The 120,557-nt window shown below is 31.9% G+C and overlaps 11 protein-coding genes and 9 non-coding genes across 32 annotated transcripts; 14 read left to right on the top strand and 6 right to left on the bottom strand.

Annotated features, from left to right (window-relative positions):
* The first annotated feature begins 2,694 nt into the window (after positions 1-2,694).
* LOC7458772 (aspartate aminotransferase, cytoplasmic) lies at positions 2,695-7,911 on the top strand. Its single transcript, XM_002324961.4, has 12 exons — positions 2,695-2,876; positions 3,089-3,160; positions 3,254-3,315; positions 3,396-3,479; positions 3,584-3,683; positions 3,792-3,912; positions 4,225-4,388; positions 4,527-4,664; positions 5,423-5,544; positions 5,904-5,998; positions 6,488-6,608; positions 7,628-7,911. The coding sequence occupies exons 1-12, from the start codon at positions 2,817-2,819 to the stop codon at positions 7,710-7,712; spliced, it is 1,224 nt and encodes a 407-aa protein (XP_002324997.1). The 5' UTR covers positions 2,695-2,816; the 3' UTR covers positions 7,713-7,911.
* Positions 7,912-9,709: 1,798 nt separating this feature from the next.
* LOC7458771 (rho guanine nucleotide exchange factor 8) lies at positions 9,710-12,753 on the bottom strand. Its single transcript, XM_024590165.2, has 7 exons — positions 12,040-12,753; positions 11,704-11,820; positions 11,426-11,577; positions 11,215-11,289; positions 10,854-11,126; positions 10,453-10,773; positions 9,710-10,359 (listed from the first exon to the last, which is right to left on the bottom strand). The coding sequence occupies exons 1-7, from the start codon at positions 12,350-12,352 to the stop codon at positions 9,976-9,978; spliced, it is 1,635 nt and encodes a 544-aa protein (XP_024445933.1). The 5' UTR covers positions 12,353-12,753; the 3' UTR covers positions 9,710-9,975.
* An 11,156-nt stretch (positions 12,754-23,909) lies between these two features.
* Positions 23,910-28,790, top strand: LOC7476287 (uncharacterized). 5 transcript variants are annotated; one of them, XM_024589527.2, is made up of 7 exons: positions 23,910-24,247; positions 24,372-24,462; positions 24,636-24,727; positions 24,839-24,877; positions 24,984-26,885; positions 27,115-27,256; positions 27,857-28,790. In XM_024589527.2, the coding sequence occupies exons 5-7, from the start codon at positions 24,987-24,989 to the stop codon at positions 28,492-28,494; spliced, it is 2,679 nt and encodes an 892-aa protein (XP_024445295.2). In that variant the 5' UTR covers positions 23,910-24,247; positions 24,372-24,462; positions 24,636-24,727; positions 24,839-24,877; positions 24,984-24,986; the 3' UTR covers positions 28,495-28,790. The 5 variants fall into 5 exon arrangements, with proteins under 5 accessions (XP_024445295.2, XP_024445293.2, XP_024445292.2 ...); XM_024589525.2 differs by having other exon boundaries at positions 24,825-24,877; XM_024589524.2 differs by lacking the exon at positions 24,636-24,727 and having other exon boundaries at positions 24,825-24,877.
* Positions 28,791-36,222: 7,432 nt separating this feature from the next.
* Positions 36,223-41,313, top strand: LOC7458770 (protein CONTINUOUS VASCULAR RING 1). Its single transcript, XM_002324959.4, has 7 exons — positions 36,223-36,609; positions 37,127-37,179; positions 39,085-39,194; positions 39,311-39,478; positions 39,567-39,664; positions 40,423-40,549; positions 40,848-41,313. Exons 1-7 carry the CDS (start codon positions 36,448-36,450, stop codon positions 40,925-40,927), a joined length of 798 nt encoding a protein of 265 aa, XP_002324995.2. The 5' UTR covers positions 36,223-36,447; the 3' UTR covers positions 40,928-41,313.
* Positions 41,314-43,331: 2,018 nt separating this feature from the next.
* On the top strand, positions 43,332-43,422 carry LOC112325108 (small nucleolar RNA Z43). Its single transcript, XR_002979171.1, has one exon. It is a non-coding gene; the product is annotated as a small nucleolar RNA Z43 (small nucleolar RNA).
* Positions 43,423-43,629: 207 nt separating this feature from the next.
* LOC112325118 (small nucleolar RNA U83) lies at positions 43,630-43,715 on the top strand. Its single transcript, XR_002979181.1, has one exon. It is a non-coding gene; the product is annotated as a small nucleolar RNA U83 (small nucleolar RNA).
* An 83-nt stretch (positions 43,716-43,798) lies between these two features.
* LOC112325101 (small nucleolar RNA snR60/Z15/Z230/Z193/J17) lies at positions 43,799-43,891 on the top strand. Its single transcript, XR_002979164.1, has one exon. It is a non-coding gene; the product is annotated as a small nucleolar RNA snR60/Z15/Z230/Z193/J17 (small nucleolar RNA).
* A 217-nt stretch (positions 43,892-44,108) lies between these two features.
* On the top strand, positions 44,109-44,207 carry LOC112325103 (small nucleolar RNA Z43). The gene has a single exon (XR_002979166.1). It is a non-coding gene; the product is annotated as a small nucleolar RNA Z43 (small nucleolar RNA).
* An 862-nt stretch (positions 44,208-45,069) lies between these two features.
* On the top strand, positions 45,070-45,168 carry LOC112325105 (small nucleolar RNA Z43). The gene has a single exon (XR_002979168.1). It is a non-coding gene; the product is annotated as a small nucleolar RNA Z43 (small nucleolar RNA).
* Positions 45,169-47,069: 1,901 nt separating this feature from the next.
* On the top strand, positions 47,070-47,158 carry LOC112325109 (small nucleolar RNA Z43). Its single transcript, XR_002979172.1, has one exon. It is a non-coding gene; the product is annotated as a small nucleolar RNA Z43 (small nucleolar RNA).
* Positions 47,159-47,374: 216 nt separating this feature from the next.
* Positions 47,375-47,460, top strand: LOC112325117 (small nucleolar RNA U83). The gene has a single exon (XR_002979180.1). It is a non-coding gene; the product is annotated as a small nucleolar RNA U83 (small nucleolar RNA).
* An 83-nt stretch (positions 47,461-47,543) lies between these two features.
* On the top strand, positions 47,544-47,637 carry LOC112325100 (small nucleolar RNA snR60/Z15/Z230/Z193/J17). Its single transcript, XR_002979163.1, has one exon. It is a non-coding gene; the product is annotated as a small nucleolar RNA snR60/Z15/Z230/Z193/J17 (small nucleolar RNA).
* Positions 47,638-47,856: 219 nt separating this feature from the next.
* LOC112325107 (small nucleolar RNA Z43) lies at positions 47,857-47,955 on the top strand. Its single transcript, XR_002979170.2, has one exon. It is a non-coding gene; the product is annotated as a small nucleolar RNA Z43 (small nucleolar RNA).
* Positions 47,956-50,077: 2,122 nt separating this feature from the next.
* Positions 50,078-53,061, bottom strand: LOC7458769 (chloroplast processing peptidase). The gene is made up of 5 exons (XM_002324387.4): positions 52,469-53,061; positions 51,579-51,716; positions 51,009-51,095; positions 50,675-50,742; positions 50,078-50,569 (listed from the first exon to the last, which is right to left on the bottom strand). Exons 1-5 carry the CDS (start codon positions 52,991-52,993, stop codon positions 50,437-50,439), a joined length of 951 nt encoding a protein of 316 aa, XP_002324423.3. The 5' UTR covers positions 52,994-53,061; the 3' UTR covers positions 50,078-50,436.
* Positions 53,062-61,667: 8,606 nt separating this feature from the next.
* LOC7476286 (pentatricopeptide repeat-containing protein At5g21222) lies at positions 61,668-65,720 on the bottom strand. 4 transcript variants are annotated; one of them, XM_024590467.2, is made up of 5 exons: positions 64,732-64,879; positions 64,222-64,282; positions 64,033-64,150; positions 62,946-63,854; positions 61,668-62,854 (listed from the first exon to the last, which is right to left on the bottom strand). In XM_024590467.2, the coding sequence occupies exons 4-5, from the start codon at positions 63,723-63,725 to the stop codon at positions 61,967-61,969; spliced, it is 1,668 nt and encodes a 555-aa protein (XP_024446235.2). In that variant the 5' UTR covers positions 63,726-63,854; positions 64,033-64,150; positions 64,222-64,282; positions 64,732-64,879; the 3' UTR covers positions 61,668-61,966. The 4 variants fall into 4 exon arrangements, with proteins under 4 accessions (XP_024446235.2, XP_052304994.1, XP_052304995.1 ...); XM_052449034.1 differs by lacking the exons at positions 64,033-64,150; positions 64,222-64,282 and adding an exon at positions 65,562-65,720 and having other exon boundaries at positions 64,732-64,894; XM_052449035.1 differs by lacking the exons at positions 64,033-64,150; positions 64,222-64,282 and adding an exon at positions 65,562-65,701 and having other exon boundaries at positions 64,732-64,864.
* An 8,628-nt stretch (positions 65,721-74,348) lies between these two features.
* On the top strand, positions 74,349-76,610 carry LOC7458768 (uncharacterized). Of its 2 annotated transcripts, none has more exons than XM_024589943.2 (3): positions 74,349-74,631; positions 75,568-75,659; positions 75,966-76,610. In XM_024589943.2, exons 1-3 carry the CDS (start codon positions 74,356-74,358, stop codon positions 76,369-76,371), a joined length of 774 nt encoding a protein of 257 aa, XP_024445711.2. In that variant the 5' UTR covers positions 74,349-74,355; the 3' UTR covers positions 76,372-76,610. The 2 variants fall into 2 exon arrangements, with proteins under 2 accessions (XP_024445711.2, XP_024445710.2); XM_024589942.2 differs by having other exon boundaries at positions 74,351-74,631; positions 75,565-75,659.
* Positions 76,611-80,566: 3,956 nt separating this feature from the next.
* On the bottom strand, positions 80,567-85,969 carry LOC7476285 (uncharacterized). 5 transcript variants are annotated; one of them, XM_024589796.2, is made up of 11 exons: positions 85,662-85,966; positions 85,159-85,356; positions 84,995-85,079; positions 84,797-84,872; positions 84,399-84,575; positions 84,169-84,271; positions 83,844-83,953; positions 83,556-83,648; positions 83,362-83,442; positions 81,228-82,070; positions 80,567-81,010 (listed from the first exon to the last, which is right to left on the bottom strand). In XM_024589796.2, the coding sequence occupies exons 1-11, from the start codon at positions 85,912-85,914 to the stop codon at positions 80,918-80,920; spliced, it is 2,112 nt and encodes a 703-aa protein (XP_024445564.1). In that variant the 5' UTR covers positions 85,915-85,966; the 3' UTR covers positions 80,567-80,917. The 5 variants fall into 5 exon arrangements, with proteins under 5 accessions (XP_024445564.1, XP_024445565.1, XP_024445568.1 ...); XM_024589797.2 differs by having other exon boundaries at positions 83,556-83,645; XM_024589800.2 differs by lacking the exon at positions 85,662-85,966 and having other exon boundaries at positions 84,995-85,072; positions 85,159-85,306.
* A 4,280-nt stretch (positions 85,970-90,249) lies between these two features.
* On the top strand, positions 90,250-96,921 carry LOC7458767 (subtilisin-like protease SBT6.1). The gene is made up of 10 exons (XM_002324957.4): positions 90,250-90,881; positions 91,169-91,297; positions 91,403-91,555; positions 91,975-92,091; positions 92,441-92,625; positions 93,798-94,061; positions 94,373-95,441; positions 95,894-96,391; positions 96,477-96,537; positions 96,621-96,921. The coding sequence occupies exons 1-10, from the start codon at positions 90,375-90,377 to the stop codon at positions 96,707-96,709; spliced, it is 3,072 nt and encodes a 1,023-aa protein (XP_002324993.2). The 5' UTR covers positions 90,250-90,374; the 3' UTR covers positions 96,710-96,921.
* Positions 96,922-101,448: 4,527 nt separating this feature from the next.
* On the bottom strand, positions 101,449-105,950 carry LOC18107742 (proline-rich receptor-like protein kinase PERK1). Its single transcript, XM_006371991.3, has 8 exons — positions 105,194-105,950; positions 103,902-104,468; positions 103,555-103,641; positions 103,364-103,434; positions 103,094-103,170; positions 102,494-102,641; positions 102,177-102,338; positions 101,449-101,983 (listed from the first exon to the last, which is right to left on the bottom strand). Exons 1-8 carry the CDS (start codon positions 105,789-105,791, stop codon positions 101,675-101,677), a joined length of 2,019 nt encoding a protein of 672 aa, XP_006372053.1. The 5' UTR covers positions 105,792-105,950; the 3' UTR covers positions 101,449-101,674.
* A 9,743-nt stretch (positions 105,951-115,693) lies between these two features.
* LOC7458766 (probable chlorophyll(ide) b reductase NYC1, chloroplastic) lies at positions 115,694-120,337 on the bottom strand. The gene is made up of 10 exons (XM_002324384.4): positions 119,605-120,337; positions 119,224-119,302; positions 118,973-119,108; positions 118,596-118,670; positions 118,314-118,503; positions 117,820-117,888; positions 117,303-117,442; positions 117,026-117,148; positions 116,497-116,689; positions 115,694-116,227 (listed from the first exon to the last, which is right to left on the bottom strand). The coding sequence occupies exons 1-10, from the start codon at positions 119,968-119,970 to the stop codon at positions 116,042-116,044; spliced, it is 1,557 nt and encodes a 518-aa protein (XP_002324420.2). The 5' UTR covers positions 119,971-120,337; the 3' UTR covers positions 115,694-116,041.
* Positions 120,338-120,557: the final 220 nt, after the last annotated feature.

The raw sequence follows: 120,557 nt of genomic DNA, 5'->3' as shown, positions 1-120,557 counted from the left end.
CTTTATCTCTTTCATTCGTCTCTTTCTTTCCTCCCAAAAATTCCTCACGGTACAATGTTATTTTTTTTCTTCCTCGTAAAATATGTTATTAATATATATTTTTTTGACCCTTTATTCTTTTTCTTTGTTGGTTTTACTAAACCAATTAAGTGGATGACATGTTTGTTTAGCAATACGCGTGGATGATGGTTGATTGATGTGTAAATGATTATAAATTAAAATTAAATAGAGATTCAAAAGTAGTTTTTAAAATTATAAATAGTACATAAAAAAAAAATGATCATAACTATTAGTTTTTATTTTTTGGGTGGAGCAACAATAGGTAAAGTCTATCAACCAACTGAAAAGATTTTGATTTTGATTGATTAACAAATATATTTTTGAATTTTATCCAACAAATATTTTATAAACAATTAATATGAGATATGTCTATTTATATCTTCTTTAAAATGTCTATATTTTATGTCACTTTAAATAAAGATAAGAGTTCTTGTAACAAAAAGAAATGATTTTTGTAACAAAAATAATTTCAAAATTAAAGGCAAAATAGTTAAGATTGCTATTTCAATTCATTTCCACATTAATTGAAAACAATATAATTGAATTCAACTATATAATTTAATGTTTTATTCAAAACATAAAAATTGTAATAGGATATGATGTGAACCCTGTGAATATAAAGATTTAGAAACTTACAACCAAATCGACCATTTCTAATAAACTTAAATTCATGATTGTAATTGAGCTTGATATAAAAATAACATATACAAAAACTCCTAAGAAGAATCTTGAAAAGCCCGGAGACTTGTTTCTTTTAGACTTAAAAATGAAGTATGAGATTCCAAAAATATTTAGAGAAAATCTAAAATCATAGAAATATGAGAGTACAAATCAAAAACTTGATAACAATTCTTGAAGTTTTCAAAGGGAAAAAATAAGGTTTAAAATGAATTTGGGATTTTTTTAGTGTTTTAACAAAAACAAGAATAATTGATTTATAACTTGCAAGTCTAAGTGAAAAGACAGAAATCAATTAAACATACAAAAAAATTAAATTTTGATTTTTATGAGATTTTATGTTCTTAGAGAGGAAAGAAAAAATCAATTAGATTTTGAAATCAATTAGATTTTGAAATCAATTAGATTTTGAAATCAATTTGAGGTTTTTTTGTTAAGAGTAAATTTTGATTTTTATGTTATATTATACATGAGTATATTGTTTTTTTATTTAAATTTAAAAATTAAGTTGACTATGGATATAAATTATAGTTTTTGAAAGAACATAAATAAATTTAATGAAAAAAAATGACTAGGCCATTCTGAGAGCCATGCTATTTTTTTAAAAAGAAAAAGAAAAAGAAAAATAAAGCTAACATTTTATTTTGGAGAGAGCTAGTGTCGGTTCCTTGTGCAATGAGGCAAACTCAAGGTTGTCAATTCTATTTTTGTTGATGTTTTTTTTTAATTAGAATGATTCATTTTGGTTTTGAATCATTTTGATATGTTGTTTTGGGGTTGTACTATGAACAATATAAACTTAAAATGACAAGCTGAAATGCTCTAAAACCAAAATGTATATTTCTAATTAAAAAAATAGAACGTCAATCAAACTATATATATATATATATATATATATATATATATATATATATATATATATATATATATATATATATATAACTTGTCTAATTGTAGAATTAAATATTGAAATTGAATATATATCACAAATTATCAATCCTAAATCATACTCATATTCATACATTAAAACCTTCATATTCTTGTACAAGAGTATAAAATCTCATATTCACTACACTTAAACACTTTTATACATTCTATGTGCTATTGAGTGAACTATATAAACATAAGTTTCAATTGTATTACCCACTCTTTGAGAGAGTGTTGTTACACTTCAAACAAATTGTAATCCTTCAAGAATTTTAAGTGAAAAACTCTTGATCATTGATGATGGATGAAAAATCTTGAAGAGAGTATTTCTTCAAGTTGTGAAAAAGAGCATGGTGAAAATTCATCAAAAGAACATTGTGATCTTTGGTTTGGATTAGTAAAAAATACAATACTCAATACCGGTTTGGTGCTTAGGTGCGGTTGTAGACTTTCCAAACCACGTTAAAAGTCGAGTTTGTAATTTCTATCCCTACACTATTTATTTTTACCATTTTAATTATATTGTTGGTTAATTGTGTTTAATTTAGTTAATTAAAATAATTGTTATTATTAGTGAAAATACCTAATTCATTCTCTTAGGTGTTATTGTTGTCTTAATTCTAGCACAACAATAATCACAAAGAAATCAAATCACAATAAATTATGAAAATTAATCTCCAATAAACTATATATTAAAAAAAAATGAAAAAAAAAAACTTAAAAAAAACAAAAAAAACATTATTTATAGACGACAAAATAAAACTGCAACATCTCGTCTATAATTTGACCAAAAAAATCTAGGAAGAACCGAGCAACATAAAATTTATTCCATTTTATTTTTTAAATAGTACGGCGATTTTTGATGACATAACGAAATTGAAAACATGGAGACAAACAATGGGCTCGAAAGGTAAAGCGTTACAATGGGCGCCCACTCCTCCCGGGAGGCATTTGACCCTTGGCAGGAAGGCTGAGCCCTGAAGAATAGCCGCCCACAGTATTATAAAACTATTTAATTATAAAACATATACACAACAAATTAATAAAGGAAAAGGAAAAAGTTCATTCCTCTCTCTCCAGTCTCAAATAACAGTCGCACTAAAGGTTCGTTACACAGTGATTGTTTCTGATCAATCAAAGGGAAGGAAGTGATGGAGTCTTCTTCTGTGTTTGCTAACATTGTTCGAGCTCCTGAAGATCCCATTCTCGGAGTACGTATTGACTTCTTTCTCTCTACAAATCCTTCCCCTTTTCTGGTCACTTATTTACTTTGTGTTCGATCGCGATCACACCGCTCTCTCTCATATTTTTTTTTCCATTTTAAGTTTTACACGAGAAGCCGGTTTCGCGTATGCAAATTTATTTGCATGGGTGGATTGAATGAAGAATAATAGTAATTGATTTTAATTTGCTGTAAAAACAGGTGACAGTTGCATATAACAAGGATAGCAGCCCACATAAGTTGAATTTGGGTGTTGGTGCTTACCGAACCGAGGTACTCTCCTTCCTTGTTAACCATTTTTTTTCTTAATACTAATCTGAAGCAATAATGATGTGCAATTTGTTGGGTTTGATGTATATGTATTAGGAAGGGAAGCCTCTGGTTTTGAATGTGGTGAGAAGAGCAGAGCAGATGTTAGTGAATGACAGGTAAGCCATCTCAATCATTTTCACTCTCATTCTCATTCAATTATTGGATATTCATTACTATATATATATATCTCTTCCAGCTCTCGGGTCAAAGAATATCTTCCCATTGTTGGACTTGCCGATTTTAACAAATTGAGTGCCAAGCTTATTTTTGGTGCTGATAGGTAAATATTTAGATGCTATTTGCTTTCGGCATAATTCAATAACATTTCCCACCTTTTCTTCTGCTGATTGGCTTATTGTGATTCTATTGCTTGATGCGCAACAGTCCAGCCATACAAGAGAACAGAGTGACTACTGTCCAGTGCTTGTCCGGTACTGGTTCTCTGAGGGTTGGGGCTGAGTTTCTTGCTAGGCATTACCACCAAGTAAGGACTCTCTCTGCTATGTTTCTTTCATTATGCCTTACCTGGTATTTCGTAACATAAAATGTTGCCAGTCAATGTGTGATATGTTCATCTAATCTCGTTTGGCAGCTCGTGATTTACATCCCGAATCCCACGTGGGGAAATCATACCAAAATCTTCGGTCTTGCAGGGCTGTCTGTGAAGGCTTACCGTTACTATGATCCATCAACACGTGGGCTGGATTTCCAAGGTTTGAACCCTCTAATCTATGTTATCACACTGTATAAGCCTAATAAATTGTTGTTACTCCATTAGATAGACAGTCACAATGCTTCCAGTTTTATGTTATCGCTGATTATACTTCTGTTGTGGTTTTATTTGACTCTAAAATTCTAATTGATAAATTTCATATTAGGCCTTCACACCTTTTTCATATTAGGCCTTCACACCTTTTTCTTGTATCATTGTTTGTGCACTGAGTTTTAATTAAATCATGGTGCTGATTGATTATGATGCTGTGCAACTCAAAGAATCAGCCTTACGTTATGTTTATGGTATGTAGGCTTGCTAGAGGATCTTGGAGCTGCACCATCAGGATCTATAGTGCTTCTTCATGCATGTGCTCATAACCCCACTGGTGTTGACCCAACCATTGAACAATGGGAGCAGATCAGACAGTTGATGAGATCAAAAGGGCTGCTACCTTTCTTTGACAGTGCTTACCAGGTACTAAGGACATAGTGGATATCTTCAGCAAAAAGAAGTTTGGCTTAGAATAATGAAAAAGGATTGATCTTAATCAAGTTTTGTTAGTGCTAGTTGATTGTAGCACAGGTGACCAAAAATCTTGTACTTTGACACCAGGGTTTTGCTAGTGGTAGCCTAGATGCAGATGCAGGGTCTGTTCGCATGTTCGTTGCAGATGGCGGTGAATGTCTTGCAGCTCAGAGTTATGCAAAAAACATGGGCCTCTATGGGGAACGTGTTGGTGCTCTCAGCATAGTAAGACACTCAGCTTCTGAAAGTTTTCTTATATGCTTAACAATCATGAATTAGTAAATACTTGATCACTGAAGCTTGCAACTTAAATAAATGAGGTTTCTTATAACGCCACAACTTCTAGATTCCCAGAATACCATCGGCTTCTCTGGTTGGTTATTTAGAAGATGCCTTCTTGTTTTATTTTATTTTATTGACAAGCAAGGTCTTTCTCTCTCACCCTCCCTCCCTCTTTTTGATAAGCAAGGTCACATATATATATATAAATCAAATGTTCACAAGGTAGAGCACTATTCCCTCTGTTTTTTTCAGACTAAATTATTTTTGATGATTTTGTAATCTAGTTCTTCTGGTTTTGAAAATCATAAGTTAGTCCCTAAACCAGAGTTGGTTGTTAATTCTTTTTGAAAATTTTAAATTACCTCAAGGGATTAACTAACTATTTAAGTAGAAACAAAGGGATCAGATAATAATTTACTCTCTTATTTTTTCAAACTAAAGTAGCCAAATGTGTTTCCTGATTCACTCTTGGGGAAGGTGATGATGACATCTTTAACCAGACAGGAGATGAAAAATAATTTAGAAATCCTAGGAGGTTGTGATATTGCCATTGTTCTGAAAGTATTTTCAGAGGAATTTACATTTTATTTGGTGACAACTAGCTTTATTTGTTCTTATTTTGTGCGAACAGAGGTCTACGCATAGTAATTTTTGGTAAGATACATGTTCATAAATAGTTACTTGCAGTTTCATTTTCTCAGGTTTGCAAGAAAGCAGATGTTGCAAGTAGGGTTGAGAGCCAGTTGAAGCTTGTGATACGGCCCATGTATTCTAATCCACCTATTCATGGTGCATCAATTGTGGCCACCATTCTCAAAGACAGGTATGAGCTCTCTTAAACTTAGTGATATTGCTTGAAGCCCCATGACCAAGCCAGCTCAATCTTAGAAGTTGATGTCTGATAGAGACATATTTAGAATTTATTTAAATTCCATCCAGAAGAATGGCACAATGAAAGAATTTCTCTATTCAAATGAGGTATTAAATTATGCCCATAAAGATTCTGGATTTACTGAAATCAATCCCACAACTGGAAATATTTATAGTGATATGGAGTCGCAGCATGTAAATTATAATATCTGCTGCATTCAAAAGCACACAAAAAAATGATTATTTTGATTTGTTGGACTCTGCCTGAGCTATTAGTAAAACTTCGCTTGACTGTCTGTTTTTTTCATGTAGGGATATGTACAATGAATGGACTGTTGAGCTGAAAGCAATGGCTGACCGGATTATAAGCATGCGCCAACAACTATTTGATGCTTTATCTGCTAGAGGTTTGCTTATTCATGTCATTTTATACATTTTATTTTCCTGTTTGGTTCTTACATTAGCCTATGGTTTGAATGGTTGGGCCCGTAAACTTGTGTCAATTGTGCCATCCAAACTCGTCTCCTGAATCATCTACTAAATTCCTTGGTGTCAGCCACCATGCCTCTCTTCGTTACTGATAAAATATTCAGAACCAATATGTGAATTTCCAGAATCTTTCCCCTTGTATGCACAAAGCCACAAAGGCTTCAATTTCCTAAGTGCCAATCTGAACACCTTTTACTAGATGTACACAGAAAATGATATTAGAGTGTCCCTGTGGAAACTCCTTGCAAACATATGATGACCAAACAGTTTACAGCTTTCATGTGTCTATACTGGATAATCATTAATTTACCTTTCAAGCAAGTTTTTTTTTTCAGACTTTGCACTTGTAAGCATACTTTATGTGATGGTTTATATATTTAAACTGATACTCTTTTCCTTTCTGGCAGGCACTCCTGGTGACTGGAGTCACATTATCAAGCAAATTGGAATGTTTACCTTCACTGGCTTGAACACTGAACAAGTTGCCTTCATGACCAAAGAGTATCACATATACATGACATCTGATGGGTAATAAAATCTATCTGTTATTACCATTTATAGATGTTTTGCCTTCTACTTTTTTGGCTAAATAAAAAAATCCAAGCCTCAAAAAAACCACCAAATAGGCTCTCAATTTTGTTCCTATAAAAAATTTTGTTTTAGTTTTGTCTTCTGAAATTTCAGAAGTTATCAAGTCTTTCTATTCATAACTGATCATGGATTCCTTCAAATTGTACCTTTATGTACGAAACGATGCTGTTTTGAAGGGATCTAATTTTTTTTTTTGTTTAGAAATTCATTGAAGGCCCCAGTTGTGAAAACAAAATTATTTGGGGACAACAAAGATATAAAAACTTTTTGGGGGGCGAAATTGATGCTAAGTCATTAGCTAGGGAGCATTTTTGAGCCTCCTCAAAAAAAGAGTAAAGAAAAGAAACGTAAAATCCTCCATGCACTGAAGTTTTTTGTTGCTGTTGTAATATTCTTCAGTTTCACTTCTGCTGATTTTATTTTGCATGCATATTACTTGCTTTTGACATTGTTTCCTTGTCCATCATTTGTTTGGATTCTATTTCAAAATACAATGTAATTGTTGTTTAACACGTTTGCCCAAGATAAATAATCTTTTTTCCTCTGCTATCAACTCTTAATCAATTTTTTGTTGCCTTGCATCAACGTAGTTGAAAAGATGAAAATGCCACACCTCCCTATATTTATGAATAATGTCTTTGCTCTGTTCTGGTATTTTATCAACACACTTCAGCTCTTGTAAACCTCACAATTCTCCATCATAAATCTACATGTTTTGTAGCATGTAGCGTCGTTTTTCTATTTGATTATTCTTGAAGAACAATGACTCCCCTGTGTTGATTTGTCAAGTTTCAACTCTTTTTTTCTTGGACAAATATTAAGATCCAACTCATATTTGTATATTGTTATCTGTTCCATATAGATGGAGATAGACGGAATAATTTTTTTTTTTTTTAATTTTAAAATGACTGTTGTTGGGGCTAAAGGTACTATTTTGGTTATCTTTCTTTCTGCAGGAGGATAAGCATGGCAGGTCTTAGTTCCAGGACAGTCCCTCATCTGACAGATGCCATACATGCTGCTGTTACCCGTGTTGGCTAAAATCAACAGATTTTTGGTCTATATATAATAAGAACTCTCTGGATTGGAGGCTCCGCTTCTGGGGATCTTTTTCCCAACTTCGTTTGAGCGGATGCGATGTTTTCATTAAGACTTGAGAAGATGCCATTTTCCTTTTGAGACAGTTATGGCTTCTTCTCTTTTCCCCGTTGTTATGTTATTGGCTCGCCTTACCTGACTATCGCTGTGCTTTTGAAGGATTGGTTGCGGTAGTCTTTGTTTTTGCAGTCATATTATGCTTTTGAAAATTTGATTTTTTTATTTTAAAATAATTTTTTAAGTTCCTATAAAAAATAAATTTAAAAAAATAATAAAAAATTATTATTTTAATATATTTCTAAATAAAAATTAATTTTAAAAAAGCAATTGATATTACAATGACTAATATTATCTACATCCTATCAAAATAAAGATGGAAGAAAAGCTTTGAAGGATTCGTTAAATCTCTTATTTTCTAAAGAAATAGGAATGTTGGTCTCAAGATACATTACCCTAGTGATATTTACCACCAGCTGAAATGGGCAAATTTTTCGAATATATATTTTTATTTAATATTACATTAATAAAACAATGACTTTAGAAGGAAATACAGAGATGTATTTTATTTTTATTTTAACCAAAGGAAAAAACACATTTCTAATAAAAACTTATTTGTTTTCATTTTGATGAAAATATGTTTTTAGTAAGGATTGTTTTTTAAGTAAAGCTTTTATTATGATTGTGAAATTAAGTTTTAATTAAAAAATAAATAAAAATCATTAATTAATTTTTTTTTACAATCTTATATGACAATAAATTTGAAAAAAATTGAATAAGATAATTATAATAAAGTAGATATTTTATTTTCATTTAATATTAATGAATAAATTTAATTTTAAAATTTTTCCATATTAGACTAACAAATATTATTCATAAAGCAATTAATAATATTATTATAAAAAAATTTATAATATTTTTTAAGAGAATCAAATGATTAGATAATTATTTTAATATTATTTTAATAAATTAGTTTTTTTAAAAAAGTATAGGAGCGACTAACCCTAAAAAAAAATAATTTAGGTACACATGGTACAAGTTTATATGCTTAGTTTTTTTATTTTGTTTTTTTTTAACGGGACATCCACACCAATTATTTTTTATATATTAGATGTTATATTGTCTTTTGGTTAACTTTCTAAGCCAACTTTGATTGCTTGAAAGTTGGGGTTTGAGTTTTTTAAACTAAAATCTAATTTTTAATTTTTTTTTTACACTTGTTTATGGTTTTAATTATTTGACTTTTTGAAATTATTTATAGCTTTAATTTTTTTTGACTCTTTTGGATTTGTTACTTTTATTTATTCATAGAAGATTAGTCTCGGTGATAATAAATTTATTGATGAAAGGGTTAGTTTTAACATCTTGATATAAATTATTATTGTTTTAAGTTCAATTACATGCTTGAATTTAAGTTTTTAAAAAAGGATCGATATAAATATGAGTTTTTGAATCTTTATATATATATATATATATATATATATATATATATATATATATATAAAAAGATTACATCAAAGAGATTTAAAATATTATAAATATAACATGGGAGGGGATGAAATAAAAGAAAAAAAAATCAGTGACCAAAACTAAATAAAGATAGAATTCTCGCAAATCAAATGGAAAGTAGTGTTTTTGTTTTTTTTTACTTTGTTTTAATATATTAGAGAGAAAAAAGAATGCAATGCAAACTAATCCAAGCAACTACGTAAAAAAAATGACAAACATGAAAAACTGTAAACAAAAGCAAGAAAAAACGTGTTCAGTTATTTTTTCCTAGTTGATCACGTCCTCTAGCTATCTTAATTGATTAACCTTTAACTTTCTTGGTGGATCCCTTCCTATTTTCTTGAATCGCATTTCATAGTGAGTCTAAAATGAAAATATGAAAGGAATCCATACGTAGCTTCAAGCAATCTGGAGAGCATATGTCAGACTGAGAGTGGAAAAGAAACCAGAATAGATTGAACTGAGTATAAGACGAAGCTGGGTTAACAAGTGCATAAGAAACCTCAAATGCATCGCACTCATTGTTTTCATGCTGAGACTTCCTTCATCCTGCATTTTGAAGGGAGGACTGACCAAACACTGTACTCCTACTCGGGCCTGGTTATCTACATTTCACAAATCAGGCTCTCTAACTAAACCTCTCTACTGTTTTCTTCCTCTCTTTCTCGCTTTTCTGCTGTTCTTCTCTCCTTTTATGAACTTATAGAAACTGTCGAGCGGTGGGGCTTCTCAATCCACTCAGGTTCTCAAGCTTTTCTAAGTAGGAAAACTTCTTGGGGGTTGTATCTGTTTTGTCCTTGATCTTGTCCTGGCAGTTCTCCATGTTGTCTGTTGAGGTAGTTTTATTCATGTTGGCCTCTCCCTGATCTACCTTCCATCCCATGAAATCCGAGAGTGTCTTTGATGTTGGCGTCTCTGCAGAAGTCAAATTGTCCAGCTCTTCCTCTGGCTTCTGATTGGACTCTAACTGTGGACTTTGTGCAAGGGAATCAGCATACAGGACATCCTCAATCTTAGACAAGATCGCGTAAGCCAAGCTTTCTATTATCCTTGAATAGCTTTCTAGAATAGCCTGTCCTACATCCTGAAGAGAAGTACTAAAACAATGTCAGTTTCTGAACTCTTGAAGAAATATAATCAGAAAACAGATTTCAGACATAATGCTATATGTCCTTGCCTTGTTATATTGGATCTTGCTTATATCCAGTGAGGATTGTGAAATTCCTGGGAACCGCTGTTTGAGAATGAGTAAGATTGTTTCTGCCCTCTCTTCAAAGAGCTCTCGCTTCTCCAAGCTCACGGCTGAACCCCAGGTTGACTTTCCGTCCTTTTGGTTCATCTTTCTCTGCCAAATCACGATAGAAGCCTCGATCCTGTTCTTGAGGTCTAAAACTTTGTGCTCGGTTGACATGTCCATGGTTGAAAGGAATTGCTCAGGATCAAAGTATTCTACTGTTATGCTCTTGTAGATCGAGTCTCCGAGGCTCGCTCTTCCATTCTACCAATAACACAAGGGAGAAATTAAGCCAATTGTATCAAAATTTTAGTAGAGCTATTGAGAGTATTTCATTCCCATACCTTTGGAAGGGATTCGATGTAGTTTTCAGGAATTTCCATTTCAGATAGTACTTGGGCATTTATAGCCATAGCTGCTTTAAGTACTTGGTTGACAGAATCCTTCTGAAATTGCATCCATCTCCGAGTTACATCTGCTAACCCATTTTGTGGAACCTTGACCGTGGGGATCCACCATTTGTCATCATTTCTTGGTGGAGTTCCTTGCTCTAATCCATCTTCGTCTTTGGAAACATACCAGAATTCATTTTGGCTTCCAAATTGATCTAGGAGATCCTGCATATTGCGAATATGATCAGAAAACATTGCAAGTTCATACAAGATCCTCTCCGATAAGAAAAGGCAAGAAAACCAAATTACTTACAATGAGGATGGTGTCAAGTTTGCGCAGAGCAGGAATGTTCATTAGCAGATCACTTCTTTGCCGTGTCGTCATGATCTATCAAATCAGAACAAAATATTAATGTATGGTGTATAGGCATACGTGGTTCAGATTAAAAAAATTTCATATGGAATTATGAGTGATGAGAAACAAAGCATACATAGAAAAGCTTAAACATGCTCAGAATTCTCACCTCCATATCGATTCCATCCTTGGATTGTTGTGAAGGAACAAATTCAACAATGTGATCTGTTACAGATAAAAGCCAATCGATCTCCTTTCTCCATCTTGCCTTTCTCTCTGGATTCATTGGCTCTAGTTTCTTTTGTTCTCCAAAAACAGATGCTGCATCGTGTAAGAATAAGAATTAATCAAGGAGATGAGTAGAAATAACGATGCAAATATGGCTAGAAATGTTAGTGATGGTCTTTTTATTGGCAGATAAAAGAAACAATTAAAAGAAAAAATCACCAGCAAGGTTTGTAATTGCATTTGACAAAGCCAAAGCTGAAGAGACACCCTTTCCACCTCCTGACATATCTTCACCCAAAAGCAGCTTTGCAAACCTTTCCTTCATCAGTTCCATGTCTGTACAAAATGCAAACCAAATTATACGTAACAAAGAAACAACATCATGATCTTGGAATCTTTTCATAAAAACAGATTTTCTTTCTCATAAACTGTTCAATTTGTGCAGTGATAGCATCTGATTAATCTGACAAAAAATGGCATAATCTTTTTCAAAACAATCATAATATTATTGAGCGATGAAGACAGAAAGAAGAGAACTATACGTGATGTATGTACCTGATAAGAATTGCTTTTCTTGACGAGTTGGTGTCTCAGGAGCTGCGCAACCATGACCATCTGTACGAGAGGCCTTCACTGGACCCCGTACACGATTAAGTGGACTTCCAATATATTGGCAGTCGCCAAGGCGTTCTCCTAAAACTCTAGGAACAATGTAACTCCTTGATTGATCAACATCATCTCCATCGTCTGCATTATTTTCAAGGGTGAAACTCTGAACCTGTCGCCCCGGAAGCTGATCGAACATCTTTGTGGGATTGGGATACTTGGTTTTCAGAATGCTTTGTTCACGACTCAATGCTCTAACCATAATGAATCAAGTATTACCTTCAATGATCAGCAGTGAGAGAATGAAAACATGATCATTGGCAAGCAATGCTGCAAAATTCTTATCGAAAGAGAGAAGGGTTTTCGATCTTCTTTTCCGGAATAGCGGTGTTGGTTTTATTTTGAAGGGATCTAGGAAAAAAGACAAAGGTGGCTACAGGCTTTCAGTTGAAGAGGAGAGGAGGCTGTTGAGTGGTTGTTAGTTAAGTTTTATGTCTTTCCTAGGAGAGAATGTGGGGTGCATGTCTATGTCTGTTCGATAAAATCTAAAAAAAGAAAAAGAAAAGAACAGAGGTCGGTGTAAGGAAAACGAGTCTACTTTGAAAGGTCAATGATGCTCGGCCACCTAGAAGCCCGGGAAGAACACACAAACTGGAGCTAACTTTTGCCATTATTCTGAGGACATCCAGTTTTCTCCTGTTATATATGTTCTTTATTAGGTTGCAGCAAATATAGCCTTTTTTCTACGTAATTAAAAAAAAAAAAAAAAAAACTACAAATATAGCTGCTTTGGGAAATAACGAGAAGTTTTGTGCTGCTCCGTTTTATAAGCAGCAAATGACTCCATCACCGATCAATAGCAATGTCTTTTTTTTTTCTTTTTCTTTTTCTTTTTTTTCACGATAAGAAAACACATGAAGCATCTAATTGCTAAATTCATATTTAAATAAAATATATTTATATTTTTTAAATACTTCATGTAACACACACCATATTCATTATTAATTAATTTTATTTCATAAAAATAATGTATTTAATTAATTTACTAATTAATTTATAGGATTTTATATAAGTTGCTTTGCCTTTCACATGCTCACAAGTTTATAAATGAGCTTACTTATGAGCCTACTCTAAGCTTTAATGAGCCAACTCTAAAGCTTTAATGAGCCAAACTTAGTTGAGCTTAAGCTCAATTAACTTATTTATATAGCAATTTCAAAAAATGTGTTTGAACTTCAAGCAACATACGATCAACTTAGCTTATTTATAAATTACATTAATCACTCTTTGATTTAAATACAATAACATTTTAATTCTAATTTTTCATATATTATAAATTATATCTTATAAGAAACGATTGATGATTATGGCAGTTTAAGAAGTGAAACAATAATAGTGATCTCATAACTCTCATCCTACTAACTAAATAATCAATCACAATTGAGATAGAAAAGAAGAAAGAGAAGAGAAGAGAGACCCAATCAAAACCTAAATTATAAAATTAACTTGATTGAAAAAAGCTCTAATCTTGGTAAAAGAACCCCTAACTCAAAAATTTTAGACTGAGGCATGTCATGGAGGGTAACTGGTCTAACTGTCAAGAATTTATGGCATCAGATGGTTTTAGAAGGCTCTTATGATTCAGGTCTCAAAACAAAAATAAAAAACTCATGGTTTGATGAGCAATCGCATTGGAGAACGCTTCCCGTTGTCAACCATGCATAACACTTTGTAAGAGCTTATCTTTACATGTTTAATTATTTTTCTTCAATTTTTAATTTAGTCTCTATTTGTGAGACTTTTTTACAAACTATTTATTTTTATAGGAAAAACAACTTGGGCATAAACCTAATCCAATGGAGATATATGAGGAAACTCATATAAGAAATGGGGATTGGAGAAAAAGGATGAAAAATTTTATCGGTAATAGAGCGAAAGCATTGTTCTAAGTTCTTTTGGATAATTATAATTTCCTTACTAAAGTTTATTTTCATTATTAATATGAATTTTGGATTTTTACTTGTTTTTTTATTTTATTTTGCAGGATACATATAATGTCAACAAGGTTGGAGAACATGGAAAAAACACTTTTACCCATTATCCTCACAATCCTTAATTGTGGTTAGAGACTGGAGCAACTAATGAACCTGATAGGGATCATGTTTATGGTATGCCTATGACATCAACCCGAGATATAAGAGCGGACTATAATGTTACAACATTAGGCATACAATATTTCAGCCCAAGCCATACATCATCGACCATTAAGAAGAGGGTCAAAGATAGGGTTCTGAAATAATTGATTGTTGAGTTACCCAATATAAAAGCATAAATGAGGGTGAAACTAAAAGAAGAAATAAGAATATAAATCAAATAAGAAAGTAATAGAAAATGAGAGCAAGTACGTGCATATTTGACTTTACATTCTCCTTCCCCTTCTAGATCTTTTGGTTCAGGGCAATTTGCTCTCCCTTCACTTTTTTATGAATTTTAACTTGTTGTTTAAAACAAATTATGTATAAAATTCATTTTAATATGATTTTTGTGTATGAAATTTAGTTTATAATACTTCATAGTTTTTTATTGTTGTTGTTACTATGAGTTTAGGGTTAAAAAAAATGCATTTGAGATTATAACAAGTAAACAACATAAAACAATGTGAAATATCGAAGAAATCGTATTTCTGTTGGCAATGTTACTCATATTTCATCAAAAAGTTACATAAAGCTTTGGCATTTCTAACAAAATAGCAATGGAATATTCCATAAAAAATTAAGGTGTATTTCTAGTAATGATTCCATCTGTAATGGTTGCTCCCATTTCGTTAAAAAGTTATAAAAGGTTTAGGAATTTCCTATGGAATCTCTAACGGATACATTTCCAATGGAATCAATGATAGAATAGTTTGTCAAAAATAAAAATGCATTTCTAATGGAATCGACGATGAAATAGAATGTCAAAAGTAAAGATGTATTTTCAACAAAATCAGCGATGGAATAATCCATTGAAAATTAAGGTTGTTGGTGGACTTCCTGATGAAAGACGAGCAGTAAAATCTGATTTTTTAACGTGAATATTCCATTAGCATTTCATCAGAAAAGGAAGTTGTTGACAAATACATTAACGGAACGTAGATCCCTAACGAGCAACTTGTTGACGACTTATTTCCATCAGGGATTTCATCGATATATTAATTGTTGATGAAAGTTTTTTCTAAATGCCGACTGAAGTTTTTTCTAGTAGCGGTTTTTTTTTTACCTTGGATGAATTGTTGTTTATTTTAAAGAATTATATGAATTTTAAAGTGTTGGGTCCGCGTTGTTGAGTGGCAACCCTGAGGGTATGAAGCCATTGAGGATTTATTTTTTAAGGTGTGATGAGGTTGAAATCATACTTGCAATGGGTTGAGAGGATGGGTCATAACATATTTATTTGATGTGTAATTGTTTGGTTTAGGTGTAATTTATGTGCATTTTTTATGTAAATTTTATGTGTATTGACTTTGTATATGTGATTAGATTGTGTTATGTTGCATATTAAGGGCTTGTATTATCCATAAAGTCAATGCAATATAAATGAATCATCACGTAGCATTGTTCTATGATGTTGACAAATGGATAGTAAAATAACATAATACACGACTTGACTTTATCGTATTCGAAATATTTTCAAAATATCATATTTCTCACCATTTTTTGTGTATTAACTATTTTTATTCTCTTTAAGTCAACTTAAGATAAATGAACTATCATTAAAAGTTGTTTTTGAATGTTGACAAGAGAATAATAAAAGTGATTAATGCTCTACTCCTTATTTTTTTTAAAATACAAAAATAATAATAATTAACTTGTTATTTAAATCTGTATGTTCATGTTGATTTGTGTGAATCTATTTTTGGGTGCTGGGATATTTATCCTTGATATAATGAGAGAATTTGAGCTAGATCGACACAATCTCACATAAACCTATTAAGTGCGAGTGATGAGTTTTAAGCCCATTGTGAACATGATCACGTTAAATGGCCAAAGCCCAATCAACCATTTTCATCCCCTTGGATTCAAGACTCCTAATGCAAAAGTAAGGATTATGCTTTATTGCCGAGTTTGAATCCCAAATCATTATTTTAGGTTTTGTTAGTGTTTTACTTTCAATAATAAACACACATATATCAATTTGGGCAAACTTTTAACATGTAGGCACGTTAAGTGCCTTTATTGTAAAAGACAAAAATGAAATATCTTATCTTAGATAGAATATTTTAAGGTGATTTTCTTTTTTTTATTACATAACCAACCTCTTACATAAAATTTTTAAAAACTAGTTAGTATTTCTAGTTATCATAAAACTAGATAGCAACTTACTTTTTCTATCGTAATAAATTAATACTAATCAGCTCGTTGAGATGTCCCTACAATAATTTTTATAAATGGAATCGAGGTATATGGTGTTAAATGAAATTACATAGCAAACCCAAACCAAAGGATGTTTAATGCTTACCCTACTATCAGATGTTTTAATGTCTTGATATTGTGGTTTAAAAATAATAAATAAAGAAGCATTTAAAAAAAATAATTTTACTAAAAAAAATATTCAATAATAATTAATTCATTTGTGTTTAATATAGTTAAAGAAAAATCCATTGGTTTCTAAAATACGAATGTATATTTACTAAAAAACAAAATAATTACAATATATATAATATAGTTTTGATTTAGAGTGAACAACAATGCCAAGCATAGTGACATAATATGTTTTTTAAAATAATTATTTGAAAATATCTCTAAAATACTATCATGATGGATTATTTTTTTTTCAAAACATAAAATTTTGATTGGTTATAATTAAAACAACAACATGAAAGTATATAAAATAGCTAGTGTACTGGAAGGAAAAAAAAACTAAATTATACAAAGATTTTATATATTTTGAATACAGTAACTTTTTAGGTTTATAAATATAATATGAAAGGCATGCCTTGCACGTTCTATAAAGTGTGGCTACCCTTTTCCATTATTTGTCTTTTTTTTTTAAATAAATTCAAGAATATTTTTTTAAAAATGAGTATATTCTGACCATACTTATTAAGTTGATTAATATATATTAGACTTCAATGTTTACAAATAAGTTTAGATAATTTGATTGACATATAGTTTAAATTAATCACAATTATACAAAACTTTTCATTATTAATCATCTGCTAATACATTTGGAAATATTTTCTCCTCCAAATGCGTCTACCAAGCCTATATGGTAGTATAATAGTCACTCTTTAAACCCAAAAAATATTACAAATTAACAGCACACTAATTTCAAATAAACACAAAATTGTTTTTTTTTTTGTACATTTAGTATAAAGATGGGCTGTGTTTATTTAACGGTTATTTGAAAGTATGGTTACGGTTGTTTTTTAAAGTGTTTTTTCATGTCGAAATACATTAAAATGATGTTTTTTTGTTTTTTAAAAATTATTTTTGAAATCAGCGTATCAAAACTATCCAAAACACACAATAAAAATTAATTTTTAGCAAAGAAAAAATTAAATATATCACTAATTTGATTGACATAAAATATTGTTTTTTTTTAATGAAAAAGACATATTAGTTCTTCGCAATGAGTATAAAGATTGTGACATTTAAATGTACAGTAGAATTTAGTTTTGATTTATACTAAAAACCAATATCAAACTACTATTTATTAGCATATTGACCTGGTGGATTATTTCATGAGAAAAAATTAAATATCTTTAAAATATCATCCTAATATATTTATTTTTCAAAAACTAAATATTTGATTTGCTAACCTTGAAATAACGATATTAAAATACTTAAAATATTAAATGTAAGAAGAAAAAAACTAAATTATCCGAAATTTAAAGTACAACACAAGTAGTCTTATGCACTGTGAAGGACGGCATATGTTAATATTTATGAATGATATGTTAAAACATGGGAGACATGTCTTGCACTATGTGCAAAGCAGATTTTCGTTGCCATTTACCCGTTTTGCCTATCAGAAGTGCAAGAATTTTCGTTGCCCGTAGGATAAATTATTGATTAATAAAAATTATTAAAGAATTATAAAATATACATTTGCTCTAAATATTTGAATAAAGGGTTTGTTATACTCAAGGAAAATATAAAAATTGATTATTCTCAAATCATTTATTATTGATGATTGTTTGTTTGGTTAAGGTCGAATCCTAAATTAAAAGTATTGCAACTCGACAATTTTTTTTTAATTATTTTATTATTTATTTATTTACTTATTTATATTTCTTGACCTTTTATCATTATTATTTATAGAAAACAAAAGGCTGAACAAAATATTATGTTTGACCCATGTTAGTCCTTACTTTGATGAGACTTAGATTTATTATTGACCTCAAATTTTATTAAAAACATCGCAATAGGCCCACATCGCTACCTAAATCTAAAAATCATGTCAACCTAGCCATTAAAACAATAGGTTTGATCAAAACACAACGCTAACTTGATGAAAACTTATCGACTCCTTATTGAACGCGTTTTAAAGTTGGAAGTGTCACCTTAGACATATGTCAATCCCTAAAAAGTAGGAGATACATTGACCTAGATATTAAACCCAGCTTTATAAAAAAACATGACCTCAACTTTATAAAATAGCATCGATGTTGTTTTCGTTCTTTTTTAAAAATAAATATTTACATAGACATGCATACAAAAAAGGACGACGATGCAATTTTACGAAATGAAAATAGCGTTAACACAGAAAATAAAAATTAATAATATAAAAATGCATGAGTGAATAGTAACATGTTCATTGTTTGCATTTGTTAATAATAAACCATGCATAAATAAACCTACCATAAAAGAAGAAATGAGAAGGAAGAAGGATTCGGCTTATCTTGAGGTTGGTTCCATACGAGAGAGAAGTTGTTCTAACAATAGAGACGGTGTTATGTTGGCATTGAATAGATTTTTGGATAGTTTTTTTTTTGTTCATTGGTTTTTTTTCTTTCTCTTTAGTTTTTTATTCTCTCTGTTTTTTTTTCTTCCTTCTTTTCTTTCCGCCTTCTTTTTCTTTCCCCTCTCCAACTTCCTAGTTCAAACCAACCCCATTTCTAACCCAAAAAAATCTTTGTTTTTTTTGGGTTTTTAGGTTTCAATTTTTCTCTCTCTTTATCTTTTTTTTTCTTTATCCTTCTTCTTTAATTTTCTTATATTTCACCTTATGGCTCGTTTCCTCATCACAAACTCTCTTTTTCTAACTTGACATTTTCTCTCTTGTTCCTTGTTTTACCTTTTTATTTATAAGCAATGATGAAGCTTCTAAAACCTTTACTAGTGGAATGATTGTGATCGTTGGTTCACATGGGTTAATCACAGTCCTCCATTATGGTTATAAAACTTTAACCAAACATTTTTGTGTTGGACTATTTGCACTTGGTTTTGCAGCAGTTTCAGAGGGTCAAATTATTTTTTTCTATTAAGCATATAGTACACATGCAGATAAATGAAAATAATGTGTTGTTTGATATTTTTTGGGAGGCATGGGAGAGAGAAAAGTATGTCTAAAATGGGATAAAAAAAATAAAGAGTTGTATAGATGCCATGAAGAAAAGGGGGATTGTTTTGTCCCATGCACCAAAATGATGTCATTTTGGTGCTTGTTTCAATGAAAACTAAGGTTATGTTTGTTTCTCGGAATTCATTTTCCGGGAAATCACTTTCCAAACTTTACTGTGTTTGTTTGACATTAGAAAAGTTGGTCAACGGAAAACACTTTCCAGTCAAAGAAAAATTTGGCTTAGTTTCCAGGAAAGTGTTTTCCTGAAAAATTTGGGCGAAAAACACTTTCCGGAAGTTGTGAAAAATTTAGAAATATCATATTATTTGCTGATTATATCAAATTTGGTCCTCAAACTTTTGATTGCTATATATATTTTGTTTTGAATATTTATTTTTCAATTTCATCTCTTAAAATTTAATTTTTATATTAACTTTGGTCCTTATTTTTATAATTGTTATTTGCTTTTCCCTTATCATTTTTTTATTGAAATTTTTTATTTATCAAATTTGATCCTCATTCTTTTGATTGTTACTTATTGTTTTTTAAATAATTTATGAAATGTTAATTATTATTATTTTAATTTCTTCATCTTTCATTTTTTTTATTTTTTAGATTTGATCTCTATTATTTTGATTATTATTTATTTTATTTGAGATAATTTATGAAATTATATTTTTTTTTCATTCTCACTCAACTTTTTAATTTATAAGATTTGTTCACATTATTTTAATAAACTTGAAAAAAATAAAACATTAATAAGTTATTTTCCAGCTCATTTTCCATGACATAACCAAACACTGGAAAGTGGAAAGTGTTTTCCTATTTATTTTCCATTACACTACCAAACATCAGAAAATAATTTACTTTCCCGTAATTCACTTTCCAAAAGAAAACTACTTTCCAGCAAACAAACGGGGCCTAAGTAAAATGTACTATTTCACTTAACTTTTTTTTTTTAATATGGAACAATCTTGTTTCGAAGAGGTTCCTCAATTTTGTCGTCTTTTTTTATTTGATTTTTGGATTTTTATTTTATTTTTTGATGAATTTCAACTTTTTTCTCAATATTTTGTTCAATTTTGTTCCAGGTTGCATTAGAATGGTCCCTCAATTTCTCTATTTTTCCAATTCAATTATTTAGTGAATTTCAACATTTTTTCTCCTAATTCCATCCCTGGTTGTATTTAAAATAGTTCCTGTATAATGATGTCTTTTCTAGTGCATTCATTAACTTTCCAATTATTTATATTCAACCCTTTTCTTTTAATTTCGTTTCAAATTGCATTTTTTAATATTTTTTTATATTGTTTTTCTGGTTGATTGGAATATACTTTTTTAGAAAAAAAATTCTTTTTTTGATTGAGATTTTTTTTTATCATTTTTTTTAATATTTAAGAGTGGTTAAAAAATGAGTTATGATAACTATTTTGAGTAGAAACTCTTTAAACCCACAAAAAATTGAGGTAGCTAAATACCCGAAAAATCATCCTTTATTTTGAGTTTTTTTTACTTTCCTTTCTCCTTAACGAGACCATCATAGCAATTAGCCATTAGTATAATGAAATAATCTTTATAGTGATATTTATTGTGTGAAAATCATCTTTCTAGGTTTTATGATCCTGTTAGACAACAATTTATCTTGGACTCGCCGTAGAAGAAGAAGTAAATTGAGGAAATTCTTATAAATTACATTAAATTCATGAATGGTTTGGCAAGTAGAAATCATTTTAGACTGAGAAGTAATGATAAACAATTTAATTTTATTTTATTGGTGCAAAGGAGTGATGAACGCAGCTAAACTAGGGGTGAGCAAAAAAACCGATTAAACCGAGAAAACCGGAAAAAAAATAACCGAAAAAACCGAACCGTAAAAAAAAACCGATTAAAATTTTGAAAAAACCAGTCGGTTCGGTTCGGTTTCGGTTTCGGTTTTATAAGCAAAAAACCAAAAAAACCGAACCGAACCCAAACAGAAAAAAACCGGAAAAAAAACCCGAGCCAAAACAAAAAAACCGGGTCAAAACTAGAAAAAACCGAGCCAAAACCAGAAAAAACCGAGCCAAAACCAGTTTGAACCGGTTTTTGCTCTAAAAAACTCGAACCGAACCGAACCAAAACTGGTTGGTTTGACTCGGTTTTGGTTTTTTTAAAAAAAATTCAGTTTAGTTATTTTTTTTTGATAAAAACCAAATCAAACTGAAAATGATGACCTCTAAACTAAAATCTTAAGAAAGAAACTCCCAAATGATCACCAAGAAGATGTTGCTATGCTTCTGTGGTCGAAATAACACCGAAGCCAATGATATAAATAAATAAATAATGTTAAAGCCAATGAATTAAAGGTTGGACCGCCACTCACATGTCTTCCCTTCAAAAGACGTCGGATTCTCTTTCAGCTATGCTCTTCCATGTGGGATTTTTTTATTTATTTCCAATGTGAGAAAATCTCCATCTTCCCTTAATTTCTTGTTAGATTGAAATCTCTGAGTTCAGATATTCATATCTTTTTAAAGAAATAAAAAAATACTTTATGCTTAATTAATTAAAATATTTTCGGTGTTTGATGGTTAGATCAATTTAAAACGAACCCAGTTTAGATCTAAGCAAGTCATTAATTGTATGGTATTTTTACCCGCTAATTTATAAGGGTTTTGAAAATATTGTAGCGGTTACTTTTTAAAATAATATATTTTTTATTTTTTTAAAATTAATTTTAATATCAATATATCAAAACAATCTAAATATATTAAAAAATTTAAATTATAACTAACTCCGTTAAAATGCAATACCGAGTAAACAGGTAAGGGTAGAAATTCGAAATTCAAACTGTGGGAGTCCGTACATTATTTAGATTAATAGAGAAGATGGAATTAATTAGTAACATTTATTATGGGCACGAAAAGTGTTGGTTGATACACTGCGAGAGTCGTGTGACTGCATTTAAGGCTGTCGTTTTGGTAGCTTGGCAAATATCATGCCCCTCCTCCGTGAACCACTTTAGCCGCAGGTAGTGAGCTTCTTTATTAAACTTTACTTGGCTTAATATGTGATCTCAGTCTTTTTCAAATTTAAATTTAAGTAAGAATTGACTCAGTGTAATCTTATTGATAATTTGATAAATTAATCTATATTTTATTGATATAATTAAAACCTTGTTTGATTTTATTTTTTTTAATTAAAACAACATTGTTTAAACTTAATTTTTTTTTAAACAACTCATTTTAAATTAACATGAATAAACTCATTTAATTTATAATCTAAGTTTGATCTGAGTCGAGTTAGGTTTAATAACTTTATTGGATTCAAGAGAAAATATAAGAATATAGTTGGTAATAAATATGAACCCTTCTTGCTTTATTTTTATAGGTCATTAAATAGGTTTATATATCCATAGGTAACCTAAGGTATTTCAAGATCTAAGAAATTTTAGAGTATAATTGAAATTGTTTTTTAAAGTATTTTTTTGTTAGAAATATATTAAAATAATTTTTTTTATTTTTTTAAATTTTTTTTAATAATTTATACATTAAAATAATCTAAAAACATAAAAATAAATAAATTTTAACTGAAATGAACACGAAAACAAGCATCGGCGAGATGATGTGCTATCAAACACTATACTAGTGATTTTATCCATCACAGATGGCCTAGAATTGAATATTTGGCCGGCAACTAGTTCATTGATTTGCATCTATGGTATGGACTGCACTAAGCTCCTGTTTGGCAATGCATTTTAAATGGGATCAAGTAAATTTTGAAATTTGTTTTGCATAAAATTATTATTTTTAATGTTTTTATATCGTTTTGATGTATTAGTATCAAAAATATTTTTTTAAATAAAAATATTTTTTTAATATATTTTTAAATAAAAATACAATTTAAAAATAACTATTATGATAGCTCCGAACACCAGTTTAATTATTGTTGATAAAGCCTTGTAGGTCAACCTCTTCTGTCTTGTAATGTAAAATGCTAGCAGAAACATTTCAAAATTCAAATGTTTGGGGCAACTTGGTCGGCACTAAAAATATTTAATGGCCCTTCAAGAGTTGGGTTTGGAAAATCAAACCAGGCACAAAATAGTAATTCCTGGTTGCTGGTTAATATTTAGAATCAAACCTTCAATTACTCAATCTTTATATTGAAAGTTGTACTGTTCTTCACATTTGTGAAACAGCTTCCTCAAATTCTCAAAGTAACCGTGCTCAAATTTCCAAAGTCCAAACACGACCTTAAGTTTTAGTTAATAAAATCAGGGTAAAAAAAAAAAAAAAAAAAAAGCTGACAACCATGACTGAAGGCAGTTTCCTATCAAGTTCTTCTGTCTGTGATCTCATCTTCCCACCGTCTTGTTCTTCTGTAGCAATACACGTTCGACAAGAAACCAAGTTGTAACCCCACAAGAATCTCTCAATGATTTTATTGTCCCTTAAGTCCCGGTAAAGAAAAGAGAGAAAAACAGAACCAACAAAACCTTTGACGCTCTCTTTCTCTAGCAATGAGCGAATCTAAGAGAGCACACTTATACACACCACAAAGGCAATGTACCGACTGTATTTGTTCTCATTTGTGGATCTGAGTCTTAATTTGAATGTTCTGCAGCTTGCAGGTGAGAAATAGGAATTCACTGAAACTGTTTATGATCAGACCTGATCACTGTCGCCTTGCCTGCAGGAAGTTGTTTTTCATGCTTTTCTCTCATCTGGGTTCGTGTATTTTCTCTTGTTTTGTAGTTTTTACATGGTTTATGCGTGGAGGATGATGAAGAGATAACTGGGTTGAGGAATGCTGAGAAAGAACAGAAAGAACGGACCAAGAATTTAGGTACTCGCTTGTTAATTTGTTTTTCTGATATTATAGGTTCCATGTGTTTGTTTATCATTGATGCTCATAAAGCCTGCAACATAAAAATGTTATGTTTTAAACCAAAAAAAAAAAGGGGTCCAATTTTAATGTTTAAGCCTATGAACCTGACCTTTCATTTCATGATCAATCAGCAAAGGTCATTTTCGTTGAGAAGTTGCTTAGAAACTATCAGTACTTAATCTCTTGGACTTGCCCTGTAGTTTATGCCTGAAGATTTCAAAAGGTGAATGATCCTTTTCTTTTCTAATGGACATGCTAATTGTTTATTATGACGGCAGCTGATTGTTTATTCTGTTTGTGTTCGAGCTGACACAAAGCAGATTCTGATTTGCAGACAATCATTGAAAAGTTTGGAGAGAATATCCAAAACTATGTGAGTATTCTGTTAGAGTTTTTTTTTTTTTCCAACTCAATTTGTCATATTTGGTTGTTCGAGTACCAATAGAATCTGACTTTGTCAAATCAAAATTCTGTGTTAGAATATGTACAGATCATTTGTCACATGTGATGATCCGAAAGGAGTTGTAGAATGCGGGACAATTAGAAAATCCAAGAGTGGTTCCCACAAAATGGAGCATGAGATCATAAGCCATAAAGCACAGAAGAACTCAAAAGCAGATTTGACAGTCATAGCTGAAAAGAAGGAGCTGGTCTCTAAAGGGATTGTGGAAGAGTATCGCACTCCATCTTCATTTCAACTCCTGGAGGTCTCAAGAGGAGCTCAGAAGCTGAACCAGACGATCAACTCGTGGTCTAAGGGGTTGAGCTCTGATGGCCAGTCTAAAGATATTGCAAAAGATTTGTTGAAAGGGGCTCTTGATATGCAGGAGTCTCTCCTCATGCTTGGTAAGCTGCAAGAAGCCTCGCATTATATGGCCCAGCTGAAAAGGCAGAAGGAGAAGCTGAAAAGGCAGAAGGAGAAGCTAAAAATTAATGAAGTCGGGGCTGAAATGATGAATTCACATCAATTTGGCGATCTACATTGCCAGACAGGATTTCAAAAGCCACTGCTTTCTGCTGATGGTTCTTCCAATGATTACATTGATGAGCTTAAGAAAGCAATCACAGATAGCCTTGGCAGGCATAATTTGCTCCCAAACAGAACCACCCGAGAGAAGACGTCCAAAGAAAGGAGAAAGAGGGACTCAGCTCCAGATGTCCCCTCCACAAGCTCAAGCCAGTCATCAGTGGCTCAGTCTAGCAGCAGTCATTCTACTCGCTCCATATCTACAGCAGCTCCTCCAAGGAAGGAAAACAGTCCAAATCTGATTGCCAAGCTAATGGGTCTGGAAGACATGCCATCAAAACCATTGCAAAAACATCCACAAAAACAGTTGGATGTTGAGACTGATTTAAGCCGGAGGAGGCCAAGGCCAGTCTTTGATATTGAAATGCCAAAGGTAAGGAAGCCTCAACCCTTAATGCATAAGGTACGTCCAGAGCAAAGAGCACTGAAGGATATTCTTGAAACCATGCAATTTAAAGGACTCTTGAAATGCCATTCAGTCAAAGAGCTCAAGTCCTGGTCCCATCACTCCAGAGAAACGAATACCAACCGGAGGTCTAGTAATTATATTTCACCTATTGTACTAATAAAACCTGGTGTGTCATGCTTCGAATCAAAAGAGGTGCCTGCACCAATGGTTTGGGAAATGGGAGCCTTGAAAGCTGAATTGATGCCACGAAAAGTGAAGTTAAAAAAAGGACCCGAACCTGATACTAGATCAGTAGACTACAAAGAGGGAACTTATAGCACTAGCAAAATGCTGCGTAAAACAGAAGTTGATGAGCCTACAAACAGAAGGCTGGGCCAGGAGGAAGGAACTACGGACCGCAGAGAGGTGGTTGTGAAACCAGAAGAAAAAGAAATCAAAACAGTTGTCCAGGAAGAAGTTGCAGTTCGTGAAAACAAAGGGAACGCAGAGCCGGAACCCGAAGAGACTCTAATAAAAATGCTAGGCAAAGAACGAGTAGAGGACCGCAAATATGTAGTTCCAAGAGCAGAAGAGCAAAGAATTAAGACAAAATTGAAGGGTTCGTCCAAGTTGAAAGCTAGCTGTCCTGTAACTAACCAACAACAGAAAAAAGAGACAGCTGTGAAAAAGGTAAATAAGACTCAGAGGGTGGATGCTGATAGCAGGAAACGGATAGAGGCAGAGGTTGTGAAGCCTAAAAATGTATCAAGATCTCAAGAACAAGCCAAGGTGATCTCAACGAACACAAGAATTGAACATGGATCAATGACTACAAAGACTCAAATTACTCAACAGAGCAGTACGAATCAAAAATCCATCTTGAAACACACAACAAAAACCACAGTTCACGGCCCTAAAGATCAGAAGCGGAAGATAGTTGCTGAGCCTACAGAAGAAAAACCAACTGTATATCTTCTTACATTTCATCTTCATGATACTGAACAATCTTTCATTTCTGCACTCATTACAGTCTTACTTGCCTAAATGCATTCTCAGATATTTATATTTTAAACTACAAAAATACGGTCCAGATCATGTGTGAAAAAAGAAAGTTCAAATCTGAAGTTTGGAACACATAATAAGCTTCCCAGGTGACCAAGTAATGCTTTGTGTTATAATGATATCTTTCATGCAGAATAAGGAACTAGGATGCAAAGAAGACAAGAAGAATGGCCACAAATGTGATGCTGATCCTGTTTCCAAAGTAACGAATACCCCACTTGCTGGTCAACCATCTACAGAGGAGGAAGCAAATGTCTTAAAATTTCATAATGAAGGTAAATTGGTGAACTCCATTTCAGGATCCTGTCAAGTACGGAAATCCTTGTGATATAAGTGCATTTACATGAGTTTTGCACACGATAATTGTTCGTGTTCATGTTCATCTCAACTTGTGTTCAACATAAACATGTACATTAATGACTGATTCTTTCTCCGCATCCACTGATATCGTCACTGAAAACTCGGGTTGGTTGGGGGTAAGGTGGGAATAGAGTAGTGATTTCAATCTTAAGAAAAAGAAAACTGCAGGTAAATAGTTGTTTTAACAAGCCTTATGGTAATGTGGTAAAAGTATCATTCCTAAGAACCTGCTGTCGCTGGTAGGATGAAGCTTATACCAATTATCTTCACCATCCTAGAAATGGTCTCAAGAAAATTATTGTTCTCAACAAAAAGATAGTGGAACCAAGAACTAAAATCAAAAGGCTGTAATGGTGTAATGTGTTCACAATAACCGGAAAAAAAATATTCACAAAGTTATTATACTATTCCTACCTCTAGTATCAAGAATAAACATTGAAACATTTTTGTGTAAATATATAATTTATTACTTTGTCTGATTGTTCTGTCAAATTGCTTTTTTTTCCTCCCTTCAGAACATTGCAGTGACAGCCAGAGTTCTCCCTGCAATCATACATTGGTGACCTCTGAACACGAGGAAGTTGCGAAATCTCCTGAAGAAGCCAACAATGATATGGGTCTCATAGGAGGAGATGGAGAAAGTTCCAAAAATGGAATCCAATTGAATGCTTTACTTTTGAGCAGTCCATTGTTTCTCACTCATGCAGAGGAGCTTTTCGATCTCAATATGAATAGCCCCGAGACCTTTCCAACATCTGGCATCTGCGATTATCGAATAGCCAGCATGGAACTTTCTTTAGATTATGCTAATGAATACATTGAACGTAGAAGCTGTGTAGATTCACAAACAAGGCATCCGCTGTTACAAACGTGTACAGGAGATTCAAGACTTAATCTTTCTTTAGAGAAGTTGGTGGAGGAAATTGTTAATGGAGCCAAGACTCTTACTAGTTATTGCAAGCTTGGTTTTTACAACCTTCCAGCTGATAGTCTGTATGGGATACTGGAAAACGATATAAGATGTGGATCAGTAGCGAGTGGAACATGGGATTTGGGGTGGAGGAACGGATTTTCTGTGGATGAAGCTGAGCAAACTGTGAATGACGTAGAGAAGTTGCTTATAAGTGAGTTGATTGAGGAGATGTTTACATAATTAGAGCTTTTAACCCTTTATGTAAAGCAAACTTTTCCTGCTTTGCAGGTCTGAGAGGTAAGAATTCAGAAGCTGTCAGCGTGAATAAGCTAAGCTAGGTAGGGGCTTGCTGTTTATATGGCCATCTAATTAACATACAAACATTTAGGATTTAAGCTAGTAGGTGTTATGGTGATCAAAAAATGTTTGGGGGCAGAAAGACTGTACACAAGTAAACTCATGAAACCAAGCTTTTCAGGATAATTAGTTGATTTCTTGGGTATCTATCTTGAATCCTGCTGATCAATTTATATGCATTTGCTTTTCTAATATTGGCAAAGGACTATGATTCTTGATTCCTTGTCAAGTGAGAAACTGTAAGAATCTAAATTTGGTCTTAATTTTTATAAAATGCATGTCTGCAATCAGCTATTTTTATGTCAAAAATGATACGAATTGGATTGATTCAGCAACTGTTGTATACAACCATTGTGATTGACATTGCGTTTCAAAAGTGTTTTTGAAAAAAATTAAATTTTTTTTATTTTTTTCTTTACTTTAAAATAATATTTTTTTTAATGTTTTCAAATCATTTTGATGTGCTGATGTTAAAACTGATTTTTAAAAAATAAAAAAAAATTATTTTGATGTGTTTTGAAATGAGAAGGCACTTTAAAAAACAACTATTACCACATTCTTAAACACACTAGTCAACTTGTATAGATAATTTGTTGAGAATTGTCTTATATTATGTACGCAACTCTAAAAAATGTTAGTCTCTTTTTAATTATGAAAGTAAATCAAAATATATTATCACGATCAATTTAAAATTAATAAAAAAAATCTTTTAAAGGTCAAACTTTAAAAAAAAAAGTTTGAAAAAAATAACTAAGATACTTCGAACCGTGTAGAGCAGTAGTAATGGTATACAATATAAGTAGAAGTATATACCCTATTTTGTTTTAAAAGCAAATAAATTTCTTTTTAAAGTTATAACTAACACTAATTAATCAAACGCTATTTTTAAAAGAAAAATAAAATAAAATCAGTTATGCTATAAATATACAACAATATGCATTTGTTAATGGGAAAAAAACATATCCTTTTGTATGCTTATGTTTTAGTCAACGAATGAGTCATTTTCTGATAAAAGAAAATAAATAAATAAATAAATAGAAGATCCTCTTGAACTACTGGTCAAAGTTCGGTGGTCTCTGAATTAAAAAATCTACGTAACTAATATCTGAATAATTATTTTTAATTTGATTTAATCCACCGTTCCATCCATGATTAAATAGAGCATGTTCTCTACATGTGATTTCCATGATTAAACTCAATACTGATGGCACTTGGACCAACTAATAATTGGGATCCATATAATTTACTAATTTAGCCTAAAAAAACAATACATTAATAATGCTATTAATAGACGACTTTTTCTATATTTCTTTAGTGCATGTTTACTATTGTAAAAATATATTAAAATATTTTTTTAATATTTTTTTATTATTGATATTATCGTATTAAAATTATCAAAAAAATATAAAATAAATCAATTTAATATTTTCTCACAATATAAATACTTTAAAAAAACATCTAAAAAAACAAACTACTGCACTCCTCCTAAACGGGACTTACACGGTCCTATAGCCTATGTACATAATGTTTTTTATATAGAAAATGAGAAGCAAGTAGACTACCTAAACTTTCTACGGAGCATATTAAGATTAAGAAAAAAAACTAAAATTAAAGAGTGGTGTTAAATAATGTAAAATATTGTATGTTGCATTTTCATTTGCACCATAGATTGTAACAGTAAAATGATAATTTTTTCTTAATAAAAAACAATTGGCATAACAATTATGGATAATATGGTCTTTCACTTTTTTTGCACCATAAATTAACTAACTTACCCTTGAAAGAAAAAATATATTAAACTAGCTTTTAGGAGCTTTTTGACTTTTCATTGTATAAAGCACAATAAAATAACTCAATTGCTTTTAAATTTTAAAAAAAATTTATTTAACCAGCATTCATGGGTTTTCTCATATTTTCATCCAGTTTTATATATATCAAGTGGGAAGAGAAGCATTAGTGTTTTAATATATAAAAAATATTATTGAAAGGTGGGCGGCACTTGCGATGCACATGCTAGCGAGTGGAGTGTTTCTATGTCATTCGGGTAGCGTGTGGCTGATCGTTTGATTGTCAAATGATGACTTCTAGAGCGGTGTTAGAATTATCTCGGCGGCACCTCTATTCCTAGACGGTTTGTGTGGACAATGAATCTTTGGTATGACACCAATTTCTTTTTTTTTCCCCTTCTTTTCTCTCTTCTTCTTTATTTTCATGTCCGACCCTCGATTTTTTCATAGGAGCCCTTGAATTTGTTTTTCCTTCAGATTTGGTCAATGTTCTTTTTATTACTATTTGTATTATTAGAGTTATTTATAAATTTAGAATTTGTTTCAATTTCATCATCATTCAATTTTTTTAATCTATTAGATCTTATTTCTATTCTTTTGATTGCTATTTGTTTTATTTAAGATAACTTTTATTTTATTTTTTATGATTTCATTCTCCTTCAATTTTTTCTATCAAATTTGATCCTCATTCTTTTTATTGCTATTTTGTTTTTTCTTTGGAAAATTTTAGAAATTGATTTTTTTTTTTCATTCTTCAACATTAAATTGATTGGAAATTAAGCTTCTTGATTGAGCTCGGGTTTAGGATTTCATACTTTATGAGTTTAGAAGATTAACTGCGACTTAAGAGATTCGCTCAGGTTTATTTTTTATTTTATTTTTTTAAGCACATGTTTTTATAGTTTCATCCTTCATTATTTATTTTATTGGAGGTTGGACTCCGTTATTTTTTTTAATTTTCTTTCTATAAATTTTCTCACTAATTTTAAAAATGACTCGGGTTATCTCGGGTCTTTTTAATTTTTGTTCTTTGTCAAGTTTAGCATTTTTTAAATAATTTTTTTGTATTAAATTAAATTAATTGATTACATATAAGCTTGGGATGCTTACTTCATGATATTTTGTTTGGTTTGCTTTTTAGGTCGTTGTTCTGATAATATGTGTGGCCTCTTTTGATGTCATCGTGTAGCCTATCGTACTAGTGTTAGAACTGCCTCAATGATCTTTATCTGGTGGTGGGGTATTATCCACAGCGAAGCGACGATGAGTTTTCAAGGGGCTTTTCTTCCTTATACTTTTGAATATGATAGTGCCAGCTTATTTTTTATAATTAATTATTGCTATTTTTTCACTTCGTTTATTGTGAATGTTTATTTTTAATTATATTATTAAATTAACCAAGTTTATTAAATTTAGTCAAGTCAATGACTCGTGTCTCAGGTTTTTTTTTTTTTGCTTCTTTAAAAATATTAATATCGCCTAAATATCGTTTTTTTTATGTTAGGAGAAATTTAACTTATCATATGGCGTGGTGCGGACACCAATCCAATTATTTCTACAAAACTCATTACTAATTATAAACAATACTAAAAGATTTGGTCGAGATTTGAGACCAAATCTCCTCCTTGTAGTGTTCATATGAACAATACAAAAATGTTTTTTTCTTTCATTCTTTCCTTTGATTTTTTTATTTTTTTTATTTTGTCCTTCAACAATTAGATAATTTATGTTGGTTTATTTTCTATAAGGTTATCACAACTACAAATAAATATTTTAGTATTTGGTTGGTGCTCAATTTTATAAGTGTCTATTTTTATTATCATATACTTAAGTAAAAATAGAGTTTAAAAAAGCAGAGTTATTAAAACCAGTGGACTCCATGATCCGGGTTATGGGTTTGATGGGTTAAAATACGAAGCCGAGTCAATCCAATATGTTATTGTCACAATATTAAATAAATAAAAAGATATCATCTTGAAATTCTTTTAAAGCCAATCCATATTTTTACTAGTATCTGGGTACCTATTGGACATGCCAAGTCGACCGGGTTATGTCGAGGCAAAAAAATAGTTTTTTTTTTTTAAAAAAAAGAGTTATTAAACCCAAAGAAGTCTATAACCCGCTTTGCGGGTTTGACAAATTAAGTCGCGAAGACTAGATTGATCTACTATGTTACTGTCTCAATATTAAAAAAAAGAAAAAGATATCATCTTTAAATCTTTTTAAAGTCAAATCATATTTTTACCAATCGTTCAAGTTTTTTTTTTTACTCGTCAAGTTAATTAAGTCACGTCGAGACAATTCCTATATGGTTTAGTTTGAAACTTCAACTGTGCAAAAAATTAAATTGAGATGTTTCAAGAATTAATTAGTTGGGTTAAATTTAATAATAGTGTTAAAGAATTTCTTATTACCTAAACATTGTTTTTACATTCAATTTTTTTTTATCTAACTCTCAACATATTATAAAAAGTAAACTAGTACATATAAAAAAAAATACCAAAACTAAGAATATCTCTATGAATGGAGTCTTAAGATGAAGAGCTATCACCAACGAAAGACTAAACATTAGACAAACTCAAAGTCTTAGAGCGTGTTTGACAGTGTAGTTGCGGGTGCTTTTCAAATAACTTTTCGTGCCAAAATACATGTCAATGATTTTTTTTATTTTTTAAAAATCATTTTTGACATCAGCACATCAAAACGATCCAAAACATACAAACCATATTAAATTTTAGTAAAAAAAAAATTCAAAATTTTTGGGAACGCAGCCGCAGCCGCGTTCCCAAACGTTCCCTTATTGAGGTGGTTTTACTGTTGGGCTAACCTTTTGCTGGCCACGGACCTAATATTTTCTTTAATGATCAACACCATAAATAAAAGCTTTCAATTCCCTTTATTTTATTTTATTTTTAGCTATCTATTATTTCATATTACATTATAATTGCATTACGTTACTTAATAAACTAAAAAAAGCTTGATATTTCACTTTATCAATACATAATACTCATAAGTTTTTTTAAAAAATTTCATCCTCAAACAATATTTATTTCAATTACAGCTTTTTGTTAAAACTTATTCAAGAAAGACAAAACTCAACGAAAGAGTACAAAGTGTAAAATAAAAAAAAATCTATGACCAATTTTAAATTCACACGAGAAAGTACTTTTTGATCCATCAATTTTTTTTCTTTTATTATCCCTATAGTATTTGAAATATTTGTTTTGATTAAAATTCATTTTCTTTATTTATCATTTTATGAATTCGAGAGAAGAGATAGAAAGTCATTGGTTGATTATACAACAACGATGAAAAATGTCAATTTTAGTATTAACAGGTTCCATCGGGATCAAGAAGAAATAAATTTTTTTTTTGTTTTTGGACTAATTTAGTAGTGTTTTGAGTTGAGAGATTGCTTTATTGAAGTGCTAAAAATGTTTATTAGAATTTTTGAATCAAAATAGATTAAAAATTAGATTTTTTTAGACCTAAAAAATCCATCCTCGATTTTCAATCAGCTCTAAGGTAGTTAAAATCTAAGCAAATAGATGACATGTAGTTTAGTGAATATAGTCTACTTTTAAAAAAAAAAAAACAAAATACAACAGACTTCCACCCCTTAGAAAAAAAGAAAAAAAAAAAGAGGAGGCCATCCATGTGGGCTTAGCCTTGCAGTCCCATACATGTTTGTTGTGGCGGGTGTCAAGTCATACCCCTTTGTATTTATTTTTTTTTTTAAGATTTAAATGCACTATAAAAAAAATTATATTATATTTTAATTATTATTCAAATAATATTACATGTTTTCATGGAATTGTTAACTATTTTTCTTCTCAATTATTAGTTCATAATATGAAAAAAAAACTCATGAATATTTAATTAATATAGAATTCATTTTTAAAAGATTTTAAATAATTTCTTATATATAATTTTATTTGTATTGAGAGTTGAAACAAGGGCAGTCTTACGTGCCATTAGCATAGAGAAGGAATAAGCCTAGAAATTTCCGAAATGTCAACATCCATTTTTTGAGATTTCAACCCTCCTGTTATGGAAATGTATACAAACCACCTGTTATAGAAATTTCTTCTCATGTAATTGTCTAGTGTATTAAGAAAACTAAAAAATTATGTTATTTGAGCTAAATACTCAAAGAAGAAAAAGAAGAAGAATCATTGTGGATGAACTTATTTATTTTTTGATAATTTATTTTCGTTCTTAAAGTTTTATTCTGGACTATTTAAATCTAATTTAAAACCAATTGCTTCTGATTTCCTAGTTAATGGTGGAATTGAAAAAATACATATCAAAATAACAAAGAGGGTAAATATGAGTGGTGTGCTAGAAGTTTCGGGAAAGATACACTTTGATCCTCTAACTTTTAAAACAACGCAAATTATATGATTTCAGTGCTTTAATTTTTTTCAAATTTAATTTGATACAAAAGTTTATTTTTGTTATTTTTTAGTCCCTGGTTGAGAAAGGAGAGAGAGAGATCACTGGATTCTAATGGTAGAGAGAGAAAAATAGCATTGACATCGATTTAGGCCACCAAAATAGTCAATATTTGTGTCAAATGGTTTCATTTGATAAGGAGAAGTTCATATTAGGTGTTTTATACCTTTAAAGTTCGTGAAAAAACATAATTGAGCTCGATTTGATTTTTTGTTTCGGGTTTATTTTGGTTTTTTGGTTTTCTATGTCATAGATAGGTTTATCACGGTTTTCTAAGGTGTTTTATAGGTGTTTTTGGTCAAAAATTAGTTGAAAAACCGGTTTTTGAAACTTAAGTTTCCATATTCTGGCCACTGAATTTAGGCAAATTAAACGACGCGGCAAAAAAGATAAGGGCCCAGTTGCGTGAGCCCTGGCAAAATGGGTTAGGTGGGCTGCCCTGACTTGTTAGGCTTAGTAGTGGGTCTTTGCTCTCTCTTTTTTTTTCTAAATATTTTTTTAAAATTAATGTTTTTTTATGGTTTTTTTCTCTAATTTTTTTTATTTATATTTAGATTAATATCTCTTATGTCTTTCATTTTGTTTAGAGAACATATCTTTTACATGATGATTATTTTTTTATTATACATTTAAATTTTGAAGAGTTTTTATGATTCATCTATAATTTTTTTTAATTTTTTGTATAGATGAACTATGAACTATGAATTTTATTTTTGAAAATAAAAAAAATATTTTCAGATAATATTTATAATATGTGTAACTTTACATAGTGTTTTTTTTCTCTTTTTATTTTATTCAATTCGTTTTATTTGTGTCTCTATTTCTATTATCATTTATTTAAATAAAAAAATTATTTAAATAAAAATATATAACAAACACAATCGGGTAAATATCCTGTCTTGCGAGTTTAAATATCTTAATCGATATACATCTCTTAATTTTTTATTTATTTTTTTATTATATATGATCTTTTTTATTTACTAACATATTTCTTAATTTATTTTATTATATATATATATAATAATAATTTTTACTTAAAAAACTTTAAACTATAAAAAGCGTGTTGAAAAATACTGCATGTATACTTTTTTTTATTTAAAAAAAGAATATCAAACTCTTGCATTTGGCAAAGAGGAGGAAAACGCTGTCACGCAATCATCATAGGTGACAGCTAAGAAAAGCACTTGTACATAACAATAATAGTAACAGAAAACAGCCAGTCGTTATTATTTATATCGCAAAACAAATATAATCAATAAATAAAAACATTGATTAATCCGCCATCATAGCAGACATAACCTGCCCCCTCCGCCACCCAGTCCATTTGTTACTGGAGTGTTTCCGTTTCTGTAAATAAATAAATAAATTAATTTGACAAATACCAAATAAATAAATAAAAGATTATTGCTAACAACTAGTAGCAGTAGTAGTTACTCGTTTTTGAATTCAAAACAAAAGACAGAGTCCTCTTTCCTCTCTTTTCTGCAGCAAAAAAATAAAAAAAATCCACAGACTATATAATATATGTTCTTATTTTGATCTGTCGATAGATAAAGAAGAAACCGGCAAGTCTCTTTCTTTCTATTTTTTTTTGATGGGGGATGAGAAATCGGCGATCGTCATGACCAGTAGAGACAGAGACAGAGATCGAGAGCTTCTAATACCAGTCGCTGACACTCCCGACCTTGATATCGCTTCTAAACCTTCGTCTTCCTCCTCCTCCTCCTCCTCCTCATCGCATCACTCAGGACGCGAGGTTTAACTAATCTCCTTTCTCCTTTTGCCTTTCTAGGGCTCTCTCTCTTTTTCCTTTTCTTATTTAGAAAAATAACGATTGTAATTGAAACTCCAATTCTGCTAATTATTAGTTTAGTTTAAGCTTAATAATTCAATTTAATGCTTCATTGTCCAGCTAGATTTGATTTAATTGTTGAGGAATTGAGTTTTCAGTTATTAAGTTTTGGCACTGAATTTGATTCAAAGGATATGTTGATTTGGTCGTGATTATGATTAATTGAGAAAATTAAAAGAATTATGGTTTTGATTTTTCACTGTTTTATTTGTATGAATTCTACAAAGGTTTTTTTTTTTTTTTTTTTTTTTGGGTTAGGAAATGCTTGGGGTTACTATGAAATTGCCACGTTCCAAATTAAAGCGTATTATATAGTTTTGCATATTTGAGGATTATTTCATGTCTCTCACATGCCCTTTTATGATTTTTTTTCTTAAAAGAACTTTTTATCTAACAATTTCTCTGTCTTTTGTCTGTGTAGACGTTTTGCAAGTTCGTTAGGAGCTGGGCTTCAAAAAAATTCATGACAGGATGGTGCTACTCTTTTTTCCATCTCCTTTATTTCCTTGATTTCATGAATAAATGCTGCATCTTTCCACAATCGTGTGTGTGTGTGTGTGTGTGAACAAGGATCCGTCCAAGATGTTTCTTATGATGGCTCCGATTTGAAATATGGCTTGTATATGTAATCAGTTAATCATTTGAAAGGATTTCATTGATTTTAATTTATGTTTTCAACTCTCCTTGAGTCCTAGTTTGTTTTGGTATAAGAGCTTTTCTTACCTCTTCATAGGGTATTCATTTTTTTTTCTCTTCCAAGTTTTTTTCTCCTCCCTGAATATGTTTACCTGGATCATGGTTTACTACCTGCTGGAAAAAATTTAAATAGCTAAAGGGTTTTCTAGGAGTATCCAGCAATCTTTGAAACAAACAAGTGTCTACACTTGGGTGAGTGATGAGGCGGTTTAGCAGGTGGTGTAGTTCATAGTTTGATTGTGTGAAGTTTGGTGTGAGAGAGAATCCATGTCTGTAAAAGGATCCCGATGGTCCGTCCTTTACTGAGTAATGAGGAAGTATTTATGGTGAGAGTGAGGCAGCTTCCAGCCTTCCACCAATAAGACAGGTCAGGGCTTGAATAGGATTCAGTGATAAGCGGCATTGACTTAGAAAAAGAATCATGAGGCTCATGTTTCATGGATGACATGTAGTTGAGATTTGAACCTCCCTAAATAAGCTCATTATGTGTAGCTGCTTTTGATTTTGATGCATCTTTATCTAAGCCCACAACCAATTCTCCCAGAAAATCCTGTGGACTCAGAACTAATAAGTCATGATAGGCAGAGAGATATTCGGGAATAATATGCTAGTTCTTACATGTATTGACATTGTTTTGTGAAAAATAAGAAATGCAAGATGGTCTTCACCACACCCTTAGGAAGACTTTTATCTGTTTAAGTGTGTATTTTTGTCTGATCTTTGTTGGATTACACTATGAATTTTGCAACTTTCATAGACCTTTCATCTATATCCCTGCTATCCAGTTAGGTCATGTCAATATGTACTTTGGAAGGAACCCTAATGAATGAGTTGGTTGAACTCTTTGAGATCGCCCTATGGTGTCTCTCTGTTATGGATTTCTTTTCTGATGATTGGGGTTTTGGACACTTATACATTCCTGTATCTCATTCTGAAGAGGAGGCAAATGTGTGGCTGACTACTATACCAGTTGTACATAAGCAACTTGTGCGTGCTTTGTTCTATCATGTGTGATCTGGTCCTTTGGCTGTTTAGAGATAGCCTAGTTACTCCTGTTGATTTAACTTTTTGAAACAAGTCAGATGCAACTAAAGTTTGTGGTGATTTGCTTTCAAAATTTTGTTTTGATCAATTTGTGTTGTTTTTTGGGCAGTTGCTAATATTGCCAGGCACTTCAGATGCCACTCACCATTAAAGATTGTGTGGAAGTAGAAATTTTGCAAGATAATTGTTGTTTTCCCTGTTTTGCTGGGTGCACAAGGATTGTGCTTTGTACCTTGTAAACTGATTGGATGTCCACTCTTCATTAAGGACTGTATGCTTTTTACCACACAGATGCCACTCACCATTAAAGTTCATAAATTTTGCAAGATGCTTTCATATTAAGCTGCTCTTCCTGTGGGTTGTGAGGGAAACCAGTGGCCTCTTTTATGTGATTGGACATAGTTTTTCTGCCCAATGTACAAAAGAACGAATATCTTGGACTGCAGTTGTACTGGATGAACCTAACTTCATCGATTTGTAATTTTATAAGATTTCATGCCTGTTTAGTGTTTTTCTTTTGCATGCTCTTGAACTATCCAAGCAAAAATATGTGTGTTTGATGATTTTTGAATTTATGTTTTGTTTTTCATGTTGTGCTCAATCTGTTATAGATGTTGCTCACACGTAGCTGTTTTGCAGTGTCATCCTGTTTCCCATTGCAATCACCTTCTACATAACATGGTGGTTTATTCACTTTGTGGATGGATTCTTCTCTCCGATTTATGCCCAACTTGGAATTGATATCTTTGGTAAGCAAGTTTATGTTTAGCACCATAAGCCTTTTCCTCTCTGAGGTTATATCAATATTATAAAGTAGTTCATATTCTTACTGATCATTTGGCTTGCCTTCTTTGTTCTTTGTTAGGTCTTGGATTTATAACCTCCCTAACATTCATTTTCTTGGTTGGGGTATTCATGTCATCTTGGTTGGGAGCATCCGTCCTGAGCCTTGGAGAGTGGTTTATCAAAAGGATGCCATTTGTTCGCCATATTTATAACGCTTCCAAGCAAATTAGTGCTGCCATATCCCCAGGTCTGTGTTCAGTTTAATCCTCATTTTTTCATTGGATGAGTATAAGCAGCTGCCATGCCATTTACATAATGTTTCTTTTGTGTTTCAGACCAAAACACTCAGGCTTTCAAGGAAGTGGCCATCATAAGACATCCACGTATTGGCGAGTATGCTTTTGGGTTCATTACTTCAACTGTGACCCTCCAGGTGCGATATTCGCTTTAGGATTGTGCGAATTGCATGTCTTTTGTCTGTGATCAGACCTATTAACTACGAGTCCCAGATTCTGATTAGGGATGCAAAAAATTACAATTTTGGTCACAATAGTCCAATTTGTGAATTAAGATATGCAATTTTGGTCACAATACTCCAATTCATGAATTAAGATATGGCAAAGGCGGACTTCTTGCTTGGAGACTGGAGAGTAATGGATATCCCTAACTGCTGAGAAACTTGTGCATGCATGTCTTTGGTGCAGTAATACTACCTTGGAAACTTGACGCACTCAAAATTCTAAAGACCTTCAGGCCAACTCTGAGAAATATCTGACAACTGCAAACTTCAGTGACATCAACATATACCTTTTCTGTCATTAATTAGTTGTTGCTGTCTAACCCAAACTATTTTTTATTTTGCAATGATTTGGATTTTCTTCCTTTGCTGTCCCATGTTAGAAGACACACTGAATCTCTAAAAGATTCCTGAACTTGGAATTTCTCAAATTTTGGGGCTGGTCTACAACAAATCCTAATTGATTATTAGATGCTAGATTATTGCAATTTGGGATATTGAGGGTCTGATCTTCAATTGAAACCTATAGATCATATCCATATCTGAAATCAGGGGTGTTATCCTTATTAAAAAGATTGAGTTAATATCGTGATACTGGTAAATGATAAATGCTCAGCATAGCATAAAATAGCATTTGCATTCAAATTCTTATATTTTCTAAGTTTGAAATGCAGAACTACTCTGGAGAAGAAGAGCTATGCTGTGTCTATGTTCCCACAAATCATCTGTACATTGGTGATATATTCCTGGTTACTACCAAAGATGTTATCAGACCCAATCTCTCAGTCCGAGAAGGAATCGGTAAGGGACTCAACTAGCTTGACTTTAGTTTATCAAATATTTTCTTTTTGGTGGGGCAAGAAGACATCTTTCCTAAGCTCTGTCTTTATTCAGGGTACTAGAAATACAATATTGCTTGTTATCTCATGGAACAGACATTTTAGGCTCAAGAGTTTATTCACTCTTAAGATACATGGTCCTTTGTGAAAGATGGGTTTCCAGCATGTTTTTTTATTCTCCTGCCTGAAAATGAGAATCGAAAGGGGATCTATTCCCCCACCCCATTCCTCATTTCTTCTGATTTATTCTTCAATTGCAGAAATCGTTGTCTCTGGGGGGATGTCAATGCCCCAGGTCCTTTCAACACTCGATTCAAGCATTTCAGTGGATAGAAGTTGATCTGAAAGAAGCTGAGGTTGAAGAAAGTAGTTGTAGATGGATTGCTTATTACTTCTATTGGTTTCAAAATGAGTCATCAGAGCGGCCACTCAATCAGCTTTGTGCTGATAGTGCTGGATTTGAGGTCAGATCAATTTTTTCCATGGTTGTCAGATGCTGGTTGGTGGCTTGTGTAGCGTTTTTTTTTTTTTAATCGTTTAGAATGTACATTAAGTGCTTGGAATAGTGTGGATTATACTGGCAGATAGGCGTTGTTGGCTTTGAGTTCTCTTTTTTCCACGTAATAGAATGGTTTTGGCTAATCCGTGCTGGAGCATGTACTTCATTGGTCTATGTTTTAACAATTGAGAGTTTCCCCTGTAGATAAGAGGTAATATTTGAGGTTCCATGGTGTTTAGCATGCATCTGTCAATGTTCAACGTGAAGTTGTCTTCAAGCCATGATTTAACAATATCAAAGAACTAACGGTACGGCTTCTGGAATATAGTTTGCAAATCACTTTAAAAAATGGGTTGAAACTCAAAAACAAACCCGCCGTAAACCATCAGGTCAAGAGTTATATTATTCATTCTACACTTTCTAGCTGTTGTGGAAGAGATTCGTTGAACGTTCTGAGGTTAAGAGTCAGCTTGGTTGAAATGGAGTCGTGAGTATGCCAAGGGAAGTAAGAATAATTGGTATAATCTAGATCATTTGCTTATACTACAATGCATATTATTCTTTTGGTATAAAAAGAAACAATTTTTTATATAGAAAAAAATTCAAGCATTGCTAATGTTTTTTTTAGTAAAAATAAAATAAAATTATATGAGAATTTGAACTATTTAGTTTCACTTATAAAAATTTAAAATTATATTTTTTAAAATATTAAAATAATAATATATTGGATTGATCTGGATTAATCTCTATTAACTTGTTAAATTAGTAGAATTTTTCCAATTCAATATAGGGATATTATCAATTATTCCATATTATCAATTATTTAACCAAAAAAAGAACAAGAGAGATTGAAGAAGAAGATAGACATTATATTTAATAGTTTTAATTATTTGCTATAGTTTGGAGGAATGACTGGTATCTTGGAAACATGAATTTTTTGTTCTCTGTGGCAGCCTCAATAGATCCGTTATTGAAGGACAAACTCTTCTTCTTTTTCCTTCTTTATTTCATTGCGTTGTTAAAAGAAATTCAATTATATAGTTTGAGAAATTAAATCTCAATCCTTTTTTTATAAGTTTTAGAAATTCATCTTTTCTTTTCTATAGTTTTATTTTGGAGACTTTCCCTTTTCACTTGGAGAATTTAAGGACTTATATTGATTTCGATATTGCTAAATGTGATAAACTAGTATTTTCTGAGTTGATAATATCGAAGTTAATAATAAATTATTAAGAATTAAATTAATTATGTAAGTATTATTCTAAATACAAGCTCTTCCACATGGATTAATACAAATCACTTTGTGACACCAAATATTAATTTGGACTACTTAATATATATTAAAATACCTATAGAAATATTTTCATAACATAAAGCTCATTCTTGTTTGATCTCATTTTGGCACCTCTCCTCAACCCAAATATTTCGTTGAAGTATTCATAATGTATTAGTTTTTTTTTTTCAACACTCATTCTTTCCTAATCAAATCTTTCTACCCCGCCTTCTTCTTGCTTTTGTTTTTTCCATTTTTTAAAGGAAGAAAAAAAATAAATCAGAAATGAATATGAAATCAGTGAAAGTGCTAATTTAAGAATATATGAACTAAATAATATTTGTTCTGAAACTAGAAGAATTACTTCATTGATTTTCTACTTAAATGGCAGGAATCAATTTACACTTAACTTTAAGTTTTTAATTCCTCTTGAAAAGTTATAAATCCTGATTTTTTTAATTTTTAAAAATATATTTGACTTGAAAAAATACAAAATTAATATTTTTTTAATAATTTTTAATGTGTTAATAACAAAAAAAATTCAGGGAATAACACGTAAATGTAACATTTGTTTTAAGGAGGAGAGGAACGTTTTTCCATCTCTAGTTGGGTGGCAAGTTATTAGTGAGATAAACGGCCATGATTATAACTCCAAGCAGATCTAAAGGCTACATTTTTCACTTGAAAACTGATAAACATCTGACGGTCAAAAAATAAGCAAGCCAAATGGAGTCAATGGGCCAACAAATTTCTAATAAGCTTAGCCCAATCTAACAGATGCCGACATAGAGTTGCTAGTCCATTTGGTTTAGTGGGCTTGGGCCTTCGGCCCTAAATTGCACATAGAAGAATAAACCTTAAACGCTTGGTCGTTCTTCTGTTTTCCACAGCTACTATAAAACCACATAACCCTAGTTCTCCTTCTCGCCTCTATACAAGGAGCCTCCGAGGTATCCCTCTGTCTGCATATCTGGTTCCATCGTGAAGGGTCTTGTTCGTCGTAATTGGCTGTTTAAAAGCCTCGACGACCATCCTGATATATCACCACCACTGTTTCGAGTCCCTTTTTCTTGTTTTTTTTCCTTTTGTTTTGAAAGTTGTTCGGCCGATGATTAAACAAAAATTCAAAGACAAGCATGTGTCTGAAACTATGTGTGTTGATAAATCTAATCTTCTCTATGAGGCCGGATCTCTTATGAATTTCTTGCCCGTTTCTGCTTCAAGCTATGTTTTTGGTTGTCAGTTTTTCATAATTTCTTTTTGATGCTGTTGCCATTGATGAAAGAACTGGTATATTTGTCACGAATGATGAAGCTGTGATTACAAACTTACCACTACTGCCTTCCTTCTGAGGCCCTGTTTTTATATGATTTGCATAAGATCTTGATCCCCCAATTTGTTTATTGTTTGTGTATTAGATCTGTTTTAGATTGAAAAAACTTGGTCATATGATGATTACAAGCATAGTTCAACTGATAATCTCTGTGATTATACAAAACCTTTTAGTCTTTCGCTCCTATCTGATGACCTCGCTGAAATATATTTGTCCTTTATTTTTCATTACTCGTTTTCTTCATTTAGAATGTTTTATCTTATTTTCTTCGACTTTTTATGTAGAACTTGTGCCCCTTGTTTTTAGTTTTTGATTCAGGCAAACATGTCTGGCATCTTGTGTCGAAAAACCAAATTTAATGTCCGTTTGAGGCTTTTTAGCTGGTCTCTGAAAATATTTCCAAGTAAATAAGGGAGGGACAATGATGATTTGTATCAATGGTCTCGTTCGTCGTAATTGGCTCTTTAAAGGCCTTGCCGACCATCCTGATATATCACCACCCATATTCTGAGTCCCATCCGAATAATGACTTCTTAAAAAGTTTGTTCTTTTTTGGTTTTTTATAAACAAACCCATTTAGAAGAACATCACCTCCAGCTTGTGAATGCAGAAGAGAAATTGGAGGAGGTGGAGGATTTGGAAAAAGATCTCAGAATAACCTATGGCGCTAATATTTTGTTAAAAGATTATCAATTTCCAAGTAATTAAGGAATGGTCTCGTCTTATAGCTATGGCAACAAACTAATTATGAGATAGACAAGTTAAAAAGAGAGGATAAGAAGGTCCGATCTTGGCATGAAAAAGAAATTTCACACTGGCCGAGTCCCTTTTTCTTATTTTTCTTTTTGTTTTGGAAGTTGTTCGGCCGATGATTAAACAAAAATTCAAAGACAAGCATATGTCTGAAACTATGTGTGTTGATAAATCTAATCTTCTCTATGAGGCCGAATCTTTTATGAATTTCTTGCCCGTTTCTGCTTCAAGCTATGTTTTTGGTTGTCAGTTTTTCATAATTTCTTTTCGATGCTGTTGCCATTGATGAAAGAACTGGTATATTGTCACGAATGATGAAGCTGTGATCACAAACTGATAATCTCTGTGATTATTACAAAACCTTTTAGTCTTTCGGTGTCTTTCGGTCCTATCTGATGACCTCGTTGAAATATATCTATCCCTTTTCATTTATTATCCGTTCTCTTCAATTTGAGTGTTTTATCTTAAATTCTGCGACTTTTTATGTAGAACTCGTGCCCCTTGATTTTAGATTTTGATTCAGACAAGCATGTCTGGCATCTTTTTTTGTTGAAATACCAAATGTGATGTCCGTTTGAGGCTTTTTATCTGATTTCTGAAAATATTTCCAAGTAAACAAGGGAGGGGCAATGATGATTTGTATCAATGGTCTCGTTCGTCGTAATTGGCTCTTTAAAGGCCTTGCCGACCATCCTGATATATCACCACCCATATTCTGAGTCCCATCCGAATAATCACTTCAAAACAAGCTTGTTCTTTTTTTAAAAATATATATATTTTATAAACAAACCCATTTAGAAGAACATCACCTCCAGCTTTTGAACGCAGAAGAGAAATTGGACGGAGTGAAGGATTTGGAAAACGATCTCAGAATAACCTATGGTGCTGATAAGAAGTTGGAAAAAGATGATCAATTTGCCATGAAGGAATAGACTCGTCTTGTAAAGCTATGACAACAAACTAATAGTGAGATAGAGGATGAGAAGGTCCGATCTTGGCATGAAAAAGAAATGTCACACTGGCAGAGTTCTAATGATGGTCTTTCCTCAAGCTAGGAAAGTACACATGGCGACCTTGGAGGTCGTACAACATCAAGCAACAATGACATCTCAAAAAGCTCAAGGATTATGAAACTTCATTTGGAATGTTGCAAACCGAAGAACACATGATTATGCAGAATACTGGAGAATAGGATGGGTTCCTAGCCAAGAGAGAGAATTACATTTAACATTTTATAGTTCGGCTGAAATTACATTTGCCAAATTATGAAATCTTAGTTTTGTTGAATTTTAAAGGTATACATTCATGTTTTATATACTTTAATTATAACAATAAAATAAAAAATAAACTAATAATATGATTTGTTAAGAGTAAGTTTTAAATATTTTTTTTATGCTGAAAAACATATTAACAAGCGCAATGCAGTAAATTTCATGAAGAAATCAACTAAAATCTAATTTCATGAAAAGATCAACCAAGAAGTCTAAAAGAAATGAGTAAAGTAAAGAATTAGAATAAAAAGCTTATTTTAATGTTTAAATATAAAATTTTATATCTTATTTGATAGTATAATTTAAATAAATTTATAGACTTTAGTCTGTTTGGCTAAGACTCTTTTATCTTGCAATCTTTTTGCTAATTTTTTTTTTGATTTAAGGATCTGTTTAAAGAATATTCTTTTAGGCCTGTTTTGGTAGTTTTATTTAAAAGTAAAAATGAGTTTTGTAGTATTGATTACTAGTTTAATTAAATATAATTTGCATAATATAAGACTTAGATTTATTTAATACTAAAAAATATAACAAAGTTAGATCTAGCCAACCTCAACTTTAAATAGGTCAAGCAAGCAAATACACATGACTTAAGCCTAAAGTTCATTTTACTCATATCATTTTTTTTATGAAACTTTTTGGTACTTTGTAGGTCTATTTTTAATTCTTGAACTTCTTATTATACAAGCTTAAACCTTATATTTTTTCGATGTGAGATAGATAAAGATAATTTTAAGTTTTATAAAAACATGTAAATTAAAAATTATTTGAGATCAATTTTTTATTTATCCACAATTTATTTTAAATATATTAATATTTTATGTTAAGAAAATTATTGTTAAAAAATAATTTCTAGTAAAGTTTTAATCATAAAATAATGCACCTCATTTTTAATTTGTTCCACTAACCCTAATTTTAAAATAATTTTCTAACAAGATCAACGACCTGAAGGCTGATAAAAATCTGAAATGGAGTCGATGGGGCAACAAATTTCTACTGGACTTAGCCCAATCTCCCAGATGCCAACATAGTCAGTTTGGACCTGCTAAGTTTTCACCCTCCCAGCCAGCCCAACATAAGCTTCCGTTTGTTCTGTGTACCTTAGGCCTTTGGCCGTAAATTGCACAGAGAAGAGTAAACCTAAAACGCTTGGTCGTTCTTCTGTTCTCCCCAGCTCCTATAAAACCGCCTGAAACCCTAATTGTCCTTCACCGCCACTCTTTATAAAGAGTCTCCAAGGCATCCTGTTTGTCAATATCTGGTTCTTTCGTGGTTTAGGGTTCATTTTACTTAGTATTGTCGCCTTAGGAATTTCATCTATTTATGTTTTTTTTCCGGCTGAAAATGATTAAGGGGCATTGACGATTTCATCTTGAAAGGTCTCGTTCGTCGTAACTGGCTCTTTAAAGGCCTTGACGACCATCCTGATATATTCCGAGGCCCTTTTTCTTATTTTCTGCTACTCTTTCTTTTTGGTCATGATAGTTGGTCGGCCGATGATTAAACAAAAATTCAAAGACAAGCATATGTCTGAAACTCTGTGTGTTGATAAATCTAATCTTCTCTATGAGGCCGAATCTTTTATGAATTTCTTGCCCGTTTCTGCTTTAAGCTATGTTTTTGGCTGTCAGTTTTTCATTATCTCTTTTCGATGCTGTTGCCATTGATGAAAGAACTGGTATATTTGTCACGAATGATGAAGCTGTGATTACAAACTTACCACTACTGCCTTCCTTCTGAGGCCCTGTTTTTATATGATTTGCATAAGATCTTGCTCCCCCAATTTGTTTATTGTTTGTGTATTAGATCTGTTTTAGATTGAAAAAACTGGGTCATATGATGATTACAAGCATAGTTCAACTGATAATCTCTGTGATTATAACAAAACCTTTTAGTCTTTCGCTCCTATCTGATGACCTCGTTGAAATACATCTCTCCCTTCTCATTTTTTACCCGTTTTCGTCAATTAGAGTGTTTTATCTTAAATTCTGCGACTTTTTATTGAGAGCTTTTGCCCCTTGATTTTAGATTTTGATCCAGACAAGCATGTCTGGCATCTTTTGTGTTGAAATACCAAATTTGATTTCCGTTTGAGGCTTTTTAGCTGGTCTCTGAAAATATTTCCAAGTAACTAAGGGAGGGGCAATGATGATTTGTATCAATGGTCTCGTTCGTCGTAATTGGCTCTTTAAGGGCCTTGCCGACCATCCTGATATATCACCACCCATATTCTGAGTCCCATCCGAATAATCACTTCAAAAAAAGTTTGTTTTTTTTAGTTTTTCAATTGTATTTCGTTGAGATTTATTCAGTATTTTAATTGCTGACACTTTCTCTACAATCTATTTTAAGGCGAAACTTTATATGTATGGTGAACTGTACCAGCATTTCTTTCCTTGGATCTCTGGTTTTGGTCTAAAACGTCATTGCAAAATTTGAAATTACTGCTAAAGTGCACTCTTAAGCAGAAACAATTTGTCTGTGTCAAGCGTACCGTAGAAGATTTTTAAAAGGGATCATACCTCTTGTGAATCCAGAAACGATAATGGAGGATAGGAATGGTTAAAGGTCTCCAAGCTAGCATATTATCAACTTCTTCTAGTGATTTGAGTCGGTTCATCACTGCTAAACAATCTTTTCCGGCCTTGTAGATTAGCAAAATCTTCTATTGTAGCTGTTTTTTAATAAATAATGTTGGTATAATTAACCTACAGATACTCCTTCATGCATGGAGGGAATCATGGGGCGTATGAACCTTACGAAGAATTTATATTTTTAGACTTACATCAAGATACTAATTTGGTAAATATAAAATGTGTATTGAGATGTGATATTGCAAAATAACAGATGGAATTAACTTTGTATTGAATAAAATAATAATTAAAAAAACACCTGCTGAATAAAATAATAATTAAAAAAATCTACTTGGGTTAAAAAAAATATATGTGCCGGTATTGCTAATATGTTTTTTATATATAAAACAAAAGTGACATACACATAGAATGACATCAAACTTGGATAAAACTGAGCTAATAAGCTAAATATATAATTGTTATAAGGTTTTGATAATTTATAAAAAATCTACTGAAAAATAGTTATAATATTTAATTTTTAATCAACTCAATATTATAAAAAAATTAAAAAAAATTACAATTCAAAACAAGGCAAAATAAAAAATAAAATTAACCTTCCAAACTATGATTTGGGTCATACAACCTATAGATTTTAATAATTTTTCATCAACAATAATTTGATTTATTTTAATTTTTTATATCAATCAATAATTTGTTTTTTTAAAAAATAAAAAATATAGAGGATACAATTAGGACTGAAATAAGAAACAATTATTTTTTTAAAGTTTGATAACAAAAACAAATATTTTTTTGAAGTCAACTAAAAAAATTAAGCTAAGCAGAACCTTCTAGAGGGAAGATTTTTTTAATGCACCACCCATAAAAAAGGTTTAACTCACACTTAAGGTCTATGAAAAAGACCCGGCCAACATGCTAGGTTTTTTTTAAAAAATATTAGAGGGAGGATTATGTGTCATGCTGCATCTTTTTATTTTTTTGTTTGTTTTTGTGTTTTAAAAATGTTTTTAAAAAAATTTAATTTTTTTTTTAAATTAATATTTTTTTTGGTGTTTTTAAATCATTTTATTGTGCTAATATTAAAAATAATTTTAAAAAATAATTTTAATGCATTTCTGAGTGAAAAACACTTTAAAAAGCAACCACAACCATACTCTCAAACACGCTAGAATTTGTGAAACCAATTTAAGATAATGGAAAAGACAAAAAAAACACTTAAGTAAAACTTTCCTAATTAAATAGAATTTATTAACTGAGAAATCTATATTTTTCATGAGTGGAATCAATATCAAGAGTGTCTTCTTACCACTAGAATCTAGTGACTGACTAACTGTTTCTCTGTCTTCTCTAAAACCAAATGACTAAAAAATAAAAAAAATAATGTTCCATACCAGAATTTAGTTTTTGAAATCTGAAAGGTTTGAATTCAAGTAGAAGAACCAAAATAAATGTTTTGCTACAATTTCAAAATTGTCATCTTTTATTTTTATCTTGGTTTTCAGTCAAATCATTTCTCAACAAATCTGAAGCAATAGAAAGATGAAATTATCTAAAAAAAAATTTGATCACCACAAAGAAAAAAAAAAAATACAACGAATTCATAATGAAACGTGAGAGGAAGGATAGTGTTTGGGTTTACAATATTTTCTCTACACGATCTAGTTTTTTCTATAATAAATACTATGAACTCATCCTATCATCTTGGATTTGATGAGATAAGAAATTCGATTTTCCATGCGGTGTCTTTAAAAAATATCAAAGAAAGTGGGATTTTTCAACACAATCAATGATTAAAGGTGAATCTAAAAGGAACAAAGTATCCACTGTATGGCGCAGGGGCCGGAGTGGCAGTACCTGGAGTCAATGGAGGAGTTCCAATGACTTCAGTTTTTGAATACAATTCAATTGTGTAGATCAATACAGGCATGCCCTACAATTACATCCAGGTCATGGGAAAGGGGCAAAAAACCTTTCCCATGCAAAAATTGCCTCTCTCAAGTGAAGAATGCTGCTGTGGAACTTTTTTTTTAAAGTGAGAAGATTAAAGGCTAAGAAAATGGGACAGAATTCGATGAAAGGAAGAGTGAATATCCAGAAAAAAAAAACAAGCTCTTCCGAAGGGGTTGGTACTATTCAGATGCAGCAGTGTTCTTCTGGTTATCAACAGCACAGCCGGTCTCAAGAACTGTGCCGCCAATCCTTTTAGGTGGCCAATAGCGGAAAACTGATCTTCCAATTATATTCTTCGCGGGAAGGGGACCCCTAAAAGATGCATAATTCCAGACTTCAACAATATTATTTGAAAGGGAAGAAATATAAATAAAATGCCAGGCCTAATGTAGAGGTTGTAATTTCAGGAGTCATTACCATACGTGTGAATCATAACTATTATTACGATTGTCACCCATCACAAAAACAGAGTTCTCAGGTACACGCTGCATTACAGAGCAAAGAAACTAGTGATGGGTCATTACTAAGGGAAAACTGTACATTTACATGCAAACACACGGCAAGGCAAGAAGTTCAGAGTTTAACTTCTGCGTCATAGTTTCACTATGACTACAGTGAGGAGTTCTTGGTCAAACTGTGACTGTTCGTGTAGGCCAACTACCGACCATAACCCTCCTCCTATATCTGGGTTGGGATAAAAGAACATTCAAAAACTAAGACATGAGATGCCAATGATGGAGTTTATACTTACAACAGGTGTCATCTCATACAAAGGAGATTCAAGAATAAACTTTTCACTTCTCACAACTCCATTTACTATAAGCTTCCCCTCATGAACCTGCAATCAAACCATATGGGAATGCAATGATCAAAATTTTCCAAGAGAAATTTTGAAACAACAGACATTTTGTAAGATAGACGCATTCAACAAGCATCGTTTCCATACGCTGTAACTGTTTCTTGAGCTAGAAGGCACAATTAATCACATTTCATCCAAATGTAATGAGATATACGGGTCTATAATTCAGCAAAACACCATTTTTGGTGCCTTCTAGCTCAAAAAACAGTTAGAGCATATGGAAACGATGCTTGTTGAATGCATCTAAAATCAATTCCCCAATCCAACCTGCAATCAAACCATATTGCTAAATAGTTAGAGCCCCATCATACTCATCAGAAATAAAACAAAAATCAATTCCCCTTCCCCTTCTCAGTCTAGAAATAAAATTCTAAAAAGAGAGTCAAGTGTTTGATGAATAACAAAAATGTATAAATTTTACGATAAAATTACTTAGCAGAAGTGCCTTCTTTGGTATCTGACCTCTACAATATCACCTTCCTTTGCAACAATTCGTTTTATGAATACATCACCATCCGTGTAACCAACTTCCTGGAGGACTGGTGGACTTCTGAAGATCACTATATCATTTACACATGGCTTTCTGAAATAGTATGAAACCTGACAATTTCAAGTAATATAGCTGTTACGCATGATACTTCTTACGAAAATTAGACATTTTAAAATAGAGATTCAAACAACTGGAAATGCCCTAACAAGGTCCATAGGTTCAGTATGCATCATTTTTATTGAAATTAGAGAAACAATTATTATGCATTCAAAAAATTTGATAATTGGAAAATGTTATACAACTCAGTTCAATTATTTGAGTTTTATGGCATGCCTGAACCGCTACTCAGCATAGCAAACCTTTTAATATTGAAAAAAGTAGAAAGTATAAACAAAAAGTCTATCTATTTGTATCCGTCTACGTTCACTTCATCCTAAACTATCCATTTCAAACCACTCTCCAGAGAACAATTATTGCACCATTCACTAAATCTAACAAAGAAGAAAAATCGTACTGATTGTAGCACTAACAAAGGCAAAATAAGTTCCTACTCAGTCTTCCAGGATTAACACTTTACACATTTTCCTCATCCATGCGACATCTTGTATGGAATTTTATTGCCCTCCACAATAAATGTGAATCTAAAGTTATCCCTCCTACTTGCTAATTACCACTAGACCAAACGCCCATTGGTCAAAGTCTCTCATTATTCAAACAAAATCTCAGTCTTACGTGACATCATGACGATAAACCTTTGAATTAACTTGCAATCTCAATGATGGAAGTGTGCCTTAGTTCAACATTGAATTTACTCACTTAAAACCTCCCTAAAATCACAAAAGAAGTAAAACAGCCATGCTACCTTCTCGGCAACAACCCGATCGCCAACATCAAACGTTGGATACATAGACAAAGAAGGAATGAACCTTGGCTCTGCTACAAAATAACGAAATGCAAGCGAAACAGCAACAGCAGAAAAGACAGTCTTTACATCATCCGTAGTAAAATTTAACCACTCTGGCAAAATCCCATCATTTTTCTCCATCTCCTCATCACCATCATCCCCACCTCCACCACCATCACCACCAGAATCCAACACTGTCTTAGTCTCTTCACCAGAATCTTTAACCCCATGACAAATTAACCTCTGGAATTTAGCTGAAAGTTTTAATCTTTGTGAGGTTTTGAGTTTAAAGTTAGAGTTTTTGGGGAAAGAGAGGAAAAGAGTGTGTTTGGATTTTGTAAGATAAGGGGTTTTGGGGAAAGGGATTGAGTGAAAATTAGGGTTTGTGAAGCATTGGAGAGAAAGGAGATTAGGTTTTAAGAAGTGGGAATTAGTGATTTGTAAGGAAGGCAGAGAAGTTATAAATTGCAGGGATATCATCATCTCTACTCTCGAAGAACAGCATTAGTTCCCAAGTCTTCTTTTAAGATAATTGAAAACCAAAGTTCATGTGGCAAGGAGTGAAGATTCTCTGTGGTATATCACACGGCTGAAGTCAAACTATTTTTCTATTGGCTGATGCTTTCTTGCAAGTCAATGCATCCGATGGTGACAAAGAAAGTTTTCCAGTTTCCCAGGCGTGAAAATATTTAGGTAATATTTAATGTTATAATAATAATTATCTTTTAAAATAATTTTTATTTAGAAATATATTAAAATAATATATTTTTTATTTTTTAAAATTTATTTTTGACATTAACATATTAAAATAATTTAAAAATATAAAAAAATTAATTCAAGTTTTGAGTTATCAAGAGAGATTTATCACCCTAGGTAAATTTAAAAAAATATTGTATATATTCTCAAATAGTATTGATTGTAAAATTCTTGCGTAAGGTGGAATGAGATTTGAAAAGATTTTCAAGTTTTATTCAAAGAATCAATGAATGTCTAAATCAAAATATTCTTGATGAATAAATAATAATTACATTGAGTAAATGTTCACTAAAAAGTTAAGTCAAATCACACATAACTTTCCTAATATTTTGAGGATCATGACATGTTACTAAACGATACACTTGATCTTCAAATATAAATCAATAAATTATTAAATTGATAATATATTAAATTGTTTAATTTACTTAATCTTATTTAATCTAGGATTACGATTTATATTTGGACTAATTTATTATGAATTTAATGAGTCACACACATTAAGAATCATTAGTCAACAATTAAATTAAGATAATTAACCAAGTGTGACTTAATTTTAAATAAGTTTTTAGAATTGATGACTAAAATATAATTTATTTAGGGAAATACAATTCTACTTCTAAAAACAATCAAGTAGGTACTTGATTGAATAAATTTCATAAATTATCTTTAGATAATATATGTGATATTATTCAGGGGAAAATTTGATATTTTGTCATTTATAGGGTCATTACGTTTTCTTATAAATAAAATGTTATGCCTTATATTTTCTGAGTAGAGAACAATTACGCAAGTTAAAAAATAAAGAGAGTTGGCACTCATATACATAACAATTCTTCTCTCTTAAAAAGGGTTTTAGAAAATTTCTCAGTAGTGGTTCATGTGGATTACTATTAGAGCCGGATCCTTGGATGACTTGTGGTTTATGATAACATAGCCTTAAAGAACTTGATCGAACCTCAAATGAAGATTAGATCTTTAGGTAATCTTCATATTAACTCTGAAGGATCCTAGATTATCTAACGTGATATTTAGAACTCCTAAGAAATTATAAATTTATCAATACTGTTGTGTATATGTGTTTTGGAAAACCTAGCATCTCTTTTAACATAATGGACTAGGGGAAAGCTTCCTCCTATAACATTTATACCCTAGAGAGAAGCATGTGCCCTAGCTTTGCTCTCTGAGTTGAAGTTGATGCAACCCAAACTACACTAAAGGGTCTATTAGAAGTTCCAGTTAGGTCAATTATAAGGTCAAGGGAAAAAAAGCATTCAATGGGCTTGTTTAGAGTATTTGAGCTAATGTGAATTTCAAAGATGATACATCTTCAACAAGTGATGATTAAACCTTAATCAATTTAATCTATGTACAAGAAGAGTTTTATCCATCTACTTCATAGGCTAATTAATTTTAGCATTAGAAGCATTGTTTTTTCTAATGCACAACTTTATGCTAACAAACATCATTTTCTATTCGACTATTGGATCAACCTGAAAGTTTACTAGAAAATGCTAGAGGCCTTGTTTTATATAAGGTTAAAATTTCATAGAGATCAGACATTAAAAAAGACCCTGTAATAAGGTCCAGAATCTATTATACAATAATTATATTAGTTTCCTAGTTGATTTAAGATTATTTTTCTATTTTATTTAGAACTTTTTTATTATTTTTCTAGAATTTTAAGGATGTTTTTACCTATTATAAATAGGTTTATTTAGCTTGTATATAGTTTTTTTTTTTTTTTACAAATTTTGATTTTAGAATAATATTTGTGCGTGAGCGAGAAGAATTCTTTTAATCTGGTTCTTCATTGAACTACACTGACTTATCAAAGAATTAACCAAATTTTATGACATTTTTCATGCTACTTGTCCGTGTCTCTTTATAGGCATTGGGTGGAGTTTCGGTTTATATATTCTTGGCGCCTCGATAAAGGTTATTATTGTGTCAAGCTCAATCACAAGCCTAAATTTAGCTTTCTTGGGAAAGGTCGATTTGACCATGGGTTTCTTGATCTTTATATCCACATGATTCACATCAGTTGGTATCCGAGCAAGACTCTAAAATCAGGTTATATTCATTTATCTTTTAGTTTTCATGTTATTTCATTGTTGTCGTCATCTAACACCTAATTATGACAAAATAAATAAAAAAGATAATTTGTGATCTTATTATCTACAATTAAAAAAAAGATCAAAGAAATCATAAAAGGGGAAAAAATAGGATTTAGCCATAAATTAGGGTTTTTCATCAAATCTTGGGTTCAACAACTCAAATCTAAAAGTTTTTATTTCTTGGGATATGTTAGTGTCATTTATTGATTTGGGGATTATTTATATATAATATGTTGGGATATTTCTGAAAATTACAAAAAAAAAATCATAATCGATAGCTTTACGTAAAAAAATTCTTTTATTGTTGATTTCGGGTTTGCTACACAAAAAATAGTCCAAAACTATTGTCTTTTATTAATTTGGGATATTTAAGTCTTATTTAATTAATATTTTTTTCTCATAATTTTTTTTCGTGTCTTATATCGTTTATATTTCACATGAATTTGTTTTGTGATTTTGTATTCATAATTTTATATTGATAGTTTTTTATATTATTTCTTGAGTCTATATATTATTTTATATTGTGCTACTAAGTTGTTAACTTTCCTAATTGGTAATGAATTAGTTCCTCAGATAACTATAATTTTTAGGATTAAGTGGTAAAAGGAGATTTATAAACCAATGTTAAATAGTGTAAATCCCTGATTGAAAAATAATAAATTTAAAGGAAATTTATAATGATTAGGGGTGAAAGTACTTAGCAATTTAGCTTAAAAATCATTGACAAAATAAAGTAATAAATCGATACACGAATAGTACCGATGGTTGGGTAATGTGTAAACCCTGTTATAAATCATGTAGAATCTTGATCGGGAAAAGAATAAATTAAAGGGAAAAAAATATGTTTATTGGTGGTAAATTCCTAGAATACTAATGTAAAACTCCACAAGAAATAATGGATACATTTGTATATGAAGATATTGACGATTGGAGAATTTACCAGAATAACCTATGGTTAATAAAGGAGTGGTAAAATTATAAATAAAAAGAAAATTGATCTCCCTATTTACTTAAAACAGACCGACGTTTGGGAGAAGAAGAAAACTTGGAATTTTTTTCTAAAATATCTTCTTTTATGTTCTTCTCTCCATTAAGTTTAATTCTTAAGAAGTTAATTAATGATTCTAACATAATATTTCAACCTTAAATAATGAGTTAAGTAAATATTTTTGGTGGAAAAGCTAAGATAGAGAAAGTAATACGAACCAAGTTAAGTCTGAATTTAGCCTTCAAATATTTGTTGACCAATTTTACGAGATCAGACATGTCTCTCAAACCGTACATCGATCGAGATGAGATTTTACAGAAAGATACTAGACACATAGAACCATATGATGATGGATTTTCAGCTCATTATGGAACATGTTATTTCAGATGGTCAAAATTACCATACGAATCTTGTCAAATCTGTCATACTAGACCTTCATGTACTATTATGAACTACTATATGGAGCTATAAGTGGAATTGTTTCGCGATTCAAGTTGAGATGAAAACTAGACATCTCAATATTTTCAACCATATATGGTAGGCCCAATAATTCATCTAGACAAGAGAGAATGATGTGTTTGAAATCAAGATTGAAATATGTAGAAATTAGAGATTTGGGCTATATGGAGAAATTTTAGCATGAATACTTTGTTTTTAATATCTTATTTTATTTACTTATTTATTTAACATTGAATAATTATTTTTAATTTGGGTTTGTTCTAGCCCATTAGACATTGTTTAGGAGTTTATTTCATTATTGGACTTATATTAGTTGATTACTAGTTTAGGCTTATTAGCCTGCAACCCAAAAAGGGTCTATTAGGGTTACTAGTTGAGCTATTATATAAGGTTTTATAAGCTAAAATTTTCAGCAACCATGAATTTAAGAAATAAACTTGTGTTTTGCATGATGCAACATGTTTTCTTTGCCGGGACAAAGAACAAGTTTGATTTATCGAAGATTAACTAGCTTCGTAGTGTCTTTCTTTTACTTATCATTTATCAATTGATATTTGTTGGGTGGGGGTCTTATTCTAATAGTGTTTGTGCCTTGAAACAAGTTTTCATTGTGTTACACTCCTATCAGACCTGTTTTGGCTTTCTGGGATTCGTTGTCAATCTTGTTGTGGTTGCATGATCAAGTGGTCGCAAGGTTCACATCAGAAAGCTTGATTTTTGGAAGAGGGGGAGAGGAGTTTTGGAGAAATTGGCAAGAACTCATTTAATTGAGTTGTATTATCCAAAGTAATGGACTTATTCCTAATTAATTTCACTTTTAATTCAATTCTCAAGGGAAGGGGAAAGAAATCCCAAATTTTTTAATTGCTAAGTTTTATGGAATTTGATGAAATTATTGTAATGACATAAATTATTGTATTTTAGTTATATGAGATAATAAGTAAGAAGAAAAATTGAAAGAAATCAAAGAAAAATTTGGGTTCCAAGCTTTATGGATGGCCGATCACATGTATGGAAATTGGGAGATTTGGGGGACTTATATTGTTTATGTAAAACTCTTGTGTTATTTGAATTGTGAAAGGTTAATTGATATATATAGGGTGAAATTGATTAATACTTATATGATATGATATGCATGTTGATCCAATTTTTAGAAAGGTATTAAAATGTGAAACAAAATTAAATTATTGTTGTTGAGGTGTTTAATTGAAAAAAATGAGTTGATTAGTGGTTAAAAATGATTGTGTGTGAAACAATTGAAAAAGTTTGGCTATCCATTAATTTTCATAAACTTATGGCTGAATTGACACAAAGAAATTTGAAAAAGAATTATAATATTTTGAGCATGAAATTGTGATTTGTGAGTGTAATGATAATTATATTATGTTATTAATGAGGTTAACTCATAAAAAAAAATCAATGGGTAGCTAATTTTGAGGAAATGAAAAATTGGTTTATATTTTTTTTGGTATTGTATGTTTACTAAATGAGTAGGTATGAGTAATGGTGTTTAGAAAAGACTTTTGGTGAGATATATGTATTACATGCTGTATGTATATGTTGGGAATATGTGGATATGGAAAAAAAATTGGATATGAAAAATACTTATTAAACCAAATAAAATTATGGATTAGATTATGGTCTTAATAAATGAATAGATGGAATGGAATAAGTGGAAAGCAAGAATATAGTTTTCTTGAGTGGCAGGCCATGTATGAATGTTAAGGGTCTTTTCAAATTTGATGATAAATTGTTGAATTGGTTTGAATATTGTATGTTGGTATTGAAATTCAAATGATTAAGTAATGAATAGTGAAATTTTCAAATTTAATCATAAGTCGTTAAAATGGGCAAATGGTTAGTTTAGAGGATTTTTGGGAGAAATTGGAAATGTGATTACATTATACTGGCTTTGAAATATAAATGATGTTGGGTAAATTAAGACTTGGTTATAAATGATACCATTATGATCCTATGAGAAATTAGTTGTGGTGATGTGCAGGAATGTTGAAAATATGGAAAAAGATGGAGAATTGAGTTAACTTTTATGTTTTTAATGACAATTAGAATTGTTTGGCTTGAAGCAGTTAATGTGAAATAAATTGGTTAGTAGGTTATATTTAGTATTTAGAAGTTGTTATTATGCTTGAATGGATGTAAATGGTAATTATAATACGTTTAAATTGATGAATATCAATGTAAATGAATCGTGTCGAGAATTATATCCTAATGATATTGTAGAAATGTGTGTTAATAATATAAAGGAAACATGAGAGAGTGACTTAATTGCATTGAAACTTGATGTTCAAATGATATTATTGAAATGAAGTGTTTGATATAGTAATGGCTTTGTGTTTAGGCATGGATGAAATCTATGTGAAATAAAATGTTTAAGTATCATATTATTGTTGAAATGGGTAAGAAGAAAGTATGGAAAAATTTGATGAAGAAGTGTGATATTTGGTGCTTTAAACAATATTATAAATGTTTGGTGTTGGTTTGAAAGTATGTGAATTTGTTGCCTTGAATTTTTCTAATAAGGCTTGGAAATAAATAATTATGAGATGGAAAGGGGATTTGGAAACTTGATGTAATGTAGATTTTTGTGTTAATTGATTTGTGTGAATTTAATTTATTGTAATTGGAGTTAAATTAGAATTATTGCATGAATTGGATATTTATGGCCATGTTTAGGTAAATATAGGAACGTAAGATCTAATTTTTTATTATTTTATGATATGTTGGACATTAAATTGAAATTAAAAAATATAAGTCATAATGAGGATTTAACTTGATGGCATGAATATTGACTTATGGATTGAAATATTAATTAATGTTTGTAATATGGTTGGAAATTAATTCGGATGTTGGAATGAATATAAATTTCTATGGTTAAATTTTTAATTGGTGGTATGAACATTAATTAATGGTTGATATGTGGATGGAAATTAATGAAATCATAGAAATATGGAGACTTCTAGATTTTAAATTTTAATTGGAATAATGAACATTAACAAATGAGTTAATTGTGTGCATGGATGGTCTAACAAGGTATTAAATTAATACCATTAGGGTGTATAGGAAACATAACCGGAGAAGGATATGTTGTGGTAAAAGATGTGTGTTAGGAGTTTTAGGTAAGAGTCACCCTTCTTGCCTTTTTAATTATTTAAATTGCTTTCATAATGTTAGAATGTAATGAAAATAATATGTTTGTTCTACAATTGTTTATCGTTATAAGATATGCTTTTAAGGATAATTTTTTTTATGGAATTATAATCGAGCGCAACACGAAAATATCTTGTATGTGAAAAGTAATCGACTATAACAACAAGAGCTAGTATGTGAATCGAAATCAATTGTAATGGTGGGGACCAATATGTGATTTATAATCGACTGTAACAACGAGAATTAAGATATGAATTGTAAATGATTGCAACACTATAAATTAATAGATGAATTGTAACTAACCATAACAATGAAAATTAATATGCGAATAGTAATTGATCATAATAAGAGGAACCAATATGAAATTGTAATCGACCACAACGATGAAACTTATAATAGAAGTTTGAAGCCATTTGTTTTGATGAAGGCTATAGAATTTAAATGAAGCTAGTTGCTTGGACAAGAGCTATTGATTAAAATAAAATGAGTTGGCCGTATGAGCGAGGGCTGTTAATTGAAAAGCTGGGCATATGAATAGGGGCATGAATCTTGAAAGAATTGAGCTAGCATTTTATTTTGAGTTGTTGGGTAATGTTCATGAGCCAAAAGCGGTAATAAAATTGTATTAATTGGAATAAATAGGCATAAAGAATATTTGAGATTAAAAATTAAATGAATGAGCCATAAATGTAATAATTAAGATGGAAAAATATATGAATGAGTCATAAATAGACAAGAGGACTATTTGATATTGAAAAAAAATATATAAATGAGCTATAAATAGACATAAATAAATAATTAAGATGAAAATATGACACACATCTAGAAACACATATTCCGAGAATAGATGAGGCTAAAGATAATATGTATAAACCCAAATATATTCATCTACCATCTATACAATTGTGATTCAATATTAAATGCTCCCACTTCTTTATATCATAATTAGACTTACAAAATAGTGTTAGGTATGCTTATGCCTAGTGAATGACCTGACAATGTCATTTTCTTTCAATCTAATATTTAGGTCTATAAACCCAGATGATTTCTATTAAATCAATATGATAGTTTTTTCTTTCTATTTTGCTTTTATTTTCGTGCAAATTAGACTAATTCATATATATATATATAAACATCCATTAACCACGAGGTAAGTTGAAAAACACAACTTCATATTTTTCTAGCATTCTTAACACTTTTTATAAACACAAACATACATCATATCCCTTTAAAGCTTCATTTCTCCAACAACCTTGTTAATTTAAATATCATAGGGTTTTTTTAAACCTACATAAAACTTGTTTTCCTCATGCTCATGATTTCCAATAATTATCAAGCACAACATTCCATCTGCACCATCTCAACCCATTATCACCTTTGAAAATACTATGGTTTTTTAGGATTGTCTTCAAATCTGATCAGCTACGTATGCCTTTTGGTGTTTTAATATGCCTCCTAATTCTCAAAAATATTAATTCAAGTTGGGAAAAATAAAAGATAATTCAATTTATTTTGTTTATTTTTTATATTTTAATAAGTAACTAACTAGTGGATTTTATTGATTTTGGAAAAACTTGTTTAATTAATTTTTATTTTCTTTATCATATTGCTCATGAGCATATCAATCTTTCACGAACAAGAAACTGAAAAGGACGTGTGAGCTACAAAGGCATCCAACAAAGCCAAGCTCAATAAATTCTTAAAATAACTTCAATTGTGTATGTTGTAACGCAGCCTGTCCTCGTAACAGTACTGTAAGTAAATACAAAGTTACTACTTATTACCTATAATTTGTATAAACAATGATGTCAATAGACATGAAAATTAATCGCAGTATCTACAACTTTCACGAGCAAGCAATCTTTCATCAGCCCTGCATAATTTAATCTCATGGTAAGGGCACTTTCCAAGTTCCAGTCATCTGTATCATCCTACATATGTATGATAACAGCATCTCCCAACGTTTCCCTGTCAATTTATGCACAGGATTCTGCTTGCGACTTTTTCACAAATGCCGACCAGACTTTGGTGCTGCCTTCTGCTTTTGATTTGCGGTTGTGCCCCAAACACAAACAGACGAGTGAGCAAGACAGAGTTGGTACCTGTCCATGAAGACTCAGACGAAGACCTGTAATTCTTAAGAATCATCTGGGTTCTTATTTTAACAGAAGATGATCCATTTTGATTGGTAGTAGCTTCCCCAGGCATCTGTAACAGCTTAGAATAAGAAGCACCACGGTTTTGGTCCTTATAAATGCTTTCCAGTCTATCAACGGGCACATCATCTTTCTTTCTATCTACATTGACCTCCGGATCTTCGTCATTTTCTATAATTCTCTCAGATTCACTCAGCAAACCAATGGCACGCCATGCATCTGCTATGAGCTGCATGGTCCCCTTCTTAGGAAAGACACCCTTCTCTTCCATAACTTGCAGCAGTTCTTCTGCTTTCAATGGCTGCTTTGCTTCACCATATCCCCATATCAAGGTCTCATAGGTTTTCAAGTTGGGGGAAACGCCAATTTCACACATTTTCTCATAAACCTTCATTGCATGCTCCATTTTTCCTGCGCTGCACCATCCACTTATAACGGTGGTGCAGATTACAACATTTGGATGCAAGCCATATTTTCTCATAGAAGTCAGGATTGACTCTGCCTTTTCAGGTTCTCCAGCTCGCACATAACCCTTTGCAAGGATACTGAACGCATGAATGTCAGGTTCTATTTCAGCCTTCACCATGTCATTGAAGATCTCTTTGCATTTGTCCATACGCCCAGCTGAACTCCATGCATTCATGATTGTGCTAAATGTTACAACATCTGGCCTTACCCCATTTTCTTCCATTAATGTCAGCACCTGTTGAACATGTGACAAAGCCAGAAATTAGGAGTGTTTGGGATGGATCTTTCTTTTGGCATGGTGAAAGGTATCAGAGACATGAAATTACCTCATCAACTCCTTCAGTATCCATGGTATCTAGAAATCCTTTGATGAGAGAATTAAAAACAAAGAGATTAGGAAGCACTCCAAGCTCCTTCATTCTGAACACAAACCTTGAAGCGTCAACCATATTACCTTCTTTGCAGTAGCCATTCACAATGATGCTGCAAGTACGCTCGTTGGGTGTCACTCTCCTGTTCAGCATTTCCAGTATCATTTCTTCAGCCCTAATTGTCTCTCCTTTCTCTGCATAAGCCCTTGCTAGTGTGTTGTATGTGACAGCATCTGGTTGCATGCCAGATGCCACCATCTTGTACACCATGTTCCAAGCTTCTTCCATGTTTTCCTTGTTACACCAAGCTCTAACAAGAATATTATATGTCCTTTGATTTGGTTTCACACCTCCATCCTGTAAAAACTCCAGTAATTTCAAAGCTTCTTCAGTCTTGCCAGCATTCCCATATCCTTTGATAAGGGTGTTAAATGTGCTTGTTGTTGGTTTACATCCACTCTCCTTCATTTTCCGAAATAGTTTCATGGCTTCCTTCATATTTCCAGATTCAGAAAAGGCATTGATTATGGAATTGAAGAGTATAGAATCAGGCTTCATGCCATTTTCTTCCACTTTAGAGATGAGTCGAAGTATAGACTTGAAGAGTTTTTGCCGAGTCAAGGCCGCTACAAGGGTTGTGTATGTTATAAGAGTTGGCTTGTGTCCCTCGTCCATTAAACTGTTGAAAATAGAATGGGCTTCTCGAGGCTTCCCTTTCCCAATCAAAACATTCATCAGTTTTGTTCTAGAGCGGACTATCCTGCAGCGATTGTTGCCCAAACAGATAGGGCAGCAGGATTTAACTTGTGAATCCACAAATGATGAAACCGGTTGAAATTGGTCGTTCTCTAGCAGTTTTGATTCCTGTAAAGTTGAAATCAATCAAAAGTTGGTTGTCACCATGTAATGACTGAACACAGACCCACAGTGCTGTAATTTCCAAGTTGCAAAGCAATAAAATTTCATATATCTCCATAGATTTGACTGGTAATCAGCTAAAAGATCAACAAGTAAATGGATATAATTTTGAGAGAAAAGGCACATTTATACAGGCCAGCCAAGGTATATGTAGACACCAATTCTACACTTTCAGTCCCCGCCAATGCTTGTAGCAACATGGATATGCACAGGTCTTTACTCCTCCCTCGACATTCAGAAAACTACATTACAAATTTTGACTCACAATTTGCTCATCTTGAACCAAGAGATAGAAGAGGAAATAGGATAGGACCTGAATTGATCCAGATGTTAAGGAGAATAATTAGTCAACTAGCTGAGTTTGCGACCCATCCCTGCAATATGTCACAGTCCCCAATTATTTAATTTTACTCTAGTCCACGGATTCAGTTAGTTGAATTAATTGTTGAAATCTCCATTACAACTTTCTCCAAACCACTCACAATACAAGGCTCTCCTCTGATGTCATAAATAATGCAAGGATTGTTCAGTAATAATGATGAAAGTATGTGCCAGATTCTCACCAATTTTTGCAGGTCTTTCTTGGGGGAAAATGAGGAAAAACACGAGAACAGCACAAAAAGTAAGGCAATAAAAAAAAAGGAGAAAAACATGGAAGCTTTTTTAAAATGTATGTACAAGACAAAAGCCACTTTGTTAAGCAAGTTATTGTTATATTTCTTAAAAAAGGATTGTACAGGATTGTCACAGATTGCAACTGAAGCGATTAAACAACGCAAGGAAAGATTTGAGCAAGGAAAAGAACAATAAGGAGTAGTTGTACCATAACTGCAGGTGCTTCAAGCCTCTTTCCGCTTGTGATTGTCCCATCTTCCATCTTACCCTATCTCCTTTCCTCCCACTCCCTTAGCAAACCACCTCCTGCCTTTAATGTATTCCAATCCGAACTACCACACCTACACAGATGCCAGTGAACTTATCTTCTTCTGGACAAAGATTAAGAACATAAATCATAACGTCAATAATTGTAGTGATTGAATGAATGAGACTGCACTGAGAGAAGACAGTCGCTTCTAAAGGCCCAATAAGCAGTACCAGGTTAGCAAGACCAGAAATGATGGGAACATTAATTCTGCAACTATACTAGACACCATCTATATAGCTAATCCTTGAAAGTTCGAATCAATACCTAGCTGGAAAAGGCTAAACCTACATTAAGAGTTTATTAAATTCACCTAATTTGACACACAAGGCATAGAGATGCATTTTCCTTTTCCCAGTTAAATTCACATAAACCTCAAGAGAGATTTTCTGCTATACCAACCTATGTGGAGCAATAGCATCAATAAGGTGTTAATTTGACCTCTGCTAAGGAATCAACTTTAAAATAAGTAAGAACAGAAAATGATTATACCACTCATATCAAATGACAATCTTAAGCGACTGAAAACAAAACCCAGATCACAACTTCCAGTTATCAGATTATTTCATGCAGGCAAATGTTAATGGGAAGTTTTATATAGAAATTTGAAACTTGCTAGAGCGAAGTTACAGGCTTACAAGTCACCAAACAAAAATGCCTGACACTGAAAAGGAAGAAAAAATACAGTAGCAGGAGAAATCTAAGGAGTTAAACTAGTTGCAGGTTCCTACCTCGAGTTGAGCAGTTGCAAAAGGTGGGGAGGAGTGAGAAGAGGCTGAATTTGCATGGTTGGTTGGCCTCTTTAGACATGCAGCAGCTCATGAGAGTAGCAGAAACAGACTTGTAGTTTAGTGGCTGTGTTTGTGTTGTGGCATCCACTAGAGATTCTTATCCACAAATATTATCAGAAACAGATTCTTGGGATAATTTTTTGAGGCTGTAAAATATTATGATGCCAGATTTATGATTAGTTTTTTAGGTGGAGGAGAATTTTCCACGCCAAATTTTCGTTTTATGGTTCATAGAGAATGGGATATGCTAGAGATTGGTTAGAGGAGAAAAGATTTCAATAATAGTAAATATTGCCCAGCAATGACATGAAATATTTTTCAAAATCTATTTTAATTTAGTTTTTCAATAATTAAAATTAATATTTGCACGAGAAATAATGATTCAAGATATTTAGAAAAGTATTTTATTAAACAATTTTTTTTTTGTTCATTGATTTTCTCACAAAAACTCTTTTTTTCCAATAGCAGCATATTCTTTGAATTAAAAGCAAAAGCAATTAAAAAAATTGCTTAAAACTTTTTTTAAAAAAAATAACCAGGAAAAAATATGTTTCTTCAATCTATATTTTCTTATCAGAATTGTTAGTTTTTTATCATTATATAAAAAACAATTAAAAAAACACATTAAAAATCTTGTTTATATGCAATCAAATAAAATAAAAAAGAATAACTAATTTGAAAACATTATTTAAAAACTTTATAAAAAACATAACAAAATATAAATTTTATTTTTATGAAATATTCTTGACCACAAATTAAAAAAAATACATTGTGGATTCATATATTAATAAAAATATTGCTAATATTATAAAGCAAATATTATAATATTATTGGAAAATGAAGGAAAATATGAATTATATTTAATGAGATAATATCTTAAATATAATATAATTTATTTATTATAATTAATCTTAATAAAAAGAATTAAGAAAAAAAAGGTATTTTTTAAAAAAGCCCATTATGTTAGGCCCAATGCCCACTCGAGCCTACATAGTCAAGCCCACGTGTTTTGTTTTTTTGTTGTTGTTTTCCTCCCTATTTAAAAAAACAAAATAGATGACGTGTTATATCCTAATATAGATTTTGATCACTGAAAAATCGATTTCTAACTTGTTAGAACCAAAAATCCTATTTTTTTTTTAATTTCAAAACACAATAAAAACTTAAATTAAACCATGTATAATCTCAAAACACATGTTAATTTGTTAGAAAACAAAAAATTATCTCGAATTAAAAAAAAAACTTCTGGAATTTTCTTGACAACATATATAATCAAAAACACATTAATGACACTTATGTTGTCAAGTGAAACTGATCGACACCAAGATCAAACTTTTTCGTTGCTGAAATATAGCTAATTAACTACGTTCTCTCTCTTTTCTCTTTTTCTAGTGACTTTCTCTCCTAACTCAAACCCAAAGACCGAAACACAAAACAAATAAAGTCTAGTACATAAACATAATTTACATAAACTAAAAGGACCAAAAAATAAGGAAACAAAGACTGTTTGGATGAAAATGCACTTTTTCACGTGAATTTGAGAAAAGCCCTGTAGATTTTGTTAATTTTATTTTGGTCATTTTTCTTTAAATTTTGTTTTTACGCAACCAATTTCAATTCTGTTTCATTAAATTGGCTTCTTATTCTATTCTAAAACATGATTAAACACCTTGAATTGTCAATAACGAGAAAAAAGAGTTTGACTTTCAAGACTTAAAAAAACTCATTTCGAATCTTTTTCACTTGAAAAAACCTAAGAGACACTCTAAATATCTCAATAAACTCATTTATAATTTCAAAACATCAGTTGATTAGTCAAAAACCAAAAACTAATAAAAATTCAAAAAAGAAAACTTGTTAACCTTCAATCTACTTTTCTCGACAATATAAGTGATAAAAAAAACACCTTAATGAAATCTTTCATCAAGTGAAAATAATTGACACTAAAATTGACCTTTTATATCTGGAATGTGGCCAATTGACTAATTTCTCTTTCTTTCTCTTTTTTGTTGGTGACTTTCTTTCTTCTAACTTAAATTCAATGGCTAAAATGTAAAACATATGAAGTTTAGTACCTAAATATATATTTTTTCTAAATTAAAGGGACCAAAAATGAAGAAACAAAGACTATTTGTATGAAAATGCACTTTGTCCCATGAATTTGAGAAAAGCCAAGTATTTTTTTTTCTTATTTTGGTCCTTTTTTTTTGAAATTATGTTTTATGTAACCAATTTCAATTCTATTCATTAAATTGGCCTCTTAAAAAAAATCCTTAAAAAACTAATACGGAAATAAGAAAGATGAAAATGAAACTTTCTTCTCTTCGTTATAATACAAAATTTTATTTTTTTGTGTTAAGTTGTTTCACTATTTCTTCTGCTATTCATTCATTGTTTGGTTTTTTTTTATGTCCTTTTAGTTTTTTGGTCCTTTTTTTTTTTATTACCATAGTTTTTTTGTTATTTGATCCAATCCTTACATGATGCGTTTAATTGAGATTGGTCTATATAGTTTGATTTAGTTGGCTTGGTATGAGGCTCTAGTAATATCAAAAAAATATCCTGACATTGAACCAACATTTAATTTTACGAAAACAAATTTAGATTTTTTTATTTTACTAAGGACTAAAATTAAGGGACTATAATTGAAATTGAGAGAGCTAAAACAAAGCATCCATGTTCTTTGACAGAGAAGAAACTAGGCAAGGAAACCAAAAGGAGTAGAGAGAGAAAAAAAAAAAAAAAGAGGGAGGAAGAAATGGTCGTCAAAGCTTTATTAACATCGTGTATTGTCTTGGAAAGAAGCTCAAACCAAGACAATTCCAACAACACTAAAAAAAAAACTGTCATTGAAGGCTAGAGGAAGCCACACACGCCTCCCTAATGCAACAACTCCTCTCGCATGTTGGCATGTGTACATACGCTAGACACTTTCTTTCCCTTTTCATTCAACATAGTCATTGATTCTCTAATAACTCTTCAATTTAGTCTTGAATTTTATCCCACCAAGAGCTAAGCCCTCTCTCTTCAATTTAGTTCATGATTCTCTAATAACTCTTCAATTTAATCTCTAATTTCATCTCACCCGAGTCTAATGATGGCCCATCTAGAGAGAGAAGAGAAAAGAAAGAGATGGATGACCAACTAGGTTAACACATTATGATCGTGTTCATAACCAGGGTGGCAAATTTGACAGGCTAACATGGTTGATTTAGGTCGATCCAATATTTTTTTCATCTTAATATTAAAAAAATATCATCCTAATGTTTTTAAAGATAAACCATGTTTTTGTTATTTGTCCAGGTTATCTTTGAATCCGTCAAATTAACTAGGTCACTTAATAGCAACTTTTACAGGATTTAGTTTAAAGCTCGAGTTAGGTAAGGAATCGATTTAGGAGCTTTCACGGTTGCCCATTAAGTTGGCTTTAATGACAGTCAAATATTTCCACACACCCTATCCTTTTTTTACATTAAAAAAAATAACAATGTTGCTTATATGTTTTTATTACAAAAAACAAAGTTTAGACAACATTATCTTTCTTTCTTTTTTACTCAGATCAGGTTTTGACCGATTCAACTTGGTATTTTATGAGTTTACGCATTTTGTTTTTAAAACAAAAAACATGCTTACAAGATTGTCATTGCCACCTCAAATTCATACCCACAATAGAGTGCCGGTAACGAAAATAGTTCAATTCTAAAATATGTTTCAACATCTTGAATTGTTAATAACATGCAAAACTAAGATAATATAAATGCTTAAAACATCATAACCATCATATTAAAGAATAAAATTTTTTAAAAAGTTGATAATCAAAACAATAAAAAAAAAGTTAGTGCTCCAATAAAAAATAAATTATGAGAGAGTATAAAATAACGTGAGTGAACAATGAAAACCAATGCCTTTTAGTTTTATTGTAATGCAATGTAATTATAACTTCAATTCTTTTATTTTCTTTTCTTTTCTTTGGCAACAAACGAAGAGCTTTAATAAGGGTAATGACTTCATATAACTTCTAAATTATATTTTAATGAAAAATGATTTATTTTATATCCTTAAAAATACTATATCGTAAGTCTTTGCAAATCTTTTAAATAACAAATACTGAAATAGAGATATAAAAGTATACACACTTTAAAAAAAAAATAGAAGTGAATGCTCAATTAAAAATAAAGTGAAAATTTCATCCACTCTTGACATATATGTCAGCATGCCATGCCATGCCATGTGAACGTATTTTGACACCCATGTCAACAAGTCTTTTGAATTGTCTACACTATATAATTGTTAATTTATTTTTAATACTAAAAAAATTATTTTTTTTATTAAAATAATACTTGATTTGAGTTAAATTAAAACTATTTTATTATACTCTTTAAATGTATTTTGACCATAGTAAAAATGTTTTTTTACCATGAATAAAACAATTATAATTATTGTCATGTTCATAACAGTTCTAGTACTAATAACGTTAACAATAGGCTCTGCAATATTACCTCAATTTTAGTTAATTCTATTATTATTATAGTAATAATAGTTGGTTTACATCTCTAAAACTAAAACTAATTGGTTACGGAAATTCTACTTCTTTTTTTTCAGGTTTTTTCACACTCTTTTAAAAAATAAAACTAGTCATATTTAGAGTTTATAACTACCACTTCCAATAAATACGCTTTCTAAAATCAAACTAGAAATCCTATTAGCATAAGTGCATAAAGAACATTTTGTTAAATTGTATTAACTATAATATTTTTTACAGAAACCAAAAAGTTAATTTATTTTTAAAATGTAATTTTACTTCATTAAACGTAAAATATAGTAAAATTATCCTAAATCGAGTTATTTAAAAAGGAAAACTACCCATTATTATTAAAGTACCAGTCGCTTTACCTTTTATCAAAGTGAACATATAGTAACGCGTCTATAAATCTTGTGCTATGTACCTAATGAAATGGTTTATAAATTTTTTATTAGAAAAAAATAATTTGCTCTGATTACTTAAATTTTAGTATATTGATACCTCCAATTTAGAATTAGTTTTTGTTTCTGGATATGAATAAAAAATAATAATTTACGTTTTTATTGCATGTATATATATATTCTTTTAAAAAAACTTATATAACTGTAATCGAATATTTGAGGTAGCGTTTGGAAATTATCCTGGGATAAAAAAAAAAACAAAAACAATAAAGACAGAGAATACAAGATAAAAAATATAAAGATAAAATTATGTTTGGTAGTCCATTACAAAATAAAGTTATTACCTTTGTATTTTATTTAGTTAATAGTAGATAAGACAAAATAACATATAAAAAAGTCTATTTAATCTTTAATATATATTATTATCAAACTTATATATTTTAGAAAATAAATATTATTTTTTTTACTTTAGTTTATATTAAGTGTTGAAAATAATAATAATAATAATAATAATAATAATAACCTTTACTATAAAACTCAGACTGATCCAGTTTAAAAAAAAACAGATGATGGGCTTAACCCAATAAAATACTAGGTAAACTTGCAATCCTAGATAAAACCCGGTCAAAACTAGTTGATTTTTTTTTTGTTAAAATGATATCACTTTAATCCATTTTATAAATAAAAAAATTGATCGACTTCAAACTATGATAATAATAATTTTTATTCTTACACATCTTAGTTAGATAATTGTGGAATTAAGAGTTTATGTCATTGATATTTTAGAAATAAAAAATAATAAATATTGTTTGTAAAAACATGTTTTTTCTGTATTTTTTATTTTGAAAGTACAAAATTTACTTCAAAATTATCTCTAGAACATATTTATATTTATTTTTTTAATTAAATATATTTTTATCTCTATGATATAGTAACCAAACAGAACCTTTAGACACACTACCAATGTCTCTTACAAGATAATGACAAGGAAAAAAAATTGCTAGTATTTATTAAATATTATATTTATTAAGTCTTAAAAAATACCACATGTACCTGTTGTTTTTATGATGGTCAAACTTCTAACTCTGGAATATTTTTTGAGAAAATATAATACTTATTACTAGAAGAAAAATACTTATTATTTATTTGTTTTTTAAAGGATTGCTATTCTTTCCCTTGATTCAAAAGATAACTATGCTTGAATTTATTACAATTAAATAACCATAGGTTACTGTAGCAAATACCCCTTCCCAAGTGTCCCAAAAATTACTTATAGAACATCAGATAAGGTCCACCAAACGCCAACAACCACTGCCTTTCTATTCTTCTTCTCTATGAGACAAACCGAAGATAAATATATAACAGAAGTCCAAGGATAGCAATGTCTTGCGGCAGGATGAGTTTCATGTTTGGTAATGTTATGTATTTATATATAAGTATTTTTTAATTAAAAATATATTAAAAAAATATTTTTTAAAAAAATATTTTTGATATTAGCACATCAATTGAAAATCACTTAAAAACATTAATCTGATGTGTTTTCAGGTGAAAAACACTTTGAAAAATAGGTTGAACTACAAAAACAAACATTATTAGTAAATATACCTTGTAGTCAATCGTTGGTTATATGTAGTACTGATTTTATTCATGTAAAATATATTTATTATTAATAAAGTCTTTTTTATATTTAATATTCAATTATATTTGATTAATAAATCTAATGTTTGATTAATGAATCTAGAGTAAAGATAAAATTTGTGGAACAAAAATACTTTGCATATGAAATTATAAAGTTGTTATAATTATGAGATTTTTATTACATCATAGCATTGTTCCTAAATGTTCTTAGTCAATGTTCTATTAAAACTAGACATTAATTATAATTGTTAAGACCAGTGTATATTATATTTTTTCTTTTATGAAAGGAAATAGCTACTCTCATAAACTGAGGTATAAGGAATACATGCAACTAATATGCAGGTACTTGTAAAATGACATGTATATTAAACTGACCCGCAAGAGAATTCCATATGGAGAAATCACTCATATCTATTTAAAAGCTCATGTGATAGTTGATGATTAAGCAAGTATAACTTGATTGTGAATAAATTTTAGAAATTGAGGACTAAAAGATAATTAATACAGGGATTATAATTCTAAACATAGAAACAATCAGATAAGGACTTGATTGAATAAATTTTTAAAATTAGCCTGAAATAATGATGTGATATTATTTAAGGGGCAAATTGTTATTTTGCTATTTATAGAGTTCTAGGTTTCCTTATAAATAAAATGTTATGCCTTTTATTTTCTCAGGTGAATAGAGTACAATATATAAATATCTAAAACATAAAAGAAAAGAGATAGCATTCAAAGCTATAACAATCTCTATCTCCTAAAAGAGTTTAAGAGATTTCTTACCGGTAGTTCATATTTATTACAGTTAAAAACCGGATATTTGAATAGCTTGTGGTTTGCAATAACTTAACCTTAAAGTAAATATTCAAAGCCGAATAAACATTTAATTTTTATATAACTTTTGCATAAACCCATGACAACTCTAAATTTATTTAACAAAATTTTTAAAACTCCTAAAAACTTTTAAATTTGTTATTTCTGCTATTTATAGACTTTTCAAGAAACCAACAAACACATTCTTATTATGCCTGCATCCATCATCCTCTATATCTAATTTGATCTCATTGGATTTGGTTAGGTAATGGGCTTTATCCATCCACTAGATATCTATTCTATATATATACTGAAACTTTAAATTTCTTTAAGAAAATCATAATCAGAATTCACATAAAAAATAATTCTAAGAAATTAAAGAAATAAAATTAATAAACTGTCATCCACAAATCACAACATCATAACATAAAATCTCTAAATAAAACCAAAATAAATTTCAAAATCTAAAGGCTTGGTTGTTCATAGAAAATTATTTCCATCTTTATTTCTAGTTTTCTTCTTCATTTTTTAGTTTTTTTCAATGAAAAATTAAAAAAAATTATTTATTGAAAATGTAAAGGAGTTTTTTACCTAAAAATAAGAAATATGCCAAGGTTATAATGATTTTAAAAAAAAGTCTAAATTTTTTGTATATGACATGATCTAAATATAAAATATTAGTTTATATTTTTGACATTCATGAAAAAACTATATTAACTCCAAAGAAAATATATTAAATTTATAATAAAAATAATTTTTTAATTTAATAAATATAAAATTAAAATTATTTTAATGTTTCATATTAATAGAAGTATTTGTATATATAAAAAAAGAATATAGTATTACTTATCATTTTTTTATATATGAAAATAGTAAAAACTGTTTTTCTAGTTCTTTGAACATGAACTTTCAGTTTTATTTTTTATGACTAATTTTTCAGAGAAGTAGAGCATCATTCTATATACAATTCTTGTAAAATCATATATATAACAAAAATAATTAGATAAATAAAAAAAATATTGGATTGAGTGATGGGTTGGATGAGCAATTCACTTGCCCCACACAAAACCAAAATAAATTTCGCCTTCATCCGAGTTAACATGATAAAATTGAATAAAAAATGAGCAGATCAAGTGAAATTTTCATCTTATAAGAACATATTCTAAACTGTCAGGCGGCATCACGCTTTACCAATTGTATTTTATCTATTTTTATTTTTTATTTTTTTAAAAAAAAAGTATTTATCTAATAAGGCTAATTAAAAGGGTTTCTTTTAATTTTAATAATGATAGTAAATTACGATTAAAAATAAATAATGATAATTATTCGTTTTAAAGCAGGCAATAGAGATACAGTGTTGATGATGTATATAAATCGAGGAGATGTGTCGAAGTCAGAGCTTCTGGCAAGCTGGACATCCACAAGTCATGGCTTTCTAAAATCTATACTTCACTTCCCCACCTCTCTGGTTTTCCTTGATAAAAAGATGCTGAAGGCATGGAAATGGTACCAGCACTGTCTATCTTCTCATCCAGTGAAGACCCAAATTGTCAGTTCGGGAACCCTTTGGGGCATTGGTGACATTGGTGCTCAATACATCACTCACTCTACGGCTACCAGCCTTCTTCCAAAATCTGTAACTTCCTTGCGAATTGGGTTTTTTTCTATTTTTTATAATTGATATTTCCTTTTCTTGATTTGTCATCTGGGTATCTGTCTGTGAATTGTGTTTTTTTCTCAACTATGTCAGCTTTGTTTATGGACGATCTTTGGATGTCTTTTTTGCTGCTTAGCTGGTGCCTGCTTTTATCTGTATTGGTTTTATGAAGGCAGCTGCTTTACTATTGTGGATTGGAGTGACCTCTTGCTTGTTATTTATTTCAAGATTGTGGCTAGTTTTCTCCTTTATTCGGATTCCACATTCCAATGAAGCCTTCTTTTTTCAGATGCCATTTATTTAGGATCCATCTTGGGATTGAGGCTTAGTGGTTGTTGACTTGTTGCTGGCCATTGTTGCGTTTAAGGGATGGTTCACTTTCCTTTTTAAGTGTGAAATTCTGTTGAATTATTTTCAATCAACCACAATAGTGGCTGTTGACTTGTTGGCCATTGTTGCATTCAAGGGATAGTTCACTTTCTTGTTCAAGTGTGAAATTATGTTGCATTATTTTGAATCAATCACATTATGTAAAGAAACAATAACTGAATGCATTAACATCCTTAATTCTAGTCAGTGACAAGAGTAAATGTGTCAAACCCTGATTTCAGATATTCTGATCAATATGGCCAAAGGATTGCACATTAAAATTGATCAAATCGAGATTTTGATTGAGGGAAATATGTTTGATCATGATTGTTTTGTTTCTAAAATTCTAGTTTTTGTACCATGTATATTTGACCTTCTTCAGTATCTTTCGGTTTCAATCGGTACTTTTGCAGAATTAGCATTATGGTTTCTAAATTTAACTGAATTATCATCTTCTCTGAAGCTGGTTATATGTTTGTGTGCAAGTGTGCGTGTCTGTTGCAATCATTTGTTTGAACTGACTATATTTTTTGTTTCATGTAGCAGAATGAGGGTGCAGAATTTAAAATCAATTGGAAACGTGTAGCTATCACAAGCATGTTTGGCTTTGGCTTTGTTGGTCCTGTTGGCCATTTCTGGTTCGTCCTTTTCATCTTACTATTTCCTTTGGTCATTTTAGTTGCATCCTTTCGGACTACTGCATAGTTTTTCAGCTACCAAAGACAGCCTTCTGAGCTCATGTTAATAAATGGTTTCACCTAGGTCGACTGTAGACAGTATAGGCATGGAAAATGTTATTGAATCATCACATGGTTGTTTGAAACTGGATTTTATCTTTTAACTGGAAAGCTAACTTCAAAACAAAAATGAAACTGCCAGAATCACCATGCACAAGTATCAGAGGATCAAATCTTGTGTTTTACATGTACGAAACTTTTTTCTAGGTATGAAGGCTTAGACAGGTTTATAAGGCTGAGATTTCTACTGCAACCAAAGTCACCTCGATTTGTCGCCACTAAAGTGGCTGCTGATGGCATAATTTTTGGGCCCTTCGATTTGTTTGTGTTCTTCACTTACATGGGTTTTTCCACGGGCAAGAATGTTGCTCAGGTGAAGGAAGATGTGAAGAGGGACTTCCTCCCAGCCTTGATCTTGGAGGGTGGCGTGTGGCCAATATTTCAAGTTGTGAATTTTCGGTATGTGCCTGTCAGGTACCAACTCCTCTACGTCAATGTGTTCTGCTTGATAGATAGTGCTTTCTTATCCTGGATTGAGCAGCAAAAGGATGCTCCATGGAAGCAGTGGTTCACATCTTTTCAGCCTTTGAAGGAACGAGGAGGTGAGGTCTGATTATACTGTCTTACTTAGTTACCCCCTACTTGTATCATCTCTCATCAGTGATCATATTGGTAAATTGCAACAAAATACATGTGTAACATCAAATGAGAATTTTACAATCAACCACAAAGTGTCCATTTGAAACTTTAGAAGTTAGGATTTGAGACTGGATCGATTGGTTGTAATTGTGAGGGTTGGATCAATTTTTACCCCTAATGCAATGGAAACAAAACCAAGCCCGAGTTTTGGAATGGCGTTTTTCAAATCTTCTAAACTGGCTGCAACTGCTGTTGGGTTGCCAATATTGGTTTCTGATTATTGTGTTTTTTCTGTCATAAGAACTTGGAAACTGTCAGCAATGCAATATCTCAACAATTGTCACAAGGATTTGATTATGCAAAGTGAGTGTTACTGGTTTCCCTTTGTAACAAAAGCCAGCTGCAAATCGGTTGAGTTTCCCACACCGCATTAGCATCACCGACTCACCACCAGCAGCAGCAGCAGCTACACAAATTATGTCATTAATAACCCTCTTCTCGTCTCACCTTCTTCCCTCGCATGTTGACTTCATACTGATTATTGAACTATAAAACGAAAGGATCAGATGCCTCAGAACCGGCAGATGGTTCTATTATTCAAATCCCCGAGAACTAAAATGGAATTTCTGCTATACCATAGTCAAAGATATGCGTTTATGCAGTAAAATTGGTCTCTCTTCTTCAACTGAAAATAGATAACCCACAGTCCAATGGCAGCGGACCGACACACCAAAAAGCTACTCTCCTGGCTGCCCTTTTTTTTTTTTTTTTGGGGGGGGGGGGGGGGGGGGGGGGGTTGTTGATAACCGATAAGAATCAAGAAAGGATGAGGGGCATATATTTTTGTCCTTGTAGATTTATAAATATTTCATTCCTACCCTTATAGTTTAAAATTTTCCAATATTACTCAGTTTTTATAATATTCTAAGTTTACCCTTTACTACTACCTAACTAACCAACAAAAAGCTGAACTTTTTCATATTTTTATTTTATTTTTTCTCACTTCTCTCCTTTTTTTTATCCTCTTATATTCACATATATGTTATAATATGTTACAAAAACATTTAGAAATCTAGTGGTGGATTAATTTTTTTTAATATACAAAAAAATACAAGTCGTAGTTCTTAACCATGAAATCTTCTGACCTGATTCCTTATCAAGCCTGGATTTAAAATTAATTAATGTGAAAGTTACCTCGATACGACCTAGTATCCAAAGACAAGTAGATAACCAATACAAAATGTGATTTGACTTAAAAAAAATTAAGATGATATTTTTTTAATATCAAGACGATGACATATTAGATCAACTCGGGCATTGCAACTTAACCCGTCAAACTCGTTACCTGAATCATGAGTTTTACTAGATTTAACAACTTTGTTTTTTTAAAAAAAAATCTATGATAAAAAAATAAAAACTCGTAAAATTAAGCATCAATCAAATACTGAGACTTTTGTTTGAGACTGTAATAACCTCATAAAATACAAATTGAAACAAATTATAAAGATCAATTCAAAATTTATTAAATAATGAAAAATGAAATTAAGAAAAATAAAGAATTCAATCTAAAAACAAATTGAAAGATGGAATTAGAGAGAGAGAGAGTGAAAAATGAGGGAGGTGATGAAACCCCAAATCTTTTAGTTATAGATAATACTAGATATGTTGTCTGCACTCTGCCGCGGGTTGAGCAAAACACTTTTCATAAAAAAAAGTGCTAGACTAAAACAATTCCAAGTCTCAAGACATTGATTCAAGTGGTAATTTAAATAATATGAAAAAAAAAACAACAACCATAAATAAACTAATGAAAAAAAGATAAAAACAAAAAACCATACATAAGTCTAGCCGGATTATCAAATAACTCAATACTAACCTAATAAAAATAAAACCGATAAAAAATAAAAAAAGTAAAACTTTAAAAAGAAGAAGAAGAAAACATCAGTTTAAAACAAAAGGGGGAAACACCAAGAAAACACAGGCGAATTTTCTAAACCTGGTCTAATTTTAAAAACTTGTAACTCGTTAAATCCTAGATCTAATTCTATTAAGAAGCTTAACTATCAACCAATTTAATTTTGAATGATGAAATCGTTGAAAAAATATTAATGAAAAAACTTGCAAAAGCAAAAAAAAAAAAATAGGGATAAAATTTGAAAGAAAAACACCCAAGGAGGATGAAATTTGAAAAAAAAATTCAAGCAAAATAAATAGCAATTAAAAGAATGGGTACCAAATTTGAAAGATTAAAAAATCATAAGGGATGAAATTGATAAATATTTGTAATTTGATAGATTATTTATAGATTAGAAAATGATTTTGGTGAAATTGAAAAATATTATAGAATCAAACCCAAAAAAAATAAGAAAACAAAAAAAAAGATTAAAAATAAGCTCAAAAAAGAGAAAAAAAAAACCAAGCAAATCTAGGTAAACCTCCTAAACCTAGTCTAATTTTTAAACCTGCAACTTGTGAAATCCTGAACCTGTATTCAATCAAGAAACTTATCTTTCAACAAATTTAATTTTAAAGAATAAAATCACGGAAAAAATATTAGTAAAAAAACTTGCAAAAGAAAAAAAAACAATAAAAAGAATGAGGATAAAAATTTGAAAGAAAAAACCCAAGAAGGATGAAATTGAATTTTAAAAAAAATAATTCCAAACAAAATAAATTGAATTAAAAGAACGAAGAACTGAATTTAAAAGATTAAAAGTCATAAGAGCTAAAATTGAAAAATATTTGTGATTTGATAGATTATTTATAGATTAAAAAAAATATAGAAGCGAAATAGAAAGAAATTATTGAGGGCTAACCCAATAGAATCAAACTGTAAAAAATAATAAAAATGAATTAAAAAAATGAAAAATATCAGTTTAGAAAAAGAAAAAAAAAACCAAGCAAACCCGACAAACCTCTTAAACCTGCTCTAATTTCTAAAATTCACAATCCATAAAATCTTTGACCCATATTCAACCAAGAAATCTAATTTTCAACCAATATAATTTTGAAGGATGAGATTGGAAAAAAAATACTTCAAAGAAAAAACTTGCAAAAGCAACAAAAATAATGAAGAAAAAATTTGATAGAAAAAACTTAAGAAGGGTGCAATTAAAAAAAATCCTAAATAAAATAAACAAAATTAAAAGAATGATTGTCAAATTGTAAAGATAAAAAAAAATTGATAAATTAAAAAAATCATAAGAGGTGAAATTAAAAAAATATTTGTAATTTAATAAACTATTTATATATTTAAAGATGTCAGGGGGTAAAAAAATTATAATTTAATAGATTATTTATAGATTAAAAAAATAATAGAAGATAAAATTGAAAAACATCTATAATTTTATAGCTTATTCCAAAATAAAAAAAATAGTAATCAAAAGTATAGGGATAAAATGTCAAAGGAGAAAAAAATTGAAGGAGGTGTTCTGAAATTTTGCAGAGGCTAGCGCAAAACTCAAGGAAGAGAAAGGAAAGATGAAGGAAAAAAAGAAAAAAAAATGGATACCAACGATAAATCACCATGAATCTTGGAAAATGCATTGTACAACTATGTAAAGGATGTCAATATCTTTCAAACACCACCCCAGAAAACGATGTTTAGTGGTTGAACGACCCCTCACGCGCCGCTCGAACAACACGGGGACCATCCAAGCACACGCCATAAGTTTTTTTTTTAAGCTTATATTTAATAAATATATTTTACAACAATGTCTCTAAGTATCCTTGAAAATTACAATAAAAACAATATAAAATGACTGAAAATTACAACAACAACAATGTAAAATGACATGAAAAACCCTTAAATGAAAGTTCAATTGGTTGTTTTTAAAGACATTAAAATAATTACACTATTCTAAAAAAAATTAAAAATACAAAAATATTTTTTAGTAAGCATTAGATTATTTAATTACAGGCTTAAATGAATAATTTTATTGTACATTAAAAACAAAATTATCAAACTAACCTCGTACAATTTACAAAAAAACAATTGTGATTGTAAAAAAACCATCTTATCCCCAATACATAATTCAAAGTTTTAATAGCTATTGAGCAGTAATAATACTATTACAATAAATAGTAATTTGTGTCACTTTCCTTCCACTTTTAGTTTTTTTTTTAATAAAAACTTTACAACCAAATTTAAAAGGTGGGTTACTTGATGGTTAGGAATAATATTGAAACTTTCAGAAAATTAAAAGGGTAATATTAGAAATCTCAAACTACAAATAGGAAAAAATTAGGGACAAAATTGAGGCTCTTGGGGGTAGAAATTCACATACAATCACCCAACAAGGGTTCTAAAATCTTGAGGTGGCATCTCATACCGAGTTAACCTCGTACCATCTTAACCCATGAGCTCAGCAAACTCGGACTTGGCAAGCCAATCGGCACAGGTATTGCCCTCCCTGTATATGTGCTTGAAAATAACCTCCAATGCTCTGTTACGTAGCAGCTTGATTTTTGTAATAAAAGGTTCATTGGAATGGTCCTGACAACATATTAATGACTCAAGATTACATGAATGAGCTGTGACCTCCCCCAAGTGGCACTATTGGCTTGAATTCGCAAGACACCATCAAACAAGGGCAGTGCTTGAAGCCAATACTCTGAAACAATAAAAATATGGTATTAGAAGGAACAACTGCCAATCTTATGCACAACAAAAATGTAAGAAAGAGGCAACAATCACGGTACGCATACTTAAAGAAAATAACTAAGAAAGAACTAAAGAAAGAGTATTGAGCAGGTGAATCAATCACATAATTGTTCATGAAATGCATCAACATGAAGGATTAAGGAGAATCAGAAAAGAGGTCAAGTTACCGGGATGCTAAGTAAAAGTCCTTGATGATTGACTAGGACTGGGAGGCTTCTTCTAGCAGCAACTGGTATCGATTTCAACACTTCAAGAGCTTTTTGTGCTGATAGCTCCAGATTTTCCAAATGCAGGCTTCTCTTCTCTGATATTTGCTCCATTGTACTGGATGAAAGAACTTTTTGCTGTTGCAAGTTATCCAAACTTGGGCACTTTGACAACTTAGCAAGATAAAGCCAATCAGATTCGCTCATGCGCCGCACCTCAGCAACCTTGTCATGACCAATCCTGCAAGAACAGCTATGGCATTCCTGACTTTCCCCTCCTAAATCCGCAACACAATTTTCTGTCCCTTCACCGACAGAAACATGGTTGCTCAGTTTCCATGTGATCCAGAACCTGTTCATGAAATAACATGCTTTTCCAGGCTGAAGTAGTTCACTTGGGGATGCAATGATAGATTCAACCTTATTTTTTGACTTATAGTCCACCTTATCTTCAACTTTATGCTTGAAATGTTTGATTTCTTCCCTCTTCAGTAAAAGAATGTCTCTATAGGTTGACTCACTGATAATGTTGAGTGTTTTGGCTTCACTTATGACTGATTCAGATGCATCTAAAAAATGCACATCTGATGCATCTGGAACAAAATGATTTGAATATGATTTTCCATCAGCTATAATTTGCTCCAACTCATTTCGGAAATAATGCTTTTGTTCTCCATTTAAAAAAGGGTAAATCAATTCCATTTTTGAATTCAGAGGACAATCAACAGAACAACAAACAAGGATTTTTGTCCCCCTAGACCGAGGAGCTGGACAAAGGTAACATCCAGCAGCTGTAAAGGAGGTCTGCAGGATTGTCAAAAATATTTCTGAATCAACAAAATAACAAATATTAATAAAAAAAATTTGGAAGATTCTTTGAATTATACATAGTCAACACTCCAGCATGCAACATCAATCTAATGATGGAAACATAAATATCAAAATACATAGATAATAAAGGAAATTACACAATGATTTCACAAGTATCCTCCCTTTTCAAAGGGATTCCAAAAAAAAATATTTGTTCAATAAAGTTACTTTTCCAATTTAGAACCAAAGCTGTCCTGGGAGAATCAGATGGTTGCATTTTAGCATAAGCTAGGTTATTTCCCGTGCTATCTTGCGGCTTGGACCAAAAATTCTTTGAGCGTAAAAAAATAATATCTAAACCTTAGAAAACTTTTCAACATTGTCCTCCAACTTGGTACAGCAGTACTCCCAACCTAACTCTTCTATTTGCCTAAGTTTTAAATTAAATAGTGTGGGAGTTATCCTGACTTTGTCGACTAGATAGGTTCAAAGAAAAAAAGAAGAAACATCCCATGTTAACCCTAGTTAAACCCACGACACAGGTTATGGACTCCTAGGTTGAATTAATTTTTCTATGTTATTATATGATAAAAAATACAAAAACAAATTTACAATTAACCCAATACTAAAAGATAAAACCCAATAAAAACCCAACATTAAGAGATGGAAATGGGGGGAAAAAGATAAAAAAAACAAAGGGTAAGAAAAACCCAAAAGGTCAATAAAAAAAATCCCAAGTGCACAAGGTTGGTTTAACTATTCATATGAACAGTGAAATAACACTTTTATTCGACAAACAACTTGTCATTCGCCTTGTTTTTTTTTTTAAAAAAAAGAGAGATGACAGGTCGTTTGTCAAATAAAAGAGTTTTATTTCTAGCATGGCTAGAGCTTGAACCCACGTGTTAACCAACTTAGCTATGGGAAAAAGATGCTATAAAGCGATAAAAAAATATATGTGAACATGATTCAGTGTTCATATGAACAATTAAAGCAACCCGCGCTATTTAGTTGTTTTGTTAATTTGAAATGAATTCTAGAGCAAAGTAGAAGGGAACTACTCTAGTAAAATCCTTAACATGACTTTATATTGAAATATTAAACCATCATGCATGAAATGTGTCAGCTTGCTTATATTGTTAGAATATAGATGTTAAATGCAAATGTTTGACTTGAGGAAAAAAATGAAGAGAGAGAATACCAGTGCTTCCTCAAATGTTACAGAACAAAGCCAATAGATAATTACATAAGAAAAAAAGCACAAGAGTGCAGAAACTAACAGTACCTTGCATGGGACAGTGCGAATGTAGTGTAACAACAATTTTGAAGTACTTCCTCTAATGGGCCTGTTCCTCTGAGAGACATACTGATAGATTCAGATAAAAATTGTTACAAGGAGCATCCAAACAATTTTATATCATAGAAGTCCTCAAGGAAAATGATCAAGGTGTAAAAACATCAACTAATATTGATTAATACCTGCAAGATCAACGCAACAAACTTTGACAGGCATATATCTGTAACTTTTGATGGATTAAGAATCTCTAAATCGATGATGGCATACCCATGCTGCTGAAAAAATAATCACAATGCCACAACCAACAACAACAAAAAAGGAAAAAAGAAGAAAGAGGTAAGAAGAATGGTGAATAATTTTATAACTGCAATGAAATATACAAACCAAATTCTGCAAAAATATATGTATGCTAAAGTAAAATTAGGAACTAAAGACATTAAAAGGTGTCTAAAAGACAAGAGCAAACTTACATCTATGATGGTCACAGCCTGATTTATCAAATTATTACAAATTTGGTCAACATATGCACGTGTTCTTCGACAGGCAGAAATCACACCTTGTAGTTCAGACTGGAAGGTATCTGAAATGTAAGAGCTAGTTGTTTGAGAAGGTTAATACAGTGCATATAGCATTACCATGACATTAGCTGATAATGCAAAGCACAGACAGACTCAAGCCTTTCAGTATTCTTCGAGAGAAAACAGTTATATAGTAAAAATTCTAGATTCCAGATAACATCAATGTTGTATATGGAAAAGCCCTATCCAACTTTGGAATGTCAAATCTACAACTCACATGATGACAAATTTCCTAATGACATTCGAATCCTATTCCGAGCATATACTGTGTTTTGATTTGTTGGATCTTCCACCCAATCCTGGCCAGACTCTTGACATATCTGAAAAGTAGAAAATAGAGATTAGTGGTGTTAAGATGTACAAGAAAAAGAATAGCCTCGAAGGACAAAATTTACCATAAACCCAAGGATTAATTTATTTCCACAGCATGTGTTCTTTTGCACTGACCTTGTACAAAATTTCTTTAGAAAAATGCAAGAGTGGTCTCACTATTAGTATCCCTTTGTTCTTTGAACCTTCACGGTAAAGATGGGTGCTTTTGGAGAACATTTGCGAAGTAAATGCCATGCCGGCAAGTCCAAGCACGCCACTGTTGCGAGATAGTCTAAGAATGAACAACTCGGCCTGCATTTCTCACATCTCAGTATATATCTAGAGTTTGTACAAAGAACTCCAAGTAGAATCAACTGGAAGATGCAACCATAACACAATCATTACCATGATCTTATGATTACTCTCTGATTTTGACTTGACTATCAATAACATTTAATATATGAAATTAATTTTGTGTGCATGTTGAGATAAAGAGACATGTAGAGAGAGAGTTGACAAGCAACAGTCCAAACCTGGTCATCCGCATGATGTGCAATAAGCAACACTTCAATCTGATGTTTAGTGCAAACATTTTGGAACACTTCATACCTGAAGTTCAAGCACAAGGGCAAATAAAACGTAAATTGTTGATATCCACATGTGAAGAATGAATGGCCCTAGCCATAAGTCCCCTAAGTTAGGGTCCAAACTTCAAATGAAAATCTACTAACCTCTTCTCTCGAGCCTCTTCTAGCAAGTGACCTTGTTTAGGCTTCCCATCCAACCAACTACACTTTGCAATCTCACATCTGATTCCTAAACGAAGTTTGTGTTAGAACTGAAGTCACTAACTCAAACACATGGCATAGTAAAAGATCAGAATTTGAAAGTATACCCATTTCAGTAACTCGACTAGAAACAATATGTGCCTCCTCATTACTCTCTTCTCGCAGCCCATGATCAACAATTACCCCCAAAATCCCATTAATAAAACCATCATCACTTTTGCCAACAGCATTAGCACCATCAGTTTTCCAACCAGCAGTTAGGAAACAAAGTGCCATGCTATCAGGGCCACCGGATACTCCTATAGCTGAAAATCGAAACAAACAAAAACACCAATCTTTCTCCATTAGTTTCTGTAGTCGAGAATGGTTTAAAAGGAATCCAGCAAAGGAAGAAAATAAATTTTAAATCTTCTACCTTTATTTTTACATAAGATAAGCAAAATTTTGAAATGTTGCACAAGCCATACATATCTATGCTGACTTGAAGAAGCCAAAGTATATATCTCAAAAAAAAAAAAAACCGAGTAGCAAATAATTTAGCTTGAGTTTTTTTGTGATATATATTGAAAACGCAAGACAGAAAAGGTTAGAAAGGACAGCAAATACTGACCAATACGGTGGTGAGGCTTGAGTCCAGCCATAGCCATTCGCTGAGAGAAAGACTGCTTGTATTCGGTGATGACGATTGGGTCTTGGGAAACCGAACATTTGCAGCAAAAGAAGCGAGTTGAGGATACACGGGAAGGTAGATGGAGACGATAAGGAAGAGGGTTTTTGCATTTGGGTTTTGAAACTGAAAGTCTTGTTGTGAAGGAAGTGGTGGTGGCTCTCGCTTGCGTTGTCAGGATGAGCCCTCGCGCCATCTGATAATCTCACTTCTCGGCCTTGCTGGTGACTACTACTAGTTGGTGCCGTCTTGAGTGACTTCGGATTTTAAGATTAAAAAAAAAAAAATAGCACAGTAAATGTCACTACCCAAATTCCGGTTCACGAGCAATACCATAAAAATACCCTATTGATGCGAATTCTCAAAATATACATTTCATAAATGAAATTTTAAAAAACAAATTCATTATTAGATAAAACAAAACAAAATTTCATGATACTTATTACATTATAAAATTTAATTTTTAAAATAAAAAGAGGTTAATAGTATAGTAATTTAAGACATCAAATCAAGACTAAAAGTAAGTCTCGTAAGAGCAAGACATACCAACCAAAAAATTAAAAAATATTAAAATAAACTCTTAATAAAATCAACTTGCAAACAGAAGTTATAAACATGAAAATAATATTAAGAAGAAAAGGAAAATTCAACCAACTCAGTGAAAAAATATCATTTAATATACATCATAGATATTATAAACTGTAAGTCATGAATATTTATATAATAAAAAACAAGACTAGTATAGACATACACACACATACATTAAGCATATTAGTATATGATAGTAGAATACATGTCAGATAACAGATGAAACTTTAAACTTTCGATAAAATATGAGGTTTGCGACCTCAATAATAGATGAAGTTTACATCTCTAATCACTATAGGAAGATCAGTCGTCACTAGCTAGTGCATCTCTCACCAACTAAGTATATAAACTATTATGTGCACATAAAATAGCTATTTTCTGTTAGTATGGAGTTTCTTACAAGTAACTTGATAACCTGATATTCAGACATAACAGATAGTTATACACACACACACACGTGTGTTTGTGTGTGAAAGATAGCGAATAATGTGTCAAATAGAATTAAATCAACAAGATGTGAATACAAATTCAAGAAACTAATGAGTATTCAAAAAATAAAATCAACGTATATAGATATTTAAGAATGTCATATATATTTATCATATAATTAACATATTGAAGAAACAAAAAAAAACAGAGTAATATGTTGAAGAAACAAAGAAGACAAAAAAATCTTGTATTATGTTTTATGTTACACCAACAAATATATAAATCTTTATACAATCTAAAGTCTTGATGCTTTGGGCATGTTGAATTTAATAAGATTTCAAAATACTTTCTTAAAATTATTGAAGGTCTCCTATAAGATATTTTGTTATTGTAAATATCAATATTAATATTGTATTTTTTTAAAATATTTTTCTTAAAATTAAGATTTCAAAATACTTTTCTTAAAATTAGTGAATCATTGAGCTACCTTTTCATCCAATTTTATTTGAATTTAATTGCAATTGCAATCATGGTCACTTCTTGAAGAGTATTAATTATATTATGTTCACTTTCACCATCAATATCTCCTATAAGATATTTTGTTATTGTAAATATCAATATTAATATTGTATTTTTTTAAAATATTTTTCTTAAAATTAAGATTTTGAAATACTTTTTTTTAAATTAGTGAATCATTGAGCTACCTTTTCATCCAATTTTATTTGAATTTAATTGCAATTGCAATCATGGTCATTTCTTGAAGAGTATTAATTATATTATGTTCACTTTCACCATCAATATTTCATTATACAAACTATAATTATAATGAGCTTGAGTTCTATAAGGTAAATCTTCTAGTTGAATGTTAGGTAGAGTTGGGTGTTTATAATAATTTTCAAGCTTTGGTTTTTGATAATGGAGTCTTTATCCTTTAATTTTGTTGATGGATAATTCCTCACTAAATTGTTTTGTCAATGCGTCAATGTCATTTTAAGGATTGGCTTGAGTATCTTTTAATTAATGACAAAAGTTTGCTTAGACCTTATTTGTGATTCTAATTAAATCTATAAGTTTTTTGAGTTATAGTGTTAAAGAAGATTGTGGAAGGTGACAAAGTTAATATTTGAACATTTACAATTTTGGAAGGTATAAATAAAGGTTTAGCAATAGATTCTATATATACATTAAAAGGAAGATATTGTATCGCTGATGAGTTATACAGAATACTAAATACTTTACCCGTACTTCATCGTGGGTTAGATTTTTTTTTCAAATAAAAAATTTGTATATATAAGCTTTTTCAACATATTTTTGTTGTTAAAAAAATTAAGTGAAAATAAAGAAATTTATGCATACATGCAATTAAATAAATTGAAAATTGTGTGTGTTAATAAATAAAAAACCATAAATGATAACTAAAAATAAAAAATGAAAAAATTAAGAGATAGAAGTAGATCAAAATATTTAATCTCGCAGGCTGAGAAATTTACCCAGTTGTGTTTGCTAATTTTTTTTTTATTCAAGCAAACGATAATAAAAATAAAAAAAACAAATTGAATTAATTGAATAAAAGAAAAGGAAAAAAACACTATGTAAAGCTGCACATATTAGAAATATTATCCAAAAATATTTTATTTTTACTTTAAAAAATGAAGTTCATCTATATAAAAGATAAAGAAAATATTATAGATGAATCACAAAAACTCTTCAAAATTTAAATGTATAACAAAAAAATAATAGTCACTTAAAAGAGACACTCTAAACAAAATGAAAAAGAGAATGAGTATAGATCTAAATATAAATAAAAAAACATTAGAGAAAAAACTATATAAACAAATTAATTTAAAAAAATAGAAAAAGTAATTATTTATAAAAAAAAAACAGAAAAGGCGGGGTGCTGCTAGGCCTGGCCCATTTCGTTAGGGCCCACGCATCGGCCCTTATTTGTTTTTTCATTTCAATTGGCCCTCAATTTAAAAAAAAAAATTAGACGACGTATCGTCTTATTTGCCTAGATTTCTTTTATTATGGTGGTCGGAAAATCAAGATTCATTTTTCTTACCAAAAAACTTGTTTTTCAACCTACTTTTACCTAAAACACCTACAAACCACCTTAGAAACCATGAGAAACCTATTCATTATCTCAAAAAACCATCCAAAAACCAAAATCAACCTAAAACAAAAAAATCAAACTGAACTCAGATTTGCTTTTTTCATGAAATTTAAATGTAAAAAACACCTAATATGAACTATCATAAGTCATCATCAAATAGAACCATTTGACACAAATATCGACCGTTTTGGTGGCCTAAATCAGTGTTAATAATATTTTTTTCTCTCTACCGCTGGAATCTGACGACCTCTCTCTCTCTCTCTCATCTCTTAAGAAGGGACTAAAAACTAACAAAAATGAACTTTTATACCAAAATTTAATTTGAAAAAAATTGAGGCACTGAAATCGTATAATTTATGTTATTTCTAAAGTTAGAAGACTAAAGTATATTTTTCCTGAAGCATCTGTCACGCCACCCATGTTTAACGCCTTTTTAATTTTGGTCTTTATTCTTCTAATTTCACCCTTGCCTAAGAAATTCAAATTAATTAGCCTTCAATCATGATCAAATCACCCAAAATAAAATTTTAAGGACCAAAATAAATTTTTAGAAAATAAACAGAGCTATCCAGAGTATTTTGTGAGGAGGTGAACAATGCCGACTGCATAATGTTCACCCTACACATTTTAGTTTTTAAATAATTAATTCTATTATTTATAATTATTGAGCAATTGTATAAATAATTTTATTAATATATTTATTATGAGATTGTATAGATTTAATATCTTTTTGTGAGATTTGAGCATTTGAATCAATTTTTAATGATTTAAAATGAGTTGATGGTATTTTTGTATGATAAAAATCATTTTTTTTAGAAGAGATGTATATGGTTAATTTGATTATTTGCAATTATATATAGTTTTGTTTAGCTGTAATTTGAATATTTAGTTAACTGAGTTGAAGTTTAATTTTTTGTTTAGAATAGATTAATATATTTCATAATATAATATCATTTTAAAAATAATAATAATAATTACTACTATATAATGTAGACTTTTTCCTAGACTTTATGCTTATTTGGCATTATATTTTTGTTTTTTAATTTATTTTTTACTTGAAAATATTAAATTAATATTTTTTAAGTATTTTTTTTATAATTTTAATATACTTATTTAAAAAAAATATTATTATAATATATTTTTAATTAAAAATATTTTAAAAAAATACATAACACTTAATACAAAATACACACTTTAGTTTGTAAACGAATATTAATATTTTTTTTTATGATGGTTATTTTTTATTTTGAAATTAAAAAAACAAAGGCTTGTTCGTCAAAACGACAATAAAACAGGTTACTAGAATTCTAAAACATAAACAAAACATAAGACAAACTGCAGCTGAAAAATCTTACGCTTCTGATCAGATTCAACACACAAAAAAAAAAAACCACACTCCCCCTCCCCCTCCCCCCTCCCCCCTCCCCCCTCCCCCTCTCTCTCTGCGGTTGGGTTTCTCAGATGAGGGAATTTACCCGCCAAATCAAACATCCATTATCAACCTCATCACTGACAAAACCACCCCGATGAAAATAAAAATCATGATCAGCCACCATAATCTCTCAACATTTCCATTCAAGTCCTCTTTCTTTTTAGCTCTCCTTTCCCTTTCTCTCTTCCATCTTTTCTCCAGCCCCTCTCCCATTTCCCAAACCCTAGCCCCCCAAAACTACATAGTCCGTTTCAAAGACTACGAGAAATCGGATCATCACCGTCGCTATTTAGAATCGAGAGTCAAATCGGACGGCTGGAAATGGATCGAGAGGAGGAATCCGGCGATGGACTATGCCACGGATTTCGGAGTGTTGGCGATCCAGAAGGAGAGAGTGATTGGAGAGATTGAGAGGCTGGAGATGGTGAAAGATGTGAACTTGGATATTAGTTATACGAAAAGGGATTTGCTTGGTTTTGTTGATGGCGAGAAACGCCCTGGCAAGATGTTTACTTCCATGTCATTTGACGCTGAAGAGAGTTATGCTGTAGCCCAGACTAGTAATTCTTCAATTCATTGGGGTCGCCAACTTTTGGGGCAGGTATTTTCAGGGTTTTATTTTTATTCTTCTCCATGGCTGTTTTTTAATTAATGCAATATGGTAGTCAATGCCTGTAGCTGTAAGTGATTTTGCTTCTATAAAACGACGCAAGGCTTAACTATGAAAAAAGTTTTTTTTTTTGGTGATTGGAAGTGGAAAGAAGTGAATTTTGAAGGATTTCAGATGGGCCATTATCTGCCACCCAAAGTTTTCTTTAGACCCTTTTATTGTGCCGCCCAAAGTTTTTTATTACGTTCACTTGCTCATTGTGTTTGTATCTGTTGCAGAAGTCACAGGTGACTTCCTTGTTCGGAGCAGATGTTCTTTGGTCAAAAGGGTTTACTGGTCATAAAGTCAAAATGGCTATTTTTGATACTGGAATTCGAGCTGATCACCCGCATTTCCGCAAAATTAAGGTATAATCTCTGCACAAACAAGAAAAATAATTAGATTCTGCTTCAATATTATTCCCTTTAGCTGAGAAACTGATACTGATATGTGATCCCCTGTAATTTTTTTAGGAGCGAACAAACTGGACTAATGAAGATACTTTGAATGACAATCTTGGACATGGAACATTTGTTGCTGGTGTTATTGCTGGTCAAGATGCAGAGTGTCTTGGTTTTGCACCTGATGCAGAGATTTATGCCTTTCGCGTGTTTACAGATGCACAGGTAATGATTGTCATAGGTGTATTTTTCAGCTTATCTTGTTTCTCACCAATGAGATTTGAGAAAGCATATATAATGTCTCGTCTTGTTATTTGCATCTGATTTTATCCCCTAATTGGTTGAAAAGTGCCTTCCCTAATTCATTAAATTCAAAATGTATTTAGATACAATAGAAATGTTAAAAGAAAAGACTAGTGTGTCCTGAAGGCTGGAAGGTTTCCCCTCTAGACTAGATGTTTCTTATTCAATCTTATACATTTATAAGCTATAGACGAGTAAATAAGCACTGCTTTGAGAAATTATCTAATTCTGTCTAAAGTATATCTTTCAAGCTTCACTTAAAACTTAACATCCTTTTATAAGTTTAATTGCTCTGTAAAATGTGGCAAGATTATGAGAAATTTTTATTCAGCCTATTGCAGGTATCTTACACATCATGGTTCCTTGATGCATTTAATTATGCTATTGCAATCAATATGGATGTGCTAAATTTGAGCATTGGTGGACCTGATTACTTGGATCTACCATTTGTTGAGAAGGTAAGACTCTTCTTGCCTGCTTATTTCAGGTTTTTGCTATTTGGCATGATTCATATAATGATTCTGTTTGCTATGTGAAGCGATGATTCACTTGTCCTCATGTCCATTTCCCACTGACCAACTGCACATGTCCTTTAAATAACAGTCTTGATAGAACTAAATCTTGTGTGCCTTACCGCCACTATTGTGTGACCCATTTTCCCAACTGGCAAGGGATCACCTTTTAGATTCGCCAACTTTTTTAGTGACTTCATTCACAAAGTCTTGTGGGGGCAGCTTCTGAAAATTTTGTTAGTAATCAATACTGACAATGATTCTTCTACTTGTTTGTTTGGTACTTATTGATCAGGTCTGGGAAATAACAGCTAATAACATCATTATGGTTTCTGCTATTGGAAATGATGGACCTCTTTATGGAACATTAAACAATCCAGCAGACCAATGTGATGTTATCGGTGTTGGTGGCATAGATTACAATGATCACATAGCCCCATTTTCTTCGCGTGGCATGAGCACTTGGGAGATTCCTCATGGGTAAACTATTATTCAGACAGCTTTTGGTTTTAGTTGTCTTGTTATATATTTGTATTTTTGCTTTTCTTCTTGGAAACTGCAATAACTATTTTATAAATCGATCTTTTCTAATAATATCGTGTGAAATATCTATGCACTGAGCAAGAATGTGATGAAAAAAGGAAAGACAATCCTGCTTATCATGCAGCAGATTTTGAGCTTTCTTTGAGTTCTAGATCCTCTTCAATTCTGATCCATCTCTGCATCAGATACTGAATCCAAATGGGAGCAGAAATAGGGGAAGGAGGGTGTGCATCTATTCCACCTGGCCCTTTCTAATCCTTTGGGTTTTCACAGTTCATCCCTTTTCATAACGAGGATTCAAATCTACATTCACAATCTGTCTCATAATGACTTAGCCTCCCCCCCACCAATGTGTGTGTGTGCGTGCATGCACAAATATTTGTGTTGTGTCATTGAACTGAAGAGTCTCAAAGTCACTTATTTTTACATTGCCCAATTGTGAAGGAAACATGGTGCATGTAATTTTCTATGGTGGAGGTTATTGGGAATTCCCATGAATGGTGGTGATTTCTTGATCCCTTTTGTGGGTTTCTTGAGGAGGAAACACTTTCTAGTTTTGAGTTGCTTTGTAGTCTTATGGTATACCTAGTTGTTGACTATAAAATTTTGAGAACCAGTACCCTATGAGACAGTTCCTGTAGGATACAATAGTTTTCCTCTCTTCATTGTGGTTTCATGATTCGGGTGGTTTAATGGTATTTCCTTAGCTGATATGCTTAGTGATTGGGCTGCTTGTTTGTGTGTTTAGTGATTGGGCTGCTTGTTTGTGTGTATCTTCATTTTTCTTTATATATACAGAGAGAGAGAGAGAGAGAGAGAGAGAGGGTATCCATTGATATCGCTTTGGGCTGCCACAACTAATCCTCCAGTGCTTAGGACTGTCCATACTAGGTCACTCTATCCCTTCGATCAACAATGCCCCGCCTTGTTTTTTTTCCCTGTTGGAAGAGGTCACAAAGAGTTAGCTCTTGGAGCATGACTTATTCTCCGATTTGCTTCTGTAATTCTTTCCAGCTGTTGGAATAATTTTCATTCAAAAAAATTCATTGTGGACTTGCTTGTTATGTGGACGGATGATTGAACTCTAACTATTTAAATTTTCTGTACAGCTACGGTCGTGTGAAGCCCGATGTTGTTGCATATGGGCGGGAAATCATGGGATCCAAGATAAGCACTGGTTGTAAAAGTTTATCAGGGACTAGCGTGGCTAGTCCTGTGGTTGCTGGTGTGGTTTGCCTACTTGTCAGTGTTATTCCTGAAAGTGCTCGTAAGGACATTCTGAATCCAGCAAGCATGAAACAAGCTTTGGTTGAGGGGGCTGCTAAGCTTGCTGGTCCGAATATGTATGAGCAGGGTGCTGGAAGAGTTGATCTGTAAGTGTTTTTTTATGTGCAGACATTATTCTTTGTTAGTCCTGCTATTAGTACATTTATTTTTCATGCATCAGAGGTTTCTAGTTGATGAAATTAAGGATGTAGTCTGGGTAGTGTAAAGCTCATTAGAAAAACCTTGAATGCAGTTCTCGAATTTTTTTCTTTACTTTTCTTTCTTTATTTTCTTTAATAGAAACCAATAGAAAGTTTTCTATTAATTATCATCTGTTCCTGAGTTTTTCTAGTTGTTTCTAATAGTTATCACAAGATTCTGTTAGTATCACTGCTTCTAACTGTTTTTTCTGTGTCAGATTAGAATCATATGAAATCCTGAAGGGTTACCAACCTCGGGCAAGCATCTTTCCAAGTGTTCTTGATTTTACAGATTGCCCTTATTCCTGGCCCTTTTGTCGTCAGCCACTTTATGCAGGTGCTATGCCTGTTATGTTCAATGCCACCATTCTGAATGGAATGGGTGTCATTGGCTATATTGAAAGTGCTCCAACATGGCATCCTGCAGAGGAAGAAGGAAATCTTCTAAGCATTCACTTTACTTATTCAGAAGTTATCTGGCCTTGGACTGGTTATTTAGCATTGCACATGCAAATCAAGGAAGAAGGTGCGCAGTTCTCTGGAGAGATTGAGGGTAATGTAACTCTTAGGGTGTTTAGTCCTCCATCTCCAGGTGAGAAGGGCCCTCGAAGCAGCACTTGTGTGCTTCAACTGAAACTAAAAGTAGTTCCCACTCCACCAAGACAGAAGCGTGTTTTGTGGGATCAATTTCACAACATTAAATACCCTCCTGGATATATTCCAAGAGACTCTTTGGATGTTCGCAATGATATCCTTGACTGGCATGGGGATCACCTGCATACAAATTTTCATATCATGTTCAACATGTTACGAGATGCTGGGTACTATGTTGAAACTCTTGGTTCGCCTTTCACATGCTTTGATGCTCGCCAATATGGGACACTGCTGCTAGTGGATCTTGAGGATGAATACTTTCAAGAAGAAATCGAGAAACTGAGAGATGATGTTATCAGTACCGGATTGGGATTAGCTGTTTTTGCAGAATGGTATAACATGGATACAATGGTGAAAATGCGATTCTTTGATGATAATACGAGGAGCTGGTGGACTCCTGTTACTGGAGGTGCGAATATCCCAGCATTGAATGATCTTCTGGCCCCATTTGGGATCGCTTTTGGGGATAAGATTCTGAATGGGGATTTTTCCATTGATGGAGAGCAAAGTCGATACGCATCTGGAACTGATATTGTGAGGTTTCCAAGAGGTGGGTATACTCACGGTTTTCCCTTCCTGGATAGCTCAGAAAGTGGGGCCACCCAAAATGTGTTGACTTCTGGCACGACCAAGGTAAAATTCATGATCTTCACTTTGTAGTTTGTGCGATGTGTTCTTGCCAGGGAACTACTGTTGGGACAAATTTTACGAAGTTTGCTACAAGTATGACAATTTTTTTTTTCCTCACTAAGTAGTGGGGTATCTGTGGGTCCTCCTTTTAGGCCCCCATAACTTGTCCTCTGGCCCTTGTGTTGACAAGAGCCCATCTTGCTCTTTTAGGAGGAGGTTTCATGACTCGTGGCCCACAAGAATTAGAAATTACACTAGCTATTCAAGGGTAGGACTTGAACCCAAGACCTCCCAATGTCTTAAGCAAAGTCCTTATCATTTGTATATTTTGGGCCATGATAATCTAGCAGTTTCCTTTTTGGACAATTTCCAATTTCACTGTCTCAAATGCTGTTGGGACCCTCCAACAGACATGATAAGTGTTCATTTATTTATGGCGTCTGTTATAACTGCAGGCAGACTCTTCAATTCTTGGCCTTGTAGAGGTGGGACAAGGTCGCATAGCAGTTTATGGAGACTCCAACTGTCTGGATAGCAGCCATATGGTCACTAACTGTTACTGGCTCCTGAAGAAAATACTGGATTTCACTAGCAGGAACATTAGAGATCCATTGCTGTTCCCAGATTCAGCTAAAAAAGATGCGGCCCTATTTGTAGATGACAATCAATTACCTACTCGCCGTACTGATGTAAATTTCTCATCGTATTCTGCTGTTGTGGGGAAGGATTTAATCTGCAAGAGTGACTCCAGATTTGAAGTATGGGGAACTAAGGGATACAATCTACATGTTAGGGGAAGGAATAGAAGACTTCCAGGCTACCCTCTTATTGATCTGGGGAGGGGTTTGAATTCTACCATTGATACTTCCAATTTGAGGCGTCCAAAGGACACTCAGAAAAATAAGGTTGTCTCGTTGGGAAACAGAACTTGGGGCATGCTCTCCAGGGATGAGGTAAAATATTAACATTTTGTTTCTCTTCCCCTATCGTGTTGTGCGGATGGTTGTGACTATCTCTATTTACATTTTTCGTTTGCAGGCTGATGTACCGGTGCTAGTAGCTAGTCATTGGCTCCTACCTGCAGCAATAGCAATTACTGGTCAGTGAACATCATTAAATAGGTAAATTTGAAGAAAATTTTGATGTTTTCATTGTATATTTGACTTGCGTTTTGCTTTTTAGGCCTTTTGTTGTTGAGCATTTGGCACATTCGGCAAAGGAGGCGAAGGAGGAGGAGAGGGTCTGGTTCCGGCCGACTGGGCAATTTATAGCTAAAAGAACAATCATTTTGATAACTTCTCTCTTGTTTTCTCGCAATCTGAACTTTTTTTTATACTGTAACATTGTTACGAAATTGAGCGTGCTGTTGCAGGCATCATAGTAGAATTTAGTTGTATTTGCAATAGAATTAATATTATACTCTTGGTTTGGATGCTTGCAGTGGCACAAATTTTTAAAGTAATGAAATCACCATTTCACCGAAGAGTCGAGGTTTACTGATCAAGTTTACCTTGTGTTCAAAAAAATAAAAATTATGTTATCAAGATTGATTTTACGTTTTTGTATATACAGAAAAATCCAGTATTTATGAATATTTTTATCTGATTGCTCTTAGCTTTTTATTTAATCAACTAGGCTGCTAATTAAAAAAAATATATTTTTTATAATTTTATTTGTTGTTTTTTATGTGAATATTTATTTCTATTATTTTATAATTAAATAAATAAAATTACATTTTAAAGTTACAGAACTTGTTTGTGCACATGGCTTGGGTCATAGGTCACGGGATGGGTTGAATTGAGTTAATTTAAATCATTGTTATTTTAATATTTTCTTTTAAAAAAAATCTAAGACAATGTTCTTATGAACTTAAAAAAAAATTAAATCAAGTTTTAACCAAATTAATTGAGTTACAAGTAGGCCTATTGAATTGATCAACCTAGTTTTGGTTTAAAACTCACCCCAAATCAAGGTCAGGTCAACAAGTTACTAGATTAACTCATTAGGATGAGCCATATATAATAACTTTGTCAAATAGTTTCTTGTGATAGCTTTTCCTATAATAAACTAGAACAAAGGTTAAAACATTGTTTCTTTCAATATGGTGCTAGACATAGGTGCATTGTAGACTGTTAGGTAATATTTGGTTATTATCCTTAATCATAAAAGATGGAGACAATAGAGATAAAAAAAAAATTTGGTTAAAGAGAAAGAGACAGATATAAAAATAAATATGTCTCTTGAATAATTTTAGAGTAAATTTATGTACTTACAAAACATGAGATACAGAAGGGACATGTCTCCTGAAACAATGTTTATTGTACAGGGCAAAACCCGAGTCACTAGTCGAGGTCCGGGTCATGGGTCGGGTTGACCCAAGTTAGTATAAGAATAAAAATGGTTATTATCATATTTTTAAAACTCGATTCGGGGATCGACCCAAGGCAATGCCTGGGTCATGAGTGGAGTTGACCGTTGACCCTAATTAATGTAAGGACAAAAGTGATTATTATCATAGTTTTAAAACCCAAATCAGGGATCGACTCAAGGTAAGACCCGAGCCACGTGTCAGAAGGGTTAATATAAAATAAAATTAGTTATTATCATAATCTTCAAACTTGATTTGGAGGATCAACTCAGGTTAATGTAAGGATAAAAGTTTTTATTGTTATAGTTTTAAAACTCGACTCGGGAGTTGAATTGGTCAGGTCAAGTCAATCATTTCTCTATTTTTTTTAACTCGAACTAGTCCAGGTTCCGGATCAACATGTCAAGTCAGTTCTAGTTTTATAACTAGAGTTGATATAATATTATTAATTTCAACACTTAATATAAACTAAATTTTATATGTGTGTGTGTACGCGCGCGCGCGCAGGTATATTATTTTGTACATGATTTCCAAACACAATTATGTCTCTGTCTTCTTTTCTATCTTGTTTCACTTGTTTCCATTGTTTTTGTCTTTATTGTTCCAGGACAGTAATCAAACACTAACCTATGATACGCCGAGTCTTCATTTAAAAAAAAAAACTTTGAACAATTATTTATTTTATCCACTATTTTTTTTTAATTTCATCCTCCCATGTTATTTATGTTCACAAGGTTTTAAGCCAGATGGTTGGTTTCGGTTCGCATGGTATGTCATATTCATGAAGTAAAACAATATCTTGACATTAGATTAATACTCAATTTTGCACAATATGATTTAATTTTATAAACTAAAAAAATTAAAAGCACAAAAATTAATGCTCAATTAAGAAAGTTGGCAGTCGAAGAAAAATTTGACATGGTTTCCACGAAAGTATTTTTCTTTTATTTTGGACAGAAAACACTTTTCAGAAGTTGCAAAAAATTAAAAATGTCTTGTTATTTTTTTATTATATCAAGTTTGGCCTCAAACGTTTTATTGTTATATATTTTATTTTGAATCCTTATTTATTTATTTTTTTCAATTTCATCCATTAGAATATGATTTAATTTGATTTTTATATTAACTTTGGTCCTTATTCTTTTGATTGTTAGTTTTTTTTCTCTTATTTTTTTTAATTGAAAATTTTTATCTATCAAATTTTAGTTTTTATTCTTGTAATTTCTATTTATTTTATTTAAAATAATTTATAAAATTAATTTCTTTTTTAATTTCATCTTATTTTAATTTTTTTATCTAATTAATTTAATCATCGTTTATTTAATAGCTATTTATTTTACTTTCTTTAATGTGTACTGTGTCCAATAAGTGCACTTTTAGAACCACATGTGCCTTTGGCAATATGGTAAATAAAACATATCCGAAGAGTCCATGGATGTCTTAAGATGCAGGGAGTAACTGGTCTGGCCCATATAGTTAAAGAACTTTATAGACTTTATCATTACCTTTTTTTTCCCATGATCTATCATAACTAGAAGTAGCATCTTTCAGGTGTTGTTTTTTAAAATATATTTTGAATTTTTTAATTTTAATTTTTAAAGATTAAAAGTTCAGCTCGGGACTTTATGATTGGTCAATGCTTGCAGTTTCTGGGGTGTTTGAGAGTATAATAGTGGTTGTTTTTCAAAGTGTTTTTCGCTCAGAAATGCATCACAATAATATTTTTTATTTTAAAAATAATAATTTTTGACATTAGTACATCAAAACAATCCGAAAACAATAAAATAAAAAATCAAATACAGCCTTGATATCCATTTCAAAAATCCTACTTTCACTTTTAGAAATGGTATTCTTATCAGGAAAATATATTAAAACAAGATATCCAATTATTCCATTTATAAGAAAAACTGGGATACACAATACTCTTGATTTTTTTTCTTCACATTATTGACCTTTTCAACCTCTCATGACTTATTGCATGGCCTGTGCTCTTGGGAACAAGTCATTGTTTGATTCGTTTTTGTTACCAGGAATATTATTAAATATGTCTCATGGAATTATTTTAAAAAATCATTTAAAATTAAAAAAAATCATTTCTTTTACAAATAAAAAACACTTTCCACCCACAAAAAAACAAACAGTAATTTTATATTGTTTTAATTCATTCTCCCACCACAGGGCCATTGGTGACTACTGACAGCAGTTTTTCCCTTTTTCTTTCCTTTTTCGGGGGTGTGTGTGGAATCCTTTTCTTTATAAGGCTTTAATTGTGCGTGTAAAGTAGAATCTGAATAACTGATGGCCTTGCAATATCACAATTTGAGCTGTAAAGTAGCTGGATTAATCTCATCTGGTGCCTGTTTGCGAAATAATTTTAATGCTTTTTATTAGATTTTGCTCACTGCTTTTTCAGGTGTTTTTTTATTTTAAAATATATTAAAATAATATTTTTTTATTTTTTAAAAATTATTTTTGATATCAGCATATTAAAATGATATAAAAACATTAAATAAATATTAATTTAAAATAAAAAAATAAAAAAATTAAATATTTTTAAAAATACTTGCAAAACGAAGGCTACTCACGCTATTACTGTATTACATTTACATCTTCACAGTCTCGTTCTCTTCTGGGCTTCCACCCAAAATTTGGACCTTCGGCAGTAGGTGTACCAGTCTAACTGCTAGCCAAGACTGTGCCACCTGTTTCCTCCGAATCCAGCATGTGCATGCCGTCGTCGTAACGTGGGTGGGGTCACAAAAGCTAGTGGTCAACAGCCCAAAAGCTGTCTTCTAGCAAGTATAATAATTTTCTTCTATATTGCTGGGAGAAAAGAAAACCAAGCCCCAGTACAAATCATGAGGTGGCGTGGCCATTCTCTCTTTAGCTAATTTGGTGTGACCACTGACCGCCGTTGTCATTTTCAACGATTTTGTACGCAATGAACAAGATGATAAAACTTGGCTTGATCCTCTGCTCAGTGGGGACTGACTGGCTTTCAAGATTTTGTTTAATGACGACGAGAAGGGAGAAAGTTGATTTTATGCAAGAAAGTCCTGGTGAATTATAGGCACTGCGCATTCAGACAATACACGTTCAGACAGAAACCTTTGCGGGGCACGTTCAAACTCTATAATAGTACATAGGATTGGATGGGATCCGTTTCAAAGCTGGCCCTGATTCGTCACTCCTACAGGCGACAGCAATTGTTTAACATAAGCCGGAGGCCCTAATCCCCGACCACCCCTCGTTCCATCGCCGATATCAGAAACAGAACCTTTTGTGCTGTTGATTCAAGTAGGTTGGCTAGTCCCTAATCAGACAGCTAAGCTCGAGCTTACCGAATGAGCTTGATTACAAAGCAAAAGGGACTCGAAACCAGTGCTCACCATTAGAGCTTCTTCAAGATCTTACTGGACCAACCAAGAAGGTCGGCCCCACAGTATTATTTATTTATTTAACAAAAGGGCATTTTTCTTGCTTAAAAACAGCCTGTATACTTGCAAAGGCCAGAAGGGCCAGTGACACCTGTCAACCATGCTTCAACAAAATCTAACCTAATGGTTAAACCACAATCCAAGGGAAAGATGATGCACAAAAGGCACGCAAGTGGCTAAAGATTTCACAAGCTTGCTATCGACATTTAAAGAAAGAATAAAAGAATCAGCCAAGCTGTTTCATTGTTTTCTTGTATGTAAGCACTATTAGATACATGTAGTAAAAACGAAACTTCAAAATCTGTAAAAAAAAAAAAAACTTGTATGTGTTTTCACATCCAAAACATGCCGTTCTTACAATCAATGTGACGTCCAATTAATACTAAGAGGAGAAGGGATGGGTCTTTACAGAAAATTAAGGCTGTCAGTTGTCACGAACTTCCACTAAAACCTTTACTGGCCTTCTTCATCTTTCCCATTTCCATTTCGCGGGTGTTCTGGCCTTCGCTGCTCGAGCCAGAAGGGTACAAGCCATATTCACTGGTTGGTCCACTGTACTCACTGCTTGCGCCATATTCCTGGCTTCCTAATGCCATCTTCCTGAATTTTTTCATGTCCTCATTGTATTGACTGGTGTCATAGTCTGAACTGCCATATGAACCATAAACTCTGCTGTTCCCAGGTCTTATTCCTTCATTAAGATCAGAGAGAGACACATCTCCTTCCAAAGCTCTGACTACCTGCTTGGTTATGAGTTGAAGATATCAATTAGGATAGTTTATACACGACCCTGGCCTATATCATCAGACACTTTTTTCAATAAATGGTCTGTCCATGTATTAGAGTGAGACAGTATATCAGAAGATCACAAACATCTACCAGGTATTCAGTTTGCTCCTGAAAAGAATATTCAAGCTTCATTCAACTAATTACCTGACTGGTGCGTGGTCGACGGCGAGCTGAATGACGCACACAAGCAGCCGCACAAGCAACCATGCGAGCCATCTCATTTTGATCATAATTATTTTGTAGCTTTTGATCAACCAGGGTATCAAAGTTTCCATCTTCCAAAGCCCGAGTCAGTAAAGGCCTCGCCTACAAATGCAAATATAGATTGATGTGACATCCACAACTTTGTCCAATTAGCTGTTTGTTTGAAAGCATGTGTATATGCTTGCCAGCGTCCATGTTTTATAAGTGTATTCATGCGTCTGCGTTTGTAAGACCACATAGGAAGAGTTAGAGCTTACCCAATCAACCAAACTGTCCTCCATGAAAGACTGAGTTGAGTCCACAGGTCGACGACCAGTGATCAATTCCAGAAGCATGACCCCGTAGGAGAAAACATCTGATTTGTCTGTTAGTTTTCCACTTGAAGCATATTCTGGAGCCAGATACCTAGATTTAGAAGCACATGAACAATACGTAATTTTCATATTAACAGTCATCCACAGTGATATCTGACCAAAGTAGGTTACACCTAAATAGAAAACGAAACCATAACAGCATATCTGGCCATCATCAAGCCAGCCAGATGAAAGGTTAGTGAAAATCACAAAACCCCACAATTCAAGATGGACTATTGCAGCTGGTTTAAAGGTCTCAATGCAAATGCACTGAATGGGACCCGAAACACAGAATTCAAGAAGACTGAATTCTTAAAATTCTAAATGTTTGAACAGTTCTATGAAAACATGATCTACAAAAACAAGAACCACATCATCTGATGACAAGCACTTGGGAAAAGCAAGGAGAAGAAATCAAGGTCGTCATCTGGTTCATCTTCGAAAAATATCAACCAACAAAATTTGAATGTTGTGCAACTAGATTATAAAAGGAGTTCACCATACCCAAAAGTTCCCATCACCCGAGTGGAGACATGAGTATTGACATCAGAAGAGATCTTTGCTAGTCCAAAATCAGCAACCTGGGCAAAAGGAAAGAAGAGAAAAGGCAATATATCATCTCCATAGCAATTATATCAACAGGTAGAAATAAAAAGGATCAAATGAGTTCCATTTAAGATTCAAAATAAGTGCAACAATTACTTTGAACCAAATAAACCTGACTACCAAAGAAACCATATTTCATGGATCAAACAAGCTGGATGCAGCTAATACCTTTGCCTCAAACTTGAAATCCAAAAGTATATTAGATGCCTTGATGTCACGATGAATGATTTTAGGATGACCTGCATATAAATATTATGGATCACATTAGTAACAACATTGATAGGTGTAGCAGTGCAGCTTCATGTGTCCATAAGAGATTGAAGGGCTGGGAGGGGGGAGGAAGAGAAGATAAAACTCACAATCTTCATGAAGGTATGCAAGACCTTTCGCAGAACCCAATGCAATTTTTAGTCTCGTAGGCCAATCCATGGTGGGTCGCCCCTTCCCTGAAATGTTTATTTTCTATCAGATACATGTATAACCCTAATGCACATGGTGCTTGGTTAAATTTATCTGATTCAGAGTTACTGTGTTGAAACAAATCAACAACGCAGTCAAAATAACATTAAAAATAAAACCCCCTGCAACATTCATCATAGAAAAAACAACAAAAACATAACAGTGCACAAACAGCCAGGATAAAGGAATTGAAATATTTTTCAGAAAAATTTAACATAAAAGCAGATTACTTGATGGAAGAACATACCATGCAAGTGAAACTCCAAAGTGTTATTCGGAACAAACTCATATACAAGCAATCTATGAGCCCCGGTGATGCAGTATCCAACCAATGAAACAAGATGTTTGTGATGCACACGGCTAATGATCTCAACTTCTGCCTGAAATTCACGCTCCCCCTGCCCACTTCCTGCCTTTAGCTGCTTGACAGCTACTTCTTTCCCATTTGGAAGAACTCCTCTGTGCACATACCCAAAACCTCCTTGACCAAGGAGGTTCGCATCTGTGAATCCATCTGTTGCTCTTGCTAATTCCTCGTAGCTAAATGTGCTCTTAGAGAAACCCAAAGCAATGCCTGGAGAAGGTGGTGGGTATGGGTTTTCCGTACCAGAATAATTGGAGCCAGAGCCACCACTGCTGCTCATGAAAAGTGGTGGAGGAGGTGGTGGAGGCATTGCAACACGCTCAGGAGGAGGTGATGGCCTTGATGCAACGGGTGGTGGAGGAGGGGGGTTTTGCATCGCTGCAACAACACGATCAGGTGGTGGGGGAGCATTTTGTTGCCAATATTGTTGTCTGCCACCATAAGGGTCATCTGGTAATCATCAAGAAATGCTAGAAAATGAGCCACCGAGCACAAAATTACCACCAGAGGGTGGCATCAGAAAGTTGAAAGTCAAACAAACTGTCACCTGGTTCTTAATAGCAAAAGAAAAGCATCTGGGTTTGCCACAAATTGAAACTTCAAATGCATGAAAACTTGTCAAAGAAAATTTCATCTACAAATGATAAACTACTTCCTCTTTTCCTTCACTTTCTATTGATATCATGTGTTGTGGAGAACACATTTTAAACACGAATATGCAGGGCCTTTTTCTTTACAAGTGGATCTCTCCAGACAATCATTTCCACACTAGGAAGCCTTGATTCCAATTGCAGATAGCAAAAACATTCAGTAGGGTCACCAATTTCGAAGAAAACTATTTTAAAAAATACACACTAGTCTTGTAATGCAAAAAGCCAACTTAAAACATCGACCAGATCAGTGCTTCAATGCAGTCAGAATTTGAATAAAAAAAACCGTCGACCTAAACATTTAAAAATTAGGAAATTAAACCAACATCAAATGTGCATTCAAAGTCATAGAGCAAGTCCCTGAATCTAAGAAATGCATTAAAACTAAATCTATATTGAACCCAAAAATGCGTTTTAAGGAGAGAAAAAAGGAAATGCCAAGGCCAAAATTTGTAATACAGCTAAAAACCCAGTAACCACTTGTAAATCTCAACAATTTAAAATCTTAAAGGAGAAAAATGTCACCTTTCGGGCCAGGAGGAGGAGGCACATAGTACGCGGCCTCGTCATCACGTCTCCTTCTCTTCCTCTTATTACAGCATATAAAAAACAGACTCACTACCAACAGAATCGCCACTCCCCCAATTGCTATCCCCACTACCACCCCCGTCGAAATTCCCGACGACCCCCCACTTGTCGGCGTGCTCGTGCTCGTCGGCGGTGGGGGACTCGACTTTGATGTCGGAGTCGACGGCGTAGTGGATGAAGGCGGAGAGGGAGTAGACGGTGTAGTGGATGAAGGCGGAGAGGGAGTAGACGGCGTAGTGGATGAAGGCGGAGGGGGGGACGAGGGTGGAGACGGTGAGGAGGATGGTGGTGGCGGTGGTGAGGAGGATGGCGGTGAGGGTGGTGAGGAGGATGGCGGTGAGGCAGCTGGTGGTGGTGGAGGTGTTGAGGCAGGTGGTTGGGCAGAAGGGGTTGGTGGAGGTGGTGGAGAAGTGGGTGGAGGGGCTGCAGGAGTTGCAGGAGTTGTAGGGGGTGGGGTAGATGGGGGTGGAGTGGTGGTGGAAGGAGGTGGAGCCGTAGTATTAGACGGCGGCGACGTGGGAGTAGGAGCTGACATTGTGACAGAACAGAAGACAAACAAGCAGGGGATAGCGCTGGTGGTTTTTGTTTCTCTCTCTTCTTCTTTTTTTTAGAGAGAGAGAGAGAGAAGGGGGGGTGCTGTGGTGGTTTCTGAGGATATTTGAGATTTTTTGAAGTTAAAATGAGGATTGGAAGTGGAAGGAAAAAGCTGCTGTCTTTGTTTTCACATATCAGGAGAAATATTATTTGCTGTTTCGTTTAGGACAAAAGAGTGTGTGTTGGGACCTACACGGCTGGCCCCGCGCTGTGCTTTTGTGTTGGTCGTCGCTTCGTTTCTCCTCGTTTTTTTTACCTTCTATTTATATTTTAATTGATCATGTGATTTTTTATTTTTTATTTTTTATTTTTTATTTTGCAATAAATGAGGTCCTGCCTTGGAATTTTTCCTTTCGGTATATTTGCGCTGTTTGGCATTAATTGTGGGTTTCGATTTGATTGGTTGTTGCTTTGAGTTTTTTTATTATTTGGTAACATGGTGAAAGTATTTTTTTAATTAAAATAATATTTTTTTAGATTTAATACATAAAAATATTAAAAAATATTAATTTAATATTTTTGAGAATAAACAGTCGAATTTATTGTTCAATAGCTGACCATTTAGGAAAAGCTTTCCTAGTAAAAACATTAAAATGTTCTTAATTAATATCAGAGATATTAAACTCTATTTTTATTAGATTTTTTATATTGGTAATCTTTTTTCTCAAAATCAATAGGTATATCGTCTATTGTTTACCCACCGAAAGGTTTTTTAATCAATCTGTTTTCTTCTTTATCTGCATAAGGAATTTTTTCTTCCTTTAGAATGCCAAAGGTTTTAGAAAAAAAAAAAAAAAGATTATTGTATGTTGATGAAAGATCAACTATTATATCACCACTGAATTATTGGCTCGTGCTTTACTATGAATCGGTTTAATTGTATTAATATATCTGGAAAAGCACAATATATTCTAGATAGATCATCATAAACCACTTAGAAATCTCATCACTGGTTGTTATTTCATTCTCATTCATGACTGCTAATTAATAGAACTCATCGGTATAATTGCTAATAAATTTATCTCTTTATCTTAATATGTGGGAATCATTGGTATAGGGTTTGCATGTAGCCAAAAGGAAGGAAGTGCTCCTTCATCTTTTTCTTTATTTTTGTCTCGGTCATTGATTCTCGACTTCCCTTGTCTCTTTCGTGACCTCTTTAACTATTCTTACAAGATAGAAGCTCGACTCTTCAATTTGATCGCAATTATTTTCACCCTCATTTGTTCTAAAACCTCCTTGCACTAAAAAAATTATTCAACTAATCGATGAACTCGTGCGCTTATAGAGTTCCTATAAAATTAAAAAAGTTTAATTTGAGAATCAAAATCCATGATGTTTTTTCTTATTGAAAGGCTTTCTCCTTTACATATTCTTCTTAAATGAGTTTTTTTATATTGGCTAAAGATCCTTGTCGGTCTCTTTTTTCTTATGTTAAGGCTTTTTTGCCAGCTATAGAGTAAGCTTAATAATCTGTCTTTACATGTTTTTTATCATGAGCTCTTAAACATTTCTCTTACGAGGTGAATCTCTCATCTCTTCTTGTATGAACACTCATGCTCTGCGATTTCTTTATACCGTGATTTTTCTACAACACACAACAAAGCAAAAATAACCTTAGATTGCAGCACATAACAAGTAATAAGCTATGATCATTGGATTTTAATACTAACTAACATAGACAGAAGCACAAATAATAGAACATTAGCAAGAGAAAACATATTAATGATCAAAATAGGACATAACACAAAAACTTTAATTTGTAGTTTTATTGCTCAAGAGAAAACTATATTATGGTCTCTTTTTTAAGAGGTTTAAAACTCCTTAAATAAGTGTAGAAACCATCCTATGCAAACTAGAAAATCCGAAAGTAAATGAAAAGTAATAAAAATTCTAAAAAAATTACCGATCTTGATTTCCTAAATTGAATAGAAAAAAAAAGTAAAAAAATCATAAAAGAAATATTTTTCTAAACTAAATAGAAAATAATAAAATGTTTTTTCCCCTTAAAATCATCGAGCATCAAAATGATTTGACAAGATTAATAATAAATGATTCTTTTAAAACAATTATGAAAACACCATATGCAAAATAATGTAATTTTTCCATCTAAATTATTCCATAAACTCGAAGTTGGAAGAGTATTATTATATTATTTTAGAGTGTATTTGGGAACGCGGTGCAAATCGTATTATTTTGATGCGTTTTAAGTAAAAAAACACTTTAAATCACCACCGCTACTACAATTCCATACAAATCCTAAAAACACTCTAGAAAAGCATTTTACTGTACATTTTATGATTTAAAATGTAATTCCATTACTCAATGACATCCAATAATATATTAATTTTAAGGATATTTATAATAATTTAACGTGCAATTTAAAAGGAGGAGTCGATTTAATTAAGCAAGTCAATATCAAAGGCAGTAGGTTAGGGAAGGCAACACTACAAGTTAGCTGGTAAAATGCAGTGATCACCTAATTAACAGTAACTTACATGTCACTAATTACTTGTCAATCCTTGTTTGCAAAAATAGTTCGCCGCGCCAAGTCAAAAAGCTCCGGCGTTGATTCTGTTTAACGTGGAAATGTTCTACCGTTGATCACCCCGTGAATTTTTTTTATTTATTACAATAAAAAAAGAAAGGATCCAGCTGGATTGGATTTCTCCTTGTCATCCCGCCATATCGAGAAGCTAAAAATTGACTCCAAATACAGAATATAACAACTTGTTTTTTATAATAAAAATATTTGAGTTGGAGACTTTTTCGAAAAAGAAATGCACTTATTATAAATTGAATTATTGCATTTCACTAACATTCATTTTCAACACAAGTCCTAAGTAACTTTACACTTTATTCTTTTTGACGTACTATTAACATACACTAATATAGGTGACTCTCTTCTCATCGATCATTATTAACTTGAATAATTTTATTTTTAATTTTATTATTTAATATATATTTTTTAATTTTGATTTCATAACTCAAGTAGGAAATTTAGTAGATTAATTCAAGTTTTTTTTTATTTTTAATTGATTTTTTTCCCTTCAATTTCATTATTCAAGATTTAGTTAATTTTAAATTAGACTTCATAATTTTTTTAGCTTGCTTTTTATCAAGTTGTTCCAGTCTCATTACCCGATTCACGGATTAACCCGACTTAACTCAGTTTATTTTTTTGTGTCTTTTGTTTAATTGATTTTTTTTCTCAATCTCATCCTTCAACATTGGGTTGATTGAGAATTAAACTTTATAACTTGTTTTGATTTTCTTTATATGGAGTTATCCTAGTTGCATAATCTGGATTGCGGGTTTAACAATTAACCTTAGTTGAGTCGAGTTGTTTGTTTTATGAATTTTTTTTAATTGATTTTTTTTTCAATTTAATACTTCAACACATGGTTGATTGAAAATTAAGTTTCATAATTTATTTTGATTTTTTTTCTATGGGGTTATCTCGGTCTCACGATCCGGGTTGCAGATTTAACAGGTTAACCCTGGTTGACATAGGTCAGTCCAATATATATTTTTTTTAATATTAAAAAAAAAAGATATTGTCTTGAAATTTATTTTAGTCAAACTACATTTTTAACGGTATTTCAGGTTGTCTTTAAACCTATCAAGTTGACTAAATCACATCAAATTAACCTTTACATGATTTAAATTCTTTTTCTATTAGAAAATATATTAGCAATACCTAATTATTTTTTTATTAAAAAGATTAATATACTAATTTTATCACCATAATCATAATCGTATCATACCATAATAATCATATCATAACAATATAAAAAGAATAGAAATACGAATGTTTGGTGTAGACAGCTGTGTAATTGATATGTAGAGATTTATAAATTAGGTGAAACGAGCAAGTCTTGGTTGATTTTAGAAGGGTTGACAACTATGCTTTTCAAGTTACTAGAAGATTGAATTTTAATTAATGATTTCTTAATTACTGAGAGCTGTAAATATCTATTTTCAAAATTATTTATAAACACCTATCTATCCAATTCAAACGGGAACAGAGAGAGAGAGAGCGAGAATATCCATCAAAATAGACCGTCCCCCAAGTTTAGGGACGTGTTTTAAAAAACATATATTACATATATGTTTTAAAAAGCATATATTATAAACCGCCCCATTCTTGGTAACAACTAGTTTACTAATGAATTGCTTTCTAAGATTGTGTTTTTTTTCACATTAACACCACTTGTCAATTGATTAAAGTACCTTTCATTTTAACATCGAGAGAGTGTAGTTTAATTGGTCAGATTTTAGGTTTGTTCCTTGTAGATCACCAGTTCGAGTACCACAAGCCTTAAGACCATTAGAAGTTTACCCGGTCATTAATTTTAGGAACTTGAAGGATTAGTCGAGGTGTGCGTAAACTGACCCGGACATCAACAGTTACCAAAAAAATAGTTTTTATTTTTGAGGTGATATCGTGTTTTTGAAAAGAAAAAATTTTTATTTTTAAATTAATTTGATATATTGATATTAAAAATAAAAAAATTATTTATAAAAAATATTTTAAAAAATAATATTATTATAATATCGTTCAGACTAGAGTCTGTGTGTTTTCACACCTCAAAAAGACGAGGAGGATGGATGTAATCCTCACGCGTTATCAAATTAAAGAAGAGTCCAGCAAGAAAAGGGAGAAAAAGACAAACTCTACTCCCAAATCTCAATCCATTTGACTGTCAAGGCCAAAATTGAGTTCGTCGTTTATGTTTTTCTTTGCCTATTCGGACATTGTCGTGTATGTATTTCTCTGTCGTTAGCCAACGACAGTACACACACGGTAAGGAAAGGAAGCTTGTGATTAAAAAAATAAAAATAAAATCACAATCTTATTTTCGATGTGTGTGGAAAATATCTATACCTAAAATCATGAATTTGTAAGAGTTTCTTATTTTTTTTTTAAAAAAAACAAATTTTAATCTTTATTGTTTTTTTTCCGCAGCGGGAGAGTGCCACCTAATAACCTACACTGTAAGCATTAATGGCTCTTCTATTTATTTATTTTTAATCTAATTTCTATAATATTCTTAGATTAACATTTTTAGAGGTACATGGCTTTTACAAAATTTTCTATACATTTTAGGCTGGATTCGATGCCCAAAGAAGGGCAGTCCAAAATCAACGCAACGTTTCGCAACTATATATTCTTAAAAAATTATTAAAGTGTTAAACGGCACAGTTTCCGTGATAAAAAAAATAATAAGCCCCGTTTGGATTGCCGTTCAGATTGACTAAATTTTATTTTTTATTTTTTTAAATTGTTTTGATGTGTAAATTAAAAAATAAATTTTAAAACATAAAAAATACTTTAAATATTGCCGTTCTAAATAACTCCAAAGTCTTGTTGAGCCGGTCAAGGATTAGGTGACCCTATGGCTAATATGGTATCAAATTCTGATAGATTCATAGCTGTGGCTGTTACTCCAAGTAAAATGCAAGCCAGCTGGATACCAACGGCTAACCACGCCTACGAAAAAATCTGGACGTGTTTCCTAATTAAAAAAAAGAGAGGGCCCACTTGATATATTTATATACCCAAATCATATCATATTTGAAAAGTCATATTAGATTATTTTATTGCTTTTCATATGATTCCAAGTGGTCATGTGATCATTCCTATTCAAGCTTTCTATAACGTTCGCAGGGAGGAAATTAACGGTGCAGCTAAAAAGAAAAAGAAGGGAATAAAAAAAAAACTTTTGAAATTTTTTTCTTCATTTTTTTTAATAATTTTTGATAATTTTAATTCACTAATATATAAAAATAATTTGAAAAGGAACTAAACCCTAAATAATTTCATTGCAGGAGGCCACTTCTGATGACTTGTAAGGACGCAGATTGTGGGGAGGATGGCAGCATACATGCAGTCGGCGGGATAAAAACCGGATTCAGGTAGACCTGAGAAGGCAGGCGTTGCCTGCTGCACAGGCGTGGTCAAAGCTGAGTGGCAGGTGGCTTGTTTAGAATTATTAGTTTATGGCGTTCTTGACTTGACAATATCAACTGTACCCGCCGGAGCCTGCTCATTGCCCACATATATAATATTCAAATAAAAAAAAATTGAAAAATTTACGCAAATGAAAGTTGCTTTGACTCTCTCTCTCTCTCTCTGCTTACCGAAATAAGGCTTCTGCTCGTAGCTGGCCAGAGTGATCAAGGGTTGCCTGAATTTTGAATTTTCTTTTTATAAATTTAGTTTGTTTTAATATACTAATATAAAATATAATATTTTTAAAAACAATCAGTATTATATTTTCAAATACTCGGCCTGTAAATTAATCCAGGCTTCCATGTCTCTTCGTTTAACTTGTTGGCAGGGAGGAGGAATGGAAGGGTTGAAGATGGGGATTGTGGGCCATGGAGCTCACATGGAGGTGGTAATATATTATATCCATCTCATAATTAGTGCCATGACATTCGCTCGTCTGACCAAAAGGCAAAATATTCACCTCAATCCAGCTCTCCAGTCTCGCATTAAAATATGGAGACGTTCCTTCATCATTTGGAATCTTTGCAAAGGTTTCATATTCCTCCTTTTATATATATATATATATATATATATATATATATCAACATGATTTCTAAAATAATGATAATAGTACCAATAGTAATAATACCGGGAATATATGTGCTAATTGCAATAATTATTTTTCCTTACTTTTACAAGTGGCAGCCATGTAAGGTGAGTTAATTATAGAGTGTTTGTTGGTCAGGTCTGCCGCGCTTCATGGAAAGCATGTAGAAAGTGTTTGAAAAAGTAACTATAATTATTTTTTAAAGTTTTTTTTATTTAAAAATATTAAAATAATATTTTTTTAAAATTATTTTTAATATCAGCATATCAAAATGATTAGAAAATATCAAAAAATATTAATTTAAAATAAAAAAATAAAAAAAATTTAAATTTTTTCAAAAATACTTTTGAAATATAAAAATAAATAAAATCATAATATATATATTTTTTATGAAATGCATTGTGCGGCTCGATACCCCTCTAAAGAAACACACTCTTGTGATTTTGTACCTTGCTGTAAATTGTAAATGTGCCTTGTGAAATACTGGTTCTTACCATTTGATGCAAGCATTGCGTTTTGAAGTGTTTGTTTGGGAATGTGGTTATGATTGTTTTTTAAAATATTTTTTTTACTGAAATGCATCAAAATAATATATATATTTTTTAAAATTATTTTTAAAATCAGCGCATCAAAACGATCCAAAACACAATAAAAAATAATTTTTAACAATAAAAAATTTGAATTTTTAGAGAACACGGTTCCCAAACAGTCACTGCACCTACTTTAAAGAATTATTATATATTTAACTCAATCACACTAAAATAATTATGCATATTCTAGTAGCGGTCATGTATGTGATAATTCGAGTTTTAATAGTTTTAATTTATTTAACTACTATATAATAATAATAATAATAATAAAACTATCTTTATTGTATAGTCAAGCTCAAAGGAACCTTTTCATGGAGAAAAACAACAATCACTTACTTGGGTAAAAAAGAAACCTTCCAAATGCTGGGCCACGAGCCCGGATAATTGCCATGTTTATTTTCCAAGATTTTACGAATGATTGTCTCCGTGAATTGTGGGAACTGGGAAGTGCTTATCTTAATCAATGATGTCAATTCTGTTACTTTGATATTCTGTTTTTTCTTAAAAAAAAAACATTTTTGTTTTTGAAGGATATCCTGGTTTTTTTGTTCCATGATACAATGTTTATATATATTTCAAAATATTAATTTAGGATATATTATTTCAATTCAAATATAAAGATAAATTAGTTTTAAATTATTCATTGCAAAGACATTTAAATATAATTTTAAAATTTAAAATATTACTAAATAGTCAAGACTAAAAAGAATTTTAATTTAAAATAATTTAAATACCATCTCCATAATTAACATAAAAATAAAGATCTTGATTTTCGGTTGGTACGTAGATAAAATCATCAACTAGACATTCTAATAAATAATCATTTCCACTAAATTTATTTTCGGTATTAAAATAGATCTCTTTATCTTTAAAGTCAAAGCGGCAAATGTGCTTCACTAGTTTTTCAATTTAAATCCCCTCTATCAAAAAAGCTAGGTTCTTCACATTCAACAAGTTAATGTTATCAAAGCTAAATAAAATCCAAAACATTCATTAGTTTGTTCAAATTTCTATAAAGTACAAATATAAAAAAAAACAATATAAATATAAACCCCCCCCTCCCACACACACACACACATATATATTAGTGATATATTCAATTTTTAGAAAATAATAGTAATGTTAATGAAAATAGTAATAATTATTTTCAATATTATTATTAATATAATATTATAAATATTTTACCTTTGTTCAATCCTTAAATTGTAACGAACAAAGATCAAATCACTTGATCTCTTGTGTTCTATCCTATTTGGCAATATATAAATTCAAATATATTTCAATTTCTCTCACAAGCATGGACTAAGAACTTAAAATTGCAAGCTTTTAAAGTTCTATAATATATTGTCAAATTGCTCCCACCATGCAACTAATTAAAATAAAAGTTGAATACATTAGTTATTATAAATACAAAAAATAACATTTATATAAAAAAATACAAGCAATAAAAGCGAGAGATTGATAAAATTAGGAATTTAGATTTTAGCTTTAAGCTGGGTCTCTTTATTCTACTCTTTAGATAATAAAATTATACTTTGGTTTTGTCAAACTATTATCTGGAATGGAATAGACGGAGTAAACCCAAAATATATTGGTTAAAAATTAGACGAGAAATCCAGAATAATTCAAGATCCTGAGTGAGGTGAAATTTGTTTCAAGCATGTGATTAAAAATATATATTAATTAGGTTCACTAAAGTTAAACCAACTTTTAATTTTTTCAGTTGTTATTATAATTATCTAGTTAATGGTGGAGTTTTGTTATATCTAGTGATCATCTCTAAATAAATAAAAATTTTAAAACTGGCAAAAAAGGATAAAAATATATTTTTAAAAATTATGAAGCTCAATCTCCAATAAATTTAATATTGTAATATGAAATTAAAAAGAAAAAGACTTGGTGAAAAAATGAACACCAAGTTGATCTTGTAATTTAGTTTTTGTTAATAATAATATACTTTTTGATCATAAATATATTTTTCAAACATATGAGATTATGAGGGGAAATTAAGCTGTTTCTTAGAATTATCATACCAAGTATGCTTCAAATTGTAAAAACTGAGACTTTTTTTTTTCTTTTTTTCCAATACTTAGTTTTCTTTTTCAGCCCTCGTGAATTATGTTTTTTGTTTTTTTTTTAATTCTATCAAGACGGATTTATGTTTACCATTACAATGTATCAACTCTTTGATCGTTTTCTTTTACTAAATAGTGAATAGTTTCTTGATTATTTTCGTACATGTTATGAACATATTATTCCTTTTCTTACTATTTAAATTCAAAAATTAAAAAAACAATTTAAATCAAGACAATTCATTTCCAAATCCCATCCTTCATGTTTTTTAAAGAATTTTTTATTTAAAAATATATTAAAATAATATTTTTTTTATTTTTAACATTAATATACCAAAAAATACAAAAATATAATTTTTTTTCTCTAAAATTCCAAACCACGCACTAATGCCCCAACTCTTTTTTTTTTTTTCTGTGCAAACGATATGACATTTTAGTTATTCTTCGATAATCTTCAATAATTTGACAATAGCAATGCAAGTAATCATCGAAGTGCACATAATCTATACAGGCACTCACTCAAGATTGCCTCAAGGTTCATCTCTGTCCAGCAACTATTTTGTTGACTGCATGTGCCCATTGCCTTTACAATAAATTTAATAACAACAATATGGAAGCAATACATTTTTATGCATCTCAGTTTATAAGAATGCTTCGTTAAGAATGGGATATTGGCTTGTGGTATGGATCGATCATAACCTACAATGCCTTCCATGGCCAATCATCTTGAGCTTATGTTCCAAGACAGTTGAGCACTAACTAATGGTTAAAGCAGGAGCATAAATGTTGCATGTACAAAGACCATAAGCTATCTATTCTGCGCTGTACCTTCACATTTCTCCTTCGAGCTGCACAAGCTTTTGCTGGTCCCTTCACTAAGATCATCGAGGCGAGTGCCTTGTTGATGCTTCATGGGAATGCAAGGAATCAGGTCCCAGGAAATGTGCTGCCTGTGCTGGAAAGGATTATGAATGCGCAAACAACAGAAAGTGAAAAGACGGACACCCAAGTATTCTCGGTGTACATCTCCATTGCATCTGTAAAGGAAAACTGAGCACGATTTTCAGCCCAGTTACGGAGTCGATCTGCCTCTGCAGCATACAATGCCCTTCCCTGCAAGATATGAAGGTATATAAATCCTCACTTAAAACGGTTTACAAATAGGAGGACACCAGTTCGAAAAAAGTGTTTCAGTGCAAAAGCACGAGAAGGATGAAAAAAACTGAATTTTAACAGCATGAGAATATTGCAAGGGTTGAGTGAACGAATCAACTAAGCAGATGACTACGAAAGCCATTTTCCTTGCCTGCCTGGAATGGTGGCAACCATGCAGGTAAGATGCTAGTAACTAGTAAGAAATTTCCTCGAGCAACCAAGATTACCTGGTCATCAAACCAGCGGCCTCGCCTTAACCATGCAGTGACCAAAGCAAGTAATATCCTAGGAGGGGTCAAGTAACTGATGGCCTTTCCTGTGCCCTTCACGACACGCATCCTTGGGACTAAAGTTCTAGCAACTGTTTCTGGAAGCTCACAGATGATATTAAACATTTGTTTGTTTTTTAGTGTCGAGCCACTGCAAAAGAACCAAACCAAGCATGGAATGAAAGCATAATTACTAAGTGGACAAGTACAATTTCAAATGCAAATAAGTGATCTACAAAGAAAACTTTCATCTGATGCAGACCAGTGCATAAAAACATTGTAAAAGAACAGATTCACATCCACAAGCTCATAAACAGTTTCAGTTTAATTGACAAAGGGAGAAAGAGTCTCACAGTACCAGCACAGAGTGATCTTGAGCAAAAAAGAAATAGGTAAGCAAATATTTGCAACCTCATTAGATAATTGAGATCATAACCACAGTAGCATAGCACCTGCCCAGAAAAAAACAGATAGGCAACAGGTATACCTCAAGAGCAAATCTGTAAGAACCATTCCTGGAGATGCAGTATGTATTCCAACTTTAGATCGCTTACACTCCTTCAAAAGTGATGCTTGAAGCTGCCTCAGACCGCACTTTGTTGACCCATAGCTAGAAGGTTCAGAAGATAAAACAGGGTAAGCATCATGCACAAAGCAAGAATTTTTGATCATCACAAATGCTGCAGGTTATGCAAGTGAAAACTTTTGGCCTCTACCAATGAGTAAATAAGATACCACCACTTCAGTAAGAAGTGACAACTTACACAGCTGTGAGAGGGGTACTAGATCCCCCGGAACCTGCACCATCCATGTTGAAAATGTGCCCCCCCTTCGGCTGGTTCATCATCATTCGCATGGCTTCTTGAGTGCATAAAATAGATCCAACCAAATTTGTTGACACAATCTATGATAGAATCAGCAGATTATTCAAATTAATTCAGAATTAAGATAATCATATCAACATTGAAATCCTTTACTATATAAGAGAATAAGAGACAGAGTCCGATCAGATTTTCAAGCATCATCGAAGTATGCGTCCTCAATCTCAAAAAAAAAAAAAAAAAACAAAAGAAAGAAAGAAAGATGTGTACTCATACTTGTGAGGGTGTGCGTGTGTGTCTGGGGGATTTTGATACACTATCCTGCCATTTCACTTGACCAAAGCTTATTAAATAACAAGCACTCCAACTACCATAACAGGCAACCATTTGTTGTCAACTATTAGGGTGTTAATTTCATCAAGAAGGCTTCATATTCATTTATGACGTATGTCTTAGTTACCTGCTTAATATCTTCATCAGTAAACTGCAACAAGGGTCTAAAACCTTTATTTGTGCCAGCATTGTTTATCTGTGAAGGATGAAAATGCATGTCAGAAATTACAAGCAATCTGTAATTGCACAGCACAAGGAATACATGGAATTCTCATATTTTTGCATCCCGATCAGGACCATTGAACTAGCAGGAAATTGAGAGATTTAGAGATTCTGGTTATTAGAGTAAATCCAAAATCATAGTCCCGTGTCTGAAATGAAACATCAATTATAACATCAAGTATGCTACTTTCCAACGATAAGATGCTCGATAATGGAGCCCTTCCCCAATCTCAAATCAAGCCTTCACAACTTGAGCAGCATCAAATTAAAGGGAAATTTTTCATTATCAACGCATGTATGCATGAAGAGACACATACACAGGACAGGGAGAGACAGGGAGAGTTAAGACAAAGTAAAGTGCAAGTTACACAGAACGGCAGCAAATGCCAAAACACTCACCCATATATCAATAGAACCAAATTCATTGACAGCAAAATTTGCTAATTTCTGCACATCAGAGGGTTCACAAACATCACAGGCTATGCCAACCACTTTTGCATGTGCCAAACTTGTCCTGTTTGAGGCAGTGATCATTCCTTCCTTGAGATTCTCCTCAAGCTCTCTAATTGTCGTGTCTACAGACTCAGGGCTGTCTTTGCAGAGAATCAAGCATGGAGTGTGAGTACAAATACTGTAAAGATGAGAGAAAAAACACCAACATCCTTGTTTTTAGTGTACAACCTGCGTGAAGCAACAACTACATGATCACCAGAAAGAAGAAATTCTCGAGCAAGAGCTTTTCCCAGTCCTCTTGTACTAAATCCATCAGTTTAAACATGCACCAGGAAAAAAATACCCACAATTAGCACAATTTCCTTGCAAAAAATGTAGTCATCAAATATAAAAAAGCACAATTTCAGGTGAATTGCCTGTTCGTCTAAATGCAGAAAAATAACAAACATGCTGAAGAAAAGGCCCATGGATGTATTTTGTTTAGTCATCAAAATGATGCCTCACGATTATGGAATATCAAACGAAAGACTAAATTATAAGACTAATGGGACTCCATAGAATTTAATTAACCAACTTATTCATGAGATCTGCAGGAGGGAGCGTACCTTCCAGTTATGACAACATTACGCGGACCAGCTCGACAGTGTTCATCTAAAACCATGTTAGCACCTATCATAGTTCCAATAATAATCCCTCCAAGCCAGCTATACCAAATCAGTGTATTCATCTGACTGTCGCCACCTTCATTAAAGAATTGCAGACTATTTAATATGCATGTATAGAACATCAATCTAACAGCATGAGAAGAGTGCAGGGTAATGGACATCATCCTTGTTGAAATAATGTGTTTGCTAACCTGACAACTGAAAACCAACAGCAAGCACTACTCCAGTGCTCATCATGGTCACTATATATCTTCCAATTTGGAGGGCAGCCTGGATCATGAGTGAGGAGTTAAAAGTTGAACTTATATTGACCAATCTTATGAACAAGAAGACAGGGTGTTTTTCAGATTTTGAAATGAAACGGAAACGAATCATTCAATCAAGCTAAACAGTCCTAATTAACTCAACACACTGGATTCTTGAAATTTCTTAGCAACAACTCAGCTATTCAATCAAACACATGCATAGGCTCATTAAATTGTTAAATCACTCAAAAATCAAAGCAAAGTTACCCGCATAAAAAGGCATCAAAGTTATTCACAAAGATAATAGACCATCTATTCCCAACTCACCGAAGAGAAAACTTCCTCCAATCTAGCAACTGCCTCTCTATGCTCCTCATTTGACTGAGAAGGCAAAGTACCAACCCAAGAAACAGCCTTTTTCAAAGAAGTCCAAAACCCACTTCCCTTCTTCGACTTGCTCTGATTTTCCTTCAGAATTTCATACTTTTCCTTCTGCTTCTCTTCCACTCCCCCTCCATCCTTAGTCTTAAAAGATCTGCACTGCTGCACACACAACGCATAACTTTTCTTGTGTACCCCAAAACCTGAACTCAAAAAACCCCTCCCAAGTGATCTACTTCTCTGGTGTTCTTCGAAACTAAGTTTATCTAGGTTTTGTGGGGATATGTGAAGCTTAGTTATCATAACAGCCATCTTATGGATTACAATTCTAAACTATGGGAGCTCATGTACTTGACGAAGCGTTCCAATATCTTATTGTTGGTACTGCTGAGTACTGACGCTGGTCATGTAAGAAATTACCCCCAATCTTCTAATGATTGAGGAAGTAAGAATTCAGTACCACAGACGAGGTTATGTAAGAAAAGAATAAAATATCTGAGAGAGAGGAAAGGAGAGGAGATTCGGTGATATTAGCACTTAGCAGACGGAGGGGAATTGTGTTGGCCACACGTTAAAGCTAGCTCATCTCTTGTGTTCTTTCTGACACGTAACTTAGGGGGTCTGTTCTCTTAGGTCACTTTCCAGTTCCCAGTTTTTTTCTTTCCTGTACGCATCACTGCACTCTCCGTTTGCTTTGCCTTTGAGCAATGATCTATCTGATAACGTAACAACACGACACAACGGGTCTGCTAAACACCAGTATTTGTCAAAGCTCTTAATTTCTGATATAAAACTACTTCAGGAGTTTTTCTTTTTATCTTTTTACAAAACATAGAAATAAATTATTTTCTCGAGTGTGAGTGTTTTCTGTTCATCCAAATAAATTATTTTTTATTTCG

This window comes from Populus trichocarpa, chromosome 18 (assembly GCF_000002775.5).
Source record: "Populus trichocarpa isolate Nisqually-1 chromosome 18, P.trichocarpa_v4.1, whole genome shotgun sequence".
Taxonomy (NCBI): domain Eukaryota; kingdom Viridiplantae; phylum Streptophyta; class Magnoliopsida; order Malpighiales; family Salicaceae; genus Populus; species Populus trichocarpa.
Note: the sequence above shows the minus strand (reverse complement) of the source record. Positions and strands in the feature narration are given on the sequence as shown.

Excerpts from the sequence above, each read along its gene's own strand:
- LOC7476286 (XM_052449034.1), bottom strand. The coding sequence starts at position 64,785 with ATGGAAGATGGGACAATCACAAGCGGAAAGAGGCTTGAAGCACCTGCA. Across the intron at positions 63,855-64,731 it reads TTGAAGCACCTGCAGTTATG|GAATCAAAACTGCTAGAGAA; the intron begins GTACAACTACTC and ends TCAACTTTACAG. Across the intron at positions 62,855-62,945 it reads ATACTGAAGGAGTTGATGAG|GTGCTGACATTAATGGAAGA; the intron begins GTAATTTCATGT and ends CATGTTCAACAG.
- LOC7458771 (XM_024590165.2), bottom strand. The coding sequence starts at position 12,352 with ATGGTTAGAGCATTGAGTCGTGAACAAAGCATTCTGAAAACCAAGTAT. Across the intron at positions 11,127-11,214 it reads AACTTGACACCATCCTCATT|GATCTCCTAGATCAATTTGG; the intron begins GTAAGTAATTTG and ends CGCAATATGCAG. Across the intron at positions 10,774-10,853 it reads ACATCGAATCCCTTCCAAAG|AATGGAAGAGCGAGCCTCGG; the intron begins GTATGGGAATGA and ends TGTTATTGGTAG.
- LOC7458768 (XM_024589942.2), top strand. The coding sequence starts at position 74,356 with ATGATGTATATAAATCGAGGAGATGTGTCGAAGTCAGAGCTTCTGGCA. Across the intron at positions 74,632-75,564 it reads CCAGCCTTCTTCCAAAATCT|CAGAATGAGGGTGCAGAATT; the intron begins GTAACTTCCTTG and ends TGTTTCATGTAG. Across the intron at positions 75,660-75,965 it reads GGTCCTGTTGGCCATTTCTG|GTATGAAGGCTTAGACAGGT; the intron begins GTTCGTCCTTTT and ends ACTTTTTTCTAG.
- LOC18107742 (XM_006371991.3), bottom strand. The coding sequence starts at position 105,791 with ATGTCAGCTCCTACTCCCACGTCGCCGCCGTCTAATACTACGGCTCCA. Across the intron at positions 104,469-105,193 it reads TCCTCCTCCTGGCCCGAAAG|ATGACCCTTATGGTGGCAGA; the intron begins GTGACATTTTTC and ends GATGATTACCAG. Across the intron at positions 103,435-103,554 it reads TGCATACCTTCATGAAGATT|GTCATCCTAAAATCATTCAT; the intron begins GTGAGTTTTATC and ends ATTTATATGCAG.
- LOC7458772 (XM_002324961.4), top strand. The coding sequence starts at position 2,817 with ATGGAGTCTTCTTCTGTGTTTGCTAACATTGTTCGAGCTCCTGAAGAT. Across the intron at positions 3,316-3,395 it reads CAGATGTTAGTGAATGACAG|CTCTCGGGTCAAAGAATATC; the intron begins GTAAGCCATCTC and ends TATCTCTTCCAG. Across the intron at positions 3,480-3,583 it reads CTTATTTTTGGTGCTGATAG|TCCAGCCATACAAGAGAACA; the intron begins GTAAATATTTAG and ends GATGCGCAACAG.
- LOC7458769 (XM_002324387.4), bottom strand. The coding sequence starts at position 52,993 with ATGATGATATCCCTGCAATTTATAACTTCTCTGCCTTCCTTACAAATC. Across the intron at positions 50,743-51,008 it reads TGTATGAGATGACACCTGTT|CGTGTACCTGAGAACTCTGT; the intron begins GTAAGTATAAAC and ends TCTGTAATGCAG. Across the intron at positions 50,570-50,674 it reads AGTTATGATTCACACGTATG|GGGTCCCCTTCCCGCGAAGA; the intron begins GTAATGACTCCT and ends TGCATCTTTTAG.
- LOC7458770 (XM_002324959.4), top strand. The coding sequence starts at position 36,448 with ATGGGGGATGAGAAATCGGCGATCGTCATGACCAGTAGAGACAGAGAC. Across the intron at positions 37,180-39,084 it reads AAAAAATTCATGACAGGATG|TGTCATCCTGTTTCCCATTG; the intron begins GTGCTACTCTTT and ends GCTGTTTTGCAG. Across the intron at positions 39,665-40,422 it reads CTTCAACTGTGACCCTCCAG|AACTACTCTGGAGAAGAAGA; the intron begins GTGCGATATTCG and ends TTTGAAATGCAG.
- LOC7476285 (XM_024589796.2), bottom strand. The coding sequence starts at position 85,914 with ATGGCGCGAGGGCTCATCCTGACAACGCAAGCGAGAGCCACCACCACT. Across the intron at positions 84,272-84,398 it reads CTAAAGAAATTTTGTACAAG|ATATGTCAAGAGTCTGGCCA; the intron begins GTCAGTGCAAAA and ends TCTACTTTTCAG. Across the intron at positions 83,443-83,555 it reads TTGTTGCGTTGATCTTGCAG|TATGTCTCTCAGAGGAACAG; the intron begins GTATTAATCAAT and ends TGAATCTATCAG.
- LOC7476287 (XM_024589524.2), top strand. Across the intron at positions 24,463-24,824 it reads AGAACGGACCAAGAATTTAG|ATTCTGATTTGCAGACAATC; the intron begins GTACTCGCTTGT and ends GACACAAAGCAG. Across the intron at positions 27,257-27,856 it reads CTTAAAATTTCATAATGAAG|AACATTGCAGTGACAGCCAG; the intron begins GTAAATTGGTGA and ends TCCTCCCTTCAG.
- LOC7458766 (XM_002324384.4), bottom strand. The coding sequence starts at position 119,970 with ATGGCTGTTATGATAACTAAGCTTCACATATCCCCACAAAACCTAGAT. Across the intron at positions 117,149-117,302 it reads AGTACCCCTCTCACAGCTGT|CTATGGGTCAACAAAGTGCG; the intron begins GTAAGTTGTCAC and ends TGAACCTTCTAG. Across the intron at positions 116,690-117,025 it reads CTTACAGATTTGCTCTTGAG|TGGCTCGACACTAAAAAACA; the intron begins GTATACCTGTTG and ends GTTCTTTTGCAG.
- LOC7458767 (XM_002324957.4), top strand. The coding sequence starts at position 90,375 with ATGAAAATAAAAATCATGATCAGCCACCATAATCTCTCAACATTTCCA. Across the intron at positions 92,092-92,440 it reads ATCTACCATTTGTTGAGAAG|GTCTGGGAAATAACAGCTAA; the intron begins GTAAGACTCTTC and ends CTTATTGATCAG. Across the intron at positions 94,062-94,372 it reads GGTGCTGGAAGAGTTGATCT|ATTAGAATCATATGAAATCC; the intron begins GTAAGTGTTTTT and ends TTTCTGTGTCAG.